At 46.6% G+C, this 126,066-nt stretch overlaps 2 protein-coding genes across 4 annotated transcripts; both read right to left on the bottom strand.

Moving 5' to 3' along the window:
- Positions 1 to 54,367: 54,367 nt before the first annotated feature.
- LLGL2 (LLGL scribble cell polarity complex component 2) lies at positions 54,368 to 106,986 on the bottom strand. Its single transcript, XM_054047488.1, has 26 exons — positions 106,865 to 106,986; positions 94,046 to 94,151; positions 85,542 to 85,639; positions 83,771 to 83,852; positions 82,041 to 82,156; positions 81,145 to 81,303; positions 79,605 to 79,767; positions 79,277 to 79,409; positions 78,259 to 78,313; positions 77,844 to 77,998; positions 73,951 to 74,168; positions 73,363 to 73,430; positions 72,156 to 72,309; positions 71,915 to 72,019; positions 70,451 to 70,743; positions 70,028 to 70,181; positions 64,463 to 64,613; positions 63,823 to 63,939; positions 61,500 to 61,666; positions 60,326 to 60,590; positions 59,468 to 59,621; positions 58,365 to 58,405; positions 57,829 to 57,876; positions 57,031 to 57,073; positions 56,269 to 56,330; positions 54,368 to 55,068 (listed from the first exon to the last, which is right to left on the bottom strand). Exons 2-26 carry the CDS (start codon positions 94,118 to 94,120, stop codon positions 55,061 to 55,063), a joined length of 3,084 nt encoding a protein of 1,027 aa, XP_053903463.1. The 5' UTR covers positions 94,121 to 94,151; positions 106,865 to 106,986; the 3' UTR covers positions 54,368 to 55,060.
- A 2,999-nt stretch (positions 106,987 to 109,985) lies between these two features.
- TSEN54 (tRNA splicing endonuclease subunit 54) lies at positions 109,986 to 125,608 on the bottom strand. Of its 3 annotated transcripts, XM_054048414.1 has the most exons (11): positions 125,541 to 125,608; positions 124,555 to 124,719; positions 123,784 to 123,847; positions 123,547 to 123,630; positions 121,722 to 121,820; positions 120,600 to 120,652; positions 119,323 to 119,421; positions 117,092 to 117,741; positions 116,446 to 116,506; positions 115,228 to 115,344; positions 109,986 to 111,440 (listed from the first exon to the last, which is right to left on the bottom strand). In XM_054048414.1, the coding sequence occupies exons 1-11, from the start codon at positions 125,579 to 125,581 to the stop codon at positions 111,290 to 111,292; spliced, it is 1,584 nt and encodes a 527-aa protein (XP_053904389.1). In that variant the 5' UTR covers positions 125,582 to 125,608; the 3' UTR covers positions 109,986 to 111,289. The 3 variants fall into 3 exon arrangements, with proteins under 3 accessions (XP_053904389.1, XP_053904391.1, XP_053904390.1); XM_054048416.1 differs by lacking the exon at positions 119,323 to 119,421; XM_054048415.1 differs by lacking the exon at positions 123,547 to 123,630.
- Positions 125,609 to 126,066: the final 458 nt, after the last annotated feature.

The following is a 126,066-nucleotide window of genomic DNA, read 5'->3' as shown; positions in this document are numbered from 1 at the left end:
CGGGAGCAGCATTTCAGAGTTCAGCCATGCCGTAGGATCACACCCTAGAGTTCGCCGCTGAGTCCAGTGCACCTGGGCTGGGGCTTCAGACCCAGCATGTTGGATGAGATTTGCAGCCTCTTTATCAACATCTCCCTCAAAGTAAGAAGCCATCAGATCCTCTGAGCCCTCTCCTTCCTCCTTTGGAAGGAAGTCCTGCTCATACCGATAGTTTCCAGCTGCCTCTGGGAAGAGGGGGGGTTTAGTGGCCTGGTATGGTGACTGCCCTCTTTGCCCCTTTGCAAGGAACTGGGATTTGGCTACATCTTTCCCCTCGGACGTCTTTATCCCTTGGGATGAGGAGCTCAAAAGCCTAGTCACTCTGTACTGAGTTGCAAGGCATTTTGCTTGACTCAGATCACCTGGCATTGATGGATCAATTTCATCGTTGTGGGGAAGCCCTTGACTGGTCCTCTGACAGGTTTGCTCCTTCGAGAGGTCATGTTTGAACTTGCAACCCGGCTGCACAGACATCACTGCTTTCCTGCTAGATACATCTATTGACTGTGACTGTGATTCACTATTCCCGGAAGAAACACCTCTTGTCTTCACCATGTGATGGACCCTGGGGAACACGATGGCGAATTTGGCATCAGTGACACTGTTCTTCTCCTTAGCAGGTCTGTCCAGATTTTGCAATTGCACAGAGGAGCTAGCTTCATTAAGGGGAGAATCGCATGAAGCCAACTGGGCTTCTTCCAGCTCCTCTGCCACCTCAGTACGAGGATGAGCCCATTCTAGCAATGGCTGAGAAGAGCTTTCGCTACTCAACTCCCTCTTTCTCTGTTCTCCCGCTGGGCCAGGGGAGGCTCTGACCTGTCTATTGATTAGTCCAGTGGTGCTAACAATCCTGATCGCCATTCTTCTTCTGAATCCAAATGACTTGCTGCTCCTCTTCCCAAACTTCTTCAGGAGCCAGCCTGAGATACCAACCGCACGCATCACACTCAAAAAACGATCTTTCAGGCTTGCTTTCTTGGGAGGCTTTTGGCTGAGCCAGCCGGTTACTTTTCTAAATGCCGAAAGGGTGAAGCCCTTTTGCTTCAGCACTCGCTCTTTTTCAGCAGGTGCCTCTTCAACCACTTTCTCCTCCGCTATCTCTTCTCTTACTGCTAGAGTCTGACACGAAGCGTGTTTGACGTTTCTAATTACTTTCCCAATCTTCTCTCTCTTGTCAAGATGCTGCTTATCAACAGATAGGTTTTTAGTGCTAGAGGAGGAGCTTGAAACACTGGAGAGACTTAATCTTGGCTCTGCAAGATCCTTAGCTATATTGGAGTCCCTAAGTGCCTTATAGGTTTTTGTAGCACTCTTTTTAGAGGGGACCTTTTGAACCTTCTCCAGGTCAGAGCTAGTTTCTGCTGCCTTCTGGAAAGGACTCTGTTTACTTCTTGCCAACAGTTTGGCCTGGGCAACTTTATGATTGTTTTTCAGATTCAGGACAATCTGGGATTGCATAGTGAGAGGACTGCACTTCTTTGCAAGTACAACCACTGAATCCACCCTCCTGTTGCTGTCTGAAGAAGAACTAACCTGATGTATGTGTTCTAACTCTTCACCTTGCTTTATTGTCTCAGGCTTCTGGGATTTCTTTTTTGGCATTTGCTGTGTGGGCCACGCAGGACCATCTCTTGCCATCCTGCCGTTGTCATTCATATTCCCTTCCCAGCTGTTTCGCGGAGGGCCTTTGCTCAAGCCCATGTTAAGGAGCTTTGCTTTGACAGTGCTAGGCAGCGGTTTCCTTCTTGGTCTCTCTCGCTTGTTGTCGTTGATTCCTTCAACCCCATCCTCCTGGCTTTCAGATTTAGCTTGCTCATCTTCAGACATTTCTTCACTGTTGTCTTTTTCCACCAGGTTTTCCTGTTCTTCTTCATCACTCTCGTTTTCTCCCTTCACTGGGCATTTGACTTCATCCTCTGAAGCCCCTGCACTATAATCTTCTTCAGTGCTATCACTTAGAGTAGATTTTCTTTGCTTGGAGACTTTATCCTGTTCCTTCATTTTCCCATCTGCCTCAGACTCTTCTGAGACAGTTTCTTCATCTTCAGATTCTTGCCTGTTGTCCATCATCTCCTGTTCTCTTTCACTTTCCCTGGTTGCTTTGTTACTTCCATCATGAGATTCTTGGCAGTCTTTTCCTTTGGACGGAAGCCAATTTTCCTGTGTAGTTTTTTCCTCAATAGAGAGTTCTTCTTCCAAAGAGCTTCTCTTGTCTTCGCTGATTTGGGTGTTGTCATCATCAGTCTCTCTCTTTCTTCTTGCTTGGCTACGACTGGCTTCATCTCTAGAGCCAAAACAAGACCCATCATCTGAGCTTTCCAGGCTCTTTCCTTCCTCACTTGCACTGGAAATAGTCCTGGCTGATTTTCTAACTTGTTTCTTCTTCTGTCCATCACCATCACCCCCACACTTCACTGCCTTATATCTGAGCTCCAGACTGCCCTGGAGCTGGGAACCTGACTTTCTGATGGTGGTTGCTTTGGAGACATGCTTCTTATTGTATTTTTTCCCAGCACTGACACGACTATCAGTCTGAGGCAACTCGCGTTTTTGAGAGGACCCCTCAGTACTTCCCACTGTGAAGGACTTTACAGACTCAGTCTCAATGGCCATTTCACTCACACTCAGGTGCTCTCTGCGCTTCCTTTTAAAAGTACGTTTCTTGCAGCCTTCAATGGCCTTTACCTCATTGCAAACACTGGCCTTGCTTCCTTGGCCTGATCTCAAATCCTGTTGCTTGGAGCCTCTTACTTTTTTCTTCTCCTTGGACATTAATTGTTCTCCATGTTTTCCACCAGACCCAACTTCTCTTTTATCCTTGCCCTTGGAGGTTCTCTCCCCTTTGGCTTGCTTTTTGTGACCATACTCTTTGCCTCCCTTAATCCTTGCCTCCCTCTGGCTCTTTGATGTGCTCTGTACAGATGTGACTAAAGGAACTGTCTCTTTTTCAGAAGAGGGTTCTTCAGATGTAGCTTGGACATTGCTCGTTTCTTTCCTCGGTCTCCCACCTTGGACCATGGAATCCTCAGGAGGGCTCTTTTTCTCACAGCCAGCAGTCCTCTCCTTACCATCTTTCTTTGCCCCAGCAGCTTTGTCCTGAGTCTTAGATCTGGAGGGTGCCATCACGTCAGAAGTGCATCATCATTTATTGAAGTTCACCTACAAAAAGAAACACACGCTGCTGCTACTGCACAACTTTGCAACGGCTGCTGATACAAATAGACAAGTGAAGAGGCTGGATCCTGCATAACCATAATCATGTGACTTCTACAGGATTTACTCACACATCTATTAGACTGAAGAACCAGATCCATAATGCTGAGGAGCATTAGTTGTCACTGTTTAAATCACTCAGTATATCCTCTATTTGGTTTTCTCATTAATCCACCTCAGATTTGGGACATAGACTCCTTTTCCTGAACCCCACCACTTACAAACAACTACAACAATTTTCAGCTTCAAGATCTAGTATGCCTAATCCACACATAGGCCTGATCATTGTGCATGGTTAATAAAGCTTAGAGGTAGCATCGTGTTATGGCTAAAGCAAGAAGGGCTATTTTATTTTTATTTTTCCTTCTCCATTAACCCTCTGTGCAGAATACATCGTATTAACTACATCAGAGGAATGAAAGGTGAATGGAGAACTCACCTTCCCTGGTGACCATGTACCAGAATAAGCCACACTTTGGTTTTTGGGCTGAAAATATAGGATCCACTTGGTCCTACTGTGGAAAACTACAAGGACTGAAACTGAAGCGCTTGCAAAACAGAGATAAAATGTATCTGACCCAACCTCTATAAACCAAGTTGATATGAAGTGCCAGATTATCTGCCCAAAATATAGGTACAGTTTTTATGTTTTATAATTTGCTATTATTCTTCCCCCTTTTGTTCCAACATTTCTTTGTTAATGGGTAAACAGCAGCTGGGTAAATAACAGTTAAGGGTAACTAATGGCGTGGGTAAATAGTAGTAACTTGTGCAGCAGTTTTCAGTTTTATTTTCTGCAGTGGAACAGAGACACAATATCTAATGGATCAGGCTCAAGATTTGACTTACCCCAGAACTAGAGATTAGCCTGAGCTGCAACAATTTGGATCCAGAACCAAACTTTCACAGCCAAGATTAAGTCTGTCCTGGCTGGCTCAGTTGGAGTCTTCTTAGAGAGAAGGTATAAAAGGGAAATAGGTAGAAGACATAAGGTAGGGGAGGAAATTGACACACTAGCGAGCGGGGAGGAGGGGAATAGCGGATTGCTCAGATCACAGCCATGGAAGAGCTGATGCCGCCTGGTTCCCTCTCATTGTCTGGCCTGGTCAGAACATCTTTCAGGAGCAGAAAAAATAAATCCCAATGGTTGCAATATACATTCGGAAGTCCCAACATACAAACAGTGAGGCCCATGATGCCCCTTGCCACACTCGATCAAGTTGCTAAGTACTCTCCAGGAAAGCCATACCCAAAAGTGGGGGCAGCCTGGCCCCATCAAAAGTGATAAATTAAAACAAGTTTCCAATGGCCTATATGCCCAGTTCCTTTCATCTAGTACATTCAGGTTGTAAAGAATGTAAACTAATATGTGGATTTGCCCAGACTCCCCTGTCTGTTGGAGAATCTCATCTCTCCCCTTTTCAGTTATGAAGGCCCTTTACTCTCCAATTCAATCTGCTGTTGCCAAACAGAGGGAAATACCACCTGGGCTCCAGACTCCAGCCCTATTAATTTCCTCCTTCCCATTTGTCTTAAGGAGGCGTTAATGGCCAAGCCTGGTTATAATCCTCCACATGCTAAACGCTCCAAGGCAGCCAGATAAGACCAAAAACCATTCAGCTAACTAAGGACATAACTAGGAAGAACCTGGTAGAAGGGAGGAAGGGAAAATTGAGGGTGAATATCAGAGAAAATGTCTAGCAGTGAGATCTACCATGCTGTGGCATTGTCTCCAAAGAGCCCCATGGCTTGGGACATTTAAAACTAGTTTACATAAAGCAGTAGGGCATGATGTGTGCAGAACAATCCAGCAATCAGCGGATGGAGACGATCATATACATTTTTCTCTCTCTGTAATTAACTTCTCTTCTCTGCCCTGGCCTCCACCAGTCAGTCTCCTCCCTCTTTGTTCTCAGAGACAGTCTTTAATGGCTCAGTAGATTTGTGCAGGGGGAAGGGAAACTTCTGCTGATAAGTTTCCTGCAAACTTCTAAACAAAGACCTATGCCTCAGGAGTCTGGAGTTAACCCTCAGCTTCACTCAAGTCCCACAGAGCTGTTTGCTAAGAGCTTGCATGGATTGTCTGGGGAGCCTCTACATCAGTGGTTCTCAATCTATGAACCATTGTGGGCCACATTTGAAGCTGTCTGTGTGTTGTGTGGGCTGCCTCCACACAATATAGATACTACCTGTATGGCCCTGAGGATGTCACATGGGCCGCAGCTGCGTGTTGATTGGGCCCCAGGTTGAGAACCACTGCTCTGCATTAAGTGCATTGCTGGGAAATCAATGACATGAACAGCTGGTTGTTTCACTTGTCCTTAGGTCCCACATAGCAGCACTTGGTTTTGGTATTTCCACACACAAATGCCCCTGACAACCATGGCTGTACCATTGCATTCTGAGACTCTGAAGCACCTATCCCATAATAGCCAATATTCTTGCAGGACACAGGGGCTTTGGGGTGATTCCCAAGGCACCTCACTGTGGGATAGAGTTAGGAAGACTAGCTGCACTCAATACAGAGGCAGCACTGTTCCAGTAGTTTCCTTTCTTTGCCAGGAAGAAAACGTACAGGATGGTACTGGTTCAGCCAGACCCGAGTTAAAAGCCTGAACCAGCGGATCAAATTCGGTGATGAATCCAGGTCACGTGCCACCTGACTCACATTGTGTATATGCTAAGAAGAGTGCTTGGGATGAGTCAGTGTAACCTGTGTTTCTAACACACCTGGGATGGCAGTCGCCAGCGGCGGCTCCAGGCACCAGTGCTCCAAGCACGTGCCTGGGGCAGCAAGCCGCTGGGGGCGCCCTGTCGGTCCCTGTGAGGATGGCAGTCAGGCAGCCTTCGGTGGCATGCCTGCGGGAGGTCCGCCGGTCCCATGGATTTGGCGGCAATTCGGCAGCAGGTACGCCGAAGCCGTGGGACCAGGGACATCCCGCAGGCATGCAGCCAAATCCACAGGACCGGGGACCTCCCGCAGGCATGCCGCTGAAGGCAGCCTGCCTGCCGTGCTTGGGGCGGCAAAAAGCTAGAGCCGCCCCTGATAGTCGCAAGGAGCTGTACAGACTTTGCAAGCTCACGGGGTTCCAACCAATGCTTTGTTGCCTTTTCCATCTAATTCAGGGCCTGCCCTCACACCAGGGCCGGGATGTGGGGAAGAGATGGCAAAACAAGATGAGTCAGCACCAAGCTCATCATTTTTAATCTTTGGGGCTACCAGAAAACCTATGGTGGGGAAGAAGGAAATGGGGAACTGTTATTTAATTAGCCAAGGCAACTTGGCTAACTAAATCCATCCACTGCTCCAGAAGCTTCAATTAATTGCTTGTTGTTCTGCAGACTAAGGGTATATCTTCACTACAGAAGCTACAGTGGCACAGAAGCTATGCTGCTCATAGTTAAGGCTACAATTTAGTCACGGGTATTTTTAGTAAAAGGCATGGACAGGTCACAGGCAATAAACAAAAAGTCACGACCAGTGACCTGTCCATGCCTTTTACTAAAAATACCCCTAACTAAATCTTAGGTGGGAGGGGACAGGGGTGCTTCAGCGGACTCTGCTGCTCCTGGTGGGGTGAGGGCAGGCCAGAGTCCCACCGTTGCTTCTGGGTGAAGGGCGGCCCAGGGCCCAACTACCGCCACTGCTCCTCCGGGCGGGGAGCAGCCCAGGGCCTCGCCACTGCTGCTGCTAGGGTGGGGGAGTGGCCCAGGGCCCACCTCCGCTATTGCTCCAGGCGGGAGCAGCCCGGGCCGCCACTGCTGTTGCTCCAGACAGAGGCGCCCCAGGGCGCCACTGCTGCTCCTGGATTGCTGCTCTGGGGCAGTGCCTGGGACTATCTAAGCAATGCTGATGCAGCCGACCCCGGGGCTGCCCCAGCTGCTGGGGCGGCCCTTGGGTCAGCTGCACCAGCCGCTGCAGAAGTCCCGGAAAGTCCCGGAATCCGCTACTACCATGACCTCCGTGAGAGACTCGCAGCCTTACTCATAGTGTAGCACCGCACTGTAGACACTTGCTACAGCAACAGAAGGGGTCTTTCTGTCAGAAGTAAATTTACCCCCTCGAGAAGTGGTAGCTGGATTGACTGAAGAATTCTTCCATCGACCTAGTGGTGTCTATACCTGGGCGAATGTTGGCTTAACTGCGTCTCTCATGGGGTGTGAATTTTTCACCCCCTTGATTGACATAGCCAGATCGACCTAGTTTTAGGTGTAGACCAGGCCTGAAATTTGTCTAAGGGTCCTCAAAGGTATTTAAAAATACAGTCCACAATACATTCCAACCCTTTGGAGAATCTAGCCTGGGCAACTAAGGCCTGGTCTATATTAGGAAATTAGGTCAGTATAACTATGTTGCTCAGGGGTGTGAAAAATCCACTCCCTTGAGCAATGCAGTTAAAGCGACCTAACCCATGGTGTAGGAGAATTCTCCCGTTGACCTAGCCATCGCCTCTCAGGGAGATGGATTACCTGCGCTGACAGGAGAACCCCTCCTGTTGGGGTAGGTAGCATCTTCACTAAAGCACTACACAGCTGCTGCATCACTGTTTTAAGTGTAGACAAACCCAAAGCATGGATTGCTGCACAGATTTAAAGGACCTCACACTAAAGAACAGCTGATCAAAGTCTGCCCCTAGGCCTTGTTAAGGACAAGAAGGCTGCAAAATCGCACTTGAGAATTATCTGCTTCAGAAATGCTCAGGGAAGCTAGAGTACATGGTTTGATTGTGTGTGCTTTTTGCACTCCACTACTCAGCTCTCTCCTTCACTGCAAAACAAATCCCCACATCTGGGGAAGTGATTTTCCACTAGGTCCCAACTTTGACTTGTGCAAACTGTTGCCCAGCTGAAGGCATCGTTATTAAATAGAGGGAAAGTGGGCTATACAGACAACAGTGCATGCCCTGAGCGGTAGAAACAATCAACCAGTGCCTTTAGTATTTCCTTTAAACCTGATTTTTCAGGTAGTCTATGGATAAAAATAACACTTAGCACATATGTACCACAGTACAGATTCAGCGTCCTGTCACTAAACCAACTTACCGTACCCCTCTCTTTAACACTCACCTTTTCATTGCCTGGGCTCGGTTAAGGCTCTTTTCATTCTCCCCTCATTTGAACACTCACATCCCCCTTACCCCCCTTCCATTTACCTTGTTTTTCAGGTTCTGGTGTTTATGGCCTAATTCAAATCTTCAACCTGCAAGTGAACAGGAATTTTGATCACTGCTCTTAGTGGCAGCAGGATTGGGCCCTAAATCCATAGATGGGGATTGATGTTAGTATTCTGGTCTGAGTGCTTATTGTAAAGTGTATATCACATCTACGCAAATGGTAAATCATTTCTGTGCAATAGAGATAATTGGGTTTGTGCATTATTGCTAAGTTGGATAGTGTTTGGAAGGAAAATAAAATCCAACACATACTACAGATACCCCAATGCCATGACACTTGGATCTAGATGAAGATTAAAAACACCTCGAAGTTCAGGGGCACTTGGACCCAGGATTTCAGTTTGGCTCATTATAAAGACAGGGATTGTTTCCAGAATTTGGATTCCAGTTCTGAGTTTGAACAATCTCATAGTTCAAGACTATTCAGACGGAGGGTTTCAATTCAGGCGCATCTCTAACATATAACTAATAAAAACAAACACATCATTGGCTATATCAAGCTACTCCCTAAGGATCAAAGTTGCTTTCATTAGCCACCTGGACCATCCACTTGACTGTGATACACTTGTGGCAGCTGCAATAACCTGCCCATCAGTTGCTCACTTCATCTAGCCACACAAACATGCTCTAATCAATTACAGGACAACAAAACAGTTCCAATTTTCCCATCTGCACTGGAAGAAAGGGGAAATGCCCATCTCATCTGAGAAGGAAGAACCCAGATGTTACTAAGAAATATGGCAGTAACTCAAAAACAGAGAGAAGAGCAGACACATCGCACTCTTACAATATTTCTGAGACAGGCAAAGTGTTACAGATAAGTCTAATTTTTCCTCCACATACCACTTTGGACCTGTTTCACCCTAGCCAGCCCATAGCATCCCATAGGAGACACCATGCAGCCATTCATCTGAAATTGAAACACTTGAAAATTATACATTAGTAGTTTCTGTTTTCATTTACCCGGAAGAGTTGAGCAAGCTTCTTGTTTATCACTATCTATACAGTCAATTTCCTGACTCACCCATCTTGTTCTTCCTGATCCCAGTTAAGAGCTCAGCAGCTGACAGGCCACATTCAAATAGATGGTAAGGCTTTAAGTCCCCTATTTCTTGCCTGAACCCCACGTAGTCCTTGCAAGCCTGCCCAGCTGTGAAGTCTAATACAGAGGCATATGGAGGGAAGCTGGCATCAATAATTCAAGCTTCCGCATGGCACCCTTGAACTTTTCAACCAACAGTGGCACCAGCTGGTTACCAGGGGCTTGGGAAAGAGGAGATGAGGGACTTCACTTGAGCCAGAGCCAGCATCAGACCTGGTGTAGCAGGTGCAGCCCCAGAGTCTGAAAGAGCAGGTCAGCTCAGAGTCGCAGGGCTACAAGCTCAGAGGTTACCAGGCTGAGCGATGTTGATACCATTCCATGCATTGCTCTAGCTAGTGAAGGGGACGGAGTGCCCTGGTCTCTGACTTCTGGGCCATTAGAATTCAGTTCCAGCTCAGGACCCAGGTGGACATGGGGTTTGGTGGCCTCTGACCCATTCTCTTTCCCCACATCTAGCTGAGGCCTGGCTGCAGTCCCTGCTGAGGAAGAGGACAACAGTGCAGTTGGGTTTCTGATCAGGACAGGAGTGAGGTACAGCAGCAGTGATGTACTGGAGAGGCTTGCGACACATACCGAAGCGCTAAATCCTCCCCCAGTTGCTTTTCAGTTAAGCCTCGCCTCACTTTCCTTGAATACAGATCTCCCAAGAGGAGAATTTCACTGCTGATCAAGTATCAGAGGGGTAGCCGTGTTAATCTGGATCTGTAAAAAGCAACAGAGAGTCCTGTGGCACCTTTAAGAACCTGACGCAGCAGGTTCGGCCGATCGCGGCCCCCACTGGCCGTGGTTCGCTGTCCCGGGCCAATGGGGATGGCGAGAAGCCGCGGCCAGCGCATCGCTCGCCCGCGCCGCTTCTTGCCGCCCCCATTGGCCCGGGACGGTGAACCGCGGCTGCGTCAGAAAGTAAATAAACTGGCCCGGCCTGCCAGGGTGCTTACCCTGGCAAGCCGCGTGCCAAACGTTGCCGACCCCTGTAGTAGAGGGAGCCTTCAAGTGAGTAAATCCTCTTTCCATTCCCAAACACTCAGTGTAATGTAATGAGCTTTGCTTTCCCAGATTTCCCAGGGGTGATTTTTTTTTTTTTGCATTGGAATGGTGCGGCCTAGACACATGCTGCATGCCATTCCTCTCTGTACACCAAGTACCAGTCAGATTGCAAAGTAGCTGCCGTGCTCTTTCTGGTTAGCATGGCCAGAGCATAGGGCTTCTCTAAGGACAACAGCTTGGCCTGGCCCTTTAAGGCAAAGTCCTAGGCTCCAGCCCTGTCCAGAAGCCTCCCTCCTGATTAGACAAGATAGCTTAGGTGGGGCCGACAGGCAAGGGAATAAGTGGCTTTAACCCCAAACGTGATTAGCACTGTTAAGATAAAATGTTGGATGCTTAACCACAGCTATTTGTGTTTTGGGTGGGGCCTGTTTTCCAATCTCCTGCCAAGAAAAGCCCCTTGCTTGCTGCCATACACTGTGGTCTCTACTGTGTAAGAGCAAAAACTGGATGGGGAGCTGGACAGCTTAAAAAAAAAAACTTACTTTTCCTAACTCCTTCTGCCACTGGATGTTACTCTCCTCATTAGCTCACAAAGAAAGGGGCTGTAGAACAACAGGTTAGTTAACTATTTCATGACCTTGTTTAATTCATTTGTTATTTATAACTAATTTCCTCCTCCTCCCCCCCACCCTGGCCATGTATTGTTTTTTAAAAGTACAGGATGATCTGAGTCATCTGGAGCATGGATCCTTCATTAGCTCTGCAAAACAGCCTCGGCTGCTTCTCTGAGGTTTAAAATCCTGATGTGGAATAACAGCTTCCTTTGCAAATCCAGCTGTTTAGGCTTTTTCTAACAGGGAAGCAGCTCCCATATGCCCTTTGTCAGTAACAGCTGGAGCCTAATGCCTTCCTTTGGGACTTTCCATGGCAGTCAGACTACTATGTGATTAGCTTTTGCATGAGGAGCTGGGCTGTGAATGGGCTTGCTTAGAAAGTTATTCTCTTATCAAAGGCTTTGCTGTGTCCTGAGCAATTTAAATTTAGTCAGTGGCTTTGTTGCCCAAGTTTAACCCTTACATGGTGTCCCCCCCCCCCCGCAATGTTCCTTTCACTCTATGCATCTGAAGAAGTGAGGTTTCTACCCACGAAAGCTTATGCCCAAATAAATCTGTTAGTCTTTAAGGTGCTACCAGACTCCTTGTTGTTTTTCCTGACACTGTAGTGTCTGTTCAGAAATAAAAAGGGTGTGTGTGCAAGTCTGACCAACAGCCCCATGAGCGCTGAAGGAGGGCCTACCCAAAACCAAGCAAAGCAATCCCCCTGAGCAGCTAGATGGCTCCAGATCACCGAGACAGAAGATCTGGGGTTAGGTCCTCGCGCTCTACCACTGATTTACTGTGTGTTCTTGGGCAAGTCATTTCACCTTACTGAGCCTCTGTTTCCTGACTTCTTCAGTGAGGATGAGAACACCAGCCACCTCTGTCAAGCACTAAGGAAGGTTATTAGCCAGGAACCTAGTCAAATGGCCCCGCTTAGATCAGAACTTCACAGAGGGCTCTGTAACTCACCTTAGCTGCTCAGGGACTCATTCATAAGGCATTTTAACAGTGCTGCTCAGAGCCTTGGCCAGCTGCTTGATCAGCTTTGGAGCCCGCCACTGGAATCCGCTGTCCCCACACAGAACCTTTGGCTCCAAGAGCTGTGAATGACACACAGCTGTCAAGTGCAGGCAATGTTTAAAACATTTTACCCTGGTCTTAGTCTCTGTTCCCCCCTCCCCCCCCGGACTGGCAGAAGTGCCACCACACCCAGCCAATCGGTTGTAAGTGTGAAGAACAAGGAGAAAAAACAGCGAGCTTGGTTCTGGCTTATAGCCAGCTGTGCTCAGTGCAGGCCTTGCTGGGGAAGGGCAAAGAGAGCCTCATGCCACTTTTAGAAGATCCCCAATTTTGGGGCCAGTTTGGCCCATGTGCATGTTAGAGCAGCCTCAGGGCTATTCTGATTTAGGGCCAGCTGCCTATGGCCCCAAGGGGACATTCCAGCAGCCAGGAATGGCCAAAGCATAGAGACGCTCCAACCAGAGGCAGACCTTTCCCACCCAATGCCTGTACGGGCTGTGTATATGGGAGATGGGGCACCCAGGGACTCCTATACCAAGGAAGTCAGATCTTCTGGCTTTACAGACCCTTTGCAGTGGGGGGGTGGCAGGAAGAGCCATATCAGAATGGAGACTGTGGCTCTGTAAAGTCTAGGGAGCAGTGGGAGACACCTGCAGCAGGTAGAAGGTAGGGAGGAAATATTTTAAAAGGAAGCCACATTCTGCAGGAAAATTCCAGACTCCCTACTTTCATTAGCACATGGCCTTCCAGACCATTGGACACTCTGTGCTCCAAGCTGATAAGGCCTCTCTCTCTTTCCCCTCCTCACTGCCTTTTTAAGGTATCCAAGCGCCTCATCCCCAGAGGAAACCTGAGGAGGTCAGATACAGTATTCATGACTGCAAGAGGAAACCAAAACAATTAAGCAACACACCTTTGAAAACAGACCCCCTTTAATATTTCAGGAGCGCTTTGTTGCCTGATTGTCTGTAGGGGCTAGGGTGATCCTGTTGCAGTGGACCTTTGGAAGCTGGCCCCCCATTGCTCCTGCCCAGAGGTTGACCAGAGGGGAAGGTGTCTGGGCTGAAGCATTCCATGGAGTTTTTGGAGGAAGATTGTGTTACACTAAACTGCAGGGCTGTGCTTTGCTTTATTAGGGTCTTAGCTAAAAGACTCTCAAGTCCCCTGTGGACTACACTAGGGCCCAGCTCAGACTCTCCCACTACTGATCCCCAGAGCTCCCTGTCTGACCCTGGAAAGGGAGCAGTCTCTGTTCCCCTTTGATCATAAAAGCTCACATTTGGAGAGCTTTTGGGAACAATGGGCTATGGGGCAGATCTAAATCTTGTTAGAGTCAATGGAAATATTCCCATCAACTTTACAATCAGCCTGTGCATGCAAGAGGCAGTTACTTAAGTGCCTGGGATACAGACCTAGTATGTGTCTGTACACCCAGCCTGTTCTCCCATGAGTAGTTGCCCCTCTAATCCATAGGGAGGCAGCAAAGTTCTCTATGAATAAGAGGATCAAAATGTTCAGTTAAATTCCATAAAATAAGATTAGAATAATTATGAGGAGGGCACCTGAAAATTCCCCGGGGAGGTTAATGGGCTTGGGGACATAAGGGCAGAAGGAACTGAAGTGTTTCTTGTCTGATTTTACAGTTCAATGAAAAATACATCATAAGAGCCGTTTTATCAAGAAACTGCTGTCTATCCACAGCATGCCCAGGTAGGATAATACTCGGCATTTAGTATATTGCAGACTTTTCCTCAAGGCCCACAGTGTGCTGTGTTAATGCTAATTGGTCCCACACTACTGCGAGCAAGGTAGTGTCCACATTTTCCAGAAGGAGAAACTGAGACCCAGAGCATGACTGACGCAGTGGTAGAGCTGAGAATAGAATGCAGCAGCCCCTGCTCCAAGCACTAAATCATGCTGCTTCCCTTGAAGCCTGTGTATCTGCACATTTGAGGTGCATGGCAGTGAGAGACCTTATTATAGCAGTGATATAGGCTGGGAGTTTAATTGTTCGGTTCCCATTGAAATTCAATGGGAATTGAGTGCCCAAATGCCTCATGGCTCCTTTGAAAGGCCCAGTCAGGAATTTTCTCCTTCACTGAAGAGAGCCATAGTAACTGGTAGAAGTTGCCTCTTCAAATATAGTGCAGCTACCTTAAAGAGCTTATGGGTGGAGAATTCACAGCTGTGGCATTGGCTAGTGACCATGTCTATGTAAATAGCAGCCTGTGCTATTCAGTCAGGCAGAATTACTCTAGCAGGGCACATGGAGCAGCCATTGGAGGTAGCAATGACATCACAGTGCTTATGACATTGGAGGGGCCACACCTCTGCTTGATCCAGCTACAGATGCCAGGGCCTGGGCCAAGAGCTGCCTACTGAAGCATTTGTTCTAGAACCTGCAGTCTCCTGGCAACAGCCCAGCTATTCCTGGGTAGCGATCTGATAGCAGAGGGAGGAGGTTCCAAAGGGATTGCCCAAAACCTCACACCCCTCCTTCTCAGAGTGATTAACTGCTCTCTTCTCACCCTTTACCTCTCAGAAACCCCACTGCCCCGGGCACAACTGCCATGCAGGTTGAGAAAGTTGGGTGCTGGAGGAGTGGGCTAGACAGGCCCAAGTCCTGCAGGGAGAAGTTCCTACAAGCTTGGAATGAAAAGCTGAAACTCCAGCCTTGTCCCATCTCCCCGCAAGTGCCAAACTGTCCGTCCCCCGGCAGCATTCCGACCCAGGGGCAGTGGCCTGGGGCTGAGCCTGTACCTTTCTCGCTCAAGGGGGCTCTGCTGCATCCTAGCTGCCATCCTGGTGACAATGCCCTTTACTTCCTGGCAGTGGTGACTGCACTGGACCACTCAGGCTCCACCCCTGTGTCTTTTGTGGCACCTGGGGGCTGCTCCGGGCACACACCCAGCACTCCAGCTGGAATACGACCCTGTGACAAAGATCCAGGTCCTTTCTACAAGGAGCTGGCAAGACTCCCCTTGGCCTGGGAAGGGGACTCTGAGGAGGAACTCCTCCAGATCTGTGCTTCAGACTTGCTGCTGGGCTCCTCTCTGAGGAAGAGGCCGCGGCTGTTACCCCCCAACAGGAAGATGCACATAGAGGTATGGAAAAGAAAACCAGCATCCCATCCTCCGGAGGAGGGCATGAGAAGCCCGGTCCCTCTGGAGTACAGTCACCTGGTAGATGCCATGGCAATGACTGAGCCCGCTGACATTTCTGAGGTGGAATCTTTCTACCGGCAATTCACCCCCTGGCCAAGGAGACGAGGCTCCTGCAGGAGCACAAAGGCTGTTCACGCTCAGACAGACAGCGCGTTGCCTGTCAGGAAAGCAGATGAGGCTGCCCCCGAGCAGCATAGCCTCTGGGGAGCAGCAGGCAGTGGCTTTAAGCAGCACCCCAAGAGAGCCATGGCCTCCATTTCCACCCTCATCCTGGCTGCCAAGCGGCCCAGAGACACTGCTTGGAGTGAGCACCTCCCACCCAAGAAACGATACATCCAGTACTGACTCCAGTGGACACATGGGGCTCTTGTTGTTCACTAGGACCGGCTGGTGTGCTCCTACGACTTCAGTGCAATGAGGAGTTCTCTCCCAGCCAGAGCCAAGTGCCCGTCAGAGCAGCATTCCCTGCAGCAGCACCCAACTCAGGGACTCCGGCTAAGCTGCCCTTCACCTCCATTTTAAATAGACAATTGTGTTTTTAAAATAAATCCCTTTTTTAGAGGTCACCTGGTGTTTGTTCACTGCAGATGGTGGGTTGAGGAAGAGGTGCTTGGGAGCTCCTTCAAGGGAAGGGTGTATCATTTACTATGTTTGCACAGTGCCTTGCCTCTAGGTGCTATTGGATTATTAATTTTAATTAATTGGGCACTCCCTGGCCACTTCTCAAAGAGGGGTTGCTTTGAGCAGGAGAGAGGTGAAGCCTCTCAGGAGTGTTGTCACCTTACTGAAAGCAGGGGCGGCTCTGTGTATTTTGCTGCCCCAAGCACGGCAGTCAGGCGGATTTCGGCGGCGCGCCTGTGGGAGGTCCGCTGGTCCCACGGCTTCAGCGTATCCACTGCTGAATTGCCGCCAAAGCCGTGGGAGCGGCGGACTTCCCACAGGGATGCCGCCGAAGACTCCCTGACTGCCGCCTCCACAGCGACCGGCAGGGCGTCCTCCGCGGCTTGCCGCCCCAGGCACGTGCTGGTGCCTGGAGCCACCCCTGACTGAAAGGCTGCAAACCACTTAATGCTTTGTATGCTAAGGGTATGCACCGGGACTATTCTGGAGCCCATGTGACCTTGTGTTCTACTAAGGTCAAAGATCCCAGGCAATTTAAAAGTTGCTAATAACTCCTGCTGCTCCAAGTAAACAGTGCTGGAGGGCTCCTGAAGGAGGGACTACCTCTCCTGAACTGCTTTGATCTCTCAGTTCTCGCAATCTCACGTTTAATAAAAGTGAAGGATTTTGATAAGTCCCTCAGTGTCTCCTGCTTCAATATTCAAGTTAAACACGCATAGGGGAGTTAGTTTATGCTGCTAATACTCAATGGGCAGATTCTTATTTGCTTTATTAACAGACTAATCTATTCTCTCCCTATGCATGCAAGATGCCCTGACATGGGATGACTACCTCCACCTAACCCTTCTTTAAAAGGGACTAGTTCGCAAAGTTGGGTGCCTCTGCTTAAACAGCCTATCTGCTAATGGAAAAAGTCCTTTTGGGTGACCAGCTGGCCAGAGACTAGTGCACCAGCAAGTGAGCTAACCAAGGGCTCTTAACTATAGGGATGATATTTTATTAGCAAGTGAATCTTCAGGAACAGGAAGTAGCTGTGATTGCAGATCTGCCCACAACCAGATGTGACCGCATCACCAACACAGCTACCAACATGAATAGGAGCTCACAGCATGGGTGGTTGGTGGAGTGATTTAAGAATCCCCACATAATGTGACTTTGGTATTAGCTCAGCCATGTCACTAACCCCTCAGAGGTTGGATGTTGAGTATGCTGGTTCATAGGCCAGATCAGAACTATTGGAAAAGGCAGGCACTGCTCTTGTCCACTAAATTGTTTTCTATGAAAAATATCTTAAAATAGGGTTACCATATGTCCGGATTTTTCCGGACATGTCCAGCTTTTGGGGCTCCAAATCCCCGTCCGGGGGGAAATCCCAAAAAGCCGGACATGTCCGGGAAAATCGGGACATGCGGGGCTGGCGGTGCTGGGCCAGGGGCCGGCGGGTGCTGAGCAGGCCGGGGGTGCTCGGCCGGGGGCTGCTGAGCGGGCTGGGGCTGCTCGGCTGGGAGCCCAGGGACCGGCAGTTCTGGGCGGGCCGGGGGTGCTGGGCCGGGGGCCGGGCCCGGGGCCGGCACCCCAGGGCCCGAGCCGACCCAGGCTGGAGACGCACCTCCTCCCCCCACACCCCCCTTACCTGCTTCAGGCTTCCCGCGAATCAAATGTTCGCGGGAAGCAGGGGAGGGGGCGGAGTTGGGGCGGGAACTTTGGGGAAGGGGCGGAATTGGGGCAGGGCGGGGCCGGGGCCCCATGGAGTGTCCTCCTTTTGGAGGCTCAAAATATGGTAACCCTATCTTAATTCCAGCAGGGTTTAACAAAACTATAGAAACAGCTGCCCGAACAAGGCCCAAGAAACTAAAGGGGTGGCACAAAAGTGGAACCATATCATTAAACACAGTGTTCAGCTGAACTAGGACTGAGGGGTTCAAACCCACCCAAGCTGTGACTCTCTGGGAGCATAATGTACTTTAGGAAGAGGACTGTATTATTTTCCTTTGAACATTGTATTCCACCAATCTCACCCCAGTCTAGCAAACTTTCTGGGGTGGCAGTCTACTGGTGTATGAGGGTGTGTGGGGTTAGTTCCCCCATTCTCACCCTTCTTCTCAGTATAGCTACCCCCCAAGCATTTACAAAAATCATGAATCTGCCCCCCCCTTCCCCCCCCAAAATGTATCCGATTTTAAATAGTAAGTTACGGGTTTCTCTTTGCCTTCTGATTGCTGAGCCATTAGGGCACACTTCATGTTTTCACAAGCATGAAGGCGAGAAACTGGCTGTATTTATTTTTAAAGTGAAAACTGATACTCTTACCTAATCACAGACCTCCAGGAACAAAGATTTTTTAAGAGGGAACCTCCCCAAAAAACCCACCACCACCCAAAAAAAAAATAAATCACAAGTCACGATAAGAGCTGACAACACTGCTGTTCAAAATTGTGGGCAGCTTAGATGGGTGGAGGATGTGTGTGTTGGGGGAAGAATCCCAATCAGTTTGCTTGGAAGGCACTTCTACTCCTGCACAAAAGTGTAGCATCTAGAGACAGAGGCAAGGTACCCCATACTCAAGAAGGGGAGGGAAGGTAAGGTGATCAGATGAGGATACCCCTCATCTGCAGGTCTAGAGGAAAGTTTTATTCCACATCCCCTGGGTGACAAAGAAGAGTACAGAGCTTTCATTGGCACAGACAGGTTGTTTGGCCATTTTAAGCAGATCAACTCTGAAGTTAAGAGGAAAGGAGAACAGCTTCAGGTCACATCTGCACAAGGAGCTATGCTATACCACCAGACTCCACTTGCACTGACAAAGCTGTGCGTTTGTCAGTTTAGTTTATCTAAACCCCCACCCCACCGAAATCTATACCAGCATACGTACAGTTGTTCGTATATCTACATCTGCACTATCAGGGAATCACACCTCATCACACCCATGACTGACACAGCTCTGCCAGCAAGTTTGTTGTGTAGACAGGGCCTCTATTATTCCTGCCACTACACACTCCCTTCTTAAAGGGGAAGAGGTAGCTCCTGCAATGAGCTTTACTCTTTTGTGGGAAACGGGGAGGACGACTTGACATAGATGCTCTCTCCTCTACATGTGTTTTGGCCTTAAAGAGACCCTTAGTGCTGGTGAAAGATGGAAGAATCAACACATGACCCATTGGTTTGAAGTATTTAAATACCTTCTCAGCAGCTCTGCTTTTGAGTACGGCCCCTCTGACTGCAGGAGATTCCCCATCAATTGTTCTGAGGAAGGAGTTTCTCAGCTAGTGGCTTCTTTATAAAGGCCTCCCTTCACCGATGTACCTTGTGCCCCCAAAAACACTGTGTGTGTCACCTTCACCTAGCAGGCTCACTGGCTTCCAGAGTCCTGGATAAGGGCTGGTGGGACCCAACATCAGTTACTGCATAAGCACCCTGCCCTGTCACTCCCAAATGGACTGCAGTCAATAATCTAGCTAGGCAGAACCAAGCAATGCTGTTTGCTTCACAACCCTCCCCAATTAAAGCAGTTGCTTCCTGAACCCCAGTTGATGCCTTCAGGTACTACAGAGCTGGAAGAAGAGTCTCAGGTTTGACTCCTTGCTAGCAATTGACACTTCCACCTGCTTAACTCCCACTGAAATTGATGGGGAGTTCTGCATACAGGAGAACTTCAGACCCAAGCTGGCATACAAGTTCAAGGTTAATTGCACAAGGTGCTGGTTTCCAGGGTCACATGCAGGTTTTTTCCCCCAGTATAATCTCCCAGTAGTTTGGAGAACTCCAGGTTATGGATTATTGTTAAAGATGGTCAGAAAGTGATAATGTTTCCTAGGGGAAACCCTATGGCGGAAAAAAAAAAAATGCTTTTCCAACAAAAAAACAAAGTCTGAGGAAGTGACAATTTACACAAGTTTCCATGGTCAGAAATCCAATTTAGTTAGTAGAAGTGGATGGAATGTTTCCAGCCAGCTGGGGTTTTGATACTCTGATACAGTCCTTCCCTCTCCTGTACTATAGCCATGCTTAAACGTAACAGGAGACTTTCAAGTCTCCCCTCTCAGTACCTGAATCTATCCACACCAGTGATTTATGCTCCAGCTATACTGACAGGTGACATCTGCCCCAGCGTGGAGCTCGTGATTCATCAGCCACTTTATAGGGGGAGTCTTCCAATTCTGGAAAAACAGAGAGAAAAGCATTGAGCTACCACCACCTTCAGCGGAGTGACCAACAAGCAGGACAGAGGTAGTATGGCAAGGACTATGCTCCACTGACCCTTACGCAGTTCTCTGCTCCACTGACCCTTATGCAGTTCTCTGCTTGTGAGCCCACCACCTGGCTCCTGAACTTGTTAATTTTGTTTCCAAACACACTGCCCAGCCCAGAGGCTGACAGAACCCAACAGAGAAATTGTTCAGGGGTTACTCAGACCCACATTTCCTCAAGAGCTTAAAAGTCCTTTCAACATACTCACTTCTACCCTTGGGAAACAAATAAACAAAAGCTGCCTTACGTGGGAGACACCCCTAGAAACGGGCAGACTCTAGGGATGAGCAGAAGGAGAGCTGCCCTATTACAGTTTTAGAGGCTTCCAGCTCTTCTGTGCAATTCTAGACTACCAACTGTAGGCTACCTTTGCAGCATGGAGAATGGTCTCCCCACTCTCCTTCCCCTGCAAAGAGACTTGTGTTATCAGAAGGTTTATGTTGACCTGTGCATCTGCCTCCCCGCCGCATCCCTCCTGGGGAGCAGTTTGGTAATTACAGGAGGTGACCAGTAGTGACCAGAGCCAAGTATGCTAGAAACAGAAGCTGAGCAAACTTCCCTTTACAGCAGGTCGCTTAGTTACCCCAGAGCCAGGTCTGTAGCACCCCCAGCAGTGGAAGTGGTCACACTATTTTCGGTTGTGAAACATGCAATCTCAGCCAAGTCCGCAGAAGAGGATTATCCCCACTGCTTCAGTAAGCTCCCTCTGAACACAAACTTATGTAAATTTAGAGGGGAAGGTGCCAAGGCAAAGCCTACTGCACGTTTCATTGGGCTCAGCCCTGTGCACCAACAGAAGAATCAAGCCAGGAGGCCATTTTGTGGGCAGCAGAATAAGAAAACCTATAGTTGCTATTTTTCCAGGGCACAGGTGGAGAAGATTAGTCCTTTGCAGACTGAAAGACTGGCTTCTAAACCAGCATAGACTTTCTAATCTAGTTGCTTCTTGTGATTTAGAAGGCCACAGTAAGGGCTCATCCCATGCTCTGGGTACCTTAAATAACCTTGTTACAAAGCATCATCCACCTTGATCTAGTCAACTGCTAGAAGCATCCCAGAGGATTTGCTACTCCAGATATGTAGCCTAGGCCAGTTGCTCTAAATCTTTCTAGACTACTGTACCCCTTTCAGGAGTCTGATTGGTCTTATGTACCCCAAGTTTCACCTCATTTAACTACGTGCTTACAAAATCAGACATAAAAACATAAAAGCGTCACCACACTATTACTGAAAAATTGCTTGCTTTCTCATTGTTACCATATAACTATAAAATAAATCAATTGAAATATAAATATTGTGCTTACATTTCAGTGTATCGTATACAGAGCAGTATAAACCAGTCATCGTCTGCATGAAATTTTAGTTTTCACTCATTACATAGCCTGTTGTAAAACTAGGCCAATAATATTTAGAGGAGTTGATGTACCCCCTGGAAGACCTCTGCGTACCCCTGGTTGAGAATCACGGGCCTAGGTAAAACATCACCTCCCCCAGCAGCTCAGGTCAGTAATACTGTCTACCTTAAGGAGGCTCAACACCAGTAGGACTTTGAAAGCACTTAGGCCTTGGCTACACTCGGGACTTTACAGCACTGCTGCGGCAGCGCTGTGAAGCGCAAGTGTAGTCGCACCGCCAGTGCTGCGAGAGAGCTCTTGCAGTGCTGTATGTACTCCACCTCTCCGAGGGGAATAGCTTGCTTGCAGCGCTGCAAGCTCTGATTACACTGGCGTGTTACAGCGCTGTACTCGCTGCGCTCGGGGGGAGGGGGGCATTTTCACACCCCTGAGCGCAGCAAGTTGCAGCGCTGTACAGCACCAGTGTAGCCAAGGCCTTAGTCTAGCTCTTCCTCTCCTGCTCCCAGTCTTGCCCCAACAGAGCAGATCCAGGAAAACAGCACAGCTTGGACCACTCCTCTTCTCCCCCCACCCCCGATAACACTGTAAAACATTCACTGCTGCTAGGGAGCCTGTAATCAGAAACCAGAAGAGACCCTTCAAGCAGCACAGGACAGCCAGCCCCACTCAGGCAATGCCTTTTAGGCAGCTAAAGTTAAGAGTTAAAACTTGCTTCCTAGCAGAACTAGACTTGCTCTCCTACACCCTAACAGCTCAGCCTGGGAAGTGACAATTTCTACCCAACCAGCTGCCAGACGAGGGAGGGGAGGTTAGTTAATCAGAGGAGGCTGAGGAGGTGAAAACAATGGTCACCTGGTTTCACTAATGCAGTTTCCCAGTGGTTCTCAAACTTTTGTATTTGTGACCCCCTTTCACACAGCAACCCTCTGAGTACGACCCCCTTTATAAATTAAAAACACTTTTTTTTTATATTTAATCCTATTATAAATGCTGGAGGTGAACAGGGATTTTGGGGTGGAGGCTGACAGCTCATGACCCCCATGTAATAACCTCGCAACCCCCTGAGGAGTCATGATGCCCAGTTTGAGAACCCCTGCAGTATCCTTTTCATACAGAGATAGCTGGGCACTGCAGGCTCCTCTTCTGAAGGGGAGGTGGGCTGGGGATGTCCCCTTTCTTATACACCCACTGTCCTGCACCCTATTCTCTCTTAACCCCAGCATCCTCGGCGGGAGGGGGCTGTCCCTGCCTCATTACTCCCTTTATCAATGGGATTGCAGGACCACCCGTGCTAGAGGCCTTGCCCTATCTAGATGTTTTGAATATAGTGCTGGTGTAAGTGGCCACATTAACGGTGCTGGAAGATAGCACCCTCTGGTCATTTATACAGGGAATAGGTCTAGTGCAGGCAATGGCAACAACGTGCTCCAAGCGAGGCCTGAAGGTGCCACCTTGGCTCTGTTTCCTTATCCTTGCCCTCTCCACTGAATGGACCACAAATATGTTTGTACAGAACCTAGCACAATGGGGTCCTAGTACATGGCGACAGTGCTGAGTCTATTTCTTCTTCCTTCTTTGCTCTGCCTGTTATTTTGGGCTTTGTCATTTTTTTTTAAACAAGTCATTTTAGGCACCACTCACAACACTGCTTCCTTGGGACTACTGTAAAGACAGATGTCAGCTTGCACAGGAGCAAGAGGGAGGGGGAAACCAGGGGAAAGTTTCGTGGGGCTGGTCTACCTGGGTAAAGGCTGGTCTACATTGGGAACTTACATTGCCATAGCCACGTCTCAGGGGTGTGGATTTTTCACACCTGTGAGAAGTAGCTATGCCAACCTAACCCTGAGTGTAGACAGTGCTAGGTCAACAGAATAGAGTTTATGACTGTACTACTGTCTAGTAGGAGCCTGTCTGTTAGAATCATCTAGTCTCTTGTGTCTTCATTTTGCAATGCTCAATAACACCTTAGTGCCTATTGCAACCGAAGTGCCAGTTCCTCTCCATTTACAGGGCACATGCCGGTTGGTGGGTTGATTGAACTATTCATTTTCTGGACCATGAAGTCTCCTAGCACACACCTGGCTAATTTCTACTCAGAGCTCAGTAAAGCTACAAACTGAAAAGTCCCTTTGGATTATCTAGTCCACCTGCTGGCCAGTGAAGGACTGGCCCTGATGTACATTTATTAATACAGTAGAACCTGAGTTACGAACTGACCAGTGAACCTCATTTGGAGCCAGAAGTACCCAATCAGGCAGCAGCAGAGACCAAAACAAAAAAAAGGCAAATACAGTACAGTCTTGTGTTCAATGTAAACTACTAACAAAAATAAAGGGAAAGCAGCATCTTTCTTTTTCGTAGTAAAGTTTTGAAGCTATATTAAATCAATGTTCAGTTGTAAACTTTTGAAAGAACAACGTTTTGTTCAGAGTTACGAACATCCTCCATTCCCGAGATGTTCGTAACGCTGAGGTCCTACTGTACCTTGTGCAGTCTTGTTTCGAAGAGCCCACGGCAAGGACTGTTCCCGACAGAGTAGTGAAGGAAACAATATAATCGCCCGTCTGCCATGTAGTAGAAGATTTCTGGGGGTTGCAGGTCAGCTTCCTGTTGGAGGAGAACTCAGTGATGTGGCGTCTGGGTATATTTCAGTGCAACTTGTTTTATTTACACTGTACTTACCAGCCCTCGAACAGGGGCGGTCACAAATGGCCCTGTCTGAAATCTCAGCCTGAGCACCAGTGGCCAGTGCCCAGGAAGGAACTTCGCCCACAAAATAAATTCTAGTTAAAGAGATGAAGGCAGGGAGCGAACCCTTCTGCTGCCTGCAATAACTCCCCACCCCACCACAGAAATTACATGGCAGAACTACTACAGCATTTGTACAACCACCCTGCACAGCTCGCAAGTGAGGAAAATAACTTGTCAATCCATTATTATGCTCTAATAAATTTGTTAGTCTCTAAGGTGCCACAAGTACTCCTGTTCTTTTTGCGGATACAGACTAACACGGCTGCTACTCTGAAACTTGTCAATCCATGTGCAACAGTGCCATCTACTGGCTCCTACTACCACCATGTCCGTTACCATGGGAAAAGATCTTCCCTCCTTTTCCCCTCATGGAGGGAGGCAGCCTGCAGGGGCTGCCCAGCCATTCAAGCCAGCGCAGTGGGTGTGGGCAGGAAGAGGGCCAAGTGCTGCAGGGAGACAAGAAGAGTTCACCTGCTGGCGTTTCCCTTCTTCTTGTGTGGCCAGATGCAGCTAGGCTCAGGGGAAGATGGGAAGTGGGGCTGCGTTGTGGGAGGATAGCACCCCCACTCCCCCCCACACACACCAGGAGCTTGGTGCTGACTGCAGGCAGCAGCAGCGGGAGGCATAAGAAACAGGTGGACAGGTATGGAATACCAAGCCAGCAGGGAAAAATTCTTCCTACCCAGTATTGTTTGTCTGAGCGTAGCCCCTGGACTCCTCAGTGCCAGGTGGTGTCCAGACACAGAGCAACGGGACGCGCCCTGCCCCGGAGAGCTGACACTCTGAGTATAGGAGACGACACACGTGGGTATGGCTTGTCCCACCAAGGAGCTGGTCCAGTCAAAGGTCTGACCTCCCCCACCTCGTCTCCAACAGATGGGTACAGCCCGCCCAGGGAGCAGGAGGAAGCCTGCTCTGCCTATCCCAGACAGACACAGACGTTGGTGTCGTGATATTTTTTCCTTTTGGGGTGGGTTTACTTAGGAGGGGGATCGGTTACACAGGGAAGGGGGAGGGGAAGTGTGGAGTGAAGCTGAGGTGAAGAGACTGTGGGAAATGGAGGGGAAGAGTTGGAGCAAACAGCCCATCAGCACAGGCCCCAGAACATCCTGCAGGTCTGGCTGGAACCTCCCAGGGTTGGCTTTGGCGGCTCCTGGCCTACCAGCTGGAAGCAGTGGCTGGCTCCGCTCTATAGTTTTCCCCCAGGCCACCTGGTGAGGGAAGGGAAGGCACCAGTGGAGTCCTTATACTCCCAGGGTGGGGGGCATCTCCCCTGCACTGTTCCGGCTCCAGAGGGATGCTGGGGGTAAGGGGCTCTGCTGAAGCATACCAGTCACCTGTACTGACTGACACGGTCACTCCGCATGTCATTTTGGAGGATGGGGGAGACACAAAGCAGCTTCCACTGAACCATAGAACCCATGGCGCTGACAGTTAACATGCTGGATGCACTGAGCTGGTGAGCTCTGAAGAGGAGTTCTGACATTCTGCTCCTCCTGTGCGCCTGCCGCATGCCAGGGCCGCCGTGAGCGGGTTTGGGCCCCGGTGAAAAAAAATTTTTGGGCCCCCCAGCAAAGGCGGGCTGGCTAAACAGGGCCAATGAGAGGGCGGGGAAGCCGGGCCCTGGTAATTTGTACCAGCTCCCCCCCCCCCCCAATCGGCCCTGGCAGCACCACCAGCATCTGACTCTTCACTGCAGAGGAGGCCACGCTTGCTACCTTCTGGGAGCAGAGATGTGTGCAGGAAAACAATGGCCCAGCTGCCATATAAACAGCCTGAGTCCTATGCAATGACAGGTAGATACCAAGTCATAATAGAAAGCTTCAATTTTTGAAAGGTGAGAGGGTTTTTTTTAAAAAACCTTAAAATTCAGTCCCTGGCACAGGCTTGAACAAGCCTGGTGTATTTGGTAATGCTGAAGCATTACACGATGAGATTCTGGGGTAGAGAGAGGATTGTGCAGCAATTTTTTTTTTAAAGTCTACATAATGTGTTTGTGACAATAACCACGCCTAAAGAACAGACGAGAAGGCTAGAAAATATGCTATTGGCCACTGCAATATTTCCCACCAAAAATGCTCTCTGCCTTAGTATCATTAGCCTCATGAGAGTTGATCAGTGCACTAGAACCTCCACTATGGACCAGCCCATACCCCTCCCCCACTCCAGACCCTATCAATAAGAGATCCCTACTTAGTGGAAGGAGATAATTTCACTCTCCAAGCTTCATCTGCCTTTTAATCATAAATGCACTTCATATGTACCCCATGAGGATGCTATGAACTCCTAAAAGTCCAGCCACTAAGACACTTATTTTCCTCAGTATATAGCGCAAGTCTGAATTTATTGGCAGTTTAATTTTGTCCAGGGAAGAAGCAGAGGTTCACCTTCCATTTTATAGAAAGAGTCTTGCCCACCCTGTAACACAGGAAGAAAAGCATTAGTAAGAGATGCACACATAGATGAGAATGCAGGTTTTACCTCAGGTGGGGTAGATGTGGTATGGAACTAGCGACTCTCTGGCTTTCCATTACCTGGTGGCTGCACAGTTCTCTGCTTCTGAATGCACTGAGGAAATCAGGAGTCATGGTTTGCAGGATTTGCTGGTCTGGTGTTCAGAAACACTGCCCTGCCCACGTGCTGACAGAACCTGATTGGAAGGCAGGAATTGATTTAAGCCAGCACTGCAGTGCTAGAAGACAAACCTCCGAGCACCCAAGTTTATTTTGCCTGCCTCAGCAATGGAGAAGCTGAAGTTATAACTAGGTCATTTCCTTGCATGGAGAATGGACAAGAAGAACTAGGATCACAGTTTGCTCAGGGACCTCTCAGCTGCTCTCATGTACTATGGGCACATCAGAGTATCTGCCCAGCCCTCATCAGGAGGTGGAATGGGAGGGTATGAAAAGGACAGCAGACTATTTAAGGGCAGACATATCAGAACTACCAGAGGCCCAAGCCAAGTGCCTACTGCCCAGTTTTTCTCTCTCTTTACAGAGGAACTCACTCCTTTTCATATTTGGCATTAATATGTTCCAAACTAAGGGCTTGGCATGTGGGGACAGGGGTTAAGTTAATTCTTCTAAACCCCTGTGTGGACACTGTCACTTAGAATGAGAGTGGCTTTAGTTCATTGTAGCTAATGCAGAGGCTCAACCTTTAGTTAATTCATTTTCTTCTGAGTGCCCCTGTGTGAACAGGCCCCCAGGCAGGTTTTTGCACTACATAAGTCTAGGAGTGCTAGCTGAACCTAAAGCCAAAGAATTTTCCAGTCCACTGCTGTCCTCTGTCTCCTGAAGCCCCCCTCAGCACCTGGCCCTCATACCAAGCTATGAAGAAGGCACTGAAGGATAGCAAGATGAGATTAGAAGCTTGATAGCATTCAGGGAGGCGTAAGGTGACCAGACAGCAAGTGTGAAAAATCGAGACAGGGGATGGGGGGTGATAGGAGCCTATATAAGAAAAAGACCCAAAAATCGGGACTGTCCCTATAAAATTGGGACATCTGGTCACCCTAGGAGGTGAGCAAACCCAACTCATTTGCTACAATATTTCCTTGAAGAGATTAATTCCTGCAAGACTGGAGTAAGGAAAGGAAGGAGTTCTATTCTCCCCCCCTTCTCAACACCTCCTCCCAGACTTAACCACCAGCTAGAATGCTGCACCCAGCACCTGCCCTCCCAAGGCCCATGACTTCTCAGATGCAGGCTCCTTACTTGACATAGAAAAAGCTGATTAGTAATTAGGCAGCTGCACCACCTCCCCACCCCCAGGCGCTAACTCCTAAGAGTCACATTAAAGATTAGATTAGACAGAAGTGATATTTCAGGATGAGCATTCAGATGTTCTGTACGCAGGACAGATTCCTACACCTAGCACCTTTGAGATGTTTGGACTTAGCAGATTCCCCTGTTTCTGCTCTAAGGACTGTTTTCTTAGATTGGAAGTTCCTCAGGGCAAAATCTGTCTTTTCCCATGTTTGTACAGCACCTAGCACAACAGGTGCCCTAATCTTAGTCAGGAAACCTTGGAATAGCCCTGTTACACCCAAAGCGCCACTTTACCAGTACGTCTAAATCAGATATTTGGGGCTAAATTACTGTTTGTTTTTGTTTTGGGGGGTGGGAAAGGGGGAAATAGACACACCATTATCACAAAAGATTCTGGCACATCAGAACTCCAGTGTCTGCTAGAACACATTTATACACACACAGAGCAAAGGTTTCAGAGGGGTAGCTGTGCTAGTCTGTATCAGCAAAAACAACGAGGAGTCCTTGTGGCACCTTAGAGACTAACAACTTTATTTGGGCATAAGCTTTCGTGGGCTAGAACCGACTTCATCAGGTGAATGAAGTGAAAAATACAGGAGCAGGTATAAATACATGGGGATGCTTTACAGTACAAAGGATGGGAGTTGCTTTACCAAGTATGAGGTCAGTCTAATGAGCTAAATCAATTAACAGCAGGATACCAAGGGAGGAAAAATAACTTTGAAGTGGTAAGAGAACGGCCCATTACAGACAGTTGACAAGAAAGAGTGAGTAGAGCGATTCCACACCCCTTTTGGAAAGGAGGAATCTTTGAGAACCAGCTAATTTAGTTCTAGATTCCTTGGTTTTGCTTCTGCAGCCCAGTTCTTCCCCACATCACCCTGTCAAAGTTAGAATCAGGACTCACAATTTGTCAAGACCACTCTGTTTATTAGCACAGCGCTATGCCAACATATACAGATAATAATGTGAGCCCCATGCAAGACTCAAACTGTCCTTTTTATAGAGATAAAAGGGCGCGAACTTAACAAAGGAACAAAAGAGGGCAAGCCTGATAAATTTACCTGAGGCAAAAACACACATCTTATTTCCTCACTAACTCTTACGGATCTCCAGCTAATGTCCGACCATTAGCTTAAGTGGACCTATTGTTCTATATCTTAATGTTTCTCTTCCTGACAACTATATCTCAACATACCTTATTTCTACTTAAAGGCACATACAGGATTTCTTTAATCCATTCTATTTCTTTAATATAATTCATTTCACTTTCACAACCCCTACAGATTAATGTAATGGGGGAGAGGAGGAAGATAAAACCTCTGACTACTTATACCAGCCCATAAACACCAGACCATGTTATAAACCACTTACTGCTGCTGGTGAATTTATAATCAAAATAAGAGGAAAAACTGAAAACAGCAGGAGATTGATATTTGTATTCAGCCAATACCTGCCCAAGGCAAGGACACGCACACACAAAATCATTTCCTTTTAAACTCAGAGAGCTCTACTCATACACTCCTGAGCCTTAAAAGCTCAATTTGTGAACTGACAGTTTATACCTACACTGCTTCAGTTAATCAAGGGTGGATGATGGGGATGAATGTGATAGTCACATAGTTCCATTAACACAACAATCTTTTCTTAAAGGGATAGCTCGGTATTCTAAGCTCCTCTTTTAAAGAAGAGATGTAAGCCATCTGGGGGTTTACAGGCCCCTCCCCAATCACCATAGTATCTGAAGAGGGTGCTGATGTTCTGAGTAGAAACAACCCAGACACCAAGGGCTTGTGACACCCTGTGGATTAAAACACCAAGTTTTCTCCTCCCAACCACCAGTGTGGGCTGTAGCCCACTCCACTCTGGACACATCACTGAACCAACACCCAATATGACACAGCATCAGCTGATGTTTGAGAGAGACCCAGGGGTGGAATAATGAGGAATTGATGCAGCTCAGGACGGGTGCGCACACACATTGTTGGGAGTGGTCAGGGCAGGACCAAGGTACATGAGCAGAGTGGTGTGGTTATCGCAGGGGTGGGACAAATCAGGACTGAAGTGCATTGGCAGACTAGCATAGGGATCCTGGACTGAAGTGGTAGAGGGTGCAGGTCAGCACAGGAGTGAACTCCCTAGGGAGAGATGTGGGGGGCCTAGGAGTGGGATAATAGGGGGGTGAGGCTGGTCAGGAGTGAGGTGGATTGGCAGAGCTGTCTAGGAGAGAGAGCTGTTCACTGACTGCCTGTTTTTCAAGTGATGAGCCCCAGCCAGGGAAGTTTGCAGGAGACCTGGCAGATTTCGTTCTAACAGCATTGACAAAATTAACCATCTGAATGGCCCTTGGCAGTTCAGGCCAATGGCACTGTAATGGTGCAGGCATTCGGCGCTTACCTGCCAGGTGCAGGCTGCAGACTGCCACCAGTGTCTGTCTATCTCCATGGCTCAGTATAAACTTCCCTCCTAGCAAGAAGGTGGGACATGGAGGCTGAGATGTATTAGAGCGGAAACATCTGTATTCATATTAGACACAAGGCTAATACCATATGGACAATTCCTCCTTTATAGTCCTTTTCTGCCATTGACTTGGTGTGTGTCCTTAGTGCAGGTCCATTAGTTTCTCTGTGCCGCAGCTACCCAACCTGTAACAAGGGAAGAATAATCCTGACGTACCTCTGTACAGGCTATAAGGTTTATCAAACAAAAGCGATTGGTCCTTATGCAATCTGCAAAGTGATTGGTCTTTGCATGCAAAAAGCAGAGATGTTAGTAGCTAGGAAAGATGTATATTAACTGTGTGGTGCGTGACATGAATTGGAATTGTGGTATCACCCTGTACCTCAACCCCCTGTGTCTGTGCCTAGCCAGTGTGGACAAAGAGCTGTTACATGCCTAATAAAGTAACCTGGGTGACCAGCTGGAATCGAATGGAGTTTTTTTGGATCCCAGAGAACTGGATGAAGTGTTCTGAATAAGCCGAGTGGAAAGGTCTCAGAGAGAATCCCAAGAAAAGTGCTTGGGGTCCTTGAGTGAAAAACACCATCAAAGGACAAATGTTATAGAATGGCTTTGTGAGATGGCAAAAGCTTCCTGCCAATACCCACCAGCCCTGGTATGGTAACCTTGGCCTAACTTGCTAGCCATACTGATACTTCTCATTACCCAGGGCTTAATCCTGCTCTCATTAAAGCCAATGGGAACCCCCACCTGACTCCACCAGGTCCCGGCTCAGGTCCTGTGGGAGATGACATGCTCTACAAGGCTGAATTTAGGAGTGTGACCCAGTCACACAGTTGTGTTCTAGCCCCAACGGATAGAAGCCAGTTATTCTGAAAACCAGACCAATTAGTCTGACGTAAAGCCAGCTCCAACAGGGCCAGTCTAGCCCAGCAGCAGGTGATGGATCCATGTGGACTTTGCAACCAGGCAGATGTCAAGAAAACAATTTTCTAGATTAACTGTAATAAAGGGAAAATGGCAAGTGCCAGACTCCCATAAATCCCATTCTTCTCACACATGCCGAACAGGCCTCGGGCTTATGGCTAAAATGGATACAAGCATCTTCCTATTGCTCCTAATACCATGCTGTTCTGTCTCTAATAGAATTATTAGAGTAAAACTCAGCACAGCTGTGTTCCCTGACTCAACTGCTGAATGGCTGAAGAAAGCTTAAGAAAGAAAGAAAGAAAGAAAGAAAGAAAGAAAGAAAGAAAGAAAGAAAAGTGCCGTGAGCTAAAATTTTCCAAGAAACTAAGGACTTTGGCTGCCCAACATGAGACATGTTGAACGGCTCCACCGAGCATCTGCTCTCTGAATCTCAGCTCCTTAAAAAAAGGTACCTCAAGTTGGGTACCGAAAAATCTTTATTCATTCTTGGAAAACCTTGTCCATAGTACTTCAATTGAGGGTCAAGACTTTTCCACTGGCCTCTACTACAATACACAAACAGTCCTTTGCTACTTCCCCTCCCCCACCATCCCATAGCGAAGCAGGGTTTATGAGGGGTATGACACATCCTTAAAGAATATCTAGCAACTTGGAATTTTATCCAGAAGTTAGCAACCGTTGCTAATAGCAGATCAGTTCTTGCCGGGGTGATGTGCTACCATCAAACGGCCACCAGTATTTTAGGTATTGCACCAGTTAGATCTGCTCAGAGTGTGGTTAGGTGACATGGTGCTAGACTCCAGCAGCTGTCCAGAGTTGAGCACTGAAATAGCTAGCACTGGACCAGTGGTAACCATGGTAATCCATTTATGAAGAATTTCCCTGGTGCAACGGAGTGTCTGAACACTTGGAAAGCATTCGAATTTTGGAGAGAGAGCACACTGCAAATAAAGATCTAGCTTGCGATTGGAAAGATTAGTATCTGAAGAAACCCAGGACTCTAGGAAAGTGTCTGGATTTAAAATGAATTAAGCCAAATCTGAAATGCTTGCTATAAATGTGCCAGACTCTGAGAAGTCATATCTCCAGAAAACATTGGGGGTATAAATGGGCCACAAATTCTATAAGATACCTAGAAAGAAGAGCTGGGCACAGAACAGAGAGAAATTTTGGCAGACCTGAAGGCCCAGCTCAGAAGCAGGCTACCACCACACCAGAGCGGACAGACAAGCTAACATCAAGAGCCAGATGGAGGAACTTTGCATCAGAGGCAAGCTGAACGGGACAGACATGCAGAAGGGGCAGTCTCGTCTTGCTTCACGAGCTGTTTACAGACACCTATCTCAAGAGGCATATCTAGCTTTTTAATAAGCAGCTCGCCCACCCAGAAGTGTAGTTTTTTTCACTAGTTGTTTCCCCAGAGAAACAATTCTAGCCTCGTTTACTTTGTATAGGAGCAGGTGGGAGAGGCTTCCCCTATACGGAAAGCAAGCAGTAGGAAGATGTTGCAGTGGCCTGGGACAAAATGCCATTTATAGCAGAAGCTAGCACTTCACTCCTCCTCCTGCCTCCTCACCGGCTGCTGCTTTTCCTCCACTTCTCCCATATGATGGAAAATGTAAGCCCTAGGAGACTCCTATTACTGCCTCCCCCCACAGAGAAGAGAACCAGGCAGCTTCTTCCAGGAAGTCCCTCCTCTGTAGAGTGCAGATTGGCCCTGCTTGCAAGACCCTCACCCTGTCCTGATTTACATAGGAGCCTCCTCTCCATTTTACCTTAGCCATCACCCTATTACTGGACTAGCTTTGAAGACAGAGACTAAACATGAGCACAAGTCATTTGTTTTCAGCTGTGTTTTACTGAGAGGGACCATGATGGTGCTCTGGGGGTTAATCTGCCACTTTGTAGGCATCCTCCTCAATTCTGTAACAGAAAGAAAAGAGTCTCAATGCAAGCAGGTCCTACCTGGAAGGGAGAACACAGGCTCCACCATGCTCAATCTTCTACTCTTCCCATCACCACGGTGTCAGAGCACCTGCAAGTGGTGGTCGTAGCTGTGGTAGATATGGCAATATCCTGGGCAAGCCTTGGTTAAGTTAAACCTGATTGAATTATGTGTGATATCTTTGGGGTCCCTTGTATTGAAAATGCAAATGGTGGTGTACTATTGTGGGACTGTATGGAGCTTGTTAAGGGGGAAGGAGGATTAATGCGATCTCTGGGAGTTAACATGAACTTCAAAAGACGATGTTGACCAATACAAGCAGACACGATTGATCTTTTGGGACAGTGTGTGTTAAGTGGAATGGCTAGGAAGCCCTGAAGAGGAGGGGATAGCAAACCCCCACCTACTAAATCAGCTTTTATATCTTTGTCCTGAGTGGGGGGACCTTTTGTCTGCTGATCACCTGTTACATGAGGATAGTTCAGAGACCCAACCTGGATTCTCCAGGGACCAACAAAGAAAGGATTTTTGAATAAAAGTTTAAACTGACTCGGGGCCTTCATTCTGATCCAGCAAACGGATAGAACCTTCTGTCCAGGGGTGGGGGGAAGGAGCCTTAGGGAAGGGTTGGAAGGATGGAAACAGATCAAAACCCTTGTGGACTTGAGGGTGCTGAGGGGTGGGAGTGATCTCTGGTAAGCTTATGAGCATACACGGTTTTGGGGGTTTTTAATGTTTTCTCTGTAATGCTTTTATCTTAAGAATAAAATAGGCTTGCTTAAAAAGAGCTATGTGTGGTAACTTATAACTGGGAAATCACACTGGTATTAGTCTCTGAAGAGAGCAAACGGGTCTGCTTAGTCAGCCTGTCTTTTGCTGGGAACAACACAGTGAAGGCAGGGTACTATTCAGCCTGGATATACTGCTTTCTGATTGGAGTGAGACGCGAGTCTCCACCCAAGAGAGGCGAAGGCTGGGAAGCCAGAAGCATAGAGTGGCTGCCCTTGCTAGGCCTGAGGGGAGAACAAGCAGGCAAAAGCACATCCCACATTAGAAGCAGGAGTCAGTCTCAGAGATGGTCTGTGGGTGAGAGGGTGCATGAAATGGCCACCTGCATAGGTCAGCAGCCGGGTTTGAACCCAGCACCTGAGATGATACCTCTATCTGAGCTGAAGTAATGATTGTGTAGTGTACTCTGGCTCCACAGCCCACCAGGGGTCTCAGCTGGCAACTCGTCTAAGGAGCTGTGGGCACTGGCGGGTACCTAGCACAAGTCATGAACTCCCCTGACAACTATCGTTTCTGCAGTGAGAGGGAGACCCTGGCACACATCTACGTAGGGTGTGTCAGACTGCAGCCCCTCATCTGACTCCTCCAGAAACTCGTACTCAGTAAGAGATTCTAGCTGCACTTCTCCCTGCACCTCCTCATTGATGCACACCCCAAAGTTGCAAGACCTCCTTGTCAACCTCCTTCTGGCACTGGCCAGGATGGCCATCCATCACTCCAGGAGGAGGAAGCCAGAAGGGGGTAGGGTGCTCTGCGCCTGTGGGGCCTATTTCCGATCCCTTGCTCCAAGCAGAGTTCCTCTGGGTGGTGTCCACTGACTCCTTGGACACGTTTGAGGAGCACTGGGCTTGGTGTCCCCTTCTGGTTCCCTTTGACCTTCATTTCAGCCCATTTATTGTGGCTTGGGGGTCACTGGCCCCGTCTGCCTCAGGTGAGGGGGCCTTTAGTTTTGGGAAGGCTTAGGCCCACCATCTCCCTGCAACCACAATAGGTAGAGTAATGAGTAGTGAACATAGACCAGGGGTGGCCAACCTGTGGCTCCGGAGCCGCATGCGGCTCTTCAGAAGTTAATATGCGGCTCCTTGCATAGGCGCTGACTCCAGGGCTGGAGCTACAGGCGTCAACTTTCCAATATGCTGGGGGGTGCTCACTGCTGAACCCCTGGCTCTGCCCCCATTCCACCCCTTCCCCCGAGCCTGCCATGCCCTCGCTCCTCCCCCACCGAGCCTCCTGCACATGTGAAACAGCTAATTGCAGCAGGTGCTGACTGGCGGGGCTGCTGGTGGGCGGGAGGCGCTGGAGGGCGGGAGCTGATGGGGGGCTGCTGACGCATTACTGTGGCTCTTTGGCAATTTACATTAGTAAATTCTGGCTCCTTCTCAGACTCAGGTTGGCCAGACATAGACTTATCTAACCACCAGAGGGGGCTACAGCACGCACTTAACTCGCCTGGATCATACAGACATGGGCTGTGCTGTGCAGTAGGGGGAGACTCAGGACAAACCCAGCGCTCTAGTCAGGCTTGGAGCAGTGGTTCTCAACCCATGGCCCAATCAGCACACAGCTGTGGCTCATGTGACATCCTCGGGGCTGCACAGGTAGTATATGTATTGTGTGGATGCGGCCCACACAACACCCAGGGAGTTCCATATGGTAAATAGGTTGAGAACCATTGACTTGGAGGGACACCAAACATTTGATCAGAGACATATACGATTTTGTTTACAATCCAGGGGTGCATGAAAATAGGGGAGCAAAGCCTCTCTTCCCTTGCTCTTAGAGGCCCTTTAGTCATTACTGTTGGAACTTCACTCTAATTTAAGTGAAGTGGACTGTATTCTCCACCCCTTCCACGTTTTCCTTATTAATTCACTTTAAGACTCAGATAAATGCAGAAGCAATCTTTAAAAAGGAAGAGGAAGGGCTGTTCAGATGCTCTGCAGGCAAAGCAGTTTCATTGCTGGTGATTCATCATCTCACACCGACTGAAGTGATTATTGTCAGCATTTCACTGTATTGAGTAGTCTAGTTCAAGTCCTCCTTCTAAGCAGTATAAACACTTTAAGTTGGATTCCAAAATAATACTCCCATAAGTGTAACGCAATGGTCCCCAAACTTTTCAGTTGCCCACCTTTACCCCTTCCACAGGCCTCCCCCGGAGCTAGGGTCTGGAGCGGGGCTGCACCTCCCAGGGTGGGGGGACGCAGATGGGGTAAGGGAGCCAAGGCTGGGGCCAGGTGTGGGGCTGCAGCCAGGGGCCGAGACTGGGGGCAGAGCTGAGACTGGTGCCAGGTGTGGAGGTGAGGTTGGGGGTGGGGCCGGAGCAGAGCTGGGAGCAAAGTGGGGCTGAGTGGCACTCCCTCCCCAGTCCTCCGAACGTTCCTCCACACCGCTTGCGGGGGCACACCCCACAGTTTGGGGACCTGTGGTGTAATGTGTAGCAATACATCATCTTCATAAGGAGATAGGGGTGTTTTTCCTCCTTTGGAGGAAGCCTTGTAGCAGAGCTTTTTACAGCACTACATCAAGACTGTCCCTATGCTTTCCCCTCTCTATTACTATGTCAATACAGCTCATAGAGACAAGATGGATGAGGTAATATCATTTATTAGACCAACTTCTTTTGGTGAGGGAGAGACAAGCTTTCGTGCTTACCCAGAACTCTTCTTCAGGCCCAGGACAGGAAAAGTACTGTGTCACAGTTAACTACAAGGTGGAACAGGGTGTTTAGCATAAGTATCAGGGGGTAGCCGTGTTAGTCTGTATCTACAAAAACAACAAGGAGTCTGGTGGCACCTTAAAGACTAACAGATTTATTTGGGCATAAGCTTTCGTGAGTAAAAACCTCACTTCTTCGGATGCATAAGTAGTTAAACACATCTTTCAAGGGACCATTCAAGGTGAAATGGCCCATTAACACCTCTCCCATGGAGGGGGGAGGAAAAAAGGTTTTGGGGGGAGAGGTTAGTGGGTTACAGATTGTTGTAATATGTCATAAATCCAGTGTTTCTATTAAGTCCATGATTTTTAGTGTCTAGAAATTTATGGATTTACGCTCCCAGGCTCGTCTTTTGAAGATATTGTGCAGGTTTCCCTTGAGGATGAGGACTAGGAGGTCAGATATAGGGTGATCGTTTTGTGAAAAGTGTGATAGTGTTGAGTCTGAACTTTTGATGAGCTTAAACTTAACCCAGACTTGATGTCTCTGTCTGAACTTTTAATCAAAGCTCTGACCTGCGAACTACTCATGACACCCCCCTCCCCTTAAGTAGTCATCTCCCCTTTTCTCTTTCTGAATTTACATTTTAACCTGTTTTATCCTGTAGAATCTTGATTGATTATACATGACCATTATGATCTGTTAATCACTTTGTTTACTTCTGTGTATAAATATTGATGCTCACCCCTAATAAACTTGCCACACTTACTCGGAAGCTTTTCAAGCTAAGGATAGTGTGAGCCCGTTGATCAATGAATTGGTGTCTGGTCTCTGACAGATTGTGAGCCCCATACCAACTCCGCACGAACTCAGGTGCTGGAGAGGTGATTGAGGACTTGCTTTTTACCTAACAATTTGGGGGATCGTCCGGGATTTCCTTCTGGTGCGGTGCCTCTGTCCAGTGGTCAGACCACTCATATACGAATTGGCAGGCGCCACGGGAGATTTCTCCCAGCCAATTCAATATTGAGGGGTCGTGTACTGGACAGCAGGGTAAACGCCAGTTGGAGGGCTCCTGTCAGACACCATGGGTCAAGGGACTAACGTGCCTCTTGAGAGTCCGTTGGGGATTGTAAATAAGTTATGGAACGAAGGGAAACTCCCAGTACAGACAGGAATGTCTAGGAGGAAGTTGTACACACTGTGTGTAAGGAATTGGACTGGGAATACCGCGGTATTGGCCGACCCGGAGATGAGGTGGCCTTCGTATGGCTCTTTCGAACAGGCTGCCTTAAGAGGAGTAAGGAGCCAGATCGAAAAAGACCATCCGGGACAGTTATGTTACTGGTTTTGTTGGGACACAGCAGCAGAGCTGTGGAAATCTTTAAAAATTATGGCAGTCAGGTATTCTCCCGAGAGTGAACCCCCTCCATGTTATTTCGATGAAGGGTGTAAACCACGGCGTGTTTTGACTCGTCAGTTGGTCCCCACTGCACCTGCCCCTATTCCTCCGCAGGGGGACTCTCTCCAGGGCGCAGAGGGGAATCTGCAGGACTCCAGATCGGAATCTCTGCAGAGGGATAAGGGGGAAATGGAAGGGCACACCTCGGGAGGAGTAATTACTAGGCAAAAGATCAAGCAGATGCAGCAGGTTGCATACCCCTCCCCTGGGGACGCCCAGAGGGTCCGGTCGCATCCGCAGATACTTACACCAGGGACGAATACACCCCTGCACCACCAGCTCAGCCCGTTCCCCAGGCCTGGATCAACTACGGGCAACAGCAGCAGCTGCAGCAAACTCAGCCTCCTCAATGACGGTACCCCGGGGGCGAAGGCAAACAATGTGATGGTCTTATTTCCTTAATGTCTTTAGCCGGCTCCTTCCTCACTTTCTCCCCTCCCAGCAAAGAGCCTCGTCTAACCCTTTCAGTCCAGGGACTGCCTGTCTCCTTCCTCAATGATACTGGAGCTACTTTCTCTCTTTTAAATCATGCCCCCTCTCCCTGGCTATCCTCTGAGGTTAAAACTGCAACTGGGGTGGAGGGCAACCCACAGTCTCTGGGACTCACTTTGCCTCTAAATGTTATTTATGCTGATAAATGTTTTTCTCACCATTTTCTTTTTTCCCCAGCTTGTCTGATCCCTTTGATGGGCCGGGATTTACTCTGTAAGCTTGAGGCTACTTTAACCTGCACTCCTGAAGGGGTAGGATTATTGATGACAGTGTTAGGAGATTCGGCCCCAACTCAGGGTAATTGGGAACCCCACCCCCTCTCTCCCCTGACCTCACTGACTTGCCTTTAACCCTCTGGGGAATTTCTGACACTGTTGGCCTGCTCCTTTCGGCAGAGCCAGTAAGGATTCAAGTGAAGCCCTCCTTAACCCCCCCGTCAGTCCCTCAATACCCCCTGTCGCTGGAAGCCCGGGAGGGCATCTGCCCCATTATTGAGGGATTCATTGCACAAAAGCTAGTCCGCCCTCAGCGCACTCCCTGTAACACCCCTATACTGCCTGTCAAAAAGCCTCCTAAAAAGGACGGAGACCCTATTCGTTGGCGCTTTGTACAGGATCTACGGGTTGTTAATCAGTATGTGGTCCCTCTTCATGCAGTAGTTCCTGATCCAGCTACTATCATCAGCCAAATCCCCTGGGATGCTGAGTGGTTCACTGTTATTGACTTAAAATCAGCCTTTTTCAGCATTCCTGTGCACCCAGACTCTCAGTATCTCTTTGGTTTCACCTGGGAGGGACAAAGTTATGTCTGGCAACGACTTCCTCAAGGCTACAGAGACAGCCCCATGATTTTCAGCCAATGCCTCCGCCACTACTTGGAAGGCTTCACCAGTCCGCAGGGATCCACGTTAGTCCTATACGTAGATGACATCCTATTAGGTAACCGTGAAGAAGCTGCCCTCCGCATCGATGGTAAGGCACTTTTATTATACCTACACACCAGAGGCCACAAGATAGACCCTAACAAGATTCAGTGGGTCTCACAGAAGGTCCGATATCTGGGCTTCCTGTTAACCCCAGAGGGGAGACAAAGGGACCCAGTCCGCATAAAGATTATCCAAAACTGCCCTCTGCCAAACACCAAGAAACAACTTCAAGGTTTCTTAGAATTAATTGGCTTCTGTCGCCCCTGGTTGCCGTCCTGCGGGGAGTTAAGCAAACTGCTCCACCGACTCACTGTTAACCTTGCTCCTGACCCTTTGCAGTGGTCCCCGGACACAATCCAAGCCTTTCAGTTACTCAAGGACAGTGTGGCCTCCTCCATGTCTCTCCGCCCCCCCCAATTACAGCAACCCTTTCACCTTTTTGTCCACGAGAGGGGCGGAATTGCTAGTGGCGTCCTTACCCAGCTGAGCGGGCCCCACCATTTCCCGCTTGCTTTTTACTCTCAGCAGATCGACCCTGTCGCTCAGGGAACCCCATCCTGCACCCGGACTCTGGCAGCAGCTGCCCTGCTGATCACAAAGGCAAAGAGCCTGACCCTGGGTCATTTTACCACGGTTTGGACCTCTCATGCCTTGTCAGCCCTTCTGCGTAGGGGCACAACCCAAGTCTTTTCGGCCCATCGTCAGCAACAGCTAGAGGCCGAACTCTTAAAAGACACTAACCTAATTTTTGAAAGGTGTGGGCCCCTTAATCCAGCTACCTTGCTTCCTGACCTGCCAGTCCTCCAGGATCAGCACGACTGTTTGGAAGTAGTTTATAGCATCTTACAAATAAGGGACCTGGCTTATGCCGGATGGCTGAGCTGCCTCCCTCGCTCCACATACCCCGTGGCAGTTCACTGGCACCATGATAAGGGGGGTCACTACGGCACGCACACCCTTGTGGACACCATCGCTCGCTTTTGGTATGCTCCAGGCATTCAACCCTACTGCCTGTCAATAGTGAAAGCATGCAGCACATGTCAGCGTAATGGACCTGCTCCGCCTCTTAACAAAATTAAGGGTGGAAGACCTCCGCCTGCTGCTCCATTTCAACATCTTCAAATTGACTTTGCAGATATGCCAAAGGCTTTTGGGAAAAAGCACCTCCTTGTTTTGGTTTGCCCTCTGACTTCCTGGGTCGAAGCTTTTCCTACTGCTAATTGTACTGCTGCCACAGTGGCGAAGATTCTCCTTAGAGACATTGTACCCCGTTTTGGCATCCCTCTCGTGCTTGACTCAGATCGCGGACCTCACTTTACTGGTCATGTCCTTGGCCGTTTAGAACAAGGACTGGGCATTTCACACTCCTTTCATACACCCTACCACCCTCAGTCTAGCGGGAAAGTTGAGCGTATGAATAGGAAGCTTAAGTTTACATTGGCTAAATACTGTCAGGAAACAGGGTTAAAGTGGCCTCAGGTACTTCCCTTGGTCCTGTTTCACCTTCGTACTCACCCAACCCGTGTATTGGGATTATCCCCCTTTGAACTGCTCTATGGACACCCCTCTTTCAAAGGCGGGGCGCTACCACGTGCTGATGTTTCACTATTGGGAGGGGATCATATGACCGCGTGCCAGTTTCTCTCCCTACAGGCTCGCCTCCGTACCCTTTGGAAAGCCTCGCAGTTTTCCCAGACCGTGCCGCTGGAAGAACAGATCCACCCGTTCCAACCAGGGGACTTCGTCTGGGCCAAAAAGTTCGTTCGTGGCGACACCCTCCAGCCGAGGTTTACTGGACCCCACCAGGTTCTTTTAACAACCCAGACTGCAGTGTTCCTGGAAGGACGCAAATCCTGGATCCACCACTCCCACGTCAAGCCAGCCGTAGTGGACCACAGTGACGGACCAGCAGCTCTTGCCACCACTGAGGACACTGCCTCCGACCAGTGGACCAGCTTACCTCTTTCAGACATCAGACTTAAATTGACTCGGCAAAAATGAGAGGACCTTTTATTCTGACAACTGTATGTTTTTTATTATGCCTTTTTAGTTTATTTTCTACTTATGAAGATAATGCTTTTATTAGATATTCCCATGAGGTTAAAACTCGTATTTTAGGAAATAGAAGTAATTGCTGGGTATGTACTCAATTTCCAGTAAATGCAGAACAGGGACTACTAGAATCTTTAACCAATGAAACTGCGACCCTATTTGAGAATCAGGCCGGGGAAATGTCCCAGCTGCGCCAGTTAGCTTTGCAAAACCACATGGCTTTAGACATAATGTTAGCAGTCCAGGGAGGAACTTGTGCCCTCATAAATGAAGAATGCTGTGTTTTTGTAAATGACACCTACTCTGACACTTTTCAATGTACCAAACATCTAAGGGAAATGGCTAAGAACTACTCCTCTGGCCAGCCACCTTATAATTGGTGGGGAGCCTTATGAAATTGGCTGCCTGGATTTGGGTGGGTTAAAAAAACTCTTGGTGGGTATTGTTGGGGCCATAGTAATCCTTATAATACTGTGTTGCTGTATTCAGTGTGTCCCCTCCCTCATAGACTCATGTGGGTCAGTTTATTCTTTTCCTACTTCAGCCAAGGGCCTTACTCTCTTCGAGTTGGCCCAGGCTGAAATTGCCAAGCGGCCCTTGGCTCCTTAAAATGGGGTGTAGCTTTTGGTAAATAGTTATCCCAAAGCTACAAATGGAGGAATGTTGAGTCTGAACTTTTGATGAGCTTAAACTTAACCCAGACTTGATGTCTCTGTCTGAACTTTTAATCAAAGCTCTGACCTGCGAACTACTCATTACACCCCCCTCCCCTTAAGTAGTCATCTCCCCTTTTCTCTTTCTGAATTTACATTTTAACCTGTTTTATCCTGTAGAATCTTGATTGATTATACATGACCATTATGATCTGTTAATCACTTTGTTTACTTCTGTGTATAAATATTGATGCTCACCCCTAATAAACTTGCCACACTTACTCTGAAGCTTTTCAAGCTAAGGATAGTGTGAGCCCGTTGATCAACGAATTGGTGTCTGGTCTCTGACAGATTGTGAGCCCCCTACCAACTCCGCACGAACTCGGGTGCTGGAGAGGTGAGTGAGGACTTGCTTTTTACCTAACAATTGCGTGTTTTTGTCTTTTATCATTGTTCTTTCGCAACAATGGCAACATCACCCACAATTACCAAGTCACCACCAACAATCATAGGAAAAAAGAATCATCTGACTTGACACCCGACAGCAGATGAAACAACACTTTTGATCAGTATGTTGATTGCTTCAGGAAATCTTAAACAGCACATCCACTACCACTGAGAGGTCAGGTATACAGTCCCTGAAATTCAAATACCAAATAGCAATCAAACCAGCAAACAAAGTAGGCACCATAGTAGTAGTCCTCAACCATGACAACTACATTAAAGAGGCCAACCAACGATTCTCTGACACCACCTATTATAAAGAGCTCAAAGGAGACCCCACACCACAGTTTACCCAGCAATAGGATATCATAATTCCTTCCCCAAACAACTCCAAGGGAAACTCTACAACCTCATTCTCCATGAACGCACATCCCAGGGACTTTCTACAAGGTACACAAACAAGGGAACCCTCGGATCTGGCCACAGCTCTCTTACTGAAGGAATATTGGGACTTAGAAACCATCTGCAAACCACTCACCACACAAAGGACCAGCATCCTCCAGGACACAACCTACTTCCTCCAGAAACTCTGCAACATTAACAACCTCCGTCAGAACACCATCCTTGCCACCATGGATGTCACTTCCCTACACACCAACATCCCTCACAATTACGGCATAGAGTTAGGTGAGAGACCCATTTGTGTATGGCAGTGGCTCTCAACCTTTCCAGACTACCTTTCTGGAGTCTGATTTGTCTTGCGTACACCCAGTTTCACCTCAATTAAATACTACTTGCTTACAAAATCAGACATAAAAACACAAAAGTGACACAGTACACTATTACTGACAAATTGCTTATTTTCTCATTTTTGCCATATAATTATAAAAAGATAAATTGGAATATAAATCTTGTACTTATATTTCAGGGTGTAGTATATAGAGCAGTATAAACAAGTCACTGTCTGTATGAAATGTTAGTTTGTACTGACTTTGCTAGTGCTTTTTATGTAGCCTGTTGTAAAACTAGGCCAATATCTAGATGAGTTGATGTACCGCCTGGAAGACCTCTGCATACCCCAGGGGTACGCGAACCACTGGTGAATGGAATAGTAGGAACCCTGGGTAGCCTGCAGCCGGGGACTTTTGTTGCAGGTGATGCTTGTAAAAATACCAGGCCAAAATTCCCCACTATTCCACTATGAGAAGGGAAAAATCCTAATGTAAACAGAGCCTGTAGCAGCTGGAATTGAATCTGGCTCTGTCCAGTGCTGGATTTGTGAGGCGGGGAAGGAAGTCTCAGAGTCATACTGTGCACTGGAAATCCCCCTACAGACATAATGCAACATAAACCTATGGATGATGCAACCACCTGTACAGGGCTTCACCAGTCGACTGTCAGCCACCAATAGTTTATTTAAAGAACAATCCACAAAAACTTCATTTTCTTCAAACTTTATTGAAGGAGTTTAATCTTGTGCTATACAGGGCCCTCAGGGTCTGCTGTCTTCCACCCTGTAGATGAATTCTTCTCTTTCCTGGTAACAAGGGTGATTCATTAGCAAGATGCCATGGCCTGGATGAGATGATCCATGACCGAACAAAGAATCTTTGCTAGCTGGTAGCTGCCCAGTTCTCTGCCTCTGAAGTTACCAAAGATCTCACAAGCCACATAGTATTGAGAAAGTGTTGATCTCATTTCCAGAAGCACTGCCCAGCGCTGGTGCTGACAGAAGCGGAGACTTGGCAGGGAGAGGGCATTAACGGTCAGAACGATTGCTGAATACCAGAGAGGCTCCCATCAGAGCACTGTAGTCTAGAAGCGTGAGGATATGCCAAGTCTCATTAACTGGGCAGACGCTCAGCTTTGACCCCATTTTACGGAGGTCTCAGCCTATAAACATTTTATGTTTTATGTTTGGCCTGCACAAGACCATTTCATTTGAGACTGTCACTTGAGTTGCTTTTTAGACAAGGCCATTGATCGGCGTCTCCATGGTGATGGCATTGGTTGAGCCAAAGCAGTTAACAGGATGCACTGCATGAAGATTGCCATCTTCCTCTCATGCACATATGAGAATACGGCCGCATAACAACAAACCCACAGTTGCCCATCTATGAAGATCTCCAAACTCCCTCCCTCTACCCCTGGAGACACAGTCTTAAGTCCAGAAACCCCATGTCCTTTGGCCAAAGCTCTCAAAACGTCAGGACTGTCACCAAAAAAGACAAGTGAGAGAGGCTCTGAGAAAACAGTGGGGTCAAGATCTGATTGCATATCCTAGAGACCGACCACCTGGCTTCACCCTGCCACATAAGATATAGATCACAGGGAACCATATCAGAACCTTACACAGGTATTGCAATTACACACTGCACAAATGAAAACTGAAGGGAAGCCCAATATTTGAATGTGGAGAAGACACTCAAACCATGGAACACTAGTGAAACGCTGTCCTCTAAAACCCTTCTGCAGAAAGACATCCTTGATTCATTCTGTGTCACCGAAAGCCACCAAGTGGATGACAGACTTGGACATCGACCTTTAATGTGTTTTATTTTTAAGTTGCCATGTGAAAGCAGCAGACTATGCACAAATACCACTCACAACTATTAGCTGTGCAAACACCCGTGGTGCTGAACGTGTCACAAGCTGTTGATATGACAAACAAGCTGTGGGTGGGAGTGGGAAGAGACCACGAGGAGCACTGTACATTCATTCACTATTTCTTTACACACAGTAGGAGGAACGGAGGCATTTGGTGTGACTGCCCTTTCTGAAAGCAGAACGCAGCTATGGAACGCAGCCCGTAGAAGGCTGGCAGATTGCAGTCATACTCACAGGCCCCCACAGCGCATTTGTCAGCAGCAGAGCCTCTTGGGTGTGAGCACTATACCAAGGGATGCATGTGAGCATACGCAACTGTAAGCTGCTCAGGGCAGAGACCTTGTAGAATAGCCAGTGGCTAACTCCACTGTATCAATGTCAGGGGAGCACTGTGACCCAGAGCCCCCTTGGTGCTAACTGGCAAAGGGGTCACTGTTCTTTCCAAGCAACTCCCACCTCAGACCTGACAAACTCGCCACACCTAACACACTGCTTTCATGGTATTTATCCATAAAGGGTAACATGTAAGGTCCCTGCTGAAAGCTTGTAACTTATCAATACTCATAACAATTGCAAGATGGGTGTATGGGTAATACCTAAGGAATAAGTTAATATTGAAAATTATGCCCTTATGGTCTGGAAGTGAAAGTGAGTCACCAGGGAATGATGTGTCTGGGTGACGGCCCATTCAAGTGGGAGGGAGTTGTCACCCCTCCCTGGCTAGCAGTTATGTAACATATTGCTCCACTTTGTACCACTCCAGAAAAGTCAATAGAAAACCATCAAACACAAACTACAAACATCGAAACCACTTGGAAGTGAAAAAGAAAGATAGGACAGTGAAGGAAGTGCCTGTCTGTGAATAAAGACAAAAGACTGATTCAGCATATCACAGGGTGGAGAAAGACACACTGCATCCATTTACTGAAGAGGTACTTTGATGAACAGGGGTGCTTCATGAAGACCGGCAAGCACTGCAAAAGACTGAACTCTGTGGGATGAGAACGAATCTACTTTATTAGCTAGGAAATGTAACAAGTGTAGGCCTGCCTTTGTGTTTTATAATTGGTTTGTGTGTAATCATTTGTTTCCATCACTCTTTTATTTTTGAATCTCTACTCGTTCTAAAATAATTTTGTTTTACTATAATTGAACTCTAGTGCTGTGAGAGATACAGGAGTAGTGGGCTAAGATAAAACTGGGAGACACGGTTCCTCTGAGAACAAGATCTGGAATTTCTGAGGGTATCCAGTGATCGGGGCTGGACACCACAGGGGAACACTTGGAAGGGACTTGTGGCCGAGTCCATCTCTTTGCAAACTTCACGGCAAAGGCAGGGCTGGTGTAGCCCAGAGGAGAGTCGGTGGCTGACTGGCTGGTGGTGTTAGGGAGGCAACGCTCAGCTGGCACAAATTTCCTCATGCTGGAGTCAGGTTGTAACTAAGACCATGTCTACACTAAAAAAACCACACCACTGAGCAACACAAATTTTGCCAGCAGACGCGCTTGTATGCACAGTGCTAGGTTAGCGGTGTGAAAGTGAAATGAATTATATTAAAGAAATAGAATGAATTAAAGAATGCTGCATGTACCTTTAAGTAGAAATGCTGCAATCCATGTGTCAGAAAAGCCGACATTAACTGCTTAATGAATTGCCCCACTTAAGGGCAATTTGTGAAGCGTTAGCCTTAGATCGATAAAAGTTAATAAGGAAGCAGGATATGCATATTGTGCCCCATGCAAATTTTACAATTTTGCTCTCTGTCCCTTTGTTTAGTTCGCACCCTTTTATCTGTATAAATTAGACTGTTTGAATCTTGCATGGGGGCTCACATTATCTGAATGTATTAGCAGAGTGCTGTGCTAATAAAACACAGTGGTCTGACAAACTATGAGTCCTGAGTCTAACTTTGACAGCGGGAGACGCTCTCCTGTGGATATAGCTACCGGCGCTCGTTGAGCTGGTTTTATGTCAACAGGAGAGCACTCGCCCATCGGCGTAACATAGCTAGATGAGTGCTGTTACAGCAACACCGCTGTAAGCTTGTAAGTATAGACATGGCCAAAGTGACTCAGTTCTGGGTGCCCCAGAGAAGCAACAGGGCCCCCTATTTCTGATCATGGCCTCTGGCTGGTACAGCAATAGCAACAGAAGTGATAGAGTAGCTGAGATAGAACCAGCTCATAGGTAGGCCTTCTTAGGCAAGACTACAGTGGGCAGGAGACAGTTTCTTTATAGCCCCTCTGTGAACAGGCAACAGCTAGGATCAGTCTCAGGAAACCGCCTTGTGGCTTACTGTTCTATGCCCTAACGCCCCGTTATTGCATAGCACTCAAATCCTCGCCTGCTGGAATCACAAGCAAGAGAGCAGGCCCAGGCCAGAGAGCAGCAGCCCCCAGGGTGATCTGGAACGTAGGCATCCATACTGCTCTCTGCCTTCTTCCTTTACCAGCAGCTCGTCTTCTGCAGGAAATGAGGTGCAAGGCTGGCCTTGGAGAACAAAGCAGGTCTCGCCTAGTCTCCTATGCCCCATGCTCTTTGAGAGGCCATTTACCCCGCTCTCCCGCCCAGTCCCCTGGCTCAGGCTTGCAGGACTATCCTAGGAGGGATGGTGATGGAGGTAATAGGAAAGGCCCTTGGCTCTCACAGCCCATCAGGGTTCAGCTTTCCTCCCCAGCTCTTATAACTCACTGTTGGAGCTCTGTGCAAAAACTGTGGGGAGGGACACACCAGCCTGGCTGCGCCTCTGCTCCCTTTCCTAGCTGGTGCAGAGGTCCCCTTAAACTGCTCCCTCCACGGCTGTGTGCAGCGTTCTCTGGTGGGGCCTGGGGAGATTAGCTGGAATATGATCTCCTCCTTTGCCAAGCCAGACATTCCCCAGGACAGTTAGCAAGACACTTCCCATTCAGAAATAGTAAATTCCATCAATTCCTCTGCCTAAAACAGCAGAGGATTTCAGTGCAGAAGCATAAGAGCTGCTGCGCTAACCCATCTCTGGAATAGCTAGGGAAGCACCTGTACAGTTTCTCAGCCAGCTAGTCCCCAGACAAGGAAGTGAAACAGACCAAAACACGGAAGTGACACTGATTAGGGGCAAAACATTGCCAGATAAAGTTCCCCCCCCTCCACCCTCCCGTGCTTTTTGGCATCTAAAGGAGTTACAGGGCAGATTAATACAGACAAATGTGATCTGAGTTGACGGCATCCTTTTGGAAGCATGCTAAATGTATCAAAGAAGAAGGGGACACAGTGGAGTTATTTGCCATTTATCCCCCTACACTCAGCCATAGGCAGGGACTTGGAGTCTTGCAGCACTGAGCTCTTATTCATATCTCCGTTCAGCAATGTTCTTCCCTAATGCACTTATAACTAATGCAATGCAGGCAAACAGACCTTCCTCTCTTGCAGTGGAAGCTGATGGATTATGAAACTTTGACAGAAGCTTTAAATATTTTATTACCATAAAGTTCAAAATTTCCCATCTCATGAACATCGGTCTGTGCAAAACTAATAAATTCACCATTTGTCCTTACACCCTGAAAGCCCAATTCAGCTGCTTTGGCGTGGGGAGGGCTGGGGATTTTTCCTATGTGGTTATGGGGAAAGAATGAGGTTTGCAGGGCAAAAATGGGCAGTAGATGCCACTTTCACTGTAGTAAGTTGGGGATGGGGTTAAGAGTTCAGAATGAACTGTCTGTATAATATATCAGACCTCAACCAACACGATAACCATCTCACCATTCACTGTGTCATCCAAAGAGTGTTGCTTCATCTGTGTCAGAAAACATCAATGTAAGTTTCCACATGCTGACCTGGAAGCCAAGAAGGCAACAGCTCTATAAACGAAATCTAGGAGCCATGACTGCATAGAAATGGGCCACAGGTAATGAGATCTTATAGTAACTGGTTCTATGTTAGCTAGTAATTACTGACCACCTTCCCTATCAGATACTACAGCAAGAGCCTCAGACCAGCAGGGCTAAGGAGTGCTTGCACGTAATATATTAGCACCGCAAGCAGGGACAACTTTTTTTCTACCTACCTTTTTCGTAACTGGTGTTCAAGATCTGTTGCTCATGTCCATTCACGTTAGGTGTGTGTGCCCACCATATACGCCGATGCCGGAAGTTTCTCTCTCAATGGTATCCATAGGGGACCAGCTCTGGTGCCCTTTAGAGTGGCATGCATATGCCATAGTATAAGGTGCACTCGCGGCTCCCTCCACCCTCAGTTCCTTCTTGCCAGAAACTCCAACAGTGAGGAAGGAGGGCACATCGTGGAATGGACATGAGCAACACATCTCGAAGAACACCAGTTTCCAGAAAAAGGTAACTTTTCTTCTTCGGGTGCTTGCTCATGTCCATTCATGTTAGGTGACTCCCAAGCAGTGCTACCGGAGGCGAGTAGTTCATGGATGTGAAGACTGTAACAAAGCTCTGCCGAACCCTGAGTCGTCTCTGGCCTGTTGGGTGATGACGTAGTGCGCTGTGAACGTGTGCACCAAAGACCATGTTGCGTCCCTGCAAATATCCTGAATAGGGACATGTGCCAGGAAGGCTGCTGAGGACGCTTGAGCTCTAGTCGAGTGGGCCATCACAATAGGTGATGGTTGGACCCGTGCCTGCTCATAACAGGCCCAGACGCAGGAGGTAATCCGGTTGAAGATCCTTTGAGAGGACACCAGAAGTCCTTCATCCTATCTGCTGTCCCGATGAAGAGTTAGGTTGACCTGCGGAAGGGCTCAGTACATTCCAGATAGAATGCCAAGGCGCGCCAAACATCCAGGGCATGCAGCTGCCTCTCCTCAGCAGTCGAGTTCTGTTTGGGACAGAATACCGTGAGAAAAATGTCCTGGTTGACGTGGAAAGAGGACACTACCTTCAGCAGGAAGGATGGGGTTGGATAGGGTCACCGTATATGGCGGCTCCGAGATCAGGGCTTTCAGTTCTGACACTTGTCTCGCCGATGTAATTGCTACAAGGAAGGTGAGACTTTCCACAACAGGTAGGAAAGGGGACAAGAGCCCATAGGCTCAAAGGGTGGGCCTGAGTGTGGCGAGAACCAGATTGAGGTCCCATTGTGGGACTGGGTTCCAACCCGTGGGAAGAGCCTCTCAAGGCCCTTCAGGAACCTGACAAACATCTCGTGCGAGACCCTGGATTTTCCTTGGACACATGACTGAAAGGCCAAGATGGCCACTAGATAAACCTTGATGGAAGACAGGGCTAGGCCCTGGTTATTCAGGTGGAGCAGATAGTCTAGATGGACTGCAGGGATGAATGCATCGGGGAGATGCTACGCACCGATGCTCAGTGGGAGAACCTCATCCACTTCGCCAGGTACGTCGCTCTAGGAGGACCTGCTGTACCTCAGTAAAGCAGGTCCGTTCCTCTGGGTTCAACCATGTAGCGTCCGAGCCGTGGGAGGGAGGCGAGGTTTGGGTGCAGGAGACTGTCGTGATCCTATGAAAGGAGGTCTGGGCGACCAGGTAGCAATCAGAGGGCAGCTACTGTCAGGTCCATCAGTGTGCTGAACCAATGTTGGCGTGGCCACGCTGGGACAATCATGACGACTCGTGTTCTCTCTTGACCTTTGACAGGACCCTGCTAATCAGAGGAATCGGCGAGAATGCGTATATCAGATCCCCCGACTATGACAAGAGAAAGGCATCAGAGAGGGTGCCCTTGCCGAGACCCTGCAGGGAGCAGAACTGATGACACTTCCTGTTCCATCTGGTGGCGAACAAGTCCACTCGGGGAGTTCCCCACCTCTGGAAGAGCAACTGGACCATCCCTGGATGGAGCGACCACTCATGGTGAGAGAAAAAGGACTTGCTGAAGTGATCTGCCAGTGTATTCCTTACGCCGGGGAGGTGGGCAGCCTCCAGGTGGACCAAATGATGGATGCAGAAGTCCCACAGATGGAGCACTTCTTGACAGAGCCGACGAGCATGCTCCCCCTTGCCTGTTGATGTAGAAATCAAGGCCGTGTTGTTCATCAGCACCTGCACCACTCTGCCAGTCAGATGTGGCAGGAAGACTAATCAGACTGCCCTGAGCTCAAGGTGCTCCCCGCAGCCCAGGTCGGAGACATCCAAAATCAGAGTCTGAGGGGCAGGGACTGTCGAGCGTTACTCTGTCTAAGACTGACCTCGGGTCGGTCCACCACTGCAGAGAGGCAAGTACCCTTGGTGGAATCGTGATGACCGTGTCCAGGTGATCTCTGGACAGGGAAATCAACTGTCCCTAGCCATTGTTGGAGAGGCTGCAGCCTGAGCCTCATGTGGTAGACGACCTAAGTATACACTGCCATGTGGCCTAGCAGCCGAAGGCAGACCCGAGCTGTGGTGAGAGGGAATGCGGAGAGTCCGGCAACGAGATCCACCATCTTCTAGAATCTGTCTTGTGGCAGGAAGGCTCTGGCACAGGTGGAGTTGTGCACAGCTCTGATTAACTCTATACTCTGCACCAGAACTAACGTTGATTTTTCCTCGTTTATCAACAGGCCCAAGGTGTGGCAGGCGACTTGAAGTACTGCAACATCACACTGGACCTGGGACCTGGAGTGGCCCTTGACCAGCCAGTCGCCAAGGTATGGATAAATCTGAATACACCTCTACACAGATATAACACGACCTGATAGAACATTAATTCAGATATAACGCGGTAAAGCAGTGATCCGGGGAGCGGGGGAAGTGGGGGGTAGGGGAAGGGTGTTGGGCTGCACACTCCAGTGGATCAAAGCAAGTTCGATATAATGCAGTTTCACTTATAACACAGTAAGATTTTTTGGCTCCCGAGGACAGCGTTATATCAGGGTAGAGGTGTACCGTGATACCTGAGGTAAGCTGCTACTACTGACATGCACTTGGTAAACACCCTCAGTGCTATTGCCAGCCCAAACTGGAGCACCGCAAACTGGTAGCCCACCATGGAATGGAGAAAGCATCTGTGTCCATGAAATATCTCTATGTGGAAATATACGTCCTTCAAGTCAAGGGCGGCATACCAGTCTCCCAGGTCTAGGGACAGAATGATGGAGGCCAGGGAGACCATGCGGAACTTCAGCTTCTTGAGGTATTTGTTTAGGTCTCACAGGTCCAGGATGGGTCTTAGACCCTGTGACGAAGTGGGAATGTTCTTAATGTTTTCTCTGAATACGGTGTGGGTGTTGCAGTTTCCCCTATGCATTTCTTAGGTATCTAGGTGTGTGTGGGGTGGGGAAAATCAGGGTGTGTGATTGTTGCAGAGCCCAAGATGGCCCCAGTGATACTGTCTGCACAGAGAATGGCCAACACTGTCTCCTGGCAACTAATGGCCTGGGCCCCTCCTCTACAAAGGTGTCAACTGAAGGTGTTGGAGAACAAAGATGAGGCGACTCCTGGCTGGGAAAAGGGACAAAGGCAGAGGAGGAGCTGGAGAGTTTCAGTTTGGAGCTGGCTGGGAAAACGGAGGGGAGGCCAGACCTCCTGACCTCGCAAGATGGACCTGACTGAAGGGGTCCTGTTGTCTGTACCTGCAAGACCTGTCTTGGACTGTGTTCCTGTCATCTAAATAAACCTTCTTTTACTGGCTGGCTGAGGGTCATGGTGAATTGCAGGAAGCCAGGAGTGCAGGGCCTTGTCTCCCCCAACTCCGTGACAGACCCCCTTTGGCCTTTGGGATCAGAAAGTAATGGGAGTAAAACCCCTAGCCCTGTGGTGTAGAGGGACTTCCTCCACGGCTCCCGCCCGCAGAAGGCCCTGCACCTGCTGCCAAAACAGGCTCTTGTGAGAGGGGTCCCTGAAGAGGGACGGGGAGGGAGGAAGCAGAAAAACTGGAGGATATAATCCTGAGCCACAGTACTGAGGATCCATTGGTCTGCAGTTATAGAGGTCCAGGCAGGGAGGAAAGAGGACAAGTGGACCAACTAGCTAACACACTAAGGGAACTATCTAATAACTATTTACAGGAGAAAAGTTCACAACGAACAGTTCTGGACAGGGAGGTTTGCCAAAGCAAAGGACGTTCCAGCACATTCACTGTTGGTAAGAAGGAACTGAGGGTGGGGGGAGCCGGCAGGGCCCCATATACTGTGGCATACACACGCCACTCCAGAGGGTGCCAGAGCTGGTCCTCTACAGATACCACTGAGGAAAAAACTTCCGGCACTGGTGCATGTAGTGGGCACGCAAACCTAACATGAATGGACATGAGCAAGCACTTGAAAAAGCTAAGTTACTGCTTCAAACACAGGTGCTATGCAGCCCCCTGTACCAGGAAGTCTAAACAAGTCCAACTTCTCCTTCGTAAGTCTTTTGAGTAGATTTGGAACAGTAGATCAACACATTCACCTCTTCCTTACCAACATCCGTCCTCCAACAGAAGTGGAGTGGGGAAGAGATTAACGGCCTAGTAATGAAAACAAGAGCTCAATTTTAGCTTGATAACACATGATTTGGGATGGAGAGGGAGGGAAAGATTTCTTTCAAAAGGGTTTCTCCTACTCAAAGCTTCTCCATAAGGCTCACAGCTGGTTGGATGTACTGTACAGCCTCCCCTTCTCCCTCTCCCCCCTCGCCCAAGCTAGTTTTCAGTACCAGCACAGGATAGTCCCCAGGATTTTCTAATTATGTTATGAATTACTATGGGATAGAGTTAGAAGTGCTTCTAGATCAGATTTCTAGGGGTGGAGGATTTCTGTGGGTGAAGGAGGCAAGTGTGAAGGCTAACAGCTCCTCCCTCTAATCAGACACATGCACTGATTAGAATTGGTTCATCAGCAACAGTGGCCTTTCATGTCAGTTTCTGAGCAGATGCTGGTGAGAGTCCCAACCCCTGAAGCTGCACTGCTTTTACCATGCAGAGGAGCGAGTCCCTGCTTTTGTCGAAGTGACAGATACTGGAGCAGACCATGACCACAAAGGTAATTGAGGGTTTTCATTTATTTCACAAAGAGCAACGTAGTGTTGAGACAAATCAAGTTCGATTAAATTTCCTCCAATCTGAACAGCTACAAAAATAGATTCTACCCAAATCCTTAAAACCAGTTAACAGTACCGTCAAACAAAACCTAACCAGAATGCCTCATTCAAATACCAGTTACAGCAGCCACAGGGATCTAAAATGACAGATATATTATTTCATTTGTTTTGTATTTTTTTAAAAAAAGTACATTAAAATACGGTTCCATTAAAACAAACACCCATACGATTTAAAAAATTGTACAAAAAATAATCTTAAACCACTCAGAGGTAACAGTGTGTTTATTAAAACTCTGCACCCAGGGCAGTAACATTTATAATTTAAAACCCAGCCCAGTAGAAAAGAGATAATTGTGCAAACATTAAAAATAGTTACAAAGACGTACACAGAGGCTTGTGGTGCATCAGAGCAGGCAGTCTGCTTCTGGCCTCCGTGCAAGGCAGACTCCAGGAGGAGGTGGTGGTTTCTAGTGAGGCACGAGGGGGAGAGGAAGAGGAGAGGCTGAGTCGCAGCTTTATCTCCCGCTGTGCAGGGAGAAGTAGAAGCCTCCTCTCCATGGGACGGCTTTCCCAGTCAGTAGTGTTATGGCACTCAATCCAATGCCAGGAAGTCACAGCGGCTTTGCTGAGGTCTGATCATTCCGCTTAGGGAAAGAATATGCGGCACCATATTAGGATCATTCTGGACAGATAACTCCCCCTCACCACCAACCCCCTCCCGATTCAAGAACATATTGGATATAAGGTTTGTAGAGCTCATGCCAGTCTGATCTTTAATCTGGGGTTCACATCAATGCTCACAAGATCAACTCACATCCCTATGCAAATCCCAATAACAGGCCTTATGCCCTGGCTGGCAGACACTCCCTTAGAGAAGACAGGCAGCCTGTACATCCACATCAGACAAGTTGGTTTATCCCTCTGGCTATCATACATACCCTGTAAGGGTTTCCCCCCCCCCCATGGCCGTGCTGAATGCAGCACAAGCAGCGATGCTGCAGTGTAGGCCTGCCATAGCTTAGCCTTCTCATGGTTTCTTGCAAAGAGATGGAGAGGGTAGTGGCATGCGAAGGAGTTCTACATGCCCCAATGCTCCCAGCTAGAGAGCCTCTCTCTACCAGCAGGTCTCCCAAAAAGAGCCCACAGCAAATGTCAACAGCTTAAAATGCAAGACGGGGTTTTAGGACTTGTGTCACTCCGTCCAGGACTGGGGCAGCACTTGTTTGTTCAGGTGGCACCCAGGCTGCTCAAACACTGACAGACATATCAGGCAGCCACCAGGCTCCCATCCAGTCAGATGAGGTGATCTGTAGAGCAGTGACTCTCAACCTTTCCAGACTACTGTACCCCTTTCAGGAGTCTGATTTGTCATGTGTACCCCAAGTTTCACCTCACTTTATTTGCTTACAAAATCAGACACATATACAAAAAAGTGTCACAGCACAATGCTATTGAAAAATGGCTGACTTTCTCATTGCTACCATAGAATTATAAAATAAATCAACTGGAATATAAATCTTGGACTTACATTTCAGTGTATAGTATACAGAGCAGTACAAACAAGTCAGTGTCCGTATGAAGTTTTAGTTTGTACTGACTTTGCAAGGTGCTTTTAATGTACCTGTTATAAACTAGGCCAATATCTAGAGGAGCTGATATACTTCCTGTAAGATCTCTGCATACCCCCGGGTACACATACTCCTGGTTGAGAACCGCTGCTGTAGAGCACCGCACTCCGGAGTGCCATGTAAATGTAAAGCACCAGATTGTTAGGAATGCCGACCCTTTGCTTCTTGCCTCATGTTGCTGCACCAGAGCCTGGAAAGACCCTTGGCTTCACTTACCTCCTCCATTACTTAGTCCATGTCCTACGTGAATTCTTCTTGAATTTCTCTCTCCATAGCTCCTGCAATGACAAGGGAGCAAAGTCCATCAGTGCAATGCAATCACCCTATCTGGATAGATACATGCAGGTGTGTCAGGCAGTCACTCATCCTCTCCGCAGATCGTTGGAAACCCTGGGTTTCCTACCCCACCAAGCGCTAAAGTATTTTGCATCAATTATAATGCCAGTCATTCATCTGCACGTCTGTAGCCCGTCACCTGAACAGCTCAAAGTGTTCTGTGGACAGGAGTTAAAGCCCAGCACCCATGAGGTAACTTATTGCCTATGTGTAGAGATAGGGAATTGGAGCAGAGAGATACATGTCCAAGTTACAGTCAGTGCAGAGCCAGGATTAGATCCCTAGAGTTCCTGTCCCAAGTCCCATCTTCAGCCACCTAAGCCCATGTGGCCTGCCCATAGAGTAATGTGGGTTGATTTGAACCTGTATGCGAGTACTCAGAGTCCTGCTCCTTTGGGATATGGAAATGTGATCGCTTCTGTTTCTCCAAGAGAAAGAGACAAAGGATTATTCATAAAAACCTCAAGGGAGTTGTTCTTGCGTAGAACAAGTTTCTCTTTGGACCAGTTTGCGACACACACATATGAGCAGTTGCTAGTGCTTCACTGCAACAATATCTGCCATTGTGCTGGATATTCTCCCCGTTTTCCCACCTTTACCAGCTCACCAGGGAGAAAGGAAGGTTGGTCACAGGGTACTCACCTTCTCTCCCCCTCCAGGGTACTTTGGATCTCCTTCAGAACTTCTGGAAAGCAAACAGTTAAAGAGCAGTGAGAAGTGGGAGCAGAAGTGCAAGGTCCTCTGCTTGAATCAGTAAACATTTACAGTGAGGTTGTTTTAAGAGCTTGATTGCACATGCTACTTCTACTGCACCTCATTTCAGAATGGCCTTTAAAATCTGTCTTCCTGCCTCCTCCATGACTGTCAGACCTTTAAATATCACTGCCTCTTCTGCAGTACTAGTCTCTGACATAATAAAACTCTGAATAAGGGGCTGGCACACAGAAGTGAGGCAGTGTCTCCAGAATGCTGCCAGCACCAGCATGCTAGCAGTCCAGGAAGATAGCCAGTTCCAGCTGGCCCTTCATTCTTGGGTACTGCTGGAAAGTGAAGTTCCTTATGTATATTAGGGCTAGGCAACAATGGAAGCAGGTAGGCAGCGATGTGGAGCTTTCTTATCTTTTTTCCTTAGGACCCTCCCATCCTCACCAATCCATGAAATAAAGCTGTTAAGGATCTTTGGGGAGAGGGACTATCTTCCTGCTGTGCTTGTCCAGCACCTAGCCCAATGGGGTCCTGGGTCCATTACTGGGGCTCCTAGGGGCTACAGTAATGCAAATAAATAATTCTATTCTGGCATTATGTACTTTCTGGAGCTGCAAGAGTCTATTGTAACCAGGAGGATGAACAGTCCATGCCTCCACCAGAGACAGCTACACGTCACCCCCACCAACCAATGCAGCTGCCCCCCCCCAGCAGCTCCAATTTTGTCTCACTCACTTTCATCATTGAGTAAGGCATGTTCCATCAACCTCCCAGATTTCCTCTCTGAAAGGTAGAAAACAAGTTGATGTCCAGCAACTTTTCATGGGGGATAAAGGCAATATGCACTTAGAACGCTACAGTGATAGGAACTATGGGAAACACCACAAATACAAAAAAAGAGGTGGAAACTTATTAAGCCCAGCTTGGCTTGTTCTAGAGACAGCATCACAGCAAAGTGCTTGTTAAATGGTAAAAGACTCCACACTCACACCCACAATCCCTTCTTCATAGCACGACTGGGCTTCCCTTTCTAAAAACAATCCAAGATCGGCCTGCTGTAGAACCTGACACGTCCAGGTCACCTGAAGGTTCTGAGATGACTACTTCTCATGGAGAGAACAATCTCAAATTTATCTTCGTATCTCCCTCTTCCCAACACTACAGCTCCTCACCCCTTTTCTTTGAAGAAAATATGACCACCAATCGCAAAGGCTTAAAAAAATGTTTATACACGTCATTAAGTTAAATAAATACATTTGTTGCCTGCTTACCATCATCTTCTCCAGGGTCACCAGAACTCCTGCCTGATTCCCTGGGGAAAAAGGTTTAAAGAAAAGTGTATCAGAGAGGCAAGTAGATTCTTGTACATACCTGGCAGATCAGACAAGGAAAGATTCCTCTGGGTCAGTCAGAGCATGCATGCTAATGCAGAGGGGTGTCCTGAGCAAGCAGCTGAGAGAAGCATTAGGATGGTTGGTGATGAGGAGTTCTAGTCACTAGGGAACTTCCCTAATTTTTCTTAAACACCCCTCCTAGGGGACCTGCATCAAAACGCATCACCTCTAGGGAAGATCTGCTTTCACAAGGAAGAACATCAGGGTTTAAACTACAAAGCAACAGTCCAGTCTGCTACATAATAGAATGCAAACAAGTAATATGACAAAGTGCAAATGGGTGGAGAGGTGGGAAGTTGCATGCAATGTCCTCAAAAGATGTCACTCATAGAAAGTTGGTAGTGGGAAATGTAAGACAGCTGGTAGGGAAAGGACCAGGGAGAAAGTTACATTGCCTTATGGCAGAGCCCTGCAGCGGGACTGGAATCCTCAGAGTCCCGCAGGACCTGCTGCCATAATAGCGGAGCAGGATTGAAGAACAACCCCGCACAGGGCTCTACCTCATGGCAATCAGTTTGGAGTGATGTTAACAGTCTTCAAAGGAAGCCCTGTCCAGTCCTTTTTGGAAAGAAAGGGTTCTCTGGCTCCACAAGATAATATATGGAGATATCCTATCTCCTAGAACTGGAAGGGACCCCGAAAGGTCATCAAGTCCAGCCCCCTGCCTTCACTAGCAGGACCAAGTACTGATTTTGCCCCAGATCCCTAAGTGGCCCCCTCAAGGATTGAACTCACAACCCTGGCTTTAGCATGCCAATGCTCAAACCACTGAGCTATCCCTCCCTCATGTATCACAGTGAGCTTGGAGGGGGAGAAGGGCAGACAATAAGAACATTTAGAACTCAGAGTAGCATGGTCCTGTCTGGATCAAGCCAGGGAGACTAGATTTAGAAGTAGACCACCCTTCAAACACAAGCCATAATGGAAAAGCTAAAGAGAGAGAGGTAAGGTGCTCCAACAGTTTTTTAAGTTAGTCCTACCTGGATTTCCTTGTAGCCTTCTCCATGCCAGATCTGTTGTGCAAGTAGTTGTTGCCCGTAATTTCTGGTGTATCCACAACACACCGGGGCTCAACCAACCATTTGGTGGACAGGGAGAACCTCTCGAACTCTGATGGTGAAATCAGATAAAAACCTAGAGGGGAAAACGTAAAGGGCATTTGCTTCATGAGAGAACGCATGCTCAGGAGCCAGAATCCCAGTCTAAAAGGAAATGAGATCTATATGTACTCTGCTCTCCACAGAAAAGGCATCTTGTTTATATTTCCTCCAAACCAGTGCACTGGGGCTTTGGAGAAGCGCATTGCACCTGCCTCGTTAAGGGGTCAAGCCAGCAACTGACCAACTGAGGATTGCTGTGTGCCACGTGTCCGAGACCCTGCAGTTTGAGAGTTCTTTCAGCTACAACCCCCAGGACAAGAGCCTGAGCAGCACCCACTCTTCCCACAGTTACACTATGGGTTTGTTCCCTCCCTTTTATAGATGTGAAAGGGGAAAGCGAGTGGCCTGGGAGGAGCTCTTCCACAGATGCCAGTTTGAAATGACAGTGTTGTGGAGCAGTAACTCAGGAAGAGCTATCCAGCAGCCCAGGAAGATGCCAAAATACAGACGTCTTATTTTGAGGCCTGACAAGAAATATGGAACACACCGGACACCACCCTCTACTGCGAGGTGAGTTAGCACCTAATGTCTGTTGGATCTGAATGGCTACAAAGAGGATTCAACATGCTCATTATGGAAGCAAAACCAATGCTAAGTTTAAAGAACAGTGAAACAAGGGTTCCAAAAATATGGCAGAGGCGAGTGATCTAGGGGAGCTTACGCTGTTTGTGCCATTACCTTGGCCATATTTGGTGAAGACACAGGAAGCAATGCCACTCACATCTTCCTTACGGATACAGGGGTAGCGGATCTGCAACTTGAGGAAGGGCAAAGAGATGATCTGAATGTCTCCCAGGTTAGTGAGGATGGCCAGGTCATTTTCACTATAATCATCAGTCTTGCAGCTGCCAAAGTTAGCAACTGTCACCTTTCGTACCCTACAGCCTTCCAGAGCTGTCAGCTTGAGCTTCAGTTTGGAGCTAACCTTGGGCAGCGTGAATACCTGCCAGGAGGAAAAAAAAGCCACATAATACACCTCCTCGCTGTACACTGCCCACAACCCCTGCTCAGGAATGGTGCTGCTCCCTCCTGCTTAAACAAAGCCTTGATTCATAGGGAATCTTTGCCCAACAGCATGCACAGAAATGAAGGTCTGAATCTGCCTTCCTGCTTAAAATGAGGCCTGGATATCATGGGATACTGAACAGGCATAAGTGTAGCCAGCCGTGGTCTCAACTTCAGGGCCTGTTCCTGCTCTCACTCAAGTCAATGGGATCTTTGCCACTGACTTCACTGGGAGAAAATGTAAGGCCTCATTACGACTTAATTCCTGTCCTCTCAAACCCTTTCCCCTCCAGCCACAAAGTATATCCACAGGGAAAAACTGAGATTAACCCCAACAGCCGACTCTACCACATTAAAATGACAAGGAGATCCCTGATAAATTATTCCTAGAGACTCCTTCCTTAAACTAGCCAATTACTGGTTATGTAGCTATTCTGCAAAAACAGCGAGAACAATTTTTGAACACTTGCCAATTCTCAGTGTCCTTTTTAAAGAGTCATGTCCCCTAAACTCTAATCTGCAGAATCTAAAGCTTCTCCCAATGGCCAATTACTGCAGCTGTCAAAGAGTTTTAAGTAAATCTACAAACATTCCTATATTCTCCATCTGCATTATGCTAAACTCGCACTTCCACTTGTCCATTTCATGCACTAGTTCTGCCCTGACACCAAGTCTATGTTCTGTGGGGCAGGGAGTGTCTTCATTTGTCTGTATGGTGCCAAGCATAATGGGGCCTAATCCTACGCTGCAGTTCCTAGGGGCTACTGTAATCCATCCCTAGGAGTACAGATCAATACCTTAAAAAAGGGAATTTATATCAGACGAGATGCACGTGGACTGTATTTACCTTAAACTGCTCTTCAGACACCACAAGAAGTTGATGGCTGCCTTGCATATCAGGACTTTTAGAAAGGTCATGTGCTACTTCTAGCGGCTCTGGGAGGGGAGTGCCGTGCCCATCCAAGACAAGTATCCCCACAACAGGAGCCCTATGCATCAGCTGAATTTCCTTGGCTAGACAGACAAGATGTGGAGAAGGGTGAGGAAGAAAAAAAAAAAGAGGTATGATACCAGCTGAGAGGCTGTGACAAGCATACAGTGTTAGAACTCACACACGTCCTCTTGAAATGAGACAATGGTGCATTTCTACACCCAATTAGAGTCTTCCATCTAGCAATTTTTTTATTATTATTAATTTATTATTAATTATTATTAAAGGAGAGACCTATGTGGCTCTCTGTGTTTGCTTCCTTTGCTTATGCACCAGCACCTGTATCTGTAGAAAATGTTAGTTAACTGCATGCCCTAAAGCCATGATTCTAGAAATGACACTTTACCAAGAGTAGTTTCTAAAGCATTTTGATCAGCCATGTTAAAGCCATCCTAGGCTAGAACGTGCATCTAATAATTCAACTCCTTTCATGCTGTGAGGTCAAACAGCTTTAGAACCCAGTTTAACTAGAATGGGCATTTAAACTGAATTCAAACATGGTTTCCAAATTCCAACTGACAAGGGTTTAATAAATGCATAAATGGATTAGGCTGTTATTGTAGGTTTCCCCAAAAGCACCCATCAACATGTCGTCTGAGACTACTACTGATACGCACCGTCCAAGCAAGTGTCATTGCAAAAACTGGTATTTGAAGCAGGAATAATTAAATGATGGTCACCTAATGTACTTTTGCTCTGAAAAAACACCTCCCGGATTAGCACCACAGGCAAAAGCATACAATGGTGATACAGTCGTTTTCAAAACAGTCACATTTAGGCCTGGTCTACACTGGGGGGGGGAGGAGGGGAGTGGAAAAAGAGATTGATCTAAGATACGCAACTTCAGCTACGAGAATAGCATAGCTGAAGTCGACGCATCGTAGATCGACTTAGAATTACTTACTTTGCGTCCTCGCAGCGCGGGATCGACGGCTGCGGCTCCCCCGTGGACTTTGCTTCCGCCTCTCGCTGAGCTGGAGTTCAGCAGTCAACGGGAGAGCGATCAGGGATCGATTTATCATGTCTACACTACATGCGATAAATCAATCCCCGATACATAGATTGCTACCTGCCGATCCGGCAGGTAGTGTAGACGTACCCTTAGTGTATGGAGGTTTATATGGAAATATATACCTCTCATATAGAACTGGAAGGGACCTGGAAAGGTCATCGAGTCCAGTCCCCTGCCTTTACTAGCAGGACCAATTTTTTGCCCCAGATCCCTAAATGGCCCCCCTCAAGGATTGAACTCACAACCCTGGGTTTAGCGGGCCAATGCTCAAACCACTGAGCTATCCCTCCCCCCAAAAAGTCACCTTTTAGTGATAATTTTAGGCAAGGTCCATGGACTCCACTAGCTCATAAATTAGAGCCTTTGCCTCCTAACTAAGTGCACAAGGTCAAATGAGTTTTAAATGAGCAAGACAGCAGATTCCCACTTTTACCATGTTTGATAGAACTGGCTCATTTTAACCTAGACACACGTACTATTAACGGTGGAATGAAAGGCTATAATGGGCCCCCCCAGCAGAATGATAAACTAGAAAGTGGGGGATGGAGGTGAGAAAATGTCTTGTTGGGAGAGTTCAATGGCTGAGTATAGGGGTAGTGCCTTCAGCAGCAGCCTAACTGGAATTAAAACTAAAGAGGTTCAGGGGATAGTAGAATCGATTTACAGTAGAACCTCAGAGTTATGAACACCAGAGTTATGAACTGATCAGTCAACCACACACCTCATTTGGAATCAGAAGTACACAATCAGGCAGAAGAGACCAAAATATAAAAAAAGCAAATACAGTACAGTACTGTATTAAATGTAAACTACTGAAATAAAGGCAAAGCAGCATTTCTCTTCTGCACTGTAAAGTTTCAAAGTTGTATTAAGTCAATGTTCAGTTGTAAACTTTTGAATGAACCACCATAATGTTTTGGTCAGCGTTACAAACAGTCTCCATTCCCGAAGTGTTCGTAACTCTGAGGTACTACTGTATAAGCAAAAGCTGAACTCCAAGCTATTGTTGCTCAAAACTGCTCTCTCCTCCTGGCCAACCATCATGTTTCCAAGTCATCTTGCTCTTCATTTATAACTAACAGCTTTGCACCTTTCTAGCAGTACATAGCAGCCCCTCTGATCCCATTAGGACCATTTCACATGTTCCCACTACTGAGTGATACTCACCCTGCTCTGCTCTGACAGGCTCATCCATCCTTCTCTCCGCTGGCGGAACACGCAGACAGAATGCATAGACTGTGCCTCCATTGGTGCCTGCCCACAAGGAGGGGCAGTGGCGAGAACCTGGAGCAGGGATAAAGCCCATGAGCAGGGTGTCTCTCCAGGAACTTTTAAACATGGAGTGGTTCTACTGTCTGTATGCAAATGTGTATATGCTCACACTAACCCAAGCGCATACGTGATTAGAGGGAAATTCAGATGTAGGATCAGTTTGGTATCTGATGCATCCCCAGCAGGATTAAGGGGAACCACATCCTCTCCTTGTCAGGGGATTGTCTTTTGGCAGTCAGAGGTGAAGAGACTATGAATGGCGTTTAAGACCAAAGAAGCTTCATCCTATTTGAAAGCCACATACTTCAAATTCTCCCCCAAGGTGAACTCATTTAGTCATGGGTCAATCAGCAGCTGGCAGTGATCATACAGAGCAGCTCTGCTCTCACTCATTTACTTTGGCTTTAGACTGAATAGTTTCAGTGCTGCAGGGAGTACAACAAGGGAGGTGCTGGGTCTATGATCTAGAGAGGACCATAGTGCTTTCTTTTCACTTAGTGCAGAGTGTGGCTGGGGGAGAGCTCATTCTACTCACTGTCTCTCAAAAAGGTGTCTGCAAAGTACAAGGTGCGCACAAAGCCAGTGAAGGAATCTTCTGCGGACCGCGCTTCAATCTTCCTCTGGATGGGAGCCAGTTCCATCTCCTGTAATGCATCATGGTCAAACTTGGAATTCGCCTCTTGCACCTTCACATGAAGAACAGAGGAGAAGAGAGGTAAGTTCACTCAGACATAACATTTCTCTTTCCTCCTCCTCCTCAACAATCCCTTCTAGCATTGGAGAGAGAGCACGTAGGGACTAACAGATGCTGGTAAATTAAGGTTACTTGTAACCCAGGTTCTTCAAAATGGACTCTGCATCTTCACACTAGCAGGATGTTCCAGTCCAGGCCTGTGCATCCCATAATTCATAGATTATAGGACTGGAAGGGACCTCGAGAGGTCATCGAGTCCAGTCCCCTGCCCGCATGGCAGGACCAAATACTGTCTAGATCATCCCTGATAGACATTTATCTAACCTACTCTTAAATATCTCCAGAGACGGAGATTCCACAACCTCCCTAGGCAATTTGTTCCAGTGTTTAACCACCCTGACAGGAACTTTTTCCTAATGTCCAACCTAGACCTCCCTTGCTGCAGTTTAAACCCATTGTTTCTGGTTCTATCCTTAGAGGCTAAGGTGAACAAGTTCTCTCCCTCCTCCTTATGACACCCTTTTAGATACCTGAAAACTGCTATCATGTCCCCTCTCAGTCTTCTCTTTTCCAAACTAAACAAACCCAGTTCTTTCAGCCTTCCTTCATAGGTCATGTTCTCAAGACCTTTAATCATTCTTGTTGCTCTTCTTTGGACCCTTTCCAATTTCTCCACATCTTTTTTAAAATGTGGCGCCCAGAACTGGACACAATACTCCAGCTGAGGCCTAACCAGAGCAGAGTAGAGCGGAAGAATGACTTCTCGTGTCTTGCTCACAACACACCTATTAATGCATCCCAGAATCATGTTTGCTTTTTTTGCAACAGCATCACACTGTTGACTCATATTTAGCTTGTGGTCCACTATAACCCCTAGATCCCTTTCTGCCGTACTCCTTCCTAGACAGTCTTTTCCCATTCTGTATGTGTGAAATTGATTTTTCCTTCCTAAGTGGAGCACTTTGCATTTGTCTTTGTTAAACTTCATCCTGTTTAACTCAGACCATTTTTCCAATTTGTCCAGATCATTTTGAATTATGACCCTGTCCTCCAAAGTAGTTGCAATCCCTCCCAGTTTGGTATCATCCGCAAACTTAATAAGCGTACTTTCTATGCCAATATCTAAGTCGTTGATGAAGATATTGAACAGAGCCGGTCCCAAAACAGACCCCTGCGGAACCCCACTCGTTACGCCTTTCCAGCAGGATTGGGAACCATTAATAACAACTCTCTGAGTACGGTTATTCAGCCAGTTATGCACCCACCTTATAGTAGCCCCATCTAATTTGTATTTGCCTAGTTTATCGATAAGAATATCATGCGAGACCATATCAAATGCCTTACTAAAGTCTAGGTATACCACATCCACCGCTTCTCCCTTATCCACAAGGCTCGTTATCCTATCAAAGAAAGCTATCCGATTGGTTTGACAGGATTTGTTCTTCACAAATCCATGCTGGCTGTTCCCTATCACCTTACCACCTTCCAAGCGTGGATGTGCAGAAGCTATTCAGTTTACCTGAATAGGAACAGGGCTATTCAGTTTGCCTGAATCCTACAGAAAGAGGAGAATTAGATTTTCATTTCCTTAACTTCCTCCTGCATATTGCAAGAAAACTGCATTTCTCCAACACTAGCCACTTTTGCTAGTGCAATAGGCTGAACTGAGGGAGCACTGGACTCAAAGACATCTTCCATTTTTGCCTGTGTTGTTGTAGCCGTATTGGTCCCAGGATATGAAAAAAACAAGCTGGGGGAGGTAATATCTCATTAGATCAACTTCCATTGGTGAACTTTTATTGGGCCAACCTCTGTTGAGAAGACAGCTATACAGCCCCTGAAATCCAACCACCAAATAGTGACCAAGCCACCAAACAAAGGGGATGACATCATAGTTCTCAACCATGACGACTACATAAACAAGGCCAACTGACAACCCGGACACCACTTCCCATAAAGAAGTCTAAGAACCCCATATCACAATTCACATAGGAATTTAAGGATTTCATCAAATCCTTCCGCAGACAACTCCAAGAGAAACTCTACCATCTCATCCCCCATGAACACACACCGGATCTTCTACATGCCTCCCAATACACACAAACAAGGGAACACAGGCAGACCCAACATATCTGGCCATGGCGCTCTTACTCAGGAAATATCAGGACTCTCAGAAACCATCCTCAAACCACTCACCACACAAAGGGCCAGCTTCCTCCAGAACATAACCTACTTCCTCCACAAACACCACAAAACCAACAAACTCTCTCAGAACACCATATTGGCCAATGGATCTCACTTCCCTATACACCAACAACCCTCATGATGACGGCATCACTGTCTGCCTCAAATATCTACAAGAAAATGGACAACACTCAGATATCCACCCCAAATACATTGCCAAATTCATCCATTCATCCTCACCCATAACAACTTTATATTCAACAACAATTTGTCCAAACCATGGAAACAGCCATGGGTACTAAGATGTTTCCCCAATATGCCAACCTCTTCATAGGCCACCTTGAGGAAGAATTTCTGGACCATGCTCCACAAAACCAATGACATACTTGAGATACATCAATTATATTTTCATTTGCTGGACAGATGACCTAAACTCCCTCAGATTTCCACCACAACTTGAACTACCACCACCCATCCATCAAACACTCTACAATGCTCCTGCACCAAGATCAACTTCCCAAACACCACAATCAGCTTCAACAATAGAACCCTTTCACAGATCCAGCAACCAATCCAGATATGCCAAGAAATCAGTTATCTACAGCCAGGCACTCAGATACCACAGAATATGCTCTGAGGAAAAAATCCAGGATACACACGTGTAACACACTTAAAATGATCTTCACCAAACTTCTCCATCAGAGAAGTAGACCAGGGTACCCTAATTCCCTGAGAGCACCTGCTTCAATTCAGAAAAAAAAGCCACTGACTGCACATCCCTAGTTATCACATACCACCCCATACTGGCACTCATATTGGGTATCAAATAATTGCAACTCATACTTGATGGGGACCACATCCTGAAAAATCTTTAGCAAATCCATTTTTCTGGCCTTCAAACAACTCATCAGAAGCAAGTTCCCCACAGACCAGGATACACCAACTCAAACCAGTACCAGACACTGCCCTAACAGATGCAAAACCTGCAGTCTCATCTTCACTGCTATAATGATCAATACCCCACAACACACACTTTTCAAGATCCATGGCGCCTACACATGGCTATCACACATGGTGCACCTTATCTGGTGAATCAAATGCCCTAACAACTATGAGGGTGAAACAAGATAATCACTATGCTCTCAAATGAAGTCAGAAAAAGGATAAAAGACAGAAATCGACATATCGCCTGGGGGTGAATACTTTTCACAAAATGAACACTCCACCTCTGACTTCTCAGTCCAATTTGTCAAAGGAAACCTGCACAACACCTTAAAAGACAAGCCTGGGAGTTTAAATTCATAACTCTGCTGGACACCAAAAATCATGGACTCAGTAGCAACACTGGCTTTCTCTCTCATTAGAGCAATCTGTAACCCACTAACTCTCTTGTCCTAGGACTGCAGAAGTATAAATTGTACACTTCATTTTGAATGGTTTCTTGCAACGTTAACTCCTTATGCTTAACAATCTGTTCCATCTTGTGTTAGCTGTAACACTGATGATCTTTCCCAGACCTGAAGAAGAGCTCTGTGGAGCTTGAAAGCTTGTCCCTCTCACCAACAGAAACTGGTCCAATAAAGGCTATTCCCTCAGTTACCTTGTCTCTCAAAGACATCAAGTAGTTACCTTTATAGAGAGAGTCTTCCTCTCTAGAGGGGAATTTAACTTTGGATATAAAACCTCCCTCAATCTTCCCTGGAACATCTTTATAGTGTAGGGGAGGAGAAAGGCAGTGGCAAGCAAGTGAAGGAAAATACCCAACTTTGGTCCTTGACGAATTTCTGCATTTTATTAATAATTTTTATTTCACCCCACAGGTTCAACTCCAGACAGCGGGTTTTGCCAGAGAAAGACCTGTATTGTTACAGACATACTTTCTGACCAGTATTTTGAAATAAATGAGCAAAATTAACCGAAACTGGTTTGATTATATTGTGTTATTTTGACAAATAAAATATGCAGAATTTGAAAATATTGTGTGCAGAATTTTTAATTTTTTGGCACAGAATTCCCCTAGGAGTAAATAGTTACCAATGTTAGGAGTGACAAGACTGAGGCCTGGTACATTACAGAGTTAGCTTACATCGACCTAACTATGTAAGGGTTTACACTAAAATTTAGCTCCCGCCGATGTAACTGCTCTGCTATGCCAACTTATCTTCACCTTCATGAGAGGCATAGAGTCAATGCCGATGTAGTTAGGGTGACTCAGTATCAGTATAGACACTGCGTTGATTACATAGACTGTTACCAGCTTTCAACAGCTATCCCACAATGCCCAGCAGTGACAGTACAATTGATACAAGCACTCCTGTTGAGGATGCACACTGCCGACACAAGGAACAAAGTGTAGAATGCACAATTACTGTGGCAGCTATATGCTGACCTAAGTTAGGTCAACTTAATTCTGTAGGCATGCCCTGAGTGCAGGCCATTATGCCAAGCTGCAATTGGTACAGTAAGGGCAAGTCTACACTACAAAATTAAATTGACCTAAGTTACGTTGAGGTACAGCCACTGCAGTAATTGAATTGGTTTTACACATCCACACTATGCTCCTTCTGATCACAGTGCATGTCCTCACCAGGAGCGAGTGCATCAATTTAACTGCCAGTGTGGGACATTGTGAGATGGTATCTGAAAGGCAGCAACAGTCGATGTAAGCAACGCAGTATCTACACTGACACTGTCGACCTGACTACATTGACTTAAGCACTATGCCTCTCACGGAGGTGGAGTTAAGTTGGGATAGTGGGGGGAGTTACATCGGTGAGAGATGCATTTTAGTGTAGTCGCTTACAGAGTTACGTCAGAATAAGCAGTCTTACCATTGACTTAACTCTGTAGTATAGACCAGACCTAAGATTGAAGATTAAGAACATCCGCATTATCCTGCTCCACCCACCGTGTGGTCCAAGCAGGACTTACAGGGCTCAGGCTTAGGGCTTGTCTACACGGGGAAGTTAGTGCGCTTTAAATTCACACTCTAGCTTACTGCGCACTGACTCCCCACAAGTGCACACACTTACTGTGCACAAAGGGTGCCCTGAGGCAGTTTAGCTTAATATGACTCCAAAGTGTATTAAGTGCACACACACAAAGGCATGTCAACGTGCAGCAAGAGTGTCTACATGGAGTTAATGCAGAATAGCTAGCGTGCACCAGCTACTGTGAGATTACCCACCACATAGACAAGCCCTTAGAGACAGACTGACTCACCTCCGCTGTGATCCCACCACCAGCTCGCCGCTTCCTGCTAGACACCCTGCTTCTCCGGATCCGCCTGAATGACTGCCGGAGGGATTTCTTCAAGGACTTCACCCGAGACAAAGGGCCTTCCAAGGCCAGTTGGTCACTGGGATGCAATGTACATCTAAGACAAAAAAAGTTGGCAGGCGTGCTCAGTTGCTTTTCTGAACAGCTGGCAGTCACTATGGGAGCAACTGGTAGCTAGGCATGTGAACTCTTACTAACAAGCACAGGAGAGACACTCACCCCAGCAGGAGAAGACTTTTCTCTATACCCATTGCTCTCCATAAACCAAGAAATACCAACTCTTACTAGGACTACCTGGAAGTGCTAGCCAGCCAGCTCCCATACCTAGGGAAGTACCCATATCATGCCAGAAAGGAAGAGACTTACTTGACAAAGACCAGTCGTTTCTGCTGGTGATCAAAGAGCCCAAAGCCATGGCTGGTACCAAAGGCCACGAGCTTCCATTCAGAGTGAAGGGCCAGTGCTGTGACCACAGCAGGTGGTTGACATTGAACCAGGACAAATGGTTGGAAGCCAGGTTCAAATCGGACAGGCTCATCTCGGGCCTTTAGCCTCTCGTGACCTTTCCACTTATAGCCTTCTTGGTCCTGTAGTAAGTCTGCTTCAGCATGGTCAACAACATGCTCTGACTCTTCATCATTCAGTTCCATCACCAGTATCTGAGGAAACAGGAATAAGCTCAGAGGCCTTGTGCAATCCTCAGAGCTTTTAGACTCCACCTGATCTCTCTATGGCTTCAACATGCATACTTGTTTCCAACATGACCAGATGCCTCCCCATCTGACTCCTATGACAAATGGATACCCATTGGACAAAGTTTCCGTGAGAACTTTTGCCTCCCATTTTTTAATTTCTTCATTTGATTAATAATGTTGGCAGCATGAAGTTCTAGCTACCAAATTTGGTTACTCCAAGTCAGACCATCCTAACTCATTCAGTGCTCCCTAAAGAGAGGAGAGGGCTTGGGGGACAAAGCAAAGCACAGATGCTCACGTCAGTTTACATGAGAGGAGACCTGTTATGTCTTCACGGAAGGAGGATTGTGGCACAGGCTGACAGACATTATACAGACCCTGAAATGGGGTCTATCACAGCAATAACACAGGCTCTTGCAAGGGACAGAAACAAGGGAGACAGCAGAGGTAGTTTCGCCTTTTTGGGCTGAAATACATAAGGATCATGTATGCCAGTCACAGAAAAGGGTTATAGCATCAAACTATCAAGAACAGGGAGGGCAAAGAACTATCAGCCCCCCTGCTGCAGCCCCCTCACTAGATAGCGAGAAAGCCTCAGGCCGGTTGCCTCCCCAAAGGTTCCTTGCGGCATGTGCTTGGATAGCAATCAGCAGCACAGCTATACCTCCTCCTGTCAGCAGGACTGTGAACTGACCCAGCCACTTTAAATTGTCTCCAAGCTTCTCTGTTATATGAATGTTGCAAGGTGGTGCCACTTACTGATTAGGCACCGGCAACACCAGGATCCAATTGGCTAGCTAGCAGGCAGCATGCCTGCACAAAATGCAAATAGCGGAGGTGTACAGACAACAGGCAGAGAAAATCAGGGGAAAGTTTTAAAAGGCTGAAGCATAAAAACCCCAGGCAGCTGGCAACTACCTCAGGGCTGATCAGTCAAATCAGACAGAAGGGGCAGAATACAGTATAGACTAGAAGGAACTGACAGGTAGGGGGACCCTTCCACAGAATGGCTGTTTACAGAGTGAAGAAAACTCATCCCCAGAGGGGAATCAATTTTGTACTCCATTTCCTATGCTAGGCAAGAAGTACTCTGAAAAGCAGACCACAAAAAAAATCAGTTTTGCGGTTTCAGTACCTGCCCTGCCGTACCAGCTACTGTCAGGTAGCCGCTGTATTTACACAGGTAAATCTTCTGGATCCCGAGCCTGGGGTCATCACTGTAAGGGTCAAAGGAACCAACCTGGTGGATGGAATGTAAAGAGGTCACATCAACACAAGCTGGCCTTAGCACTGCAGCTGCAGAGTGGACAGGCAACAACAGCAGGAACGCAAACTCTCCAGCTGCAGAAAGTTTACCTGAGTGATTGCCATCTCACCTTCCGCAGCGGAGGCCATTCATCCTCACCCAGCGGGTTCATGTTGTCATTGGGATCTGCGTCTGTGAGGAAGACCCTCACAGTGCTCAGCTTATAAAGGAGGCGCAAGCAAACACCTGAAGCATCCCAAAACCGCACGGTGCCATCTTCATGCCTGATGGAGAGGAGTCAGAAACAAGTCATGCACAGTCACTAGTAGCTGTGACAGCACGGGGAGAGAGTGGGAGGGAAAGAGACAGAAAGGAAAAGCAGAATCCCCCATTCTAAGAGACCAGCTATTTTAAGACAGAAGGCACAACCTGAGACATACATGCTAAGGTGTGAAAGTCGTCCTTTTACACAACCCTGAATCCTAGGGAGAATTTTAGTTTGCACTCCTATTGGGTTTTATGAAGCTGATGTTGTAAAATAGAGGCTTTAAGAACACTGATAGAGCCAGACACAGGAAAGGAATATTACCTTCAGTTCACCTCCACCCCCCTACTCCTAGTCTGTAGCTTCTACAACATTCTGTGCCATGGATGACTGCTCTGCTGATGCAACTTTGATCTTTCTTGCAGCACCTCTAGGAAGAGCTAGTTGTGTCAAGAATCTTGACACTGAAAATCCTATAGAACTACCTGGCAGGGATGTTTGAAAAGGGCTATAAATTCCAGATGAAAAGCAGTAGAGGGGCAGACTTCTTGTACAAATATGGACAGGGAAATTTTCATTCTAGCACCCAGTGTAACACCAGAAACTGAAATGTCTAGACCGTACGGGTCTGAGTGTGCTCATTTGCATCAATTATGTAAGACTGCTGTAACTCCAATGGAGTTATTCTTGATTTATACTGGTGAGGGTGAGAGACAGCCCTGCAGATATATTGTTCCCTCTGAACTGGCATCACTTCTCTTGACTGTTAGTCTAAATTTCAACACTGGAATTAGTCAGTCTTGGGAAAGGTCAATAGTTTTTTCAGGATGATCAAAGACAGGATGATTTCCTGTCACACAAGTTATGGCTTAACTGCTCTGACATCATGTTATAGGTCACAGGCTTTAAATGTCAGCAGTGCAGCTTCAAGAAATGGTGACCACCTCTCTGCAGAAAAGAACTCAGGAGTCAAGTCTATTCATGTGACACCCTTATGACAGGAACATATGCAGTTCAAAAATGGGTAAATACTGGGCAGGAATCCTTGATTTTTATCAGTTAAAGCACCTACCCTGTAAGAAGCAGGTCCCTCTGGGGAGGATCTGGAGCCAGGTTGGTGCCACCGTCAATCGGCCATGGCTAAAAAGAAAACACTCTTGAAGACCACACCATGACTTTCTGTGAAATGAAAGTGCAACAGAGCATGCCATAGAGGGGGAGGAGAACAGGAAAGCATGAGCTACAAGGAAAGCGCATCTCTGTGTGTACTCTGTTAGCCTTTGTCTGGATTAAGAGTAGATGTACTAGTTCTGATCTCATCAGTTGTACTTTCTTAGTTAGGAGTTGTTATAGTCAAGTTTCCTCTTTAAGAAGCTGCTGTGGCTGAGAGCTTCTGGTTTAGAAGCAGCTTTGCTTGCTAGCACTGACTGCTGGAAACAAACTGATGAAAGCTGGAGAACTAAGTACAGCATTTTGAATTCCAAACAGTTGTCTTTACTAAGTCAATGGTGTTTTAGGAGCAGGACTTCTCAGTACTACCACTAACCACAACAGTGCGCCACTTGGCACTCTGCAGCCAGCCGGGCAGAAAAAAGATACCTACTGAGTACATTAGAATGTTATGTGCATGTGAATGGGTGCATGCTTACAACTGCCATACCATAGCTGAGTAATGAGAGTTCTGCTTGCTCCCAGCGCTGATCACCCTCTCCCACAGTTTCAGTGGGATATTGGAGACGTGGTGTGAACAGGTGATGGCTGAGCAGTGGAGAGATGCCAGGTACGGAGGATGGACTGCTGGCCAGCCTGCACTCTTCAGGTCTATTACCACCAGCTCTTCTTCGGCTAGCACCACCATAGCAGAGGGGTCATCAAACTCTGTGCAAAGAAAATGCATTGAAACTATTCAACTGGCTTATTCATTGGCTTTTGATAGTGCACCTAGTGCTTTAATCAAAAAATTGGCTACATCTGCTCTAAAAGTAGAAATAAGCTTCCTATAGAATAGGAATGAAAATATATTCCCATGACGCTTCTCCCCACAAACATGATTGTGAACAGCAGTAAATAAATACTCCTCTACCCTTTTTGGGCTAACCTGCATATTTAGCCAGAAACGCGAAACAGCAGCTCTCAACAAGTTTGACAAAACCTTAGCAGCATTAACAGAAAGTCCTGCAGAGGGTCGGCCACAGCAGCAGTCAGATTGGGTCAACAATGTCATTTGGGTATGTCTAGACTGCAATAAAAGACCTGTGGCTGTACCTGGGTCAGCTGACTCAGGCCCGTGGGGCTCGGGCTCTGGGGCTAAAATTTCAGCGTAGACATTAGGGCTCTGGCTCTGAGACCCTCCCCCCTTGCAAGGTGTCAGAGTCTATGCTCCATCCCCAGCCTGAACGTCTACACTGCTATCTTTAGCCCCACATCCTGTGAGCCCAAATCAACTGACCCAGGCTCTGAGATTCAGTGGTGTGGATTTTTTATTGCAATGTAGATGTACCCAAAGAGGCCTTTGACCTACAGTTAGCTAATAACGCCTGGGATGGATGGGTATGTATTCACCCCGGCAAGGACTGTTTCAGTGCTATGTTAATACCTCAGTCCCTCAAGGCTAAGCTGCTTAAAAGCAGTAATGCAGCAGATTCTGGGAAATGCTGCGCTACTTGTAATTGACAAATGTTTACATTTCAGCTCTCAGACATCTGAAGCTTCCCTGCCTCTGGTGTGCTGTGCCATCTGCACTGCTTGAAAAGAGCATGTCTATACTGGTAACGGCACTACAATTATCAATTACATACAAAAAGCTGTTAATGCAACCACAGAGCTGAGACTGGTAGCATTCTGTATTACTGTACATGACATTAACACTCAGAGGCACAACCAGAATTTTGCTAAGGAGGGGGGCTCAGATTACTAGCTGCCCCAAATGTGAGTAGCAATGCGATCCTGCGCACCAGGACCACAACACCACTTACTCGACTTTGGCCTGGACAGCCCTTCATCAGCACAGGGGGCTGGCTGGGTGCACAGGGTCACAATGCCACTCATGTAAGTAGGGCCCAGACAGCACTCTGTCAGATGGTCATGGGCCCTCTGGGCTCCTCTCCCTTCACTGCACCCCAATATTCATGCTTTTGCATGTGTTACAAGGTGGCCACGTTACAACCGACGAGAAACCAAAGTTGGGCTCTACCCATAATCTAAATTATTTATTAATGTAGGTTTTTCAGCTCTTTAAAAAGCATCATATAAAAACTACACAAGTACACTTTATTTCAGTGTGAAATCTAATGAAATGAACACATCAACACATGGTAACCATGCCCACTTATACCCTAAACAGCTCTCCTTGGCCATATCTCTGCTCACAACTCTATTTGGGTTAGTTTTCCACCCTTAAATTCACCTCTTGCTCACTTGTCTGACCATCTGAAGTATAAGACTCACCAGTAACAAAATCTACTAAACAAACCCTACAAGACACTCAGTATATTAATATTTGCTTCAAGTGAATTATTTCTCTACCTCACACTGGGTTGGGAGTCAGGTGATCTGGATTATACTTCTGGCTCTGGCCTGCTGAACAACCTTAGGCTAATTACTTCTGTGACTCAGTCGGGGAGGGGGGGGGAAGAGGGGGAGAAATACGATATAGCTAAAAGAGCTAAGCGTTTTGTTATTTTCCTCCTCAGTCTGCTGTCCTTCACTGTGCCTAATTTAGACAAACTCTGCAGGGCAGCAATCCAGTCTCTTGTACATCCACAGAGCACCATGCACCTATAAGCACTATATAAATATAGTGAGCGTTGCACCTTGGTACAGCATTAACAATATGGGCAGTACTCTGTACATGCACAGTCTAACAGTACAGGCAATAGAGTGTTATGCATGTGTGTCTCATCCACCCACCAACAACTGAAAACAAACAGGAACAGCCAATCTGCAGGTTTATTTTTTTAAAAAGTATTCTCAGTCTGAAGATGGGGGGGAAGGGGAAGAACTGCCTTCTAGAATCATGCTGCTATACACAAGCTTTACACTCATTAATTTAAGTGGCTTTGGGATACAACCATCCCTCTCTACTTCCATCATGAAGAACACCCTAAGGGGAGCATGACGTGAGCTGGGCAGAGCCACTCGTATTAGGCACTCAGCCACAAGGAAGCTTGCTGACCACAGACATGACATTTAATTTTAAATAACTTCCTGGTCTGAAGTGCTGCAGCTACAGCTTCCTCTAACAGCTCCTGGGTGCACACATTAGAAACACATGCAAACTGGATGGCTCAATTCTTGGGCAGTATAAGTTTGGTAGCTTGTAGTTATTTCAGGCTAAAGGCTCTTAATTCACATCTAGGAATTGTGTTTAGTGTCAAGTGTGACACTAGAACTCTGGTTATTCCAACTTTAAATATATTCTCTTGTCAGCATCTCAGAGCAGACACCTGCAAGGTTAAAAAAATTGGCTCATGTGCTTCTATATGATGTATAAAGGAGGACTGAAAGGTTGTCTTTTAAAATAAGAGATTCAGGTCTTGTGTATCCTGGAAGACACTGTAGCCTTATCTAGAATAGGCAGTCTAGTGTCAACAAGGTTATAGTGACAAACATCTTTCCTGCTTTCATCATACATCATAAAGAAGCAATTAAAGTCCATCTTAACTAATCCTTTCAAGCCATTTGCAGGAAAACATGGAAACAGCTACAGTGTTTAAGTTTCCAAACTAGATGTCTGCTTCTCCAAGACATCCATCTATTAAAACCGAAAGTCTTCACTGTATTACAAACCACCATAAACTGAAAAACCTAGCAAGGCTAAGTAGCACATGTCAGGAGAGAGTTGCCCACAAAACCCCTCAAGGCACTTAATTCACTCAACCATCTTTTTTTACTGTATATTTCTGTAACTTAAAATAACTAAAGTCCACATTGCTAGCAGGAATAGGAGAAGCTATGGGACATGCTGATTGGGAGATGGTGGAACAAATACGATTGAGTCATTTCTAAGCGGTATAAAAAATGTAAACATTTGTGTTGGCCAGCAGAGAATTAATAAAATGCTTTGTTTACTGACCCTTAGTTGTAACCTTACCCTTTGTTCATATGCTACATGGAGCCTCATGTCATAAACCCAGACAGTAATTAAGAAAGCCACTCACTCCCAGTCTGAGATTGTTTTTTTTAATTACAGTCCCCTTTGATGAGCTGTCTCTTAATTGCAATATTCAGAACTGGATCTCGTATCTTAATCATGCCTCATGTCCAACCTTGCTCTGTTTTCATGAGCTGAAAAGGGCACGAACAACAATATAACAAGTGGTTTAGTGGGTGCTTATGAAGTTTGTAGCTGACCCATCACTGCTGTCAGTATTTAACACTTCACTTATAAATGGCATCTTTAGACATTTACAATGCTACAAAACAACTCAACACAAGCAAAACAATGCTTTGCATCTAAGCTGCTACTTGTCATACCCAGAAACTCCACCCACAGAGCAACTCCAGACTACCCCTTACTCTTCAGAAGAGAAGGGGCACCTTCTCAACACATACCTGCAGCACGATCTGCATTGCAGATGACAAAGAAGTCTATCACCCGAGATGTAAAGTCAAAGGCAATCTGCTGGCTGCCATGGACGACTGAGATACTGTGCCGGTCACCATAACTAGCCCGGGGCATCCCTCCTTGGAATATAATGTAAGGTAGCCTTAAAAACAAAGACACACGTTTATGCTCTCTTTAGAGTCCATCTATTTCACCGGAAACTTATTAACTGAGAAAGTCTAAGGCCCCAACGTTTGACAAAGGCTCCCTACAGTGTTACTCAAAAGGGGCTACATGTGTGAGACAAGTGTAGTCAGCAATGGATTACAAGAAAACTTGTGCTCCCCCCACACAATCCTATTATTATTTTAAGCATCTCTTGTGAACAGTAGGTGGGAGGGAGATGAATAACCAAGAACCTACCCATTCTTTGTCGTCTGCCAATAAATCTTGGAAATGGCCTTGCAAGGGAAAGGACCTAGGATGACAGATTTACAAAGTTACCACAATTGTAAGATGAATCTTACATTAGGTGGAGTTCATATTTCTTGCGAGGGGAAGCAGAGTGGAAATTGAAGGCCCTTTTGAATTATTCTGCTTTATATTGACGAACGTGCCAAATGCCTGGTAGGGCCACACGAGCTGAAAAGTATGTGGAGCAGTGGCACCTCACTGTGCTGAACTCAGAGAAGCAGTACTTTCTCTAGGAGAGCAAAGGTGGCTAAGGCCAAAGGGTAGCTGACTTGTATCACTGACAGAAGTATCATGTGCTGTACCTGGCTGGCAAGGGCTAGGAGCACTGCACTACAAGCCAGCTGTCCCCCAGAAGTGCCTCAATTTCCAGCACTCTCTTCTGGTTAATGCAGGGGTGATAGTAAGCTCTAAAGGCCAGGTCAGGTCAGGCCAATATGGAGGCCTCCATATGGCAGAAGGAAGAAGTCATCCTCTTTTGAGGAGTTTCAGCCAACAAGAGGCATCACTTCCTCTTTAGCACTCAAGCAACAGACAGGAAAAGAAATCCACTTAGCTCATATAGAGGAGTCACTTGGTTCTTGCTAAAGAAGAGCTGGACACCTGACTCAGAACAAGGAATAAAACTGAATCCCTAGGCTCCTTTCCTGATAATCTGAGCTATGCTTCTGTACACAGATTTTTACCTCCAGCTCATCTATGCTCAGTACAGACATCAAGTTAGGCATCCTTGCTTCAGCAGAGTTCAAAGGCAAAGCAAACTGGATTTAAGAGACCCCTTTGAGTTCAGATGTTTAAGGCCCATTGGGTCAACAGCTCTGCATTGCGCTGCCATGACTACACGCCAGGGGAGAGCTTGACTTTGAGATCCCACAGGGGCTTGAAGTGAGTTTGAATTTAAGAGCAGTTCAACAAAAACAGTTTAAGCCTCAGCACAGAAGCAGTTTGTTTCTATCACACATATACTGACCATAAGGCACTTTGCTTTCCAGGGGCTCAGGCTGCCTGTTATCATTGGATACTGGCCACTGGGCATAACTTCCATCATAATGGCAGCTAATGATTTGACGGCCATCCTTCTGCCAAAAGAGGTTCTCCAGTTGCTAGGGAGGAAGAGAGACAGAATGATTGATATCCAGAGAATCATTAACCCTTCCAGAACCAGAATATACAATCATAGGAGGGAAATAACTAAGTTGGCTCTCCCTGCACCTCCTGGGTCTGTATTTCTTCAGAGAATCCCGGAGAGAGGGGGGCTCACCTTCCCCATGCCCAATGATTTCAGCCATCATTAATACCTGACTGCCCAGGAAGTGGTGCGACACTCTTTTGTTATGCAGGTCCCAGAGGACAATGAGGCCCCTGCTGTATCCAATCAGAATCTGGCCAGGGTTCCTGGGATGCTCCCGTAAAGCTTCCACCAATTCAAACGACCGCCTGTTACGATAGTCTTCTGGCACCCTGGGCAAAATACGGAGAAAAATTAATCCACGTGCATCTGAATATGACAGCCACATTGACAGTGTATGTATGGGAGAGAAACATGTTGGGAATGACAGGGAAGGTGAAACTCTTAGAAGGGTGAGAACAAGCAAGGTATCTTTTCAAACACAGCCAAGATCCTTACGATTTGCAGGGCATTAAGCAAGGAAGCTACTGTGGAGGACCTCCTTGCTCAGTCCCACCAACAGGAGAGGAAATCAGATGCCTATGATGAAATCTACAGAAGGAAACCCACAAAGTGGCGTGTAGAAAGGATGTGAGCTACCTCCCTCTCCAGTCCCACTGACAGAGGCAGGGAAGGAGTGGAGAGGAGAGCCACAGGCAATGGGATGAAGCTGACACAAGCCTGTAGCCAACTGTTTGTGCTTACGGCCAGCGCCGGAAGCAACGCATTCCAAAAATGTGTTTTTTAGTGAGACTCCCACCTCAAAAGATTACAGGTACATAAGGAATCAGGGCAAAATTTTCAAAAGCATCCAAAGTGCCGTAGGAACCTTGGGTACTTTTGAAAATGTTTGCCCATGTCTACAGAAACTCAGGGTAAGTTACCACCTCTTTCCTATTGCCCATACAAAAAAATTAAACGCCTTGTTAAGCCTTCAAATGAATTTAATATTTGTTTGCGAGACCGGGATACATAAATCAGGAGTAAGGCTACGGTTATGTCACTTATGTTGCAGAAGTCACAGAATCCATGACTTCCAGAGACCTCCATGACATTGGAGCACTGCAGCAGCGGCTGGGGGACCCCAGAGTTCCCCAGCCCCACAGGGCAGTGGAGGATCCTCCCCCCAGCTCCAAACCCCTCGACAGGAGTGGAGGCCACAGCTCCCAGCTGCTGCATGTAGCGGGACAGGGTACTGGACCCTCCTGCCTCCCCATTTTGTCAGGGATGTTTTTAGTAAAAGTCATGGACCGGTCATGGGCAATAAACAAAAATTCACAGAAGCTGTGACCTGTCCATGACTTTTACTAAAAATATCCATGACAAAATCGTAGCCTTAATCATGAGACAGGCACAGCATTTCCAGACCTACTAAATGCTTCCCCTACATAGTTCTGCAATGTTCTACAGCGCCTCTGCTATGAATGTCTTGGGTTATTCCTGACCAGAAAATACCATCTGTATAATGCAGATAAACTGGGGCCCAGAGTAAGGATGTGTCCCTCCAACACCATCCAACATTTGCAGCCTGTTACAGTTAATGTAAGTCAGGCTCCAGTGTACAAGCCAGAATAAAAAATTGGTTAAGTGCAACACACTCAAACTTTCCCCTTCTGACTGTCATGCTTATACATAACAAATCCCATTGGTCAATAGGCCCATTTGCTCACCGCTGCAGCACTGCCTCAGAGGTGATGGTCCTATCCTCTAACAGTCTGAAGGATGGGAGCTCTACCACAAAGACATTGCCACTCTCAGTGCCAAGGTACAGAACTTCCCGCGATGAATGTGGAAGGACAACAGTTATCTGGGTGGCACTTGGAGGAGATCTGTGGATGCAAAAAGAAACCAATTAACTGCCTGTGAAGGAGATCAGTTCTAGAGAGAAGCAGCTATGGTATTAATTTAAACAGCTCCATAGAGCCGCAAATGAAAGCTGACCCCTGCTTTACCCATAAGCCATTTGCAAGAGATTCAGTAGGCATTTTGCTGGACAAATGGAGCTTTGAGCCAGGATCTTGGGTTTTTTTGGAAGCAGAACACCAGCTTTAAAATAAACCTAAAAATAATCCAGAAATGCATTGATAGAGAGCTGTGTGTGTGTTAGATGAGTTTCCCCCTAACAGTGACTAACTACCCAAAGAAGCAGAAAGAAATAAGTTGTCCAGAGACTGGAAAAAATTTAACTAGAAATATTGGGATATTTTAAACTGTGGTTTAAACGATTTAGTTAAATCCATGGACACACTTATTGATGTAAGACTAGTTACAGGGGTAAGCTCAACAGATATGTCAGGTTTAAATTGATTTAAGAGAGTACACAGTGTTGCACAGATTTAACTAAATGTATTTTAAAAGTAAACCTTTAAATTGGTACACCTTTGTATTCAGATGAGGCCTCATTCAAGTCCTGTTGGCATCAATGGAAACACCCCTATTGACTTAAGTAGAAAGTGGATTGGGCTTTAAGTCAGGGCACTGAACTAAGCCATGTCAGAGTGCATTTCATAAGCTCCTGTGTGGGTGGCACAGGAAGAAGAGAGAGAGCAATATTAGAGCACATTACCCAGGAGGCCCTCGTAGTGTGAAGCGTTGTTCCTCCTGCAGCTCAGATGCCCCACTACGCTGCTTCAGGCTCCAGAGATGCAAGCTGTTATCATCCAGCAGTGTCACCAGCTGGCACTAAAATCAAGAGACATGATCATAAAGAAAGCAACCTATTTAAAAGCAGTACACTAAGTCAAGCAATAAACCACTGCTGTTCAGTGATTCTCTCAGTTAATGCAGGATTCAGGACCCAGTCACACAGAGTGGCAGGCTTATACAGTTGTATTCAGGAGAATTCTGCTGACTCAGGGTACATCTACACTACAGGGGGGAGTCCATTTAAGATACGCAAATTCAGCTACGTGAATAGCGTAGCTGAATTCGACGTATCGCAGCCGACTTACCCTGTTGTGAGGACGGCGGCAAAATCGACTTCTGCGGCTTTCTGTCGGCGGCGCTTACTACCACCTCTGCTGGTGGAGTAAGAGCGCCGATTCGGGGATCGATTGTCGCGTCCCAACGGGACGCGATAAATCGATCCCCGAGAGGTCGATTTCTACCCGCCGATTCAGGCGGGTAGTATAGACATAGCCTCAGGCAGTAAAGGACTTGGGGACTACACAGAATGGCCTGCAGGCTTAAAAGCATTTATTGCCTGCTTCTGTATCCAATATACCAGCAGGGAGGGATGAGGGCTTGATCCTTGAAGGATGCAATATTAGCTGCACTTTCATCAATTGGGAAGTCCCACACTCTGATACCTATTTCAGAGAGCTATGTTGTAGCTAGCACACAGTATTTACATCCTTCATGGTTTGCTGAAGTGGGCACACACCCCTCCACACCCCTGCTTTGGGAGTTGCTGGTGTATTCCACTTCACAACTCATCTTGCATTCTCTGCGTCCAACTTCCTTCTCAAGGGTGGTGCCACAGAGTCCTTTTATGAGCCCAACCCTGCCAGTTGTACATTCAAATGAAGCATTTTGCCTGTTGAAGCCACACCTGGTACAACCATGTAATACTCCCCATGGGAGTTTCAGTTTATACCATTAAGTTTTGAGTGGTTTACTATCTAGAGAATTCACACCCTCTCATAATACAACACTGCTCTCCCCAAATAGGTGAGTCAGACAGTAAAGAGGCTGGTCTGCTAGTTAGTCAGGTTGCGGGGGGGGGGGGGGGGGGGGGGGGAGAAGGGGGGGGAAGAAGAGGAGGAGGAGGAGGAGAGTGAGGGCAGTTAGAAAGCCAACAGGCATCTGGGGAATTTTATCTTCCCATTTTTAGTTAGTGGTGAAGCCACCCATATAAGAGCTAAGGAAGGAAGCTTAAAAGTGGCTAGGTTAGCCAAAGCACGTCAGGCCAAAGAATGATGAAACCTGCTGAACAGCAGCTGCTGTTTCATCTGGCGAGCACTGCACAGCACAGAGGAAAATGGGTATGATCCCACTACAGAAATGCAGGATGCAATACAAAAGGAAGCCTCTTGCAACAGCAACTATCCTAATCCTATTGCCACTATCACCAGGTGCTTTCTGAGCTCAATTAAAAGGTGCTGCTCTCTCTATTTTTAGGACTAACATCTTCACGACAATGGGTGCTATTTACAGCACAATGAACACCACTGGGGAGGCCTGTCACAAACCCAGCATTTCTAGAACACAGACATTACACAGCCCAAAGGGATTCTAGAACTCAGGGCCTGGAGGTGAGCGCACACACACACACTCAGGTATATGAATTCCACTCACCTGGCCGGGAATAAAGTGTATCTGCATGACGGTATTGTTTTCTTCATGTAAACCCATAAACTCCACCCCAGGAGCTCCATATCTGAAACGTTTGTTGAGGATCAACAGAATTAAAGATCACCTACAGCTACAATCACTTGAGGAGTAGTTGCTAGCAAATGAGATGAGATTTAGTTAGAAACCAAGGGCTGGTCCCCACTTAGTCCGGACTTCGGACTAAGGTACGCAAATTCAGCTACGTTAATAACGTAGCTGAATTCGAAGTACCTTAGTCCGAACTTACCGCGGTCCAGACGCGGCCGGAAGTCTCCCCCCGTCGACGCCGCGTACTCCTCTCGGCGAGCTGGAGTACCGGCGCGACTGTGAGCACTTCCGGGATCGATCCGGGATCGATTTATCGAGTCTTAACCAGACGCGATAAATCGATCCCAGAACATCGATGGCGTGCCGCCGGACCAGCCGGTAAGTGAAGACTAGGCCCAAGTGGAGTCAGTGGTGATCATCGACTCCTTTGAATCCATACATGCCTAGTTCGAGTTTAGTGTGCACACAACAATGGAAAGCATGTACAGGAGTATTTACTTGGTAGTTTGGGGGAGATGCAGAAAGGGTGGCTGGACCCTGCTTTCTCCAAAGGTTATTAGTGGTTTCCCCACACACTTCAATCCCTGCTTAACCAATCTGTAACCAGGAGACAGATGGCTAACGCCTTCCTGCAGAGCTCAGCCTCTCTGAACACAAACAGTGCTGGAAATGATTAAGCAAGCATAGACAGCTCTAACTTTTCCTTTCTGGGCTGGAGTGACACGCCTCTTTCATCCCAAACTCAGCTGGCCTTGTGTCATGGGAACCACCTCTCAATGCCTTTGTGTATACACAATACACGCTATCCCGGGACTGGACAAACAACCGCCTTCAAATGTTTTACTTCTGGCCCAATATTGGGGGACTTTACGGTCCTGGATGAAGACTAATCCAGGAAGCAGAATGTCTTTATGGCTTAAACTTCAACCTTTGAGATGGTATTGAATAAAATATAATCTCCCTCTCCCACTTTACAGTATTAAGATAGCCTTGGCCTTTATAATAAGGGACAATTAGCTTTTAAGGCCAGAAAGCATCATTATGCTCATCTATTCTGATCCTCCACATACGATCTTACTTGGTAAAGGAATTTGTTGTACGCAGTGTTATTGTAGCCATGTTGGTCTCAGGATATGAGAGAGGCAAGGTGGGCGAGGGAATATCTTTTATTGGGCCAACTTCTGTTGGTGAGAGAGAGAAACTTTTGAACTTACACAGAGCTTGTCTTCAGGTCTGACCTGAAGACGAACTCTGTATAAGCTCAAAAGCTTGTCTCTCTCGCCAATAGAAGTTGGTCCAATAAAATATATTACCTCACCCATCTTGTCTCTCTAAAAGGAATTGGATCACTTCACCCCCTTTTACTGCTTCCATATAATGCATACAAATGTGTTAAATGCATTATATGAACAAAACTACATATAAAATTGAATAATGGAAGACTAGATTCATTAGGCGTATTCCATGTACTTTGCTTATTTTTTAAGATCATATATTCCACTACAGACTAGAAATAAGGTGCAAAATTAAGCAAGAGTAATTAACCATCTCTCTAAAAGTAGTGCTAGAGCTCAAACAAAAGGTTACTGAGTGAAGTTCTTTCCTTTGTTTGTCAGATAAATCTCCAGACAATTTAAGAATCAAACCTGACACTGCAAGTTGTGAATCACACGTGTAGAAAGGATACAGTTTGATGGCTCCTGATCTGGTCCCAATAGCCACAAGATGGAGAGAGGGGCTATATCCCAATGCACTGGGCTGGTGGGGAAATCCATGTTCTACAGTCTGGAGAAAACAAAACACACCTCAAGGACATGTAGTTTCATGGGCATTGTGCATCATACACGGGCAGAAGCCAGAAATTAAATATGGTTTAGTTGTTTCAAATAAAACATTATCCTTGAACATGCTATAAGTCAAAAGATGCTCCCACAGAAGAAGTTTGGTTGTCTCGGTCAATAACCGTCAAATTGACTTACCAAGATCCGCTTGTTATTCAGTACAGATGCATAAACACTGAAATACTGCAACTTTCACTACCACAGAAATGGCAAAGGAATATTCCACAACAAGGAACCAGTGGAATGGGGGAGGGGAGGGGACTCAGCAGGGCCGGGAAGAGGCGGGGCATGGGCGGAGCAGGGCCAGGTCGCTCGCTGCTGCCAGTGCCAGGCCCCTGCTATCCCCCTAGGCCACCCTGGACCCCGTGTCCCCCTGAAGTGTGGAGCCCCCCAAAGTATGGGGTCCAGGGTAGTTGCCCTGGTCCATTCTATGGGCAGGATGGCTCTGAAAATATAAGCCCAAACATTGGTGGAGCTGGGCCCACATTCCTGAATATTGGTGGAGAACAGGCACCACGGGCTCATATAACTCACCACCTATGCTCTTATGTATAGCTTGTATATCAATTCCTGCTAGCAGCCTTATGGCAAGTGCCCAGAATGGACTCAACGTACCAGCCAAGAAGGCAACGTCCCACAGGGCAGTTGGAAAAACTGGTGAATATGGTATCCAATTCCCAAACATAGCAGGGGACACTGGGTTTTATTCATAGTATCTAGGGACCTATCAAGCCATATCAAACTAGCTCAGAGAGGCTCTATTACTGATTATTAAGAGATGTTCATGACTCTAGCGGACAAGAGCACAAAAAGCAGCTTGTTTGGTTTTAGTGACTGCCATATAATACATGCTTAGACCAAGACACACAATTTGGAGTGGATATGTACTACCTACCTAGGTAGGTAAGAAGTTTACTGAATACAAACACCTATGTAAAGTATTTACAGAGTAAACAGTGTCTTAAGAGTGCAGTCAACAACTATGGCACTACTGCAATTTGGAAACAGCTCAGATTCTAGTCTTCAGAAGTGCCAGTTGTACAGTTGGCCCAAACCCTGGATATCTGAACATTATGTGGTCTTAAGATAGTAACTACAATTAGATCTGAAGAGAGTTGTAGATTGTGCGCTTCCAGAGGGGAAGTCATTTCTAAACCACAGGACAAGTCAGAGAACAAATGGAATGCCCCTTTACTTAGTTCCACATTTAGAAATTGTGCCAGTATACCTAGGTCAGTTAGGAATGTGCGGGGGAGGGGAATCCCACCCCTAACAGATATAGCTGCTCTGGTAAAAGATCTAGTGAACATGCAATCATACTGGCAAAAAAGGTCCTTTCTGAGGTAAGGGAACTGGCATAAGCTATACCAGCAAAAGCATTCTTGCTGGTATAAACTGCATTTCCTTTAGCATTCTTGCTGGTATAGTATACACACAAACCTTTTCTAGTAGATGGGGCCTTAGTGCTAGAAGCACCATCTCAAACTGAAGAGCTCTCCCATTCGTTTATTCTGTGTACAGTCAGTTTCCTCTGTTTGTGAGGTGATCAAGAGTTCAAAAAAGGTACCATGAGCCATAGGGAAGGGCGAAACATTTCAAGTGGTTTTTTTTCTTCTTTTTTAAATGTACTGAAGATTAGGTAGCAAATGGCCTGGAATCCAAACATGTCCTTCAGAGAGGAATGTGGGCAACAGCACAAGGAGCAAGTTTGGCAGCGAAGGCCTTAGCGGCACCTGATACAGGACTAGCTTCATAGAGTAACCATGGGGAATAAATCTGGAATAAAGGACCACTGATATGAGTCCTTGCAACACTTTCTACCAACCCTCAATTACCTGATTTGGTTAATCCAATACCAGTAGGAAAGAAAGGAAGCATTGCTCCATCCTAAAGTGGATTGATTTTGTACATAAAGTACTGTACAGTAAAATGAGCTACACAGGTGCTCAGTATTATCTGAGGACAAATACTCCTTTCTGCTTAAGATAGTTTGAATCCTTATCACTTGAAATGTGGCATCTCGGGGCTGTAATATTTCTTAAGTTTTCATTTAAATCTATACCTTGAAACAATATACAATATTCTCCCATTTCCCCCAATTGATAAGGCCTTGTCTACACGAACCAGGGTTCGACACGCAGTGATCAATGCATTGGCAGTCGATTTAGCGGGTCTAGTGAAGACCTGCTAAATCCACTGCATATCGCTCTCATTGACTCCTGTACTCCACCTGAACGAGAAGCGCAAGGGGAATCGACGGGAGAGCGTCTCCAGTCCACATCGCATACTGTGGACCCCGCGGTAAGTAGATCTAGGTCAACTTCAGCTACATTATTCATATAGCTGAAGTTGCGTAACTTAGATCGATATCCCCCCATAGTGTATACAAGGCCTCAGTTTACTGATTCTGTTCAGTAATGGGACTGTGTGAGTTTTATTTTTAAATAAGTGTGATTCAAGAGAAACAGTTATTCCATTTAATACCACTTACGGTGAAGGTGTCTTCAGTGGAAACCTTGAGTTCAGTAACATTCAACCACAACTCTAAGCTAATAACGTTTATGGTACAACTGATATAAGTCACATGTGAACCCACATTTATGGAGGTAGAAGGCAAGCTGATTCATCTCAGTGGTATTCTACCATATGAATACAGCACTAGGTACCACAAACGCATTATCCCTGGATGTCTGTAACTTTAGGATAAGTATAATCTGGCATCAGGCACAGAAATGATTCCAATTGTTGGTAAAACCAATATCTACATCTTGTCTAGAATGACAATTTATCACATGGGTTCATTTCAACCTCGCAATAAAAGTAATAGATACAACTATGCTGTTCTGGATTCCATGACCTGTAAAATCAATTCACCTCTTTTCCATCTGTGCTACATACAACACAAGTCATTTTTGTGCTGTAAAAGAGGTTGTAAAGACGACCATTTAGATGCTGTTCATTTAAACAGCAGTGACAAGCTTTGTTGTCTTTGTTCCCAAATTTTCCTGATACAAGAAATAAAACGATGAGGATTCTACCAGCACATTCTTCCTGTTCGGTTTCTAAATATGTTCCACTTAATAGAGCTCAAGGCCCAAGGGCAAAGAAATGGATGGAAGATAGACACTTGCTTGCCACTGATCATAAAAAGTGGAAATGCAGTTCATGTGTCTTCCCCTCCCCCAGCTGCATATATAAAAATCCTAATGCACATCAAGGATATGGGAATATCCTGCCCACAACAAGTGCAAAACAGTTAGCTGCAGTTTAATGGGTTTATTTTTACAGCACTGCAGGTGTGCCTGTTGCTTTACAAACGCAAGATAAGGCGCCTGCAATTTAAATGTGACAATGTACAGACAAAGGAGGGGAAAATGGATAAAATGAAGTTATTTGAATACGCATCATTGATGACTGGTGTGGGGTGTGCATTTCCAGGTTTGTTTGTTGTTTCTAGTGTAGGCAAGACGGCAGGAAGTACATTGTGGCAGGTTTGTTGCTGTGTTCAGCTTTGGAACTGGGGTGTGACTTTGCATACAGATTTCTCTCCATTGATTAATCAAGATCTCTCTGCGGATTTCTTTCTCCTTGCAAATTAGTACAGTGAAGTCAGAACTAAGGCAGCAGCTGTTTGGCTGTCCCTGTTTTCCCTCATTCATATCTGGCTGATGGAAGCAGCAGCCTGTACTTCAACCTGTTCAGCAGGTGAGCCTCTAGTGGGGGAAGGGAGGATGAGAGTACAATAGAGCCTTTTAGTGGTGCATATAAAGTACTGGTGTGACAGCAATGTCATCCCCTTCTCAAAAAGGGACCTTTTTGTTTCTTTTAGGTGAGCCAGGAGGTTTCATTTTCATTTTCCTAAAACTGCAAAAACCAGTTTCAAGTTCAGGGCAAAAGGAAGCCTAGTGTCGGCAGCATTCGTGAACAGAGGTGTTTCACATTAGCTATATTTGCTGCAAGAAAGAAATGGGCAAACAGCTCATTCAATCCAAACTGAAGCTGTCTGAACTGGGTCCATAGCTGTTCCTCCTCCTTTCCCTCCCCTGCAGTCCTATTTAGACATTTTATGACCATGCAAAATAAAGGAACTGCATCTTTGTTAAATACTCCCTTTGAAGACAACAATGAGGCCGGTGGGTGTTAAATCTGTTTGACATAGTTCCTTATTCAGCGAGTTAAAAATCAACCATCCATCACACCACTTAGCAACAGGTGGGAAGAGAAGGAAAAATGCAGCGCACATCTCTGCCATAAATTAAACGGAATGCTTCCAATGTGGTAAGAAAAGGTGGGTGAGGTAATCTCTTTTCTACTATAACCCAGTTTGCAACTCAGCTGCAGGACAGGCTGGTTCACCTATGTGTTACCTATCATCTAATCAGACAGTGCCAGTCTGAACATGTTTTGTCTTGGATTTGGACTGAGCCAAATGTATCAGATATTATGCTAAAAGCAGGATGAACTTTTTTTAAAAAGCAGATTGTCAAGTACACAAACCTTTCACTCTGCTACCTATTGAGCTAAAAACAGGATTATTGCAACAGGTATATACAAGTACAGGTAGTTCTTGGTCATACATAGAGAGGTATGCAAAGCCAAGTCATCCACACAGAATGTCAGAAGGCAATTATTTAAAGAGCACATGTTGTTACAAGAGTTTAATAGGAGAGAGGCTGGAAAGCTAGCCTGGCTGCACAGGTCAGTCCTTCAAAATTATCTGGGTTGTTCAATTTCTGACAACAGGTAAACTCTGGAAAGCAGACAGAACAGGAAGGAGGTGAGAACCAAGCTGGGAGACATAAGCCTTTAAAATGCTTAAAATCCCAGTTGAACAATTACATCAAGTTAAGCAGGAGGCATGTCCTTAAAGTAGCCCTATTCATTGCTGGCATAAGCAGATGCAACTCCACTGATTTCAATGGGATTACACCCTCATAGCCAATTCATTACTTGAGTATGTAGGTATAGTGATTTACTGCTAATTACCAACATCAGAACTACTGAATTTTACATCTAATATTGAACAAAGAGCAAGAAGCAGCCAGGTCCACGTGTGATGCAGTTAGATACAGGTCTAAAATGAGAAAAATCCCTCAATAGGGAGATATAGCTAAACTGGGATGGAGAAGGAGACAAAGCTAATGTTTAAAAAAAAAAAATCTCCATAGCTGTAATAATTCATATTGACCAGTACACAAAGCCACAGTCCAATAATCCCACCAAGTGAAATAGGGCTCTCTCGAAGCAGTCTAGCTGGGAGGATTCAAAGGATGACTGGGCTACACAAGACAAATTTTAAGGGAAGAAAAAGCATCCCAGAATATATAGCGCTATTTTAATTGGAGGACCACAACACTGTAGGTGTGGAGATCACTTTTCCTCAAATGATTCTTCCTTTCCAGTGCTTATGGGAAGATCATACTTTCTGGGACCATGTCTATTTGCCTGGTTTCTGCATCAGAGGATACCGGGACAGCTCAACAATTAAATGCTGTACAAGGAAACATCCCAGAAATTTGTTCTCTCCCATCAAAAATGTAGGGTTTCCAGTTGATATACTAATGCCAGCAAAATAGGAACAGACAGTGCCCCAGGTTATATGGGCATTATATTTTTGTCACCAAAATATACTGTCTACTGCCCTCTCAATTTTTTCCCTTACACTAATCAGTCAGTAGTTACACTACTCAACTTTTGATGTACTGCACATACATCCCTGCATGGAGAGAAGTTAGACAAACTGAGGACTAACTTGTGCCCATACTGATAGAATGCCAAGCTCTGTATCAGGGAAGGAGGAGGATACATCTCAGCCCCAAGAGAAGAAATTGTTCTCTTTTTATTCACTGGAGTGCTCCTGTTTATTTTTGTAGTACAAATCTGTTAGAGCAGCCAGGTCTACACAGCAGCTGGGGAGGGTGCTTCTCAGCACCGATAAGCAGACATGCACGGGCAGGATTGTACTCAGGAGCTAGCCCATGCCACCAAAGTGACACTATTTTTAGCATGTTAGTTGAGGCAGAGCTAGTGCATGTCTGTCTACCTGCACCAGGAAGCACCCTCCCAGCTGCTGTGTCGACATAGCCGTACTTGTAGTTACTGCATCAGCATATCCCACTAATATAAGTAGCACTATGAATTTAGATGTACAAAATGGATTCATGTTTAACCTTTATATAAGAACGCGCAATAAGAGAACTATCATGGGAATAGCTTGTGTCCTGTAACCAGATTTTGTGTTATACACTATTAGCCCTCACAAGCAACACGTGTAGTACTTAAATATGATTAACAGACATAAGAGATACAACCTGACTGCATTGATTAGATACTATAGACTCCCAACTGAAATTAGATAAAGAATCTGAGCGGTTACTAGTCCCTTCCCAGACCAGTTCTTATCCAGCATTATATTTGAGGACTTTTGAAGAATAAATTCATGAAAGTGCTAAAGAACAGGAACTTAAGTGTTCATGAAGCTCCACCTTCATGTTGCACCTTTAACAAGGACCATTCCCTAGCAACAGAAAACGTTCTTAACCTCTTGGCTCCTCAAAGCCATAACCTTTGACATGCCAAAACCTAAGGCCTTGGCTACACTGGTGCTGTACAGCGCTGCAACTTGCTGCGCTCAGGGGTGTGAAAATGCCCCCCCCCCCCCCGAGCGCAGCGAGTACAGCGCTGTAACACGCCAGTGTAATCAGAGCCTGCAGCGCTGCAAGCTATTCCCCTCGGAGAGGTGGAGTACATACAGCGCGGCGAGAGCTCTCTCTCAGCGCTGGCGGCACAACTACACTCGCGCTTCACAGCACTGCCGCGGCAGCACTGTGAAGTCCCGAGGGTTGCCAAGGCCTTAGTCTGACTTTTTAGGACCCGCCAGTCTTATGGCGGTCTCCATTATATCTAAAGTTTGCTTCTCTGAAACCCTTTCTATTATCACTCTACAGGTAATAATGGAAGAAGACAAGATTTAGAGCCAGATCTTTGCTGGAAAAAAAAGTGTAAAAAAATGACAAAGGATTCCTTGCTAGAAAGGCAAACTGTAGATTCTCCTAGCAATAAGTGTTTCCAATCAATCCCTTGCTAACAAAGAAGAGTGTATAAGGGGTCATTTTTGTTAAATACTGTGATTAATTACAAAGAATAAATTACTAAAAAGTAGTGTCTTAGACAGAAAGTCACCATCTTGTTAATATCACATTTTCCTTTGTAGGACTGAATCAAATATCACCACTAAAGTCAGAAAACATCACATAAAGCAGAGAAAGATATAGCAGTGAAGGTATGCTAGGCATTTTACAAACAGGCAAAAAGACAACTGCCTTGGCTACACTGGCAATTCACAGCGCTGCACTTGCTGCGCTCAGGGGTGTGAAAAAACACCCCCCCGAGCGCAGCGAATGCAGCGCTGCACGCTCGCTCACAGTGCTGCAAGCTATTCCCCTTGGAGAGGTGGAGTACTTACAGTGCTGCGAGACAGCTCTCGCAGCGCTGGCGGCGCAACTACACTTGCGCTTCACAGCGCTGCCGCGGCAGCACTGTGAATCCGCAAGTGTAGCCAAGGCCAATGTTCCCTAACTAAACTGAACTCTCCAAGTGCTGGGTGGATAGCAGTGCTCAGACACAGCTGTTCCCTGTTTGTAGAGAATGGAACCCTCACAAAAACCTGGATGTATGAATTCAGAACTGGCAGGACAACAGCACAATCACATTTGCCACAAGAGCTGCCTTTGTAGCCTCCCCCATTTGAATCCCATGTACTCACTTCTGCATTAACCAACTGAAGTATGGCCTGAGAACAGGACTCCTAAAATCTAATCGTGGCTCTGAGACACCCTCAGTGGCTTCAGCCAAGTCACAGCTTCTCTGTCTCAGTCCTTTCCCAGGCCACACCATTGGTACAACAGGAATAATATTTACTTTCTTCATAGAGGTGTTGTGAGAACATGTGTAGCACTTTAAAGACACAAAACACTGTGAAAGTCCTATGTATTAGTCACAGCAGGACTATAGTCACATTGAGGGAGTGAGGAGATTATTTCAAAGAGAAAATGTTAGTAATCTGTTTTCTCGTGAACCACACAGACCTAAAACTAAGAATGTGGTATCTCAAAACCCACGAATGACCTGTGAACTTAAGACATGCACACGTACAAACATGTTTGTATCAGAGGGACTGCAAAAAAACCCAGCTTTGATTTACCAAATATGAGGGCAATCCACCTCTGTTGTAGCTAGCTTTTCCATACATACCTGAATGAACCTTCCCTCCTCTCCCTTCAGTGACAATGGACAGATTTTCTCTTTCATGCTGGTTTCCCTTAAAGCTCATTTGAAGAGCCCACCATACCTTGTTAAACTGGAAAAGGTCACGCTTGAGCCTCTCTCTTACGGGATCATGTCCGTGTCTCAAAAACCTTCTCATTTTCCCTCTTTAACCACCTGGCACCAGAAACCTAGTAAAAAAGCAAAACCATGTTTAAACAAGTGGGATTTTAGAGTGTAAAAAATTAATCTGAATTGGGTCCTTTATTTTGTTTCAGCAAGTAACACGGAATTCAGCAGGCCAGGACGAGACAGCACAGCTATATGGGGAGTTAACAGGGTCTAAAACTCAACACCACTGCAGCACATTTTCCCAGATAGTAGGATTTGGTTTGCATAATCCCTTTTTCATGCTGCTCAATTCTAGAATCCCTGTGGCTTTTAAAAAACAAACAATGCAGTTTACACTTTGCCTTTTTTTTTAAATCTCTTCACCTGACCTTGTCCAAGAAAGATGACAAGTAACAGAACGCAAAAGGATACTACCGCAGTAAGATAAGTGTTTAAAGAAACCAGCTCAAAAAGCCACCTAACTTCCAGAGTTGGTGGCAGCATAGACTAGTATCAGTTTTTACCCCAGATAACCCTATGGCTCCTGAGCTGAGGAGGGGAAAGTAAACATTTTAGGCTGGCATTATGGGTATAGCATAAGGAGCTGGTGTTGCCTGGAATGTAGTTATGTTAATTATTAGCCTGTTTTTGTAAAACATCAAGCTTAATCCTCTACTAAGGGGGAAGGGGGAAAGAGAATAGTGCACCTGTCCCTCAGTGCAGTGCTACAAGAGAGTATAGTTCTCTGTACCTTGTAATTCTACCACTTCACCAAAACTTTATGATCCACTCAGAGCACTCAATGCAGAAATAAAAAGCCCTGCCCTAGCATACCAGCAATAACACTTGGGACAGCAGGATATGGAGTCTAGTATTCAGCCAGTGCAGCAAAAGTAGCACCTTATGTCACTCCCCAGGACAGAAAGGAGTACGGCGAATGGGCAGAACTTGAAGATTCAGGCCTAGGGTGTGGACTTTTCCCCAAGGAAGGGGTGTGTACATATGTGGAGCAAGGTGGGAATTTATAGTGCCATAGTTTCCAGAACGTTTAAAATGGGTGTCAGAACTTGCCAGGAAGAAGAGTTATTTTTTATCTCTCTGCCCCAGACTACCTGGGGCCTGGGACATTTGACTCAAATATCTGGCCTGGACAGGTAATTGAAAGCACTGTCCACCCGCAATGAGCTCTGAGAAGGAGCAGAAAACCTTTGCAGCCTCTTGGTGCTTCTATTATTCCACTTCTATACAAACAAGTGGGAATCCATCTCTGCATTCTTGTCAATAATGAGGTCATCAACCAAAGGCCATAAATCAGTCAATCATTCCTGCAGGGTTTTTATTATAGCTCCCAGCAAGGCCAGCAGAAGTGTAAATTTAAACAGCAAACAAAGTACAAAACTGACAAAATCAGCAAGTTCTGGTGAGCGAACAGCTCTGTCTTTTCTGCATGTCAGATATCAAGGTGTAATCCCAATGTACAGTCCTGGGTTTGCGCCTACACTTGCCACTAGGGGCTAGGATACTTCAGTGTTACTAGCATGTGGAAGGTCGGTTTGGGTGGAGCACCATTTGGAGTGGTTAAGGAAGGAGGGAACAAAGGGATGGATCAGGCAGATGTATCAGTAAGATTCTGACAGGAGCTTAGAGCAGGCTGAGATAGTCCATGAATAACTCAGAGCATCATTACTATTACAGCAATATCTGGTCTGGTTTTCAGAGATGCCAAGCACTGCACCTCCTTTCTACTGACTTCAGTGGAGTTATGAGTGCTCAGCACTTCTGAAAGTCAGGCTTATAGCAATTAGCCCCAGAACAATCCCAGAGCTTAGCCTGCAACATCTCTAACCAAGCACACAGTACATTTTCAGGTGCACAAACAAAAAGAAAGGAACCCACCATGATCTCCTCGCTCCCCCAGTATCTAGAGATACCAGCAGGTACCACCTAATCATCAGCTTTCCTTGAATGGTCTCTTACAATATGAGCTAACTACTTATGCAAAACAATCTGTTCCACCTTGCATTTTGCTGTGACACTGGGAGCACCTTTCTCAGACCTGAAGAAGAGCTCTGTGTGGCTCGAAAGCTTGTCTCACCCCAACAGGAAGTCAAGCCAATAAAAGATATTACCTCACACATCTTATCTCTAACATCCTGTGACCAACACAGCTACAACTACACAGCATACAGCTTTCCAATTGTCATTCCTGCATGCTTTCTTCCCTATCCATTCCCCACTGACAGAGAAGGGAGAGTAAACCTGAGCTGCTTGGTATATTTGCATGATTTGGGTGGAAACGAAAGCCATCAGAGCACTAGCAGGTGTGAAGAAATGGTGCCTAGCTGTCCGACACAGAAACCTTGACAGCAGGGAATATCAAAATAAAAGGGGAGAGGAGCGTAGCCAAAAAACAGGAACACATTTAAAAAACAAAGTCTCTGCAAAGTGATCTGAAAACCTACACCAAATAAATCTAAGATTAGAGCCCATGTAACAAATCCTTTCATCAGGTTTGCATGATACAATTCTCAGAGAAGAGTCAAACATCTCAGTACATGGCTCTCTCTATGGATCAGCGTTCACCTTGCACTCCTTTTCAGTACCCAAGACAGAAGCTAATGATCCAAACATCGGACCAAATTCAGTGATGAATCCTGGTCACATGCCACCTGAGGCACATTGTGCATATACTAAGAAGAAGTGAGAAGCTGCTGTAGAAGTGACAACCTCTTGTGCTATGCAAGGAAAGAGTATCACACCCATATGCAGTAACTATGGCCTTAGCCTGACAGGGAAAGTAAAAATGGGAAAGGGTGTGTCTTTGGCAATCAATATCCTGGGCCTGTGAAACCAGGAAAACCGACACAGAAACTTCAAGTAACTAGTTCAAAGTAACTGGTTTTACAAGTATGGGGAAAGGAGACTTCCATGTGCCAACAAGGCAGCACAGACAAATACTCACAGTAAACAAAGGCAAGAAGGCAAAGGAAAGAGGGGGCTCTTTTGAAAGGATAGATAAATACAGCTGCCCATGTCCTGTAACAAAGTTTAGGAATGATTAATTGCATCTAACACATGCTGCTTATACATGCTTATGCCACGAGGTAGCATTCACAATCCAGCCCACACTGACCTGTTAAACCAACTAAGGAACCTTAATAATGGTTGGCATCAAGGAATCTAATAGCAACTGGCACCAAGGTACATCACCATGTAAACTGATGCATGCTGCAGTCAAAGGAGATTTGCCAAAAAGAATGACGATTCCACATAATCTGTATCATCTTGTCTCACAGGTGCACATTTCCTTTTTGCCAGCCCAATTTCTCTCGCAAATGCTCTTCTCTGATGTCTTACAAAAAACTGCAGCCCAATGTGCTCCGCAATTATAGAACATAAACACAAATACCCTTCATTGCAGACAGCATGAGGTAGTAGCAGTGGCCACTAGTAGCCAGGGTGGAGCCTCTGAAGCCATGTCTGCTTCGTGTGGAGTTGATGCTGTTGTATTTTGCAGGGCACTAAAGCCTACAAGAAAATGCAAGATCAGCCTCTTACCAGAAGCTATGTGCTCATTAGCAGCACTACATCTTCTCTGGGTAAAGTCTGCCTCTCAGCTGAAGAGAATCTGAGGTCAGTCCATCTGCAGGTAACAATACCCCAGATTCCAGTCCATCTTGACTGGGAACAAGTTGAAACATAACATGTGACAGACAAACCACCTTGCAGCCAGGCTCATAATGGGCCACTTAAAGCTAGCTCCTTTAGCGTCCCTGGCTCTATGCTCAGACAAATATTATGAGATGCCCTCCTCCGCTGCGTTCAATTAAGACTCAGCCACAAGCCTATTACTCTTCATTGCTCACACAGTATGGCAGGGCGAGTCCAAGCTGTGAGAGGATCCTGTTTCCACTCAATACAGACACTCAGACAGCTATTAGCATCAAACACAGACTTTTAGATGCCAAAAATTCACAACAGGCACATATGCCACATGGTTCAAAACAGGCTGATACTTAAGCGAAGAAGCCAGAATGTTCATATGCAACTTACATGCGTGTTTACTCAGAGCACACAGGACGGGGTGTAGAACAGGGGAGAGAGAGTACTCTTCCCAAACAGCCTTTGTCCAGGCTAAGTCGCCCTTCCAACTTCTCCCCTTGACAACAGTTCAAAGCTTGGCAAATAATTCAAAGATGCTCTAGGGCATATCAAGACCATTTAGCGATTTCAAGGCTTCGGGTCTCCTGCTTGTTGTTCTCTCCCCTCTCTTCCCCTTCCCCAAAAGGGATCCTCCCATGTGAGATTTCTATCTATGCATCTAACAGTAAGGCATTGTTCTTGTTAAAAAGGATAAGCAACAGCAAGCCCTTCTTCTCCCCAGCCAAGCTTTGTTTACACCACAAGGATTTACTACTCTTATTGCAGCAACTGCCAACAAGGCCTCATCTGTACTAGACTTTCTCTACACTACGGAAAGTTTCCCAGTATTCCTAGGACCAATACAGCTCTGCCAGTGGTCGCAATAGTGGGAATGCTACAGTAGACTTTCTCTCAGCAAGGTTAGATGACAACAGCCAGTCTACACTAGCAGTTCTGACATTGTTCACAATTGTGGTAGACGTGCTGGGATGTTTAGGAAGAAAGGCTAACGCAAACATGCCCCACCTATGCCACTGCATGAACAGGAACAACGGTGTAAGAGTTGGGTAGATATGCCTGAGACCAGGTTTTCATGATCGCCACGGTAATAAAGGTGCTGATTTCTTCTACAAGTTCCAGCATCTAATGACAGTTCTATGCATCTCAAAATTCCAGAGAATCAGATGGTGTGTGTAGCCCCCCTTTAAAAAAAAAAGAGTTTAAACCTGGTTAAATGACTCCTGAGATAGACGCTAGTGGGTGGTTTATTGGGAGGGGAATTTCAAAGAGAAGATAGACCATTGTAGGTAATATTCTCCTAGAGAGAGAGCATGCCCAGAAGAAAAGAGAACCAAACTGCAAGTTAGGAGGTGTAAATTCTATTCCCAATTCTGCCATTGACTTGATGTGACCTTGGGCAAGTCACTTCACCTTTCTGTCTGTCAGGCCTTGGCTATACTCGGGAATTCACAGCGCTGCCGAGTTGCGCTGTATGTATTCCACCTCTCCGAGGGGAGTAGCTTGCAGCGCTGTGAGAGAGCGTGCAGCGCTGCAGGCTCTCATCACACTGGCGCTTGACAGCGCTGTACTCGCTGCGCTCGGGGGGGGGGTGTTTTCACACCCTTGAGCGCAGCAAGTTGCAGCGCTGTACAGCACCAGTGTAGCCAAGGCCTTAGTTTCTCTACAATGTAGTTTCACTTAATTCACATGCTGTTGTGAGCAACTGTTCTGTCTTTACGGAGCTTTGGACTACTGGTATATGAATGCCAAGTCAGCACACCAAATGTCATGGAAAGCTACTCTTTATCTCTAAAAGAATCTCTTAACATTAGAGGGCAAGAGAGCTGCACTCAGCTACTAATGTTTAAGGTTACTGTGTTTAAGGGAGCACAACTCTCCAGGGACAGATAATAAAATCTGCTAGAGGTGGTCAAGTGCGAAATGGTAACTGAGCTTAAGCATACCATTTCCCACTTTTTAGCATGAAAAAGAATCAATATAATTTGGTGATACAAGCAGTTGTGTATTCTAAAACTCAAGTTGTCATCACTGGCACTGTTACCATCTAAGTTCAGGGTGGACTGATTTAAATCAAAGCAACTTAAATAACGAATTTTAATAATGAATTAAATCAGTAAGCAGGAAACCTTGATCACTGATTTTAATTGTATTTTGCATTTGTACTTCTTGTACAAAAGAATAGTTATCAATTAATGAGAATTAACCATAAAAACCATGATGGAATTGCACCTAAATATAGCCTTTACACTAAACGTGGGGCTTCTTATTGCAAACCAGGAAGATATATTGTATGTCTACCCATTTATTTAAGCAATCATATAGCTTAATTTACATTTATTCAGATTCTTAATTTTTACATTTTATGATGTTAGAAAATGGTGAATAATGCATTTTTTATTTACTAGATGATTAATTTTTTGACCTGTGCCTTATGTCAAGCTCTATTTGGATGGGAATTCAAATCCAATTAAAAATGCCAGAAGCCCCACAGCATTTCAAAGTTGGTTAATTAAGTAAATAAATCTACTTTAAATGTGCTGAATACATAAACGTTTATCAAAACATGTTTTGCATTTAAAACTGATTTATTAAACAAAGGAAGCATTACCTGTAGTTAGTGAAATGAACTGATGGTGACGAGAAACAATGTCCTTCAAGATTTTAGAACTAGTAGATCATAGATTAGAATAAATTTAGGCCTTAACATACATTGTCATAGTTTCAAATGAATTTATTTTTTAAAATAAACCTATTTAATTTACATTAAAAAAATTTAAACAACAAAATATTTTTATTTTTTTTAAAAACCATCTATTTTTATCCAAGCTGCTACAGCAACAACTGGTTGCCAAGTGAGATACTGCCCACTCTTCTGCAGTATTACAAAGCAGCCGAGAGGTCTGAATAAAGGAACAGGTGCAGAATGTAAAGAGCTTCGAGATCTCAGAGATGCCACTCTAGCCTACAAGTCTTTGACACAAGGCAGGGATTTTTCCAGACCACCTTCCAAGAACGAGATATTTAATCCAGTAGTGGTTAGTGGATGTCTACACTACCTGCCGGATTGGCGGGTAGCAGTCGATCCAGCAGGGATCGATTTATCGTGTCTTCGACCCCCAAGTGCTCTCCCATCAACTCCTGTACTCCACCCCGCGAGAGGCACAGGCGGAGTCAACGGGGGAGCGGCAGCAGACGACTCACCACAGTGAAGCCATTGTAGTGAGTAGGTCTAAGTACATCGACTTCAGCTACATTATTCATGTAGCTGAAGTTGCGTAACTTAGATCGATTCCCCACCCCCCAAGCGTAGACCAGGCCTAAGTCAAAGGAAGGACAGTTTAGGCTGAATATCAGGAAAACTTTACTGGAAGTGAAATCTATTAGACTGCAAGGAAAACTCAAGTGGTGGAGAACCATCACTTGGGAGGTTTTTGTTTTGTTTTGTTTTGAAACAACTGGACAACATGCTAAGAAGTGTCTTGTAAAGAACAATTCTGCACTAGCAAGAAGAAGGACTGAAGGATTCGACAGGTTCTCCCATCCAAGTCTACTTTAACTTCTATGATTCTGCAGAAGTTAAACAGTCAAAAGTATAACCTACCAATCAGTCATTAAATGCAACAGCAGGCAGTGCTCTATCCTCTAGCCTCCTACCACACACACACACACACACCCACCACTAGGTTTGAAGCTTCCAAGATGGGTTTCCCAGGCAACCTTGAAATGTAAAGGAAAAATGTTCAAGTCAATCATGCAAGTTCATACACTACCACAGCACAGTGCTGCAAACTACTAAAAACTGCCAAATCCTTCTGAGTCCAGAAATTCTGTCCAAACCTCATGTATTAAGGTTTCTTTGTACCCTCTATGTTATGGTAACACTGGAATACATGAGGTTTCAAAATGCTCTAGTACAGAAAAGCATTTTCATTCTAAAAGTATGTTATGAAGAGAAATTTATTGGACGTGATGCAGAGCTCTTGGTACACTCTCCCAATAAAATGGGTGACTCGAGGAAAGGAAGGAAGGTATGGTATCTTGAGAGTCATGTTGTAATGTTTTTAGGCCAGAAATATGGTGGGTCTATTGAGAAGGACATCACAAAGGCTCCTTATTACCACAGCAGCACCAAAAGGAAAGATGTAGAAGAAAATTCTAACTACTTGCTGATGACTTAAATCCTCATACATACACACACACACACACCCACCCAACTGTGCAATCCATACAGGGTACATCAAACAATTACATCCCATACTCAATGGGGACAAAACCCTGAAAGAAATCTTTCCTGATCCCACTCATCTGCCTTCAAACACCTCCAAAACCTCTCCAAGCTCATCAGAAGCAAGCTCCCCACGGACCAAGACACACGAACTAAAAGCAACACCAGATCCTGCCAGAACAGATGCAAAACCTCTAGACATATCTCCAAAGCTACAATGGTCAGCACACCACATTTTTCATGATCCATGGGTCCTACACATGCCTATCACAACATATGGCATACCTCATCCAATTCACTAAATGCCCCAACAACAAGATGGATGAAACCAAACAATCATCATGTTCTCAAATGAACTCTCAAAAAAATAATAAAAGACAAAAACACCAAATCACTTTTCACAAAGCGATCACTCTATATCTGACCTCACAGTCCTCATCCTCAAAGAAAACCCACGCAACACTTTCAAAAGATGAACCCAGGAGCTTACATTCATAGCTTTGGCTAGATACTAAAAATCATGGACAGACCAGACACTGGATTTATGGTTTATTACCAAAATCTGTAATCCATTTAGTGCCACCCCCCCCCTTTTCTCTTCCCCATTTTCCCCCTATGGCTGGAAAGATGTTAAAAGGCCATTTCACTTTGAATGGTCTCTTGAAATGTGTGTTAACTACTTATGCCAAACAATCAGTTCCATCTTGCATTTATCTGTGACACCCACAGAGAAGATTTCTCAGACTCGAATAAGAGCTCTGTAAGCTCGAAAGCTTGTCTCTCAACAAGAGAAGTTGGGCCAATAAAAGTTACTGCCTCACCCATCTTGTCTCTCTAATCTCCTTGGACCAACATGGCTACAACACTGCATACAACATGGCTGAAGGAATCTTGTAAATATTCTGAAGATCAAGTACATCATTCTATCTAGGTATGTCTAAAAAGCCTATCACCATAATATCTGGGCAATCTGCAAAGATTGAGAAAAAAAATCACTAATATATATATATATATATATATATATATATATATATATATATATATATATATATATATAGAGAGAGAGAGAGAGAGAGAGAGAGAGAGAGAGACCATCTTTGCTCCTTCTTTGGCAAGATTGTGTTTCTAGGAATCATGTCGTGTAAGATGTAGGAAGGTGGAAGACATCACCTGTAGTCTTTTGTAGGGAGAGGGAAAAGCTGATCTACAAAGAGGTCAGCCTTACATTGGAAAGTAAAAGGTGAAATGTGCATATCCTGATCTCCAGAAGCAAGAAGTTCAACAGCCCAGGGCATTTCACCAAACATCCTGCCTCTGACACCTAGCCTCATCCTGGACTCCGTCAGTCATAGCATTCCTATTGGCTGAAGCGTTCTCAGTTGGCTACACAGAGGGTAAGGTTATCAGTGGCTGGGTCACAATTCAAGGGTTTTTAGTTATTGGTATTTCACTCATTCTCCACTCACCACACATGCTACCTTTCATATGAGTATAAAGCTTTTTGTACTGTTATCTACTTCAGAAATCTAATCTGAGAAATTTACTTTAAGGGCTCTACTCTAGTAACACTAGTACACATACACACACACACACACAGCTTCAGAGAATCTCTAACTGCTTTACAAACATTATGGCCATGTCTACACTATGATGCTACAGCCACGTATCTATGGCACTGTAGTTAGGCCGCTGTAACCTCATAATATAGATGCAGACTACAGCAACAGAAGGGATTTTTCACCTCACTGTAGGAAAGATAGCAAGGTGGAAGGGAGCTTTCTTCTCTTTACCTAGCTGTGGGTATGTCTACACTGCCCACAGTGTTACAGTGCGGCCGCGACAGCGCTGTGACAGGGGCAGTGTAGTCACGCTTTATCACTGGGGGAGAGCTCTCCCATCGATAAAAAATAACCACCCCGAATGAAGGGTGGTAGTTTTATCACCGGGAGTGTGGCTCCCGGCGATAAAGCACTGTCTATACTGGCGCTTTTCAGCACTAAAACTTTTGTTGCTCGGGGTGTGTGTGTGTGTGTGTGTGTGTGTGTGTTTTCACACCCCTGAACGACTGAAGTTTTAGTCCTGAAAGTGGCAGTGTAGACACAGCCTGTATCTACACAAGGGGCTAGATCAGCATAGCTATGGCGCTCCGGGTGTGGATTTTTCACACCACTGAGCGCTGTATCAGTGTCGACTACCTAAGTTTTAAATACAGACCAGGCCTAAGCCACATCAAACAGAAGTCAAGTATTATTAACCCAATTACAGATGGGGAACTGGAAGCAGAGTGGTTACAGGACTTGTTCAATATCACACAGGAAGTCAGTAGCACAGTATGAAACAGCACTCGGGAATATAGATTCCCATTGAGCTACCTAATGGCTGTTGCAGGGCACCTGTCCTATACCATGTGAAATGCATTCCAAAAGCTGTCACAAATCTTACTGCAAGTTTGGGGAAAAAATTAAATTGAACACACTCCGTACTTAGTCATTAACACACAAATACACTAACCGAGCATGCCAAAGGATAAAGAACGGGTAGTTAATTACCATTTCTATTTAGTCTAAGCTTAGAGCCTAGGTAACAAGGATGAAAACCTACAAAGCAAAATTATTAGCAACAATGACACTTTAGAATGTCAGAGGGCAAGCAGCTTGTTCAATTTAATGTATTACACTATTACCTGTGTCTAAGGACACAATGCTATATGCTCCCCAATCTACTGCTAGGTAGCCCCTGGAAGGAAAAACTAAGTGGGCAGATGACTGTACTTGACCTACTCCCACACACAAAACCAATATTTATATTTATGCCTCAGGGAAATACAAACCCTGAATCACTCTGTAATCAATCAACAATTAAACTAGGGAAGCTACAGCAAAATGCTGAGGTTTCTCATGGGTGCAAGGGAGAAACTCCATCGGGAGAGAAGCTTACAGTCATTGCTTACATGTCTATTGAAGAACAAATGCAGTAAATTAAGCCTGTTGGGAGCAAAAATCTAAAGCCTGAAATCTTAACAGAAGTTGGAGGAAGCTGATGTCCAATACTCTGAAATGCATCCAGCCTCAAGCATTATCCAGAGGGAGCTTCAGACATAGGCTGGATAGGCAACCACCTACAGTATCAATTCTGAGAGCATTTCTACCACAAGCAGCCACATGGCCAGAAGTTACCAGTGCTTTCAAACTATCCCAAAAACACAGGCTGTGGCAACGCGGGGCCAGCCAGAAGACTCTGTCCTTCAGGACTCCACCTCCAGGAGCACTAGGCTGCAGGAAGAAGCTAGCAACCTAGGGGCATGTCTACACTGCAATTAAAAACTCACAGATGGCCTATACCCGCTGACTTGGGTTAAGGGGCTGTTAATTGCAGTGTAGACATTTGGGCTGGAGCTGGAGCCCAGGCTCTAGCACTCCGTGTGGTGGGAGAGTGCCAGAGGACTGGCTGAACGTCTACTCGGCAATTAAGTATCAGGGGGTAGCCGTGTTAGTCTGTATCTACAAAAACAACAAGGAGTCTGGTGGCACCTTAAAGACTAACAGATTTATTTGGGCATAAGCTTTCGTGGGTAAAAACTCACTTCTTCAGATGCATACTCGGCAATTAAACAGCACTTTAGCCCAAACCCAAGTCAGCTGGCATGGGCCAGCCGTGGATGTCTAATTGCAGTGTAGACATACCCTACATACCCTACAGGAGACAAGCTCCTCACTCCAGCATGGAGAAGAGTGAGACAGGAGAAGAGACAGGGGATGGACGCAGGGATGTCAGGTGATAGACACCCTCTTGTCTTTGGGAAAGGGACACCAAAAATAATTATTTGCCTAGTTCATTAACACATCACTAGCTGGACTATTACACCATTGGTTGGAATATATGCCTGCCAAAAGGCCACTGATGAGTAAGATACACGGCGACGGCAGAATGTACTCAGACATCAAAATATTCAGATTTTCACTCAAACAAACCTGCTTGTGGATTGAAGTTCTACCCTGATCTGGCAGCTATGCCTTCCCTCAGACATGATATACTTACAATTTATCTTAGTCTTGACAATAAATGAGCCTATTTGATTTGGACCTTGCCTGCCTTTGAAGCCATTTCGTTCCCTAAACACCCTTCTCTGTGGCTGTGTCAACCCAGATTTGCACTCTGGGGGAGGGGAGGGAGGTAGGGTATTCTATGGGGTAAAGTCCCAGGGCTCTGGAATCTGCTTCTGTTGTTGGTTGGTCAGAGGACACATTCGTTCACCTCTAAGGCATGCTACAAGACCTTTTGTTGTGCAGATGATGCAAGTGAGCCCAGCCCTTTTTGTGAGCGTGGGTTATGGTGGCAATTCCTTTCTGTCAGGTATTCTGAAGTAGTGTAAACGGGTACAGAGATTAGTGCCAGGAGCGCAGATTTATAAATCAAACACATCCACGCAGTTTAGATAGAGAACCAATTGCAGCCCACCTCCAGAGGGGATTTCCGCCCCAAAGGACCAGCAAGCGCCTACCTGCTGGGGCAACTTCCCATCACCTCTCACCCGGCCTCCCTCAGAGGAGCGGCAGGCCCCGGGGAGAGCTCCCCGGCCCCATCGCGGGGGAGCCAGGGTTTCTCCCCGCAGTTGCACGAAGCTCAGCGCGCCCCTGGCTGACCCCAGGGGCGGCCTCAAGCCGGCCCCCGGCCCGGGGTCCCACTCCGCGGGGCCAGCCCCCTTCGCCACGATCCCCCCCGCTCCCCGGCGGAGCCCGGAGCCCCTGGCTCACAGGCCCAGGGCGGGGCCTCGGGCTCAGTCAGGTGAGGGCCCCGCAGGACCGTGGCGGCCCAGCACCGTGACCCCCCCACCGGTCCCCCACCCACTGACCGGGGGGGGGTCGGTCCTTTGTGCCGCCCCCCCCGGCTCAGCCCCCTATTCACCTGAGGGGCGCTGGCTGGACCGGCCGGGCCCGGAGGAGGCCGCAGGCTGTAGTGTCCCCTGCAACCGGCTCTTGGGCCACGGGCTCCTCCGCTAGCGCCGCCGCCGCCTCTCCTTCCCGGATACCTCCGGGAGGGGGCGGGGCTCACCGGATATTCAAATAAAGGGGCGTGGCCAGGCCGCTCCTTGCGCCCCGTCCGCCCCATGTGCTCATGAATAATTCACCCGGGCACCTCCCACTCCGAGCCAATCAGGAGGCAGCAAGCCCGGCTCATGAATACCGCCTCAGGGCAGCCGCCCTGTTCAAATGGCGTTGACTGTTAATACGTCAGTGAATATTAACAAGCTAATTGATACTGATACGGGGTGAATGCTAATAAGCTCATCAATACTAATGAGACGTGGCCCCGCCCACCCCGCTGTACTTTGGCTTACCTGCCGGCCGCAGCACGCCGCCAGCCTCGCCCCGTTTCCATCCGCGCCCACGGAAGCAAATAGCTACTAGGCTGCACCCCGTCCAGCACGAGCACGGACAGGGAAAAGCCCAGCACCCAGGGCCGGACCCTGGTCCCTGAGCCCTAGGGTGACCACATAGCTAGTGTGAAAAATCAGGACAGGGTGGGGAGTAATAGGCATCTATATAAGGCAGAGCCCCAAATATCAGGACTGTCCCTATAAAATGGGGACATCTGTCACCCTAACGGGCCCCCTCCAGTCTCACACCAGTATAACTGCCCTAGTGTAACTCAAGTATCAAAGGGGTAGCCGTGTTAGTCTGGATCTGTAAAAGCAGCAAAGAGTCCTGTGGCACCGTATAGACTAACAGACGTTTTGGAGCATGAGCTTTCGTGGGTGAATACCCACTTCTTTGGATGCATGTAACTCCTAATTCACACCGGTTTGAGATCAGAGCCAGGCCCTAAAGCAGGGGGTTACATGGCACAGGACAACTCAGCCCTAACTGCATGGTGCTACACACGTCTGCTAGGGTAAGGAAAGGTGCCAGGCAGAGTGTGGTCAACTTGGCATCTAACTAGTCTCCAAAAAGGAGGTAAAGGTAATTTCTGGTAATACACCAGCCCCTTCGCTCCCACCAGCCTTACTGCTTTCCCAGGCACATCTTTCTATTTAAAAAAAAAAATCTTTTACCCTCATCTTACCCGCACCAACCACAAGGGAAATTAACTATACCGGGTAGATTGTGAGAAGGGGATGTACGCAAAAGGGGCTATCAAATGCAGCCAGCAAACTGCAACATCTCTTTGTAACAGTGATCTCAGGTGTTACTTTTGGATAGAGCACGTCAGACAAAAGGGATTTTTAACAATGTCCCTTCCCATCCACAAGGACAGTCAATTTATGGGGCACACGGTTGCACATCCCCACTTCACAATAAGGCATATGTTTAGGCTGACCAGAGAGCAAGTGTGAAAAATCTGGACAGGGGGTGGGGGGGTAATAGGTGCCTCTGTGAGAAAAAGACCCCAAAATCGGGACTGTCCCTATAAAATCGGGACATCTGGTCACCCTACATATGTTCAAATCTATCCTGCATAAAAGATTCTTGCATTGTCCATGGGTGGAGAAAGCTGATTGGCTGATGATTAAGTAATGATTTATAATTATGCCTGTGATGAGTCAGAGACTTGGAGGTAGCTAGGCCACAGAGGAGACCTGAAGGAGGCAAAAGAAATAAAAGGGATTGAGAAATTTAGTTTCCACAGAATGATGGAGCTGAATGCACCATTCTTCTATGGGATTCTGTCCTTTTCATCTTGTTTTTTTACAGACAGCTCCAGTAGTATGAGGACTGATGTGTTAGCATGAAGAGTGAAGTTAGACACAGGAAATGACCCTGCCTATCATTCACTTTTTTTTTTGTTTTGTTTTTGTAAACCTTTAGAGAAAGTTGGACACACTCTAGTCAGCACCCTTGGAAAGATCACATGGCTAGAAGCACCAGGATTGCTAGAAACATCAAGGTATGTGGCTTCATCACAATTTTGCTGAAGAGAACCCATGTCCTAATGTGAGGGGACATTAACTGCTCCAAAATACACGCTGTCCTGCCACAATGCTGAAGAATGGCAGTCCAATGCCCAGTCATAACCTTTTTAGGTTGCAATGGTATGACGCTGCAACAGGCATTGACCCTATGGGACAAATTCCACAAAGTGGCCACTTTTCAGCTGTATTTCAAAAGAGATTATAATTAATATGCCCCTTTCTATCCCCCTGCTGCAATGTCAGATTGTTCAGGGGCAGGAAGAGAGTCTGGATATCCATCTGCTTTGTGCTCCAATTCTCATACAGGCATCCAAAGCAGCTGAGCAATACAGCTAGTTTCTCAATCCTCCCCAAAGTGGTTATTTGATTGTAATGGTTTTGGGCTGAGTCAGAGAGTCTTGTCTACCCCAGTGAAACTCAGCCCATAGCTCTTGTGGAGTCCATCAAATTTTGCCTTGGAAAGGAAAAGTAAGAAAGTGCAACTTTGAGGTCAATGGGAGTTGGGTCTGCTTAACTCCAGGGATAAATTTGGAGCTCTTTTTTGCTCTATCTGAGAACAGGCAGATCACAGAAGCTCTCCCGACACTGCCTGAAACATGCAAGAATGCTGAATGAGCAGAATGGAGCTGCCACCGACCTTGTCCAGCCCTTCACATCCCCCAAGCAGGCAGAGGCACCCTTATTTCCTTCTAGTGGCTAGGAAGGTGCATGGGGGGTACAAGAGAGAAAGAGGGTAAATATTAGTTCAGAACCCCAGCTGGAGCAAATCAGCATCTTCTCTACTGAAGTCAGTGCAGCTATGTCCACTTACACCAGCTGATGATTTAGGCCAACTTGTCAAACTAATCAGAGAGATACACAAAGCAATCAGGGCAAGAGCCTCTGCCATCGCACTGTGGCACGTTTGGCACTACCCAAGGAAGAGGTGCCACGCTTACAGCAGCACAGCATTAGGATTCCATGCCCCAAGGACTGTGCATGAACTCACAGGGACTCTGTCTCTGTCTGACTGCATTCAGTGACAGCGCAGTTCCCCGGGCTGCCCTCTCACAGGACAAGGCACTACTGATCCATTTTCTCAGAAACACTAATAAATAAATACCCACACTCAGGGGCTTGCATTGTTGGAAAAGGCTTTTTTATTGCTTTAGCCTTCAACCCAAAAAACCCCCACCCAAACATTCTGTATCAAATAAAATGCATCTAAAACATTTGCTGTAACACTTCTTAAGAAAGCTGCACCCTGAGCACAATAGTGTTAGGAGTCCCTTTTAGCCACAGACCAAGACTTTCTGGCACTAGTCACATTGGCATTTTTGCATAGAAGTTAAAGAAAGTTTGGTATCAGGAGATTCAGGGGGAGGGTTCCCATGCTGACGACAGCTGGAAGGCAATTGGGTGATACCGTCAATGGTATAGGACAGTGATCCCCAACCTGGCACACTAGACCCACAGAACTACCAGGTTCAGCTCATGGGGAATTTGCAAGTTTTATCAGAGCTCCTCTCACTTGCAAGAGAGAGTGAGAAACATGTACCTCCATCCAGGAGAAAGGGCGTCAAATGGGAACAGGGGGTCACACTATTGCAATGGTGAGATGTCTTGACACTGTGTGCTGTAGTTTTAATAGGGGATGACGCCATGTTGCAATGACACATCTCAACATAAACACCATAATTCAAAGTTAGAATGTTCCTCTGGAGTGACTTCATGGTTCTCTGTGACTCCACTGGCTTACAAAGCACCTCTATAAGGTTGAGGATCACTGGCAAGCATTCGCCCAGGACTACAATCTCCTGCTGGCATACAAATACCAAGGCAAAGCCAGCATCATCATTTCTGTAGCAGACTTCTGTTGCCTTGCCTTTATTTCTATCACACCAATTTCCTTGCTAAGGATTTTATTAGATGGGTGCTGGTGCAGTAGAGTAACAGAGGCTTGCTATACCATTGACTAACCTGGTTAGCTTATGAGTCTGATTGATCGACAGCAGTGGTTCTTAAACCATTCACATGTTGTATTCAGATTGGCCTAGCCCAGTGGTTCTCAGAATACCATGTGTGAATCTCCACTGAAGTTTGTTCTAAAGGCCCACAAGGACTGAGAAAATGTCATGGGGAAGTGGTCCATAGGACGATAAGAGCTGGAGAACCAGTGGCTTAAAGAACAAAGCAGTGCACGCTCCAGCTAAAGCATAGAACATCATGCTTGTTTGTTTGAAGTGTATCTTGCTTTTACGAATGAGCTAGTTCCTAGCTGGCTGAGGCCTGGAGCAGTGGATAAGATGGTTATCCCTCCTGCATGCAGACTGGTTATCAGAGATTCTATTTGATATAATAGTCCATGAATCAGGAAATTAAGTCTTGAGTAAAGTCCCTCACCCTTTGCCCCAAAGCCATTTCTCCAAGGGATGGTAACTTCAGTTATAAATATCAACAGGCAGCTTGAACTCCTTGAAAGAGTAAAAAGCAATGTCTCCATTGTCCACCAGTGCAAAGACCACTGGGACATCCTCACTCTGAAAGGCAAGCTGCTTCACTGCCCGCAGGGATGGGATCTGCTCGTCAAATCTGCAAAAGGAAGAAAGCCGGTCTTTCTCAAACCATAGGAATATTTACAAGGCCAGCCACCCTGGTGAGTGTTGCTTATCAGAGACACCCACAGAGCAGCGAAAATACACTCCAAGGCTCGGAAAAGGGCTTCCCTCATATTTAATATGAACATAAGAACAGCCATACTGGGTCGGATCAATGGTTCATCTAACCCAGTATCCTGTTTTCAAACAGTGGCAGTGCCAGATGCTTCAGAGGGAGTGAACAGAACAGGGCAATTTATCAAGTGATCCATTCCTTGTTGTCGTTCCAGCTACTGATAGTCAGAAGTTTAGGGAAGCACATAACGTGGGGTTGCGTCCATGATCATCTTGGCTAATAGCCATTAATGGACCTATCCTCCATGAACTTATTTAATTCATTTTTGAACCCAGTTATTCTTTGGCCATCCGTTGGCACTGAGTTCCACAGGTTGACTATGCATTACCTGAAGAAGTACTTACATTGTTTTAAACCTGCTGCCTATTAATTTCATTGTGTGACCCCTAGTTCTTGTTACGTGAAGGGGAAAGAACACTTCCTTATTCACTTTCTCCACCCCATTCATGATTTTATAGACCTCCATCATATCCCCCCCTCCCTTAGTTGTCACTTTTCTAACCTGGATAGTCCCAGATTTTTTAATCTCTCCTCAGATGGAAGTTGTTCCATACGCCTAATCATTTTTGTTACCCTTCTCTGTACTTTTTCCCATTCTACTATACGACTAGAGCTGCATGCAGTATTCAAGGTGTGGGCGTACAATGGATTTATATTGTGGCATTATGATATTTTCTGTCTTATTATCTATCCCTTTCCTAATGGTTCTTAACATTGTGTTAACTTTTTTGACTGCTGCTGCACACTGAGCAGATGTTTTCAGAGAACTATTCATGATGACTCTGAGATCTTCTTCTTGAGCAGCAACAGCTAATTTAGACCCCACCATTTAGTACATATAGTTGGGATTATGTCTGGCAATGTGGAATACTCTGCGTTTATCAATATTGAATTATCTGCCATTTTGTTGCCCAGTCAACCTTTACAATCTTGAATAATTGTATCATCTGCAAACTTTGCCACCTCACTGTTTACCTCTTTTTCCAGATCATTTATGACTGTGTTGAACAGCGCCTTGGGGACCCTGCTATTTACCTCTCTCCACTGTGAAAAACTGATCCTTTATTCTACTAGGGCTGTCAGTTAATCACTCATGCGCTTAACTCAAAAAAATTAATCACGATTAATCACAGTTTTAATTGCACTGTTAAACAGTAGAATACCAATTTAAATTTATTAAATATTTTTGATGTTTTTCTACATTTTCATATGTATTTTATTGAGTTGTAATTGAAATCAAACTGTATATTATTTTTGATTATCATTTTTACAGTGCAAATATTTTCAAACAAAAGAAATAGTATTTTTCAATTCACCTCAAACAAGTACTAGTGCAATCTCTTTGTCGTGAAAGTGCAACTTACAAATGTATATATTTTTGTTATGTAACTGCACTCAAAAACAAACCAATATAAAACTTCAGAGCCTACAAGTCCACTCAGTCCTACTTCTTGTTCAGTCAGTCACTAAGATAAACAAGTTTGTTTACATTTACAGGAAATAATGTTGCCCTCTTCTTATTTACAATGTCACCAGAAAGTGAGAACAGGCATTGGCATGGCACTTTTGTAGCCAGCATTGCAAGGTATTTACGTGCCAGATATGCTAAACATTCGTATGCCTCTTCATACTTTGGCCATCATTCCAGAGGACATACTTCCATGCTGATGACGCTCATTAAAAAAAATAATGCGTTAATTAAATTTGTGACTGAACTCCTTGGGGGAGAATTGCATGTCCCCTGTTCTGTTTTACCTGCATTTGGCCATATATTTCATGTTATAGCAGTCTCGGATGATGACCCAGCACATGTTGTTCATTTTAAGAACACTTTCACTGTAGATTTCACAAAACGCAAAGAAGGTACCAATGTGAGATTTCTAAAGATAGCTACAGCACTTGACCCAAGGTTTAAGAATCTGAAGTGCCTTCCAAAATCTGAGAGGGACGAGGTGTAGGGCATGCTTTCAGAAGTCTTAAGAGAGCAACACAGAAACTACAGAACCCGAACCACCAAAAAAGAAAATTAACCTTGTGCTGGTGGCATCTGACTCAGATAATGAAAATGAACATGTGTCGATCCACACTACTTTGGATTCTTATTGAGTAGAACCCGTCATCAGCATGGACGCATGTCCTCTGGAATGGTGGTTAAAGCACGAAAGGACATATGAATCGTTAATGCATCTGGCACGTAAATATCTTGCGATTCCGGCTACATCAGTGCCATGAGAACACCTGTTCTCATTATCAGGTGACATTGTAAACAAGAACCGGGCAGTATTATCTCCTGCAAAATATAAACAACTTGTTTATCTGAGCGATTGGTTTAACAAGAAGTAGGACTCAGTGGACTTGCAGGCTCTAAAATTTTACATTGTTTTATTTTTGAACACGTTTTTGTTTTGTTTTGTTTTTTAACATAATTCTACATTTGTAAGTTCAACTTTCATGATAAAGAGATTGTACTTGTATTAGGTGAATTGGAAAATACTATTGGTTTTTTACAGTGCAAATACTTATAACCAAAAATAAATATAAAGTGAGCACTGTACACTTTGTATTCTGTGTTGTAATTGAAATCAGTATATTTGAAAATGTAGAAAACATCCAAAAATATTTAAATAAAATGGTATGCAATTAATCGCACAATTAATTTTTTTAATCGCTTGACAGCCCTAATTCCTACCCTTTGATTCCTCTCTTTTAACCACTTGCTGATGCATGACAGGACCTTCCCTCTTATCCTAGAACTGTCTACTTTGCTTAAGAACCTTTGGGGAGGGATCTTGTCAAAGGCTTTCTGAAAGCCCAAGTACATTATACCCACTGGATCATCCTTGTCTACGTTTGTTGACCCCTTCAAAGAATACAATACAGGGAGACATGATTTCCCTTCACAAAAGCCATGTTAACTCTTCTCCAACATGTCGTGTTCATCTAGGTGTCTAATAATTCTGTTCTTTATTACAGTTTCAACCAATTTGCATGGTACTGATCCCGCAATAAGTTTTAGGCAGGTGCAGCCCTATACCCATATGGAGCCCTTGGAGATTTGCACAGGCTGAGGGATCTGCTGCACAGAGCTCATTGCAGGACCAGAGCCAAAGGGTTAATATTCTGGTCCTTCTATTCCAGCTGCTACTTGCTTTGGGAGGGCAGTTACCAACAGCCTCTGTGAACCAGGACATGGTACCTCAGTTAAATAACTATAAACTATTTCTTGTTGCTACTTAAATAGTGAGCTCTTTGGGGCACAGACTGTCTTTTTGTTCTCTGTTTGTACAGTGCTTGGCACAATGAGGTCTTGGGCCATGTCCGGGACTCTTTAAGTGCTATCGTAATAAAAATACTAAATAATAATACCAGCACCATTTAGCTGCAATATGATGACAACCCAAAGTAAGGTCAGGGTCTGAGGCTGGGGTGGAGGGTGACCAGGCAACAGATTCCAACAAGGTGGGGGAGAAAATAATGGGAAAACCTTGGCAGGGCCATTTTAAATGAAGACTGCCTGATAATCCAGCAAATATACAAGATCCTGCAGTCAGTAACTTTGCACTAGGGTTTAAATTTCCATAGCAGTACTTCAAATAATTGCACACAGCAGCACTCATTAATAACAGCCAGGGTACATGGCCAGTACCTCCGCACACACATCCTGGCATACGGCTTCCCAGGGTTGTTCTTCTTGAAGTTGGCAACTGCATCTGCTTGATACACACTGAAGTCTATCTTCATGCCCTCCGTATCCTCCTGCAGCCTGTAGGATGAGATACACATACATGCTTGGAATAACACATCACGGGACTCTGACACCTCCCAGGCTGCAGATGCATCAGAGCAAGGAGCGAGACAAAGTCTTTAAGTTGGCCTACCTAAAACCCTAGGTCCTTTGCTTCCCAGGGACCATTTAGAATCTTCCTTCTTAGGCAAAACGGTCAGTCCTGGAGTTATTCTGGAAAGGTCTGATCCAAAATCCATTTAAGTTAATGCAGAGACTCCCACTGATGTCAGTGGGCTTTGCATAAGGCTCTAAGTGCTTCATCCTGAAAGATGATGAGCCCGCATTACAGAGCAACTCCTTAACCACTAGCACCGTTTCCATGTGAAGTGGAGAACCACACACAGCTTCCCGATGCAATGCCTGTGCTCTAATGGGCCAGCTCCAGCACCCACACTTTGCATGCTACTCTCTCTCTGTGCCCCATGATACAGGCACCACAAGCAGAGGTGCACAGTCCAATAGATCCAAATACAAAGCAGGCTGCTTGGATACCCATCTGCATCATAGCACTAGTCCAAACTACTAGAGTGCAATGTTTGTGTACTACAGACCTGTGCACAACCATCACACAACTCGTCCCAGATAGGAGCAGAGCCAGAAGGTCGGGGGATTAGATTTTAAAATCTCATTCAACTCCAGAGCCTGCAGCTGGGATGGAAGAGCATCCCAGCGACAATACACACATTGATGGAGCACTGGAAGCCTATGAAATTAGTAGGCCTCAATGCAGAGAGGGAATGTAAGGGATGAAAGGTTCACTGCAGTATGATGGACTTTGCCCATGCAGTCTAATAAGAGCTTATACACCAGTGCTGTAATCAGCCTGGAACATAACTGATTTGCTGCTGGACTCTGCTGCAGCTCCTGCATGGTGACATGGCATTGCACGTACATGTCAGCCCCTCAGTAAGGATGTACCCAGCCCATGGGAGGAGCACTGGGAAGTACCTTTTGCTCCCATGCGCCAGGTACATTAGGCAGTTCTACAGCCATTGTGGAGAACACATCGCATGAGGAAGGACAATGTTTTGTTGAGTTAGACCCATCTTCCCTAGAATCTGCTGGCTCAATACTAACCGGGAGGCTCCATCCAGGATGTGGGAAGGCTGCAGCACACTGATCTGCTGGAGGACAGCAGCTGGTGGAAGAAACAGGAAAGGTTCAGACTCTTTAGTTCAGTCTGTCAGGTCTTCTTTACACTCACGCACAGCGCAGGTTAGACTTGGAGCGCTCCTGCACCTCCCCTCCTTCGACAAGGCAGCTACATCACCCTCCCCTCCTCTTGCTACTTCAATGATTTTTACTTCCCCTGTCTCCTCTCCTTAACTTGCCTGGGCAAATACACACCCTCAGTGCCAGCAGGGACTGCCCTGCTCCCCCCTAATTCCAGATGGAAAACAGCCTAATATGTCACAGAAGGAGAGATGAAAAGTGCCGTCTAGTCTCTCCCCTAGCCAGTGCAGGGCCATTCCATACTCTGCTCATCCAGGCCGATGCCATGAGGCTTCCTCTGCTTCCCATAGGTAACTCTTCCCCCTCACAGTTAGGATGTTTGTTTTGATATTCAGCCTACATTTCCCTTCCTTCTGTTCCCTCCAATTGCTCTCTGGTGGCCCATGGTGAGCAATCCTTCCCCCCACATACTCACAAAGGGTCATGACACCCCCATGTGGATCACTGATTGGCCAAGATGTGTTAAGTTCTTTTCTCCCAGGTCAGATACCTGCTGAGGCCACTTGATCCGGCTTCACCAGCGGGGTGACAGGCTGGTCCCACAGATGCGAAGGCCGCCTCCCTGCCCTCCGCTGTCTCCTCTGCTTCAGAAGCTCCTTGTATTCCTGCCAGTTGGAGCAGCGCCTCACCTCCCTGTCCGCATTGACACTGCTCTTGTATCTGCTCTCCCTCTCCCGCTGCTCCCGCTCCTTCCGTGTCAACTTCTCACGCTTCTGGTTGACCAGCTTGCACCAGCGGGTGGCGTTGGCCTCCCGCCCAGCTACGTTCTCTGGGAGCAGTCTTTCGTCAGGCTGTGGCAGGAAGGTGTGTGGGCAGTCAGAAGCCATGTTGGGGAAGGTGATTCTGGTGAAGTCCCAGCGGGGCAGGTGGGTGCCACTGCAGCTGTCCCCAGCAGCCTTCCCATAGTCTCCAGCCTGAGCTTGTGAGCAACTGGGGGGCTTGCTGAGTTGTACTGCATCAGTGGGAACTTGGGCTGACTCCCCCTCTCCACTGGCAGGATCGGACTCTTTTGACTTCTCTGACAAACAGCTCCCCCCAGAGGCTGGGTGACTGGGACCGCCACAGCTGCCACTGGCCTTTTCTAGGGTCCCTTCACCTTCTGGAGGATTCCCAGATGCCTTTGGTTTCTTGTCTTGTAACCTTAAAACAGAAAAAGGGGATAAATTTAGAATTTTGCTCCCTCAAAGTCCTTTGAGCAAATTTTGCCCCCCTCCATGGGTAACAAAAACAGTGTGGTCCCTGAGCATGAGAAGGGGAGAAGGCTAGGATACTGGGAGCCCAGGAAGGGGCCTGCACACGCTCATTAACAGGCTCTTCCTTAGAACTAGCGTCTTTTTGTTTGTGTGAAGTGTTCTGCAGCATTTTGGTGCTTCTCAGAGTGATGGATGGATAGTGCTGGCTAAAGTCAAACACAGAAGCAGAAAATGCAATGCAAGTGTCCCACACAGCTCTGTAAACGCACCACAGTCCTGACCTAGGGCACCCCCTGCTATTCCCATCTTAGTTCCTCCTCACACAGTTCTGCCCATGCCCTCAAGCCTGTCCGCCAGCCCCCACCTCTGCTATTCCAGCCCTGAGCAGGCACTGACAAATGTACCAATGGAATGGAGTGGTTTAAAATGGTTTAAAACACAGATATAAAATTCTCCAGTTAATAGGCTGAAACTGTTACACAAGATTTGATCCCAGGTCTCCAGACCTGAAAGGTTAGTTCATAAGTCCACGGTTTTACCTCTAATGGCTTTCTGAAATTGCATCATAACTCCTACTGCACTGTGTTTGAAAGATACTTCCGCACCAGGAGTGACCTGGACTGATTACTCTGCCCTTCTCTGTTTCTAAGTCTGTGGTGCCACCTACTGCTAATTGTGTTAATAAATAATAATGTATTATTATTTGCATTATGGTAGCATCTCCAGGCTGCCATCACGGACGCCCTTGTTCTAGGCGCTGCACAAACACAGAACAAAAAACCTGGTCCCTGCCGTAAAGCACTTAACCATAGCGAAATTAACACTAGAAGGCTTCTTCTTCAGTGGCTGCTGATCAGTCCTTGTTTGGAGCTCCTTTAATGGTGCCTTATTTCTTTAGATGTGAAAAGGAGAGAGAGGAGTTTCCTGCAATTTGCTTCTAATACAGAGACCTCTCTCTTTCCATTCAAGGATCTCACAAACTGACCACCATCAGCAGATGGGACTAACCAGACAATCTTCCCCCAGCTCAGTTCAGCCCTTGTGAAGAGTGGATGTGATAAGGGGGATGCACTGCAAAGGGTCACTACGACGATCCCTGCAGTGTTTGGGTGGAAATGAAACAGCTGCTTTCAGGCAATTTACCTGGAGATGTTGTAGTGACATAGTTAGGTATGAGCCGGGCTCGAAGACAACACTGGAGGAAGAGGGGGCATGGGGAGGGGAAGAAAAGCCATGAATGCATCCGTTGTAAAAGATGTGTTGTGAATTGATCGGGATCTGATCACTTGAATGCTGTTTCCAATGACATTCGGTCAGATTACTAAATTCAGCACCAGCACCCTAGACGGCTTGCAGGGACCAACAGGATGAGGATGGTGGGGATCTGTTTGTTTCTTGCCCTTAGATGGAATGGGCAGCGAGCAACATTTTTAGCTGTGGCCCAGAACATGGGGAATGAGTTAGTCCAGAACATGGGGAATGAGTTAGTCCATGAAGGGCTTGCTACAATGTGTCTGTTTTCCTTTACCAGGGGCTGGAGCTCCTCTTCCTTTTGTGATGGCGTTTTCCAGAGCTCTTGCAATAACTGTCTAGGTTCAGCTGCCTCTCGTATTGAGATGGGACAGCACTGTAATGAGGCAGAGAGACAAAGGGATTGAGGGAGAGAGAGATTGGCAGTGTTAGAAAAACTCTTCCAATTAAAGCCATAGGAAAATGTAACGGCAAAAAGCTTCTCACTGGGCATGGAAACTGCTGCGAGGACTAGGCCAGCAGAAAGAATCTCCCCACCCCAGAATCACTTGTCCAGTCCCTTTACTCACATCCACCCACTTCCCAGCTGAACAATAAGAAAGTGGTGTATCGTTTCTGGTGCATAATCCTTGAAGTGCTGGAATGCAAGGCATACTCAGAGGCTGCTCCACTTCATCTGAGCCAATGGGATGGGGGGAATACATGTCTCAAGGCTCAAATGTGAGATGCTTACATGGAATTAGAGCATCCAAGAGGTTAAAGGGAAAAAACCCTATAGGGTCCCGAGGGCTGAAGAGCCTCAATTCAATCAGTTGATTTATCTGTGATATCTCTATAATGGGAAGAAGGGGGGAGCCACCTGCAGGTCTCAGTGACTATTATTTATTATATTTATAGCAGGAGCAGCTAGGGGCACTAGTAGTTATGGATGAGGGCCCCATAGTGCTAGACAGTGTACAGACAGCAAACAAAAAGAGCCCGCAGACAGCTTACAAGGTAAGTGCTGAAGATCACAGTAATGCTACCTCATAATATACTTACTATTCTTATTTGTATTATGGTAATGCCTACAGGTTCCAAACAAGATCAGGGCCCTATCATGCCAGGTGCTGTACAAACACAAATCAAGAGACAATCCCTGCTCCAAAGAGCTTTTAGTCTAACTAGACCAGACAAATGTCCAGAGGCACAGGAAGGTGAAGTGACTTGTCTAAGATCACAGCAGGTCAGTGGCAGAGCTGGGAATGGAATCCAGGTCTCCTGACTCCCAGTCCACCGCCCTGTCCATTGGACCAAGCAAATGATAATACATTCCCTGAGGCTGAGGCACCGTTGAATGTTTAAAGCCAAGGAACAGATAGTATGAGGGGAAGAGGAATGATCATGGCTTCCACCATACAGGTGAATTACTGGCTCAGCTCAGGCTTCATCTGCCAACTAAGAATGACATCTAGAGATTCCCAGACCCCTACAAAGATTTCTAGGCTTCGTGTGCTGGAGCAGAGGATCTGAAGAAGCAAGCGGGAAGGGGTGAGGAAAGGAAAAGCCAGATACCTGGGGCAGAATCTCAGCACAATGTAACCCAGTCTCTTCAAGTGGCTGAACACCTTAAAAGAGCAAAGAAAACCAAGAATGTTAAACGATCACCTTAAAAAACACCCTCTGTTTCATATGGCAAGCTGATTTAGATACTATCTGAATGGCTGATTCAGACCGAAGACAGCTAAGCATAGAGTGTGCCTAGTCTCCAGCATTCTCCTCCACAAAAAGTACAAGAGAGATCATATGGGTAAAAATTCATTCGAGGCCAAAGCACCACAACTCTAGCTGGGATTCTGCATGGCTTGAGAGCCAGCATAGCTGTGGGAGTGATCATCCACATGGAGACTCTGACTGTATAAATGCCCAGCTTGCTACAACCACCCAAAAAGTGCCAAATGCCTCCTGGGCCTCCAGTGATACAGTGGTGGAATGTTCACTACCCATGAGACTGAAGGAAAGAGAAGGGACTTTGTATGGTTTGTACTTAGTGCAAACTTGCGTGATCAGGAGGAGTACGGGGATCACAGAGATCCCATGTTTGCCTCCAGCATCCTGCATTTCAGAAATCTGAAGCTCTCTGTGCTGCTGCCATAGCTAGTGTTTTCCTAGCAATGGGCAAGAGCCAGCAGCAGAGGCAAAACAGGCATAATCCTTGCCAGCTTCACTCTGCTATTCTTTCTGGGCATAGAGGGGAGCTGGTCTTCTGAGGAAGGATTCAATCTTTGCCTTTGCTGCTGCTGCAGAATAAGAGACTGCTTTGCTTTGCCTTGCCCTGCCCTCTGTGCCCCTAGCAGATCACACCTCTTGGTTCCACAGCAGGAGCAGCACAGTGAACAAATGGCTATGATCAGGTTAATTTAGTTCTGATGCTGCTTCTGTGTATGCCACTGGGTGAAGCTCTGTGCAATCCTAGAATAGGAGAGATCCTAGGGGAAAGGGGAGAACCAGAGCCAGAGGATAACAAAGGAGACAACTGCTTAGCTGAAATGGGAAGACCAGTGGATGAAAGGGGTGTGAAATAAATTCCACCCCCTCCCTAAATTGTAGCCTCCCACCACCATTTGAATGGGTTGGTTGTACCCACCCCTTACCCACTGTAATAATCACCACTGGTGTCAAATCCTTTGTGCATACCTGGTACTGTAGCAGGCTCACTGTCCCTTGGGACAGCAGGGTCTCATAGGCTTCTTGTATGGACAAGGGCAGGTCCCTGTAAAAGAGCTGAATAGAGCCCTGAAAAACAGAAGCTTGGGTTTAGGAACCACAGGTTGCAGGAAACCAGTACTGCAGGGTCCATGCCCATTCCTTCCTTGTGGTCTCAATAGCTGGTCCCAGCATCCAGCTGCTTTTGACTCAAACTCCAGCTTGGTGCTTCTTAAGTATCAAATTATTTTCATGCAACTTCTCTCCTACAAATCTGTGATGCCGACTTATTCTCAAGTGCACAGTGGCACGCTCCCTCTATAGTGGGTCTAATGGGGTGGAGTTAGCATTGGTCAGCACTGCAACAAAACTTACTAAGCTGGGCCTTCCCATGCAAGCACACACATTGCTGTAGCAACAATGAGGAGTCCTTGTGGCACCTTGGAGATTAACAAATTTATTTGGGCATAAACTGTGTATTCATTGTGTATACATTGCTATGTAATAAAAAATAACTAGCAATAACCTGGACTAGCTCTTGAGATACGCTGAGCACCCACAATCCCCAATCACCTCAGAGGTGGCTATGGGCACTCAGATTCCCTCAGCCTTAATCCCTCTAATGTTGGAGCCTCCTCGTTAGCTAATTTTAAGCTAAACCTCTCCCACCTTGATTTGTCTGCCCACAAAATACCAAGTTACCAAGCACTGGGAAATATGCCTTCCCCATGAAACGGGGTAGATGCATCTTACAGGTCTTTTCTGTCTCTAAAACCTACTTGATTCTGTGCCCAGTGGCCAACTGCACAATTTCATTTTCAAATCAGGCCACTTATGATCTCTGGCAAATCACAACCCCAAGGCAAAAAAGCCCTTGAAATCAGAGTTTGAGTGAGACCATCTGCTGTCCTGAATCCAACAGTTTATCAAAACAAAACAAGAGCATCTTTAGACTTGAATAGATGGTCTTGAGCGGATAGGATTTCTCAATGGCAAGACATAAGCCCCTCAAGATCAGAGAATGCCAACCCAGCCTTAACTGGGAGCATCAGGGCTGAGAATTCTCCGGGCAAAGAAAAAGAAACTGGTTTCTTCGCTCTCCGTCCTCTTTGACTTTCTGTTTGGCAATGTATGCCAGAAAGGGGGGGGCAGGCATTTAACCACAGAGCAAGTACAGCACTGGAAACACAGGTATATGCATCTCACACACCAATACCTCAGCTGCCTCACCTGGAGGGGACTGATCAGGTGCCTAATATCCCACATCATCTACAGAGTTAATAAAGGACACATTTTGTTCCAAAACCACAAAGGATTATGCACCAGGATATAAATATATGATTTTGTTCCATAAATAAAGCACTGGGCAGTGCTGGCCCCTAAGCAAAGGCATGCCCTGTGCATTTCACAGAGTTATTTATTTCCTGGTACTGCAGGCGGTAACCCTAATAATGAAAGACTTGTTGCACCAGAGCATGAAAAGGATGGCAGCTACTTTAGGGCATAGGCTCTTCTTTGAACCAGTGGCCTAGAGTTGAAAGGTTTTGTGTCTCATCACCTACAGCCAGTCCCTCAGGAATTAGGCCTTTTGAAGACAATCGTTTATTCAGATTGTAGTAGAGACCAACATGTGCCATGTGGTTTCAGACTGTGTCCTGAAGAGCATACACAAGTGGAGGATCTTGAACTACTGAGAAGGATGAAGGATCTACTGCAGGTTCCCTAATACTCTCTCTGCCTTCCCAGCTACTATTGCTCCTGCAATGGTGTTATTCAAAAAGAATCCACTGCCCCCAAGCCTGGGCATCCTACTCACGCATTCCAGTAGATAGAGGGCTTCCTCTGGCAGCAGGCACTGTTTGCCATGCTCTGTGAACCCCATAGTGTGCCAGAACTTCCCCTGGGAACAAAAGGATAAATCTGTGATGTGCTGGGGCCATCCCCTGCCCAGAGCCAGGCTCTCTCCCACACTGGGACACAAATTAAAAATCAGACAATCTGCATTTGCCAGCAGGAGGCGACAATGTCAAACTCATAGAGCATCGCCACTTACCGCAGGGGATTTCAGCTCCACGATGCCCTCTCGTGGCTTCCATTCAGCTTTCACCAAACTTCCCCTGAGAAGTTAAAAAAACCAAACACATATCAGTAGACATCAGCCCCCCCTTCATTTTTTCCCCCCTCAATCTAATGATTTAACAAATCTTTCTCTCCATCAGCGTGTGAGAATGCAGCAGGGTAGGAAGTTGCAAACTTCCAGAGGGCATTCTTTGAGGCTAAAAGTGCTCCTGCCAAAAATGCTGCCCATCTGAGCCCACAGTGTAATGTACAATAACATTCTGCAGCTCCTGAAATCGCTCTACACTGTGGTCTCCAACACACAGAGCAAAGCACATGCTCTTGTAGGGGGCGTTTTATAACTGCAGAGAGGGAGCAAAGAGCAACTTGGCAGGAGGAGTGTGGCTCTAAAAGGAAGTGCATTTTAGTGACTGGGAGACAGGAGTCTTGGGTTCTGTCATGGGCTTGCTGTGTGTGCAGAGATAAGTCATGTCACCTCTCTGCCTCAACTACCCCATCTGTAAAATGGGAAGATGTTGATAACTCACAGGGATGCTATAAGGCCTTAATATATTCCTGCAAGAGCCTTGACTGAACAGTGCTATAGAAACCGACTGTACTATCAGCATGAATAGATCATTAGCATCCAGGGCATGACTTCTCCCTGATGCACTCTGTCACTCTGATCGTCCTGAGAGTCAGCGAGAGCCCCAAGGGCAGTGCTGCCACTGAGGAACAGGATCTCAGCCCAGATGAAGGGACTTACAGCCTCTCCACGCGCTCCTCTGCCAGGAGCTGCCAGTGCTCCTCCCGACACCGGTGCAGCCTCTCTGCCTGCTCTTCCGAGCTATCGGGGATGAAGTCCTTCTGTCCGTGTGAGTGCTGAGGAACCTTGCGGTCACGCGTCCGAGCTGCCAGCAGCTCAGCTGAGCTGGGGGAAATGAAATGTTAGGAGAATATTTGGGCTGCAGTTCCTTTCCAACAAAGCTCCTGCTGCTTGATGCTGCAGGCCCAAAAGGGGGGCAGGGGAATGCTGGGCACTGTCCACCTCCCTCTGGCTGGCTCAGGGGGTTGATGACAAGCTTGCCTTCCTCCTCCAAGGGGCAGGAACCAAACACTCCCAGGTGCCGACTCTTTGTGAAGGGCTTTTGTACACCAAGGGGGTGTCGCAGCCGAGTGCCCAGCACGCAGGTGTCTGTGTCACAACATTCACACCTGGCACCCGGCCCCTTGGCTGGCACTGGGAGCCGGGAGGACAAGACACTGAGCTTAGCCTATGGCCACACAGAGAATGGTTCCGCAGGTCGGGGTTGAAGCGCGCTGGCCGGGGGAGCTGCCCACGTTGGGCACCTGCTCTGGGGCTGCGGTCTGCAGGGCTGCCCAGGTCCCTGCGCCAGGCCCACTGCCAAGGGGCAACAGATTTCAGCCAAGGTCCAAACACAACAGCATGTCGTGGGGCAGGAGACTCCCTCCCTGCTGGAACAGGGGCTCCTTCCCTACGGGCTGCCTAGGCCTCTGGGGGACCCCCACAAGGGCCCCACCCTGCGGGGGCGACGGGGCGCTGGCCCTTTATCGGTCCCCTCCTCCACACACGTGTGTGTGGGGCCGACACTTGCCCTTTAACCCCCCGCCTCCCCGCAGTGCCGGGGCGTTCGCAGCAGGGAGGCGCGGGCTGAGGTGCTGCCCCTTTAAGGGCCCCTAGAGCCCGACTGCTCAGCGCAGGCAGGCCCCCCGCCCCCCAGCTGCCTGTACCTGAAGAGGCGGCCCGCGCGGGGCTCCAGCTCGGGCTCCATCCGGCGGCTCTGCTGGGCCAGGCTCCGTCTTCCCCTGCCTGCCGGCAGAGCTCCGCGGGGTCCTAGCGCGGCACGGATAACGGGCGAGGAGGCGCTTCCTCTGGGTCCTAGCGCGGCTCATGTACCTGAGCTCTACCAAGAGCCAGACCGGGCCGGCCTTGAGGGTCGCAGTGGCCAGGCTGCCGGCCTTAGAGCGCCCCTAAGCGGGCGAGCCAGCTCACGGTGCTCCCTGCGAGAGCCACCACAGCCTAACCCCATCCTCCAGCGAGCCAAGAGACCCTCAGCTGCAGATGGGGGCCCCCTAGACTGGGCTGCCCCTCTGGCCCTGCCCATCCCCTGAGCCCACATCCCAGGGAGTGCTGGGGGTGGGAAGTTAGAGGGGAGCAAGCATGCCAGTGTCTTTGGCTCACGCTCACATGTGGGCTTATACCCATCTATGCATATTCATGCACAGTACAGAGTCCTGCACAAAGGCATCTCAGGCT

The sequence above is a fragment of the Malaclemys terrapin genome, chromosome 13, assembly GCF_027887155.1.
Source record: "Malaclemys terrapin pileata isolate rMalTer1 chromosome 13, rMalTer1.hap1, whole genome shotgun sequence".
In the NCBI taxonomy this organism is placed as follows: domain Eukaryota; kingdom Metazoa; phylum Chordata; order Testudines; family Emydidae; genus Malaclemys; species Malaclemys terrapin.
The sequence above is the reverse complement of the archived record's forward strand: the minus strand, read 5'-3'. Positions and strand labels throughout refer to the sequence as shown.

Bases quoted from the DNA above. Each gene is read 5' to 3' on its own strand.
- LLGL2 (XM_054047488.1), bottom strand. From the start codon at position 94,120: ATGAGAAGGTTTTTGAGACACGGACATGATCCCGTAAGAGAGAGGCTC. The intron at 82,157-83,770 runs GTGAGTGGAATT...TCTTGATTTTAG, and splicing joins TACACTTTATTCCCGGCCAG to TGCCAGCTGGTGACACTGCT. The intron at 79,768-81,144 runs GTGAGCAAATGG...TATTTTGCCCAG, and splicing joins TCTGAGGCAGTGCTGCAGCG to GGTGCCAGAAGACTATCGTA.
- TSEN54 (XM_054048414.1), bottom strand. From the start codon at position 125,581: ATGGAGCCCGAGCTGGAGCCCCGCGCGGGCCGCCTCTTCAG. The intron at 124,720-125,540 runs GTACAGGCAGCT...CATTTCCCCCAG, and splicing joins CGCGCGGGCCGCCTCTTCAG to CTCAGCTGAGCTGCTGGCAG. The intron at 119,422-120,599 runs GTATCTGGCTTT...GCCTCATTACAG, and splicing joins GTGCTGAGATTCTGCCCCAG to TGCTGTCCCATCTCAATACG.